Genomic DNA, 144179 nt, shown 5'->3' on the forward strand with positions numbered 1-144179 from the left:
CAACATCTCAGAGCTAGTTAAGCAGCCTGGCCAAAAGTTTTGTGGGGTGGGTCAGTGCAGGAAGGATTTGGATGCCCGTTTCCCATGTTTTGATCTCATGCCTTTTTTCCTACAAGTCTATGATACATCTGTGATGCTCTGCAAGTAATTAATACCAATTCTACACTAAAATAAAACCAGCAGTGGCTGAACAATGAGGATTCAGACAGGAAATGCCTATTCATTGACCTTTCGATCCACTTGCATGTGAAACCTAGAGCAGACAGCAAAACCAATTCAACTTCAATCCCTCTTACCCTACGTCATCACTGGCCATTGTCCTCTTGCTCTAAGTTAATATTCATCTCCGCTACCCTGGAGATTTCTGGCTGTTTACATATTGAAATATTATCCCTTTCATCCCTTGTGGTGGCTTAATGTCTCATTCCCTCTTGGCTTCCCTCCATTTCTGATTCAAAATTTCTCTGTGTGGGACAATTTCAAATAAGAAGCAGCTCTGACCAAGGCAACTGCTGCAGTTTTCATTTCTATAGATGATGACTAAAGCTTCAGCTTATGATTGTGGTTGGTTTTTGTTCTCCACCTCAGTGCTTGGAACATTGATATGGAATTTTTAGTCTACAAAGTTCTCAGCATCTTGGTCCTATTAGGAGCTCCTCTGTGACTGATGGCATCTCTGGAAATGGCTCTTCTCCCACCCACTCAATTTAATTCCTGTTCTTGACTTCTGTTAACATGCCCTTGGTTTGCCCTGAGCAAATGACCAGGATCAGCATCACACCCACCCTTGTGTGGGAACAGGCTGCTCTCTGTCCTTTGGGATCTCCCCCAGCTCCACCCTTTCTCCTTTTATATCTTCCAGTCATCTCGGGAGCCACCAAATGATTATATTTTTCTGTGGTCTGAGAATGTTGGTGATGCTCATCACAGTGTGTGTGAAAGTTGCTGTTAGGAAGAAAACTCCTACTGCTACTGGCTTCAGATCCTCAAACACAGTGAAAGCTTCAAGGCAAGTGAAGACCCAAAACTTACATCCAGAAAGCTCTCAGGGCAAGAATACTTAAACATCTGAAGGGAATTTGAGAGACAGGGGCGTTATGCAGTTATGTCCTTCCCAAAACACCTCTGTTGTTCTGACAGCTCTCTAAGGGCTAGTGGCATTTGCATTCAGACTCCTGAAAACATCATAGAATCATAGAATAGTTTGATGGGAGGTCATCTACTCCACCACCCTGCCATGGACAAGGACACCTTCTACCAGACCAGTTTGTTCAGAGCCTTGTCCTACCTGGCCTAGAATATTTCCTGGGATGAGGCATTTGCCACCTCACCGGGCAGTCTGTGCCAATGTTTCATCATGCTCACAAGTAAAAAATGTTTTCCTTACATCTAGTCTAAATCTACGCTCTTTTCATTTAAAATCATTGTCCTTTGTTTTGTTTCAACAGATCCTACCATAAAGTTTGCCCCCATTTTTCTTATAAGTCCTCTTTAGGTACTGGCAGGAGCACTGAGTTCTCTCTGAAGCCTTCTCTCCTCCTGGCTGAACACCCCCAGCTCTCCCAGGCTGTCTCCAGAGCAGAGGGGCTCCAGCCCTCAAAGCATCTCTGTGGCCTCCTCTGAATTTATTTCAGCAGCTCCACATCCTTCTGATGTTGGGAACCACAGTGTGGAGGCAGCTCTGCAGGTGGGGTCTCACCTGGGAGGGGCAGAGGGGCAGAACCCCATCCCTGGGGTTGAGGGTCACACTTCTGGGGCTCCAGCCCAGGGCATGGCTCACTGTTTGGTCTTCAGTCACACATTGCTGTGTCACCTCCAGCCTTTCATCCCCTTCTATCTCCCACCTTTCTCAACAGGGTTGGTCTCAGTCATCAGCTGCATTAGCAACAGATGCAGGTTGGACTGCTACAAACACTGAGTAAACATTTCATAAGAGATTTGCTTTTCCCAAGGATCATTCCATGCACACCAGACAAAGGAGGCATTTGATGTACCTCCACTTTACAAATGATGTGCTGAGCAGGTTTAAGAGGCACAAGGGCACCCAAATACTATGGAAATCAATAGGATCTGGGTATGTGTGTACTTCAGAGGACCTCAGGTTCTACTTTTAAAATAATTTTGTGGCTGTTGTAGAATATGGGGTTTTTTGCCCCTTGTCACATGATGAAATCCTCAGATCTGCAGGGTGCAAGGTGTTGCCTTCCTTGAGAAAATATAGAGAGAGAAGAGATCTCCAAAGTTGGGGAAACAAAGACCTTTCACTAGCTAGGTCAGAAAATGGATATATGCTTTAAAAGCCTCTAGCCAGGACACAACCCTCCTGCTTCAGCACTAGCCTTTTTATCCTTGCTGCTAGATTCCATAGCCCAAAATTTCTGTTCAGAGAATATTTCCCATCCCATGACAGTAGGGATCTTGATAACATGTACCAGGAAAGAGTGAGAAAAGCCTTGGATATGCCAGGGTATCAAACCAAGTCTCTTCCTTATATCCAGTGGAGCAAGAATGAGATCCTGGGTCACTTGGGTGAAGAAGTAACCATCCATCCATGAGCATTGCCACCTGGCTGTCCCTTGTGCAGGGTGTACCAGCTCAAGGCTCAGAGCTTCTCCGTAGATTCAGGTAGCAGAAGACTTGTCTTTAGGGCTTTGATATAAAGTCTAATCAAAGCCTTGGCTGGAAGATATGAACATGTTAGTGCCAACTAGGAAGAATGTAATATCCTTATGTAATAATAAAATGTAATGTCCTTGGGTCTAGACAGCAGTTGAGTAGCATTTCTGTGTACCATGTCCATCACAGCAGTGACAGACAATCCCTAATGCATTTAGTCCAGATCTGGCAAAGCATTTTAGCCAAGACCACAGACTACTCTGCAGCAGAGCTGAGACCAAAATCTGACCCTTTCACCTCCAGTCAAGTGCTTCAACCACATGAACACATTTGTTGTGCTATTTGCTCTCCCTTTTCATGAACCTTTCTGTATTTTTTATTAATTACAAAGGTTGTGAGACAGGAATTATAAGCACACTAATAAATGACAGACATACATGTATTCTTATAGAAAGTTCTAGAAGCCTTCTGGCCAATCACTGGCTATTGATCTGCATGGCCACTTCCAGTTAGTCCCAGAGTGTTTTGCAAGTCCTTTGCTCCTCACCATGAGCTGCCTGGATGTCATTAATGGTGACTTCTTGTTTCCTTATGGCCAATGTTAGTTATCTATGGTGTGTCAGTGTCACCAGCCTCCATCCCATCCCCTCCAGGACAAGCTCCCACACAGCCTCAGCTCTGAGGCTGCAGGATGGCTGAGAACTTGCTGTGGGTGGTTAGGGACCAACAGATTCCCTAAATTAAGCAAGTGTTGGTCATGGAAGGTCCATAGATAGAAGGAAGCTCAAGCAAAACAGGGAGAAACACAGAGATCTGCAGAATCTGAACGTTTTAGGCAGTGAAATTAACATCCAAAACCGGAGCCTGAATTTTATGGGCTCTTTACTACCTTGATCCTTTAAGCAGTACATTCTTATGAAGAGATGCATTAGTACTTGGTATTTAATCTAAATACCTTCTATCAGTCCTACAGATATTAACACAAATTCTTGTCACTGCCCTGGTGGCTGCCAACACATTCAGAGCTGCATTTTCTGCATCTCCACGAGGAACAAGCATTGTGATAGCCTTTTCTATGACTTGCCACCAGGTCCTTTTCAGGTCCCTCCTTCCCTCAAGGTTTAAACAAATGCAACAAAGATAAGCTACCAGTGACGACAGCTTCCTGTCTCTGCAGAAATAGATATTTTGAAGCACAATGTGTGCCTGCTGCTGCTTCATGTCCTTGCAGGCTTCTGTCTTGGGACTCCCAGTTTATACACCTACTGGCCCAAACATGTTTGCTGTGATGATTCCAAGCACCTTTTGCTTTCTCTTAGAAGAAAAAACTCCTCACAGGTGCTGTTTCATATGCTCTCCCTGCTCCCTGTTCTTGCTCTCTGCAACTCTTGGTATTTTCCATCTGTGCTATTTCAGCCACTTTGCCCTGTGTCTTTCCATCTGGGTGGGACTAAGCTATAAAAGGGATCTGACCATCTTCCCCCGTTCCTTGGCACAGAGCCTTGGGCTATACACAGCTTGGCCTAATCATTCCATGCGTTCCTTTCACTCTGTAGTAAGAGCATAATTCATTGCAAAGGTCTTTTTCACCATGCCCTCCTGTGACAGGAAATTACTGTTTTGCAGCTGCCTTGACTCACAGATCTTGGGGTGAACTTATCTCAAGCATCTTGTGTGCAGAAAGATTCCATGGCAGCATGGAATAATAAACAGATGATGGAAGTATGTGCAACATGCAAGCACCGTGAAAATGCTTTATGTTCCAAACCAGACATTTCTACACAGATCTTTCTCCTGGTGCCATTTTCCAGTTAGAAATACATGGTTTCACCCAACTGCTCAAATGTCAGAATTTTATGAAACATGCCTCAGTTATCATTTGGTGGACCAGGACCCAGCTCTGCCTTTTCCATTGCTGACTCTGATGAGCCCATGGTTTCTGACAAAGCAGACATAATGACATTGCATAGAAGCCATGTCCCACTCAAAGGATAAGGACTAGCCACAGTTTTGGCTTTCCCCTACATAAAACTGGGAAATAATACAAACTCACACAAACTTCATGATGCCAACTGTCTTTGAAAGAGGGTCTCAGGGTTAAGAGGGACATTTTTCCGATCTCTAAAGCCTTTTGCAGGCATCAAAAATCACAACTCCTTTAATAAAATTGTTCGTCCTAAGGACGGAGGCCTAGCCTTAGGGTGGGGGCCATGGGGAATCCTATTTCTGTCTCCAGTGTCCAGCTGCTGGCACTATATATTCATACTTTGTGCTCGTGTCTTCTCAGAAAAGCCTTTGAATCCATCAGCTCCATACTGCAGCTCCAGAAGATCTTTTACTTTGTGGTGGCCAAGACGTGTCTGTCTTTGGGTGCACATGGGATGTTCTGGAAGGGACTGTGCATGTGAGATCTCCCGGGCAGTGCTGGAAGACTGCATGATGTGGAGGGTGAAAAGTTATAGAGTTGGCTCATTCCTAAAGATAGATTAGCTTTTCTCAACTCAGGATGATCAGGGAGGAGGAACTGGGACTTATGTCAGGAGATAAATTATAGGACTACATTGACAATCCCCATTTCCTGCAATAAAGAGAAATGTATGGGACAAGGTAGCTAGAGTTTTCCACATGTTTTCACACCTAGTTTTATCTCCCAGAAGCCTTCCATGCTAAAAGCCCATCCAAGTCCCCTATTACTGCTAATTTCCAAACCCATGCTGGATATCCAAAGTCCAAGATGGCTAAAATTTCCAGGATCCATCCACAGGCTGGTTGTTTCACCCATCCTGGGAAAGAAAGAGAATACCAAAAATCTGTGTGATGATTTGCACTGAGAAGTTATATCATTCAGCACCTGGAATCATGGTGGGCATGGGACCCTTCTGAGAGTCTCCCTTCTCCTTCCTGGAAGATCGCCATGCTTGTTTATTCACTCGCACACCAAATTTTTCTTGTGTTCAGAGTGGTAACTGAACATGTTGTGAAGTGAATGCACATCATCTCTGTGGGCTACAGAGCTTATTTACTGGGAACTTGGAAAGGTCACTACCACAGCATGCCTTTTTGTTTCTCTGTATTTCAAACTTCAGACCCCTAGTTACACATTTGGCTCATGCTATGGACAGCTGCTGGTTTTCTGCTTCTGGAATTCATGGTCAGGGTGATAGGACACTGCCTTTCCTCACAGGGTCTTATAACTGGAGAAATAGCTTCTTGAAAGAGCCTTGCCATTGTGCATTGGATGTGCTGGATGGTTCCCACAGGATGCCCAGAGGAAATGGCTTTTCTCCAGCACAGTGAGAAATGTGACCTTGCAATCTGTGCTGTGGGTGATGACCTCGTTAGGAAAAGGGCACTGGGATTTTCAATGAAAAGCTCAAGCCAGGAGGAAATATTTTATATCATTTTTGATCATCAAGCTCCAAGGGCTTATAGATTACATCCTGTTCAAAGTGTTCATTTTTAGTAAGCACAGAGCTTAAATTCCATTTGAAGTGCAGGGGATTTAGCATGGGCCTCTCTGCTTGGACAAATCTGGAACACTTAACACGTACTCAGTGTTCTGGTGACTTCAATGAGGAAAAACTTCTGGGGGTCTGCTCAAGTGTTGACTAATGAATTACAGTCATACCAATCCAGAAGCTTTTTCCTCAACCCAAATCTGAGTCAGATTTTGTGTTGCTGGCTCTATCTCCATTTCTTTACTAATGTCCTCATTGAGGTCTACAAAGTGCTCAGAATACTAAGAATTCAAAGATTCTTGTCTGAAGATAGCACTACCATAGATTTTGCTTCAATGATGCATGAAAAACTTAATAATTAGTATTAGACAACAAACCTCCTTAGTGATATAAAGCAATTCAGGAAAAAAAAGGTGACCTGTGAGGACACTTGATCACTGCTTAGTTTTCTAGGCCTTGTCCCAGTGACAGTGCCTGTGTTTAAGGGAAATGGCACTTCAGGTAGTGCAGGATTTATGGAATCACAAAGTCATAGAATCACAGAATAGTTTGGGTAGGAAGAAACCTTAAGGATTATCCAGTTCCAATGCCCTGCCACAGGCAGGGACATCTTCCACTAGACCATATTGCTCCCAGTCCTGATCAACCTGGCCTTGAACACTTCCAGGGATGGGGCAGCCCCAGCTCCTCTGGGCAACTGTGCCAGGGTCTCACACATTAGGATGCAATTTAGTTAGTTAAGGAGCTGATGCCCATGGAAGAGGCTGCTCTTGTGAGGTCTGATGCTGCTTGCAAGGAAGAAGACAGATACCTGCAATCTGCTCTCCAGTCAGTAGCATGAACATGGGACTTGCATTTTGCATCAGCACATCTTGCATTTTGCATCAGCACATCTCAAAACGCCTGGGGAGAAAAAATCCTTCTCATCCATCATCTTCAGGAGAGCAGGCCATGAACAAACACCCAAAGAGAATCCCAAGGGCACCTGGCAGCAGAGAACATGGTACCCAACACACAGTGACGAGCACAACCCACCTGGCTTCCTTGGTCTGAGGTTCTGCATGCACGTAAGCAGGAACATCCATCTGCCCACCAGGCCAGGACTGTGGTCAAAAGGCATAAAATGCTTATATTTCATTAAATGCAAATGAGATTTTTAAGGCTGAAAAAAGATGAGGTCAGGATGACCTGGAAGCCAGGAAGGACAAATCTGGAAGGACATAATTTTCTCACGATGTCTTCTTCAGCATCCAAGTTTTTCCATCTAGGCTGTATACAATTTTGCACATTCTTTCAGTTACACATATTCATGCTATGGCTTCTCCCAACCATGCCCAACAGATTCAGTATTTTCAACATCTCAGTGCTTCAGTTATTGCAACTTCCTCTACTCTCATTTTGATAAGTGCAAAATAAGGACTTTTAGAAAATAATTTTAAATAAATTTAACCATCTCTCCAAACTTTTTATAGCAACATAGGCTTCTTTTTTTTTTTCCTTTGGCTCATAATAAAAAATCAGATCAGGTTTTCTTACCTCAGGCCTCTTTATGCTTATCCTACCTTTTTGGAGTCTAAAAGTTTGTATTTCACCTACAGTTGATGTATATGCCTGTTAGATGTATTTGCCTAATAGATGTCTTAGAAGCCTATTTCCTACGCCTCCAAGAGAATCATACATGGACCTGGATGAAATGTTTCAGTCCTTGTTGGGAGATTTTCCTCTGTACTGCTGTTCCCACACAGTATGCAGAAAAATAAATCTTCTTGGCCCACAATTTTTAACTACTTGCTCTGGTAATGCCATTTAGTCCATATTTGTAGAACATTTCACACAGCCCTGATCAGAGATGAAGTCATCAGACATACCAGAGCCTTAGCAAAAATGACAGTTTTAGGGAAATAAATTCTATTACCAATGACAAATTCCCAATGGAATTAGTTATTTGGGTGCAGAATTGCCTTCAGAAATACTGAAAGTATGTAGGTTACAGTAGATAAACCATAATAAATATTGGACACCTATTTTTGCAATCATATAGGGCTGGAGCAGGGAACATGAAACTCCAGAGGGTCTTTGTTATGAAGTTCAGTGAAAGAAATCAAGATCCCCTGAGCAGCAGAAGAAGGTATTTCCAACAGGAGACTGGACACACTGCAGATGTCCTCTTAGTACCCTTCCAAATCTCAAATAGGAACACTTAGCAATTCTGAATGTGGGGATATTTTGGAAGTATGTGTATTTGTATTTTATTTACTTACATAATATTTCCCCACTCATAATCTGATCAGCTTCATGTTCCAGAAAATAAACAACAAAGCCCTGGTGCAAACAATTACTGCCCTAACAGACAATATTGTTTTCATTTACTCCTTTACAGCACAGACAAGTTGGGAAAGAAGTCTTAGTCATGGATTGGTGCTGCAAGAAGGGAAATTCCTGGGGAGTGAATTAGCACAGCAATATCCCAACTTTTTTTCCCTTCTTTTTTTTTTTTTTTTATGAGCACTCCACAAGTCAGCATCAACCAAACTTTTTAAATGATTTGTCATCATTTTATTCTGATCAGCACTTCACATGGAGTGATTCTCATCTGCATGGGCTTTGCTTGTATTGACTTTACCTTTTTGGTATCACGATGAGGTGACTTTTTCCTGAAACAGAAAAAAGAACTAGACTTCACACCACCACCGGGCCCCTAACTTTGTTGGGTACCAGTAGGACATGATTCAAAACCTCATGATGGAGTTATCACCTTGCAGCCAGGCAGGTTCCTGACTCATGTGTGAGCTTGATTTAATAATCACAGAATGGGTGGGAAGGCACCTCAAAGATCATCCAGTTCCATCCCCTGCCATGGCCAGGGACACCTTGCACTAGACCAGGTTGTTCCAAGACCTGTCAAACCTGGCCTTGAAGATTTCCAGGGATGGGGCAGCCACAACTTCTCTGAGCAACCTTCATCAGGACCTCACCACCCTCACAACCAAAAATTTCTTCCAATTTAAATCCACTCTCAGTTTCCCAAGCCCCTTCCCCTTGCCCAGCTCAAAAGTTCCTCTCCACGCTCCTTGTAGGCTCTCTCTAGGATTTATGCTTGGTTAACCCACATTTTTATCTGTCAGCTTGACAGAGAAATTTGGCCAGTATAAATAGTGCTATCAAGTCTTGGTATGTCCTATTCTGTGGAAGAAAGGTTTTAAATGGTTCAAAAAGGAGCCAGAAAATTGTCCTAGGAAACACTATGGAAAACAAGTTTCAGTTACTGAACTGCAGATAGTCCAATGCCTGACATTTGATAGTAATTCTGTGTCTGCTGCTCAAAAAATATAAGCACAGCAGAATAGATAATCTGGGGAAACCTGAGAACATGTTTATTGAAGGCAACATGGAAAATGTGGCTTCTTAAATGTCTCTCCATTCCCATTGGAAATTATTAAGGTGGAAACAGCTTCAAACTGACAGAAGGCAAGATTAGATTGGATACTTGGAAGAAATTCTTGGTTGTGAGGGTGGTGAGGCCCCGGCACAGGTTTCCCAGAGAAGCTGTGGCTGTCCCATCCCTGGAAGTGTTCAAGGCTGGGCTGGACAGAGCTTGGAGCAACCTGGATGTGGCACTTCCATGGCAGGGGGTGGAACTGGATAATCTTTAAAATCCCTTCTGCCCCAAACACTTCTATGCTTCTATGAAATCAGAGTTCAAATAGCTCTGGCACCACTTAGATGTAAAAATACTCAACAGCATCATATTTCATCCTTCTGGCTTCTTAAGCACTACTACAAATAAACTTATAAATAACTTTTTTTAACACATTCCAAACCACTTTTGACCACCCCAGGGCCTTGACAGTGAAACCACCAGTTGTGAGGTGCAATTTACTCCCTGCATTCAAAGACATCAACCAATATTTTCCCAGTGGGAATGTGGGCCCATATTAAAGAAGGGAAAACAGAGGCATACACAAGGTTGGGATCAGTCTGACCAAAATCATCCTTTGGTTGGAGTCAATCCAGGCTCTCCTTATAACCCAAGGGGTGGGATTCATCTTCTTGGGAAAGCAGTGTCTAAAAGAAATCAGGTGAACCACAGCAGGAAATTGCCTTCTCTCTACTGGCTGTAAGGGCAGTAATGGATGACTTAATCAGGTGTAGACATCAACACAAATATCTAAAGTCATGTGTGAGGAATCACATCTTCTGTGGCTTGCTCAGGACCTGACAGCCATTCAGCAATTGCAGCAAAGTCAGAAGCTCTTCTTTAAGATTAAAACAAAACAAAACAAAGTTTTAAAGAGATCCAACTGGTAATCTGGTCTGAGATCCCATGACTTTAATCTGCCTCAGACCCTGTTATTTATCATATTTACATCTCTGCAGCAATAGGAAGTCAACACATTGTGGACTACAGGAAAAGCAGCAATTTTCTGCTGCAATAGTGCTGCCAGTCCCAGTGAAGACTCTGGGGGAGCTGTGTGGTACCAGGCTTTGTGTCTGATGCATGCAAGTGATGCAATTGACGCACCATGAGTGGAAAACCTGAGCCCAAGTCTCCTGCAGTGTATGTTTTGTATTACTTTTTGCTCCTCAAGTTACTTCTGAGTAGCTACTGAGTAGCAGCACTTCTGAGTTCAAAAGAGCAATGGGGAAGATGGTCTGCTCCTCCAGCTTCCTCCTGGAAAAGGAATAGGAATCTGACAAATATCTCAAGGATCTGAGACGTTACACAAATGAAATCTGCTCCCGAGATGGAACCCAAGCACCACCCAGTCCTACTTTTCCTATGAGCTGTGGATTTTAGGAGAAAGTCCGTGCTAAGAAGAGGGCATTTTCATCTGGAGATGGCCCAATACTGCCATGTATTCAGTGGTTTCATGACATTTCAACAATGGCCAGGTGCCTACAAGAAAAGTCATGACCCAGATGATACCCTCCTTGCACTTGCAAGGCACCTTGCACTTGCACAAGACTGCTTGGAGCTGTACAGGTTTCTTTATATCAGACACTTTTTTTTTTTTTTTCTTTTCTTTTCATGGGGATTTTTCCAGAAGACATGGCATGGAGAGAGCTGTAAGAGATAAGGAATTTTGCAGTGTGTCTAGATTGAAACCACCAGAAACCCTGAAATGGCGGGAGGGTGCCTTGGACTGAAATAAGGTGGAAAAGACCCAACAAGGAGATTTTCCCTCATCCTGGTTGAGCTCTGCTCTTTGCTGGGGCTGATCTGGCTGGAGTCAGACGAGGATGGGGCAGGATGTACAAGTGTTACTTGTTTCCTTATGATACAACTTCTAAGGAATCAATACTGCCTCTACATTCTGGGCACACAAGAGAGTTAATGAACTTTGTTATTGTTGGTTACCTTTCCTGGAGGTGCCTTTGCCACAACACTTTGATCACTTTTGTGATCAAATTCCTTGTTAAACCTACATTTCCCTGTAAAGGATCTCAACTACCTTGTACATCTTTCACAATCCCCTGAAACATTGGGGTTTACTTTACTTTAGAGTTCAGTTTAGTTTGTCTTTAGAGACACCGTTTTACTGAGTTAAATTTGCAGGTGTATGAGTCAAAACTGGGTTCCTACAGCCATGTTTAGGTGTTCTGAGAAATGTGATCTCATTCAGAGAAATGTCAAGAAGCTTTGTGTGGCCATGGAGAGCAGAGGTGCTCAGCACCTTTGAAATACTGTCAGCTTTGAAGAGTCTAAATATAGGTTTTAAGGTCTAATTTGAGATCGTGGTTTAAAAATAAAGAAAATTCTGTGGCTTTTCTTTCCTTGAATATCTACAGAATAGAAAAATTCTAGTGCAATATACTGTCATATACTTGTAATCTTGATTATTTCACTTACCTGTGAAAGAAAGAAGCTGCTTTTCAGTAGACTTAAGATATTTCTTCAAAATAAGTTTGATGTCATATCTATGTTGTTCCATTTCATTTTGGGGAAATTTCATTTTAAATTACTTTGAAGCGCTATTTTAAATGTCTGTCATGAATAAAGTCCTATGAATCCCTTCAAGACGCAAAGTATGAGGACTTTTTTTTTTTTTTTTTGTATAATAGAACAAGAATAAAAAAGTTGTACAAATATATGCACATGCCTTATGTCAGGCATTCAAAACAATTTCAGAGAACACAATTTTGGTAAGATGACACCTGATAAACTTCCACTGAATGACATGCATCTGCATTATTAATTTAGTTAAACATTTTGTCCTGCATTTTTGTTGGGAAACAATCAGAAGAGCGATGTGATGACCTGAGATTAGGGAAAAACCCCACAAGAATCTCTCAAACTTCACCCCTAACCTCAGTAGCAGCATCTGGGAGGAGAATGTTGTACCAGGGATGTCACCCAGAGACTTGTACAGCACACTGACTGCGATCCAGGACCATTGGAAAAAGGACCCAAAATGGTCCCAAAATCAGCCCAAAATTACCCCAAAATGATCCCAAATAAACCCCAAATAAATCCCAAATAAACCACAAAATTACCCCAAATAAATCCCGGGGTCATGTGAGCACCAGGGATGGAGCCAGGAGAAGTATGAGGAGTATTAGGCAGGATTGCAGAGCCCTGGGTGGGGTGGTAAGAGACTTGGAATTGCAGAGAGTGTTTTACCTGGATGCTCCTGGTCAAAGGGAAGGGGTTTGAAAAGTCCAGTTGAAGCTGAGCAGTCCACAAATCCTTACAGGACTAGTGCCACAGGCAGGGATTCAGATATTTAGAATATGGGACTTGCTTTGAAAAATCTGCTCTGCTTGGGACTGATGGGTTTCTTCTGTAAGAAAATGGAAAGAGCAATTTTGGTTATAAGTTGGCCAACCTGGTGAGGAGGGCTGAACCTCAATCCCTCCCACTCCCACCAGTTTGATGCCAAGGCCAGCAACAGATGCCCAGAGCCTGGAGAGGGATCCCAGGTCAGCAGAAGAGCACCTGAAGAGCAGCACAATGCCTTGGTGCAAATGCAGCAAGGGGAACATAAGAGGACACATGCACACACATGGAGCAATGGAAAATTATCAGGGCCACGGGGATGTGGTGGGATGGCTCCCATGCCTGGAGTATTGGAATGGTGGGACACAGACCTTTAGGAAGTGCAGGTGGGATGGCTGCCGTGCCTGGAGTGTTAGAATGGTGGGATACAGACCTTTAGGAAGTGCAGGGGAGATGGCTGCTGTGCCTGGAGTGTTGGAATGGTGGGACACAGACCTTTAGGAAGCACAGACAGCAGTGGGCCTTGTCAGTGGCCAGTTGGAGTGCATGGAGTTCTCCCTGGGGAGGGATGAGGATGAGCTCATGGATCAGCATCAAAGAAGGGAAAGGGACAGGGGACACTGCAGTGGGCTCTGCTGCAGGTTCCCTGAGCAGGAAGAACAAGTGGGTAAGATCATCTATAGATAGGAGTAGCCACACATTCAAGCAGGGCATTGGAACTGGATGATCTTTAAGGCTTCTTGCAACCCAAATCATTCTGTGATTCCATTATTTTGTATTTAGCTGAAGATGTAGTTTTTGAACTCCAGTCCATGCTTTTTCTCTATTGGACCAACAAATCAAAAGAAATGTTGCTAATTTACCAGTCGCTTATTGAAATCCCATTAAAATTATTCAACGGCCATTTATTTCTCCCCAGTTACTTCTTGTATGGTCCTTTTATCAGTCAGGAAGGAGAAAAAAGACATATCTGATATATAAACTTATTTATCTCATTTTAGGATCAGCTATAGAACTTAACTATTTTTTATAAAAAATAAATAGGCCTTCTTTTGCAGGTGAGAGTTTTCAAAAGATACCTGCTGAGTTTCTGAGCATGTGTATTATCTTCAGTATGATGACATGTTGTCTGAGATATTTTAAGTCAAATAAAGACATGATTTACAATTTACATCACTTTTTCCAAATAACCATGGAAAGTCCCCAGCTGTGAACGTTTCACCAAAAAATCAGCGATGAACTGATATTTGGCAAAAAACCCTACAGAGCATTAAAAAAGTTAAACCCAAAGGAAAAGTGTGGGGAAGAATGTGTGGTTTAAAATGATCAACCAGCTTACATTGTCCCCTCCTTGTAACTCTGCAGTCTTGCTGCACAACCAGCTGCATCCTTAGAAGAAACCTTGCTTGGTAGCAGAGTCACACAGTGGGACCCACCACAGCCACGATGACACATGCTGGGCCTCATCCAGAGTGGCCTGGAGGGGATGGACAGGCTGTGCTTGCCCCCCCAGGCATCTTAGGGTGCACAGCACATTGCAGAGCAGTCATCACTTACAGGAGCTTGGCAATTCAGCTCCCATCTCTGCTCCTCTCACCCACACCACGCTGAGCCAAAGCTGCTGGACATCATCTCCAAGGGGTCTGGCGTCCTTTCCTGGTGTCCAGCAGCTCCCAGCTCCTCAGAGCTAACCCCAACAGAGCTCCTAAGCTGTGTGTCAAGTGCAGACATGTGTAGCATGATATGCTATGACTGAACACATCATTGGATCAGATGATGTGTCCTGAGGCTCCCATCCCTCAAGGATGACCTGCACACAGGTATTATCCCAAAACACTCTGGGGCACCCCTTATCCATCACCATGAGATAAGAATATATGGTATTAACAGAGCTGGGATCAAACCAAGCATTTTGCATCAAGCCCTGCAGATTGAAGTATCTTTACTCCAACAGCCATACAAATCTCACCTACCTCCAAGGAATTATAGAGGCACCAAAACAGCAAACAACAAAGTGAGCTGTAACTAGCTGAATGTGAAGTATGAAAAAAAAATCCTTAAAAGAGAAAAAGCAGGCAAAAATGTTGCAGCAAGTTGTTGCAACAAGTGTGTCTGACCCTGCTTTGAGCAAACTTATTTGAGGTGAAATTGTCCATGTTTTCTTAGGTGACTCGCTCTCTTCTGGCCTTGGTGGGAGCACACCCTAGGAAAATGTGGTAAGGAACAATTTTATTTTCATTATTCCAAAGACTTGCATAAGATGATTTATCTTGACAGCAACAAATTCTTAGGAAGAAACTACCACTCACTGATGCATCCTACTGCAGACACATCCCAGAGTCCGGTCCCCTCCCAGTTTGAATAGCAGCAGACCTCTCAGAGGCAGAAGAATTCAGCCTAGGACATCACAGTGTCCTTTGTTTAACCTTTTAATGCTCTCTAGGCTCCTACCTGTTAGGTTCTGCTTATTACTGATTATCAGACACTTCTAGATAGAAATGGTGTTTCTTTCTGTTCAGCTTCTGCCAAATTTGGAACAGCATCTTAAGAAACCTGACTTCTCTGCAAAGCTTGAATGTGAATCCATCCCATGCTCAAGGCTTCAAAATCTCTTACAGATTTTGGGAGTGAAGAGTTTGAGTGTTTGTTGCCTTCAGGCCTGTAAATCTGTGAACTTCATAAGCAGTTAATTTTGTGTGATGCTGCAATATTGCACCTTATCTCCTTTTTTGTGAAGAAGACCCTGCTTCTACTGCACACAGGACTGAGATGTTCTCGCAACAGGTTTGCAAGCAAGTACTGATAAAAGCAATTAAAATGAAAGTGCTTTGAGGATGCAAAGGTCACTAGGTGGGAGTGAGGGCAGGGGAAAACATCAGGCTAGGTCAGAGGAAATGAAGAAATGGAAGCAGTCTGTGCAATGGAGACCTTGCTGCTGGAGGAAACATCACATCATATCTCCAGGTGGCATCACTTGTGGTGGCAGGAGCAGGTCTGGGGGACTTTTCTCCCTCCAGATCTGCTGGCAGGGGGATTGTGGTGACTGAGACCAGCCTAGACTCACACAAACCTCTACCCACGCACAAAGGCAGGAGTGGGTTTTCAAGTACGTCTTGCCCTTCTCAGAAATTGCTATCACAAATTAGAAGAAGATAATTTGAAATAATTCTAAATCTTCTTAGGCCACAAGTCATCAATAGCTAATTACAGCTGAGACAGCTCTGGAAACATCTGGGCCACCAAAACCTGCATCTGTTATACCTTACATGTGGATTTCTCCTCAGAACATACAGCCAAACACTAGACTCAGACAACTGAGTTCAGGGGTAATTTGAACAGCAAAGAACTTCTACCTTTTTTTACCATTATTATGCAAAATTAAGCTTAGAAGCTGTCTCAAAAAAAAAAAAATCAACTAGAAAATCACATCAGTAGGATTAGGATTTCAGAATTGATGACTTTTGCTAATTTCAAGCCCCGCCTCTGTCAAATCCTTGCTCTATCACTTCATCCCCTCTCCCAGGCTTCAGGGCAGCGTTGCTCACGCACCACCCAATATCAAAATAGTCAGCTGGGCAGTGCAGTGAGTGGTGCCATGGGTGTCACAAGTGTCATGGGTAAAGTGACACCTAATGTTAGGAAAATTAGTCCACAAACACCAGAGGTTTATGTATACAAAAAGGAGACAGAGAAGTCCTTTTACTTTATTTGAATAAAGGGAGAGGCCATGGGGCATTCCCATGGGGTCTCTTAAATTTTTGGAGGATGCAGCCTCCTTTTTATCCTGATTTCCTGGGCACATTTCCCTTCTCTCTTTCCCCATTGGCTGAGGTGCTGGAGAGGTACAGACTTCCTGGAACGCCTGATACCAAAGATTCCCCTCGAATATATAACCCTCCCTTTTAATTTTAAATTCTTGCGGAATTTAGGGGTTTTTCTTCCCCATTGTTTCTTTCATCTTTCAATGTCTAATTTCATTTATCAGCAAACCTAAAGTTTATTTGTAAAAGCAAATATATTTTTCCATTCATCAATCAGTGGAATCCTTCCCATTGTTTCCTTTATCTCCCAGTGCTAGTTTTACCTACCAGCAGACCCACAGCTTGTTTGTAAAGACAAATCTGCTATTCCTCTCACTAAGAACACTTAGTGCAGTGCTGCTTGGCTCAGTTATGATCACACTCCTCCATCACTGCCCAGCTCCACTCACCTGCACAAGAAGGGAATGGGATGGGACTGGACTCCAGATGTTGCTGCAAGGACAATTGCACAACCTACAGACAGAAATGTCCCACATTTGAGTGATCACTCAAACACATTGAGTGATCTAAACGTGTGCGAGGTGGGGACATCCCCTGGGTGTGTCTTAGAGGTTGTTTTTGGGTACTGGCTCATTAACAGCCTGGAAACCACCATGAGAGGTGATACTGATGCCTGAAAGAACATGGAAATGAAACAACACACTTTGGAGATAATATTAGCTTGGGAGGTAATATAAAGACTGGCCTTTACTGGAGGCTTCCAAGGGCCAGATGTGGAAAATGCCTAAAAGCTGAAATGCCCACCCTGACACAGGGTGAATACAGTTTTATAAGTTTAGCAAATTAGCATAATTGACAAAAAATCACCAATTAGGAGCACAAGTAGTGAGGCAATTCCTCCCCGGTTCAGCCCCTTTCTAAATTCTTCCTCTTCAGATGAGAACTAAACTTTGTTTAGGAAAATGTGTCTCAAAGAGCTGGTTTCAGCCTTGGTTCCCAGGAATAACCAAGATAGGATAGGAACTTTGTACCCCTGAGGCTTGGAGACCTGAAATGTATTTTGTCTTTCTGCCTAGGGAAAAGGTAGGGAGAAGCTACAAACACAATAATAGGCTACAGAGCTACAAATTATAGAGAATATATAAAATCAAAAATAATTCTGGCAACATTTCTACCATGGGGCTCAGCAGCTCAGCAGCCAGCCAAGGCACTGAGCTGCAGTGCAGGACAAGGGCACCAGCAGCTGTGTGGGTAAAGCTACAAACTTATGTCACCCACCTGCCCCCCAACAATGTTGTTTTGATGTATTTTGAGGCAGTCAAATCTCTCTAGGCCCCCACTGATCCTCCTTCTTGTCCTTACAGGGAACTGAAGGGGAGCTTTTATGATGAATTCTCCCCAGGGAGGGTGGTGAGGCCCTGGCACAAGCTGTCCAGTGGAGCTGTGGCTATTCCACTCCTGGAAGTGCTCAAGGCCAGGCTGAACGGGGCTTGGAGCAACCTGGTGTCCCTGCCCATGGCAGAGGCGTTGGACTAGATGGTCTTTAATGTCTTTTCCAACACAAACCATTCTATGATTCTATGAAATTCAACATTTTGCATAAAGGCCTGGAGTCAGGAGTGAGTTTGAGAAAGGACAAAGAGAAATGTGTTGACCAGCAACCCCTATGCATTATTCCATAAGATTTGTCTTTTAGATTAAAAGACTGACGTTTACAAATCACCATGCAGGCTTCCTGATAAATAATTTTTAAGTGGAAATTTCCCAGCTATTCCAGGCCAAAACCAAACACTGCAAGAGAGAGAAAGAAGCTCATGAGACTTTACAAAGGTGAGATAGGATTAAGGGTGGGAGAGAAGAAGCCAATGCCTTATGTAATGGCACACACAGATACCTGTGTTATTTGCTGTGAGATGCATGTAGCATTTATAAGGAAGAAGGCAAATGAAATGGTGCTAAGAAAAGAGACAGATCAAGAGTAATCTTTTGTGCAAAGGCAGCTGGCAGCTTTGGTCTGTACTGAGGAGGGGGAGGCAGTTAGGCATAGAATTCAGTGAGTACCCAATGCCCAACTTTTAATGGCCACAACAATGCTGTGATGTTCACAGTTCCTGGGTAAGAAAACTCCAGGATAACCAAGATTTTGGTAAATGCCAATGAACCTTGTGCTGTGCTGGTTTCCTGGTGCAGCAGAGGAGGGAACCAATCTGCTCAGTCACTAGTAGTTATTTCTATCCACACATCCACATTGGATAGCATGCATGACAGTGCCATATTGATTGCATTTCTTACAGACTGAGTCAGGAGGGCTAATAATTCCACCAGTTTCCCTTGATGCTTCACCACATTTACGTCAGGAAAATCTTTGAGTCCCATGGACTCTACTGGTGTGAATCTGGGAAAAAGAAAAAAAAAAAAAAAAGGGAAAGAGCAAGCACTGGTCTAGAAATAAAAACCCAAAGCACTGAGATTGGACATGAATTAGAAATATTCATCATAGAATAACAATGGCTTGGCTTGGAAGGGACCTGAAAGATCTTTGGTTCTAAACTCCCAGCCATGGGCAGGGACTCCTCCCACTAGACCAGGCTGCTCCAAGCTCCACCCAATCTGCCCTTGAGCTATTTCAGGGACGGGGCAGCCACAGCTTCTCTGGACGAGCTGTGCCAGGGCCTGAACACCCTCACAGCCGAAAATTTCTGCCCAATATCCCATCTAACCCTGCGCTCTGGCAGGGTGAAGCCATTCCCCTTGTTCTGTCCCTCCAGGCCCTTGTCCAGAGTCCTCCCCAGCTCTCCTGGAGCCCCTTTAGGCTCTGGCAGGGGCTCTGAGGTCTCCCTAAAGCCTTCCCTTCTCCAGGCTGGACACCCCCAGCTCTCCCTGCCTGTCTCCAGAGCAGAGGGGCTCCAGCCCTTGGAGCATCCTTGTGGCTTCCTCTGGACTCACTTTGCATGGGTACTTATCCATGGGCAAATTACATTGGTGTGCAGGGATAAAGGTATGACACACCACTGACTGTCTCCCTGTGCTGCTTAACAAGAACCCTGAATCAATTTTTTCCCCATTTATGTCATGGAAGTGGGGCCAGCATTTCCTGACTGACCCAATACACTGATTAATATAGTCAACAGTCACATCTTGTCATTATTCCAACCCACTTATTCCACTCAGCCTGAGCAGAAATCAATTTCCCCCCTCAAAAAAAAGGCCAATGACTTTTATTATTATTTCATTTCACACTCTATTCAGCCCTTCAGTTTCTATATGTGAGCCAATCCTCTCCAGCTGTGAATCTGGGCTAGTTCCTGGCAAAGCAGCTTTTGTCCTGCCCAGCATTCCTTTGAGAGCACTACATTAAGGGAACAATCATCTTTCCATTATTCTTCAGCATCTTTGTCTTCACTCTGAACGTTAATGCAGACTAGAGGTGCCAGCTGGGGTGATTTGTCGACTGAAACCCCTGAGCAAATTCTCTTCACTTCTGTAAACCAGGAAAGACCATAAACTTGGTATCATCACATGGACATCATCACAGATATTGTGAGTCCTCTTTTGGGGACTTTATGGGTTTTGGATAAAGAAACCCCTTCCCTTCATTTGGGTGGGATTCAAGGGTGGTGTGAGAGATGACAGTGGATTAGGCATAAAAGAAATTATGGAGTTTATCAGATTTAGCCTAGGAGAGAGTTTTGTGTCCTATATTGAAGTTAATCCCATAAGATATAAATAATGGAAATTTTAAAAGGTCAGAGGGGTGGATTGCACTTGGTCACATCTGAGTTGGACCAGGAAAAAAAATTTGGGTTTAAATAAACAACTTAAAACTGTGGAGAGAGTCAGACACTGCAACTCTGAGCTCCTGACTGTGAGCTCAATGTGACACCCTCTTTTGCTATCAGACAGACTCAGTGGTGCCTTTACATAGACATTAACTTAGACATATGGAGAGACATCTGCCAACCCTATTGTGAAACCCAATAACTGGCTTCAGACCCACATATTCCCTACAAGTGCAGTTTCTGTTAAATCACTGTGCAAATTATAGATGGGCTGAAGCCCCAGGAGGATTTGTAAGGTTCATTACTTTATTAGTTCTGTTTATCTTTCTGTTCTGTGGTGACAGCTGAAGTAATCCCAGACTTTAGGAATAAGCTCACCTGTATGATCTTCATCTGTGTTTAGTTTAAGACAATGAGGTACAATATTGTCCACAATCACAGCCTTGTCAGGGGAGTCATACACCATGCATTGTGCTGGAAATAACATCTAGTGCCCATTTGGTGCCCAGTGAAGCTGGTGGAAACTTAAAAATGATGGTGGCAAATAAGGAAAACAGCTCTTTATTTTTAGTTCTGCCAAAACCTCAGCTGAAGGTTTGTCAAGAGGTCACCAGTCCAGCTTTCACTGCAAACTTGCTGACTCTGAATTTATGTTGTTTGTTTGTTTGATTTTCTTAAGTGTCTGATAATGCACATAAAAGACTGAAACAGAGTGTTACTGAACAAATTTCAACTTTGATTTCAACTTTGCAAAGAGAAGCAATAGAAAAACAAAACAAACAAAACCTCCTCAATAAATCTGCAGCTAAAATTTTACATCTGAGCAGACTGCTGGCTTCAGTTTCTGCTGTGGGCTGAAACCTTGTCCATCCCCCAGTGAGCCTTTGAGCCAAAGTAGTTTTTGGCCAAGTACAGTTTCTTCAGGAAGGTCAAGCCCTGAACCTCCAGTCCTCCTTTTGCTGGCAGCCTGGAGCCTGAATATTTTGGGACAGATGTTCAGGTCCTTGGATCACTTAAAAAACAGGGGGACCTGTTTGCCTTTCTTGGAGTTAGTCTGAGAGATATTATTCAAAGCCCTTTTCTCTTCATGATGGATTTTTCATTTTAGTTTTATATCAAAAGCTCTGTTACCTATTTTCTTTTTCCGCTAGTGAAAGAAACCACAAATAAATTTTCTCCTCAAAAAAATACCAAAACAAAACAAAAACCCCAAAAAAACCCCAAAACCAAAACAAACAAAAAAGAAAAAACAACAAACCCAACCAACCAAAACAAAACAAAAAACCAAACAAAAAACCCACTAATGGTCCTGTATGGGACACTTAAGAAAAGAGCATGTCATGTAACAACCACAAAATATTCAAAGTATTCAAAGCAAGTGAAAAGTCTCATAACCTTCATCCAGGAGACACTGGCTAACAATTTGTGCTACACAACTTGGCCTTCCACCCAGCTGCTGTCCTGTGCAGGTTGTATGAGCACACCAAGATAGTGTTTCTAATAATCTCACTGGGGACAAAGAGCAGAAGAATTTACATCCTGAATGAAGCAGGGATCTAGCAGAAGATTATACTTCTAAGTGTAAGTTAGTAAATGCCTGGATGCCCAAGCTTGCTCTCGAAATCCATACCTGGAAAAGAGTGTGGAAGGAAATGGGATTTTTGGCAGAAGGTCACTTATTATGTGCATCCTGAAATGGTTGGAGTGTGAGATGGGCATCAGGAAACAGCAAAACTGCAGGAACAAGCAGAATTTCTAACTCCTAAATGTGTGTAGGAAGGAAACCAAGTTGCACCCCTTCCTCTGCTCTTCCTGTGCTGGTTTCCTCAGCAAGCAAACCTGCATGGATGTGTGAGGAAGGAGCTGAAGTGCCTTCCAGCAGGGCTCTGGGTGAGGTGGCTGTCCCCTGGTTTAGATACTTCAGTAGACAATCCACTCAGATTAATGTAGCATTAATGTAGCTTTAGTTTCCTATTAAGTTTCTGTAGCTTCAGTTTTCCTATTAAGCATTTAATGTAGCTTAGTTTCCTATTAAGTTTCTGAAATAAATGTATACCCTCAGCTTTTCAAGAAGATCAGATTAATTGGCAAGAGGTTTTTGGTTTCTTTCTTGAACTTGGGTAGCCATCTTCCAGCTGGTTTGTACCCAACACGTCTGTGTCTTAATCAGCTTTTTTGTCCTGTTTCTACAAGACCAATGACCACTGTTCTACCAGAGGGCTGCTGGGGTGACACCAGAGATGTTGGGATCGCTTGGTCCTTGGGAAGACAGTCTGGGAGGATCTTGGAGTGCCCAGCTGAGTGCTCAAGCTATCCATGCATTGAACCAGCAGTGCCTGAGACGGCACACACTGCTCCCACCTCTGCCATGGCACAGGAGGCAGAAGCAGCAGCTTCCCAAGAGATGAGTGTGCTCACAGTGCATGGCAAGGTCGGGCTCAGGGCTTCTGCCCACACCCTGCCTGCCTGCCCAAGCACAGAGCCCTCTCCCTGCCACACCCAGCAGAGAACTCTGACACATCCTGGAATTAACAAGGTCAATCCTAGAATTAACAAGGCCAAAAGGAGAGCTGAGGAAGGATCTGATTCTCTGGTATAGAAGATTCAGTTGGGAGGAAGGGAAGAGTTCCAGATTCCTGATCTCTTCACAAATCTTCTGTATTTTCTCACGGTGTTTTGTCGGTATTCCCTTCAGCAGTCACAGCGCAATACAGACTTTCCCACCCCAAAATAAGATTACAGACTTTCCTACCCCAAAATAAGGTAAGAATTTCTGGTAACTTTTGCCTGGAAATGTAGCTGAAGTAGCAATGGACAACTGATAATAACAAAGACAAAAAGCAGACTCATTGTCCTGGTATTAGTTGGCAAGAATTGTCTAGGAACCCAATCTAAACTGCTGCAGGGAGGGTGAGATGGGAAGGAAGCCTGAGCACACGTCACAGAGGAATTTATATCACAGGCTACGCTTCACATGTGATGTTTTTTCCCCCACCTACTCACACAGTAGGTTTGTGACTTTAATCTGTTTATTTTTAGTAGGAAGTGTAAGTCAGTAAATACTCTGAGCTGATAGTGCTCTGAGCTGATATTTTAGGCAGAGAGGCTTAATTGTATTAGTGTGCTAGTTGTTGTTATGTTTCTGGGTATTATTGACTTTGGACTTGCTCCCACACACTCCCACACTCCAGGTGAATAGGTTGTTTGGCTACAATCACAAACACTCCTTGCTACTACTGTGCAAACTGCTCAGGGCAGGGGTTTCCACACATCCCACATCCTCCTCCTGATCTCTGCTAAAAAAGTTGGAGCCATTGGAAGCTACCATATAGGTCTTCAGAGAGAATTCTCTTGTTTGCCTGCAGGATGAGTGGAGGAGAGACTATGGCCATGCAGGTTGTGAGAAATGATACATCTAAAAATTTTAAAAGGTTTATTAAAATCTTATCCAAAATACAGCAGAAGACTGGATAGAGAATGTTACGATGCTAGGAGCAAAGGATTTTTTCCCACCATGAGCTCACCCACACAATGGAGGTTTCACCTTTTAACCTTTTAGCCCCTCCCAAAGTTCTGTCCATGGACTCCTTCTTTGCTGTCCAGTGGTGGAGTTCACTTCCTCAAGTCTGGATTGGAGGTCAGGTGCTGCCATAGTGACAAGCTGACCACCCCAAATGTCCCAAACTCAGGCCACCCCCAATAATAACACAGGGGGAGGGAAAACATAACTATAAATCTATAAAACTTCTCTTAACATATATAGATAATATTTGCCTTTTAATGGTGAGAGTCAACCATCACATTGCTCATCTATCACACAGGTGGCCCCTACACTCCACTGGCAAAAGGCAGCCACAAAGATGGTCAAATTGAGATACAGGCTCTGCTGTTGCTCTGCTTTTGCAAGAAGTGATGAAATCAGCTACACCAGCACAGAAACTGGTTGTGAACTTCACCCATCTTGCTAAATTACTTGACTTAGATCTTGCTGCCTCCAACCTGTCAGTGAAGGTGCTCAGGGCTCAGGCTGGTAAGGAACAGTCCTTTCACCTGCTGCCTGTGCTGTGGTCTGCAGTCACTCGGGTAGTTGTGCAAGCACTTGGCCCCAGTTCCACCAGCACTATGAGATTCCTCAGTCATGCACAGATATCTTCTAGGATGTCCTTGCATGGGAACATTTGTCAAAGAAAACTTTATAACCCTGTAAATTTGCATTGAACTTGGAATCTTTACACAGCCCTGATTCCCTACGTAATATATGTTATAAAATAATTCGTGCTAAAGAAAATTAAAAACCACAGCATTTTGTGTACTAAAGCCAGTGTCAGACAACAAGCAGTAATAGGCTAAGTGATAAGGATGGAGGTTCAAACACCAGGAGAACACTGTCTCCAGAGATGAATATTTCAAGGGATTTTTTCATCTGACAAGACCCCTGCAGGAGGCATTTGATAGCCATCATCAAAAGGGTAATATTTGACACCAGAAGTTTATCCCAAAATATTTTCACCTGACAGGATTTCAGCAATTATTCAACAGTTCCAAGAAACATGGCAGCAGGAAAGAAGAAAACTACAATGATATGCTAAAATATGCTAAAGAAGGGCCCCTTCCAGAGCCCAAAAGCCTGTATAAAACAAACCCCCTGGAAATGACATTTGGAGACCCACAGGGGCTTTGGTGTGAGAGGCCAAATCCTGGGTTTCCCAACTCTAATCACCTGGCTCAGAGTTGAATTGCTTGTGGCTTTTCCAAATTTATACTTTGATTATTTAATAAGTTTCCCTAATTATTAAATTGGAATATTAATTTATAACACCTATTTCATTCTGACTTCCTGAGTTAAAAGCTCTTTAGGTCAATACCAGATTTTTTATAAACGCTCAAGTTCAATGCCAGACAATTTGCATGGTTTGGGTAACATCATCAAATAAAACACAGTATAAATAATGGAAAAACCATAGTGCAAATAGGTAAACAAATAAAAGTTTTTTAAAAATTACTTGATTTTGATTAAAACCAAGAATAAAAAGGCAGACCAGAGTTTAGTCTTCAAATGGCTGAGGTCAGCTTGGACTAGCTGAGGACCTCTCAACCAAACTGTTAACATGCTTAACTTACTTTCTAGACTGTAAATCAAACTGCAATTAATCACCACCACCCCAAGCAAACAATCTCCTCTAATCTCCTTGTCATGACAATACATTTTTGTAACATTGCAGATGCTCAGGGACATCTTATTACAAGAAGTAAGTGCATATCTATTAAAACAATTAACTGGGTTACTGCTATTACAGATAGGTAAGGAGATGGTTGGCTCTTGCAATAAGGACATAATTATGTTATGAGAAGTTATGTTAAGAGAAGTTTTATTGATGTATAGTTATGTTATAGTCCTGCAGGGAGAACAGGGGTTTATATAGGAGTAGTGAGGGGCAGGGCAGAACACTGGAATGAATGGGATGAAGGCAAGAGGGTGGAACAAAGGAGAAGGAACAATGGGGTACAAAGAGTCAGCATAGGGTAACAAAACATTCTGGGGGAAATCCTTTTGCTCACCATAACTAGGGAGGTTATGGCTTATGGGTTGGTTCTCTAGGGGAGTGCAGCAAGCTTTTTCTTGGCTGATTTTCCAGCCTCCACATCTGATCTTCAATCAAATTGCAAGAAAGGAGTCTCCACCAATGGATAGTGAAGAAGAGTTAACTGGTAGACTTTGGGAGGGGCTGGGTTTACCTGATGCAACACCAAAGGTATAAAAGTTAGAGCATCCATTTTGTGGATGAGCACATGGCGGTTTAGTTCAATGATCCCAGAGCTGTATTTTTCCTTATTCAGTCTTTTGTTGCATTAAGGCTTAATAAACCTTTTAAATTTTAAAAGTGAGTGTTGTTTCTCACACTGCAGTTGGTAAATATTATTCCAAGTTTCATAATACTGTGTGCTTTAAGGCAGACATAAAACAGCAGCTGCAGTTAGAGGAGTTTGCTTTTCTACTAATAATCAAATTTTGGCTTGTGAAAGGGTATTGATTTTTTACCCTCATTTTTTTTTCCTGGGAATTGTTGCACCAAGCGCAGGCATTAAAAAAACCAAAAAAACCAAGAGAAAAAAAAAAACCTGTCGTCCCAAAATTTTTAATGGGTTTCTTTATTTTTGTCTTCAATCCCCCCACCTCCCTGTTCATCAATTGCTGGTAGCTCTCTTGTGTTACGTTGGTGCTGCTGGAGACAGCTCATTCTCTCTGCATTTATATTGCTAAACCAGGAGATTTCTCAGATCCTGTGCCCAATTAGGAACAGAGCAAAAGGCAGTTTAAAATATTAAAAAATTAATGGAATTGAAGCTCATAAGCAGTTTTGACCAGTGTAGCTCTACTACCATGAGCATGGACTGGTTGATGTACAGTCCCTTTGGATCCAGCTAATTAATTTTAACCTAACCCTGTAAAACACTTTATCTTGTATCAGAACTATAAACACCTTGGACATGACTGCATGGTTGTATCTGTGCAGTCATAGCTATGACTTCTGTGGATTTTTAGTCTAACTCATAAACTTGGATTTGAATTAAGTAATAGAGGTTATAGACACATAATCAGAGAATCTCTATATAAATAACATAATCTAATAGCAAAAGAAGGCTAAATTGAGCACAGCTTCACCTGAGAAGCAGATAGTATGGGGAAGGCCCTGGAAGAGGATGTTAGTTGGGTCTTATTCTTCAGGAATCACCAGGAACATTGCAGGGAGGGGAGGAATTGTGCTAGAAGAGAGAAATTTCCCAATTAAAAGCTGCTAGCTGGAGGGAGAAGTTGCAGAGCCCTGTAGAGAACTGCTGAGTGAGGATGAGCAGCAGCTTGGGATGTTGAATTGGCCCAAGGAAAGACACAGTAGTTGGTTAATTACATGAGGAGGGTTGGAGACCAGAGAAAAGACTCTAGAAGATGCATTTTTCTATTTCTGTACTATTAATTTTGCCCCAAGTGCCAACAGTAGTATCCAAGCGACTCCACCACAAATGGATTTTATCTTTGCACTACCCTGTGGAGAAGGGAGATGGCCAAAGGCCTGGGGAGCCAAGGCAAAGAGCAAAGCAAGCGAGGTATTAGCCTGGGGTCACAGAAATTCTGAGGATGAGAGCCCTTGTTAAGCCTCTTCACCACAAAAGCATGGTTTCCCCAAAGGAGGGAACTGATCAGCAACCTCCTGGTGTTTATTTGAGAAAAGGCCTGAGGATAAGGAAAACACTAACCATAGAGTTATTAAGGTTGGGAAAAACCCTCTACGTTTGTTGAGTACTCATTAAACCAGCATCACTGTGATCACCGCTAAACCATGTCCCCAGCTGCCATATAATGAAGTGTCACACACACAAAACCACGACCACATGGTTATTATAACATTTCTCCACTGGAAAAAGAAATCCATTGTTATAAATGTGCCAAGCTGAGGCAGAGCTCACATTGCTCATACTGTTGGGTTTGCTCATGAGAGACAGCAGTGGGCTGGGTCCTGATGAGAGGCAAGATATTGCTCCACTACAGCCATTCATGTGGGCTTTTTTCCATGGGCTACATGCAAAGGACTCCTGCATACTTCTCAACTTGGAAGCCACCGCTGGTCCACCTGTATTTCCCACCATCTGAACAGTTTGGTGAAGTTAACACATTTTCCCCAAAATAACAACACTTATTGTGGCCTTTAGACTGGCAGTTCAGTACTGATATAAAACTGGCCATTGCTAGGCAATGTTCCCATCATTCAGATACAGCAGAGGCTTCCTTGCTTCAGCACGAGCCTTTTGTGCTTAGAAGTTCTATTACAGAAGTTCACCTGTAAAAGCAGAATATGGGAGATGCATGAACAGCAGAATAAGAAATTAAATGCAGAAGCATAATTATTTTTATTCCATTTGACACATCGAGTCATAGAACAATTTGGGGTTGAAGGGACCTTTAAGATCATCTACCTCCAAACTCATAGTGAAGAATTCATTCTCATAGTGAAGAATTCATATTTATGATGTCATGGTACATGGCATAACCAAATTAAGTAATTTGGGGATTTTCTGCTATTAACTTGATTTTTTTGAGCTAATTTTTTTTTGGCAAAAGATCAGGAAGAAGACCAGCCTGCCACCACACTCAAGCTGCAACATAAAAACTGATTAGGTATTGTTCTTCACAGGAAACCATTTACAGCGCAATGCAGTTTGGGCTGTTCTGGCTTAGCTTTGCTGTGACACATCTGCATGGGATTGTTTACACTCCTGGAAAACAGGAGAGAGTTTACAGCATGGCTGGAGAAGCCTGGCTACATTCCTAGAGAGCTTCATGCAGGTGGCATCCAATAAAGGCACCTGACCCTTTGATTTGTCTTTTACGTCAATAATTGTATGTTTTTGAAGGGGACAGAGTGAAATCATATGTTGAATTTAAAACTCACCTACGTTTTCCTTCCAGCAAAACCCTTCATCATTCGTAAAAGAAAAACAGAAACATACGACATCATGAGCTCATGTTTCAAAAATGAAGCATCCAAATAAAAGAAACAGTCTTTTCCAAACAGCAGTCTTTCTTCACTTCCATTATAATCAAGTTATATTATTTTGGCAAAAATATTTACTTTTTTCCATATGAAACAATGAGTTCTGAGTAGCTGTACCTGAAAGCAAGCAGAAATTGAAGCTGTGGCAGAGAAACCCATGGAAATCCAGGGGTGATCAGGGATGGTGGTTTTAGACTAAAAGAGGAAAATTTTAGATGAGAAACCCAGAGAGTGCTGAGGCCCTGGCACAGGTTGTGCAGAGCAGCTGTGGCTGCCCCATCCCTGGAAGTGTTCCAGGCCAGGCTGGATAGGGCTTGGAGCAACCTGGTCTAGTGGAAGGTGTTCCCATGGCAGGGAGATTGGAATGAGATTATTTCAAAGCTCCCTCCCAGCCCAAGCCTTTCTATGGTTCTGTGAATTCCAGAGTATAATTGGCCTTTAGTTTTGTTGTTTACCCTATCCACACTACTCATGGCCCTGAGCTACTCCATCCTTAGTGCATTAGAAATTGCAGAGACTCCTTGCTTTTCTATTACATAAACAAGCAGTATCCTACTGCTTGTTTACAGAAGGGAATGGTGAATAGCAATAAAATAGCAATGAAACAGTAAATGATAGTAACAGAAAACTAAATCTGTGTGCTAATATAAGACTACAAGGGAAAGGAAGCAGGAGTGAGGTTGAGCAGTCCCCCTGGTGACTCCTCTCTGGTGAGGAGAAAATGGACCAACACAAGGCACTAGCATTAAGAGGATATTTTCCAAAATGTTTGTGAAAGAACAGGACAAATTTGAACAGCACATAATAGCAAAATGGGGGCATTACAGCCACAAACTAAGAGGAACAAGGCTGTAGCCAAGACACCTTGCACAGCATGGAACATGTTATGGACCTCTGTAGGCTGGGTTCCTGCCAGGCCAAACCAGAAGATATCTACACTAAGCTCTCCCAAGTTGGAAAATGTATTTTGGTATCAAGAAATTAAATGCAGAAATTAAATACCAAACAACATTTCTGGTGGTACTTCAACAGCAGCAATAGTGAGTGTCATTTGAAGTTGCCATTACGAAACACATCCAGCCAAGGGAAGCACAAGACAAGTCTGATGGACAAGTCACACCAGAAGGACACACCAGAATTTCAGAAGTGAAAACAGAGACTATTCTGTTTCATTGAGCTTCTTGCACTGATTTGGTGGAAACTTGTGACTCTACAAGAAATATTATGATCAGCAGGATGGGTGGAATATTACAAAAAGAGGGTTCAAATCACAAGACTTTGAATTTTCATAAAACATCAAGCCAAAAAATTGAAGCATAAGTTAGAAACAGATTCTCAAGTCTGTAAGAGAAACAATCACCATTTTCCATAGGAATAAAATCCAAGCTCTCCAAGTGCATGCTGGTGTTTCCATTACCTATTATACACCTGGGTTCATGAGGGAGCTCAAAAAATAATGCAGAAGCTGTCATTGCTCTGCATTGTCATAGGATGCAGCAGCAAATGGGATGCCTGGCAATGGGGAATGTTTTTGTAGTGTGGCTCATTTATTTGTGGAGGATTGTGTAGCATCCTGCCAAAAGAAAAAGGTGAAGGGTGAAAATGTGTTAGCTTCCTCACAGGAGACTCCACAGGTCCTTGGGGGTCATTTTGCTTTTATACTGCTTAATTTCATCACATCCAGGACTCTACCAATCCCACGGGAGAGTTGTAATGATTGCGGGGTTGATGTCACCACATCTCTCAGGGGTGTGATTGACTACCTGAAGTTTGCCAGTTTATGTCTGTCACCATGATATTTTCTGAAAAATCCCTTTGCCAGGATTTCTTCTCCTGGCAAGATGAGAAGCCTCAGCTTCTCCATGTTTTGCTGCTCTGGAATGTGGTCTGGAGATTGTTTATCCAAACATGTGAATTGTTTTTAATTAATGGCCAATCACGGCCAGCTGTGTCAGACTCTCTGAGTCAGTCATGAGCTTTCATTATCATTCTTGAAAAAGCCTCCTGATGTATCCTTTCTCTTAATTTAGAATAGTTTTAGTATAGCATTTTTTAATATAATATAATCTAATCTAATATCCTAAAAATTAGGATGACTTTTCTACAGTCATCCTAACTAAAGAATTTCTTGGCAATTTCCAAGGGGAACTTAATTTAGATTTGACCTAAGAACCTCCATTCCTTACATTACTGCTGTCCTGCTAATCTCTAGGCTGTAGATTGCTGCAATATGACCACAAAGTCCAGAAAGGACAGAAAGAAAGGGAAAGGGAAATCATGAAGTCCTTTGGAAATCACACAAAGGACACCTGTGGAGGGATAGAATGTAAGAAAATAAAGATAGCGCAGAAGGTAATCTCACACCTGAGAAGCTGCAGCTGTACTAATTATCTAAGATTAGGAACAGGCCACAGGTGTCTCCAATAAGAAGAGGAGTGCTTCTAACCCACAAAAGAGTGGGTTAGCTGGGTGAGGAGACCTGTAGTTTGTTGGCTGTGCTGTGGAGAAGGAGTCAGTGCTGTGAGAATCTGCACATGAGAAATCACCAAGAAGGTATGGAACTTTTGCAATAAGATGATAACAGACACCCTTCCTGCCTCAACCAAGATCACAAATGTGATTTGTAATGAAAATGGACCTCACTCTCCTAAAGAAGTGGTTGGACAGGAAAAGTGATTTCCAGTAGCTTTAACAATGAAGTTGGGTAATTTAAACTTTTTTCTCTAGGTGTGGAAGGTAAGGAGAAAAGAGGTAATGGGGGGCATAGCCCACCTCAGTCAGGAATTTGGTAAACAAGGGTACTTGTTGGTAAACAAGGGTACTGCTACCAAATCAACCATCTAGGTGCAAACCATGGCTGTGTCTCACCATAACAGGAGCTGCAGCTCTCTGTAGGGGATTTTGGTAGTTCCCCTCCAGTTGTCCTGCTGGCTCCTGTAAACCATTTCCCACATTCCATCTGTACATACCATGTACATCCAAATAAAACAATTTACCAGATCAACTCTTCCACCCAACTTTTGCGATGGGACTGAAACTCTGGGGTCAGAGTTGTTCTTGTGCTATCTGCACCTTGATTGAAAGAATTCAAAGGATCCAGGTTACATTTACCCTCAAGTTTAAAGTTTGCAACCCCGGTTCCTCAACCTGTTTCTTTCAGCTTGAGGTTCTTATTTTATTTCTAAACAATATCTTTCCATAAAGCACCTGTGCTAACCCTAACCAAAAGTAATCCCAAGCCCTGCAGTACTTTCACAGTGGCTGATCAGATGAGGCAGTTGCTGAATCCACACCCTGCTATCAGTTAAACTTCATAGCAATTATTTATAATACCGCCATTTTATAACAATTATTTGTAGTAAAGCCTTATCCTGGGTTCTTTGTACTTAGTAAGCTCTGCTTTGCAGCATCTTCCTGGGTTAAGATGCTTTGGCAGATTTTTGTCATGATTTTGGTCTCCTCAATTCTATTTATTACAGGGGAACTCATACTTGCCTCAGGACAAACTCAGAGGGGAACACAATCTGCAACCAAGTGAGTATGTGCATCCTCAAGGAATGGCTCTAGCAAGGCTCCACCCTGACCAAAGTCCCTGCTTCACATGGAAGGCAGCCCTCCAGATCTTAAATTAGTAATTCTGAGCTTGGAGGTGTCACATTCATATGGTATATTTGAATAAAAGATGTAATTCAAGAGCTAAAACTGTGCTGTGGTCACTTATAGATCTATATTATATATTTTCATGCAAAAGCCAAGGCTGCACGATGGTCAGTAACAGCCATTGCATCCACTTGTATATTGATGTGGTTGGAAAACATTTCCAAGCATTCAAATCTTTCTCTGGACACCTTTTCAATATTAAGAAATACTGGAAAGTGACATCTGATGACAGTGTTTTGTTAGTAACCTGTGTCTCTGCAGTCCTGAAGTGGCTGCAGGAAGAATTGAACAAGTTTAATTCTGGAGGGGAAAACAAATATCCCTGTTTCTGGGAACACTGCAGCTACAACACTTTGTTCTCACTAAATTTGTGCTTCTTCCCTGTGGTTTGTTCTCATGCTGTTGTGAACCTCTTCTCAATATAGTATTTTTATTTCACATCCAAAACAAACCAAGAGAAAACCCAGAAAACACAGCACATACTAGGAAAGAAGAAAAAAACAATGCACAGGTGGTCACTGGAAAAGGTTGTTGAGTTTCCATCCTGCTAGGTTTCCAAAAAGCTCACAGGACATGGTCCTGAGCAGTCTGACTCTGCTTTGAGCAAGAGGGTTGGACCAGATAATCTCCGGAGCTTCCTGCCAACCTCAGAGATATGTGGGCAAAAAGAACTGTTCCCAGCTCTTTGTTGTATGCAGGGCTCAGGCAGCATCCTCAACAGTAAAAAAACCTGTGCAAAAAGACTTTCAGCCTTTACCTGGCTTCTGGTAGAGCCTGACATGAAGGAAGTCACAAAGTACTGGAGATCTATAATCCTCTGGGACAGTTCTGGCTAAGAGCTGTGACAAGCTGATTTTTTTTTTACCATTGTTCAATTTCTGAACAATGTTTGCTCTAATGAGTACTATATTAGGCTCTCACAAGTAAGGATTATCGCAGTCTTAGTAAAAGTGTCATCAAAAAGGATTCTTGGTTTGGCATTCAGGTGACAGAATTGGATAATCTTGGTTCCTTCTTTCCAAGCCAAACCATTCCATGGAGTCTAAAATCCCTATGTAATCCGTACGAGATTGGCTGACATACCTACCACTCTCTGAAGGGTTCATAAAAAGCCCATGGTCCTGATCATCCACTCTCAGTTGGGTGACAAGAGTAGCTTTTCTAAATCCATTTAATAAGGGCTACAGGAAACAGGATCACAGAAAATTTCAAAACTGCTAAAATCCTTACTGAGCTGGAAAGCTAATGGAAACACTGTGAAACCTAAAAAAAATCCCAACTAAAAAACCAACCAACAAAAAAACCCCAAACAACCAAAACAAAACACTAAAATCTCCTGGGTTTTTTTGAAGAGGCCAAATATTGAGTAAAACTGAAATCATAGGAAATTTTAAGTAGGACCAGGTCTGGAGTATTGGATGTTTCAAAGCTATCACAGAATGGTTTGAGCAGGAAAGGACCTCATACAGCATCCTGTTTCAATTAATTGCTGTGGGGGCAGTCCTGGGCTTCGAAGATGGTGCAAGACCATTTGATTAGTCTTCAGTCCACAGTGCTTGAAAACTTCTTAATGTCTTTTCTGTACCAAATAATTCAAAGGCCCTTTTCTATAGAACTAAAGAGCAAGTTCCCAGGTACTGATTTTCCTATTTTAGCACTTCAGCAACTTTTCACCAAAGTACAGTGAAAACACCACCCCCCAAATCCATCCAAGATGATGAACTATCTCTGCATGCCAGTCATAGCTCTACATGCCTCAAGGTACCATCAAGTTGTCTTTTTTTTCCCCCAGTTTAAATCCTTAGCACACTATTGGAAATTTCAATTGCCAGTATTGGAGATACAAGACGAGTAGATTTCAAACTGCACCATCTGTGCTAATTTCAGAGAAAAGACTGCAAATGATATAAAATACTATACCCCTTGTCAATCCCAGTTAATTATCCTCAATCTTACAACTGACTTTTATTTTTTTTTTTCAAGCTTTTTTTTTTCCTGTCAGTGTCCTTGACCTTGTCCTTGACCTCCACCAGGCAGGTCAAGGTCCTGGCACAGGCTGCCCAGAGAAGCTGTGGCTGCTCCATCCCTGGAAGTGTTCAAGGCTAAGCTGGACAGGACTTGGAGCAACCCTCTGCCCATGGCTGGAGGGTTGAACCAGAGGAGTTCTAAGTTCCATTCCAATCCAAATCATTTGATGATGATGATACTCTGCCTCTATACCAGACTGAAATGCCCCAACAACAATTTCTTCTTGCAAAGGAACCCACAAATACACCTGTAGGTACCTCTTCCCTAACTTTCTCTTTGATAAGCTATGTTAAGCTCTAAATTTATCACAAGGTAAGGGTTTCTTTTCTGCTGGAAGAAAACAGATTCAAAGATTCTCAGGACAGACTTTGAGTAGGGGAAAAAACTCAGTCCCACAGTTTGGATGGAAACCATGCACATGTAAACATTCTTCATGGTTTACTTCAAAACTTAGGGAAAGGAGTCAGCCATAGACACACAGATGCTAAACATACTTTTTTTCCAATACAGGCAAACCCCAAAGCAGTATTTTTTCTAGTTCATTATTCTAAATTATGATCTGTTTTCTCTGGATTCAATGTTGCCAAGCTGAAATCATATGCCTTTGTTGGGATGCACAATCACATTCACCTGTGAAATCATTAGACTTCAGGAACTATTTCTGCATTAGAAATAAAAGCATATAGTCTTAATTCAAAATTTTTGATTTTTTCAGAAGGTTTTAGAGAGGTGGTTTTGTTTGTTTGTTGGTTTGGTTTATTTTTTTTTAAATCCCATTGATTTAATCATTTATGCTGTTCAAAGGGCCCTTCTTCTATTTTGCCCTGAAATTTCAAAAGCTCAGGGCTTTGTTTTGTAAATCGGAGAAATACTGAGACTGAAAATAGTCACCACAATGGTTTAACCTTCCCAGAAAAGATGCATCTTCTGTGATTCCCTGCATTTTTAAAGGACATATAAATTCCCCCTAGTTTCAGTACTTCTTCTAACTTTAGTTCACCTTTTCAGCATCCTTTTTTGAAAATTCATGTGTATTGCTGCAGCACTAGAGCATGTTCATTTAACTGCTGAATTCAAAGCAACTCATTAATGCAATTTCACTTGCTCTACAATTTATCCACAGTTTTCTGATAAGATACAAGCTTATTGCCTGCTAATTCCCAGAACCAAAAATTATCACCATCATACCTACTCCTTCTTCCATTCCAAGAAAGGACATCAAATTAATTTCAGGAATGAAGATGCAGCTTGAGGGACATGGGATATGCAAATATTGTTTCACATACTAATGGTTTATTTTTAGCAGTTTGATGATACTGATAGGGCTGTGTGAAGTGGACACGTGGCTGCAGGGGGATGAAGTATCCCAAGGGCAGGTAGGAAAAAAGCTGCACATCTGGCAGGCAGACAAAAGGACAGGCAGTGATGCCTGGAGTTCATGCAAAGGAGAGAAGGCCAAATGCTCCAAGCACCTTATCTTACTGTCATTATAAAAAATAATGTTAAAAAAACCCAACTGTATCTACCCTACATTTTAGCTTATCTTGTCTATTTCTTATTTGTAAAGGTATTCATATGATGAAGTGCTGAAATATACGAATTCAATAAAAGAATCTGAAGAAAAACAACTTAAAATTTGGGAAAGCAGCAAGAGAAGAATTCAGGAATGAGCACACTGATTACCAAATTTCTTCCTTCTAAATTTCTCACACCACCCCTAGATATCCCCACCATGTGCTTCAACTTGCCAACCTTCATCAATCCCTTCTCATAGAAACATGAAAAGCTTTCAGATATTTAACAATTTGCTGTCTTCAAAGAACGGTCAATTAGTCCAGTGTAGTTGTTCATACCTTTGCTCCAGTCATTACTAAAGAGGCAAACAAAAGTCTTACATAAAACATCAGAATAAACTGGACCAGAACTCAACAATACAGTGAATCCACTAGGTGTTGAATTCACCTCACATTACTTCTTGGTATCTATTTTTGGCTGGGGAGAGCATATACCTTCACCTAAAACTGAAACTGAAACTGAAACTGTAACTTAGGGCAACTGTAACTTAGTCATAAGTGTTTAAGACAAGTCTTGCTCTCTCTTATATTCTCATGGCCTTCCAGTCCTACATTTACCAGGGACACTCAAAGCACTGCAAGAGCCCAGGTGACAATGAAAATTTGATACAAGCCAGAAGCACTGTGTGTGTCACCTGCTTTGGACCCTTCGCAATTGAGCATGGAAAAACAGACCACTCCTTATGCTGACTTACGCAAAGCACCACAGACTGTCCACTGCCAATAACATCAGTATTAAGCCTCTTTTTGTCATCCTGTAGCAATGGGGAACTTTCACAACTTAGAGCATCACTTCTTCACTTTTGTTGATTGCTGTGGTCTCATTAAAACAAGAGTAAAATCCCCTGAATAGTTATCAAAACCTTAGCTACCTACAATGACTGGCAGGGTTATTATTTAACTAAAGAAAGGAATGTGGAATATTTCATTTAAACATACTATTCTCTTCCATCCTGAGCACTATGGACATCAGAATCCAAACTTATTTCAATACAAAGGTAACACAAAAATCATTAGTTTCATAACCCACTATTCCAGTATTCGCATGTCAAATTTATCAGGATATTTCTCCACAATTATATTCTACACTATTTCAGAACTAACGTTGATGGAAAAAGAAGACAGAAGGAAAAAAAGTTTATGAAGATCCCAGTAACTTAGTTTATAAGACAGCTGACGTTAGAGAAAACCAAGAGCCCCCTCTAGGGGTTACTGCAAGTTCTAACATAGGTGGATTCAGAACAGGTTAGATAATGGTTTTTAGGGTCTGTATTTTTCAGTTTGAGTTACTCCAACTGGAATTCAACCTAAACTACAATATCAACAGTAAAATGACAATTTAAAAAGAAAAGACTGACGCAAAAGCTGTATTAGATTTTGGATGAAATCTACTTACAGTACTTCAGCACCAAAACGTGGGCAGTTAGGCTTATACATTTATATACAATTAAATGATGTCAAAGTCATAAAATGCTTAGTTATTTATAATGAAATCTATACAAAACAGTTAAAAACATGGTTTTATATACATTTCGAAAACAAAAAAAAGTATTGTCTCAATTACCAGAATGTATTAAAACTGGTTCTCTTGTCCCATCTGAACCCAAACCGCTCTCTGTGACTTGTAACTACCACAAAACCCCAATGTATTGCTTCAACAAGCCAAGGCATAAGGCTAATTTTGGAAACCCACCATTGTACACCCATTTAAGCTTTTAAACTCCCCAAATGGTCAATTTTAAAAACAGCATGTAAGAGTAAAATATAGATTTTTAGAAGTCTTGGCTCACTTCTAAATTCCCAAGTTCAACTTGGAAAGATGTTGAACTATTTATCCCCAATTTTGAAAAACTGATTATAGCAAAATGCACCTCCTTCTCCCTGGTTTGTACTAGAATTAATACAACTGCCTGTTTCACAGGAACTTTTTTCAACAACTTGTCTCACTTTAAATTTCATATTTAAATAAATAATCAAAGGTTAACTAGAGTAGATGAGCATTTTGTATGCTTATGGCAGAAATGCCTCATCTACTATTACCTTACTTTTTGGAAAGCATGAAAACAAAATTCTACTAGCAAATCCACTTTGCTACCAGTCAGCAGTTTTGTTTATTTCCAAACATTCATCAACAAGAATTAAAAAAAATATTTTAAGCTTCTGAAAAAAATTTTTAAGTGAGCATGAGTGCAAGAAAGCCAACCAATTCCAAAATTCCTGGGGCTTTTCCAGCACTGTCAGAGACATTTTTTCTCTCACATGCTATTTGAAAATAAAAATATTTATTAAATTTTTTTTAATGGTGTTTTGTTCAACAACTAAAAAGACACAGCAAAATAATGATCCCTTTTCACTTAAAGCTGTTTCAGTATCTGGGTAAGGGCTTCAATAGCACAAGCTGTAGGATTCATTACAGATTTGTTTCTGAACAGGAGTACATTCCACTGTCACAGGTTACTAAATCTTGGTACCTACATCTTCTCTTCTTTTTTTTTCCAAAACAATTTTTAAGATTCAGCTTTTGCAATACTGTCTTGTTAAAACCTACTGATGCTTCAAGAGTCCAATGAACAATTCTAATAGGCAAAGTGCTCTAAGACATCACAATAGAAGGGCATCTTGGATGCTCAAAAATCCCAAGATATTTTAAAGTACACTCCAGTGTCTCTATTCCTTAGGATTGCTCAAGAGAACTTTGAGAGGGGCTGGGCTCAGTGCCATCCTCAGTGCTGCTGTCCACATCTTGCTCCATTGCTGTCTCCTCATCATCGAGGCGCTGACTGGTGAAGTTGTTGAGCTCCAGGAGCCCGCTCGGTTCCACCACCACATTGGAGCTGGAGTGACAAGGGATGGGATAGTGAGGGATAGTCTGAAAGAAAGAAAATATTTAAGTTTAATGAACAATACTGAAGGTAAAGGCATCTGTGCAAGCACAGATTTGTGGAAAAGGGATTATTTGGTTTCCAAGGGCAATTTTCTCTAACTGAGGCTCCAAAGCAACCTTTCACTGGATTGGGTTTTGAAAGGTAAAATTTGAATAATCTTGCTCTCCAGGCCTTTGATCTTCCCTGAAGGTCTGTGACAGCATAACCAATGCCCATCATCCACCATTCTGCAAACCCAAAGCAGAGATAATTTTTTCTTCAGCCTGATCTTCTTTAGACAGGACATGGTGATAACAGAATAACCTGAGTTAAAATGACTCACAAGGACCATCGAGTCCAACTCCTGGCCCTGCAGGGGACACCACCAAGAATCGCACCAGGCAGTGCATTGCCCAAGCACTCCAGGAGGATTATGTTTCTTGTGTACAACAGAGTTCAAGCTCTGGCCCTGCTCAGAGCTGCAGCTCAGAGGCTGAGGAAACACAGTTGCTATTTATTTCTAAGATTTTTGTTATTATGTTATTTATTTTCACTTGTACTTTCATAAGTTGAAAAGCTAAATCTGTGACTTTATACAACTGAAATTCTGGGCATTATTTGACTTTTGAAACAGCTCATAGCATGCCACAATGATAAATAGCACCGATTCTCAAAAGATACAGGTTTGAAGTAAACCAGAAATCTATCTTTGTATATATAAAGAGGACTAAAAATGAATACAGAACTGGTAATTGCTACCAAAGAGAAGTTAGCCCCAGTAAAGACTTCACAAAGTGTCATGAAAAATGTGAAATCTTTATACATAAATTGTTTCCCACATCGGAAGTATCTTCACTGTAACACAACCATGATACACATTAAAACACTTTCAATCCACACTACTATTTGTGTGAACATACGCCATACCAACTTGTCTACAAAAATTCACATTACACCACTTGGAAGACTTATATACCCCTCCTCAGCTGACATTGTGACAACTTATTACATAAACCATCATATTTAAGGCAGCAGAATCAATGAAAAAATCAAGCATAGCAGTTAGGAAATGATTCAAAGCATTTAGGCTGAAGATCAATAGTAATTTTGTCTCAGAAGTGCTCTTACCCTAAGTGAAGTTAAAAAGTTTTCTTCTGATTTCAGACCTTATTTGCTGAACCTTTCCAGTAAGCAAACCCTACAATGTCATTAATTTTACACTCAGAAGCAACTTTAATAGATAGTATAAAGGATTCTAGAACATAACTCCATACTAAGTGTTGAAGTAGTTTTAAGCATTGCAAATGAAAGTACTTTGTAAAATGGGATGAGTTTGGTTGTTTTCTTAGAAGAAGGAAGACACTGAGGACAGTAAATGATACACAGTACTAGAGAAACCTGAGCCCAATTAAGAATTACACTTCAATGTTGCAATGATTACAAGCTAAGAGTAGAAACAGAACCAAAACCTGGGGAATAAACCCAGGAGTCCTCAAACATCATTCAGTGACTATCATTGCATCAGACACGTGTTTGCTGTGCTCAATCTTTGCCTTATTCGCTCAGTCTTCTCTTACCTGGACAACAATTTCTGAAGAGCTCTCTTCAGCTTTCTTTTGTGATATATTCTGAATGTGTATAAACTGGTTTGTTGTAGGTATTCCTCGTGCCTCGAGCTTCCTCTCTGTTAAAGTAGGACCAACAGCAGGAGGACTTGAGCTGGATTCTGTATGTGTCTGTTGCTGGGGGATGGAAGGTGCCGTCATCCCTACTGCAGCCACCCTCGGGCCCTGGGTACAAGGTGACGACTCTGCTTCACTAGCAGCTGCACTAGTGGACGTGGCCTTGTTTGGGGGATCCACTACCGTGTGCTCTATGTTTGCATCAATCTGAGCTTCCACCATAGACACTCTCAATATATCTGCTACTGATGTCTCCGTGGATGCCTGCATGGGAAATAGGCTGGTAACCAGCAATGCCAGTTTGGGCACAGAACTGCCACCTGCTACCTTTGAAACAAAAGGAGGCTCGTGCCCCTCTAAAGTTAGCTCTGTAACAGTGGATCCTTGCATTACACTTAGATGTTGCACCTGAAAATCAAATTTTTGTTGTGCATATTACAGTTAATATATTTTTTATTGAAATCCTCATCAATATTTCCAAGGAAAGAAGGGCACAAACAACATACTTGCTATTAGGAAGACAATTGAAACTCAGTGTTTTAACAAAGGAATTAGCAATGATAGGGCAACAGTTAATTGTAGCCTGGGGAAAAGCAGCTTTTTAGGCTGCTAGGATAAGGATTGTAGCAGTATAATACCACAGCAGCATAATTTTCCTTTGGGATTTACAGCCCCCTGGTATGTTTGCTAGTTTTCACATCTATTCCTGAAAGGGCCAAAAAAATTGTACTTTTCTGGACTTAGTTAAAATACCTTTTTTTCCCATGTTCCTCAGTCTCTGCCTTTTTCCCTCCCAAGGAAAATCAAAATACTCCTGTATGTGAAAGCCATATAACTTCAGAAAGATGTAAACTACAAAGGAAGAGGAACAATGGAGAGCCTTAGGAGACTGCAGTGTATTCACCTTTATTTCTACAGAAATAAAAAGTGCTACGGGAACGGAAATTACGAATGTGTCATTATCTAAAAATTAAAAGAAAATAACTAGGGACAAATTCCATACACCAGTGATGGCTGAAATTAAGAAAAACTGTCCGACAAAATAAGTTTGTGAGCTCTATGGATTTTTCCCCTATAACATGTGCTTCTCTCTCCTAGTGTCAACCTTCTGCTGGGCTAGTTACTACCAGCGGAATGAGGGATTCTCTCTTGCCAGGACAAAACACTGCTACAGCGACAGGGTCGGTGTTTTATATTTTTTTTTCCTTGAACAGCGACGTGTATTTTGCATGCTATCAATATTCCGTTACCTGGCTTGCTGGCTGTTTCTCTGAAGAGGCAGGTAGCTGCATTTGACTCTGGGGGGGCTGGGGTTGCACGTAGATTTTTTGTGCCGTTGGTGCCTGTTGCAGTTTGGGCAGCTGCTGCGTGGTTTTTACTGCAAGCACCTGTACTACAGTTTGCTGTGGCTGTGCCACTAAGGTAGGGAGTTGCCTTTCTTTGGCCATCATATGATGTGGGGGGTGCTGTGCATCTGGTTTGGTCTGTGCTTGCTCTTGCTGCAGGGGGGTTAGCTTTTGATGCCTTATGGAAAGTTGGGGCATTTGTGGGAGTTTGTGCTGGATTTGATCAGCCTGCAGGTGGATTGTCTGCTTCTGCTTAGTCTGGAAACACTGCAGAGTTTTCACTTGCAGTTGAGTCTGTTCCAGCTGTGGCTGGCTCAGCTTTTGCTGCTTTTGTGCCTGCGATTGTGTCAGGGCAGATCTGTAAAACAGGCCAGTCTGAGGGTCTAAGGTGTCCATCTCTTCCACTTCTCCCTCCTCAGTTCCAAGTTGTTCACTGTGTTTGGTAAATGCAGTGTGACTGCTTAAGGCCTTAAGAAGAAGAATTTAGAGCAAGTTAGTAAAGAGAAATATAAGAACAGAAATAGAAATAACAGAAATCATTTTAATTGAAATTTTATAGAATAATTTTTATAGAAATAATTTTTAATGTTTCAAATTGACTACTTCAACTTTTTTTACCATTACAGACTCTCAATTATATCTTTTTATACATCCCAATGCATGTATAAAAAGATACACTTACACAGGTATTTCACAATATATAAGCAATCAAGATCTATTATTATCATGTTAGACTGTGGTACATCTCTATGTGAGAACAACTTCACAACTAACCCTCCAAGGGATTATGGTGATCTTGCTTGTGTCAGACCAAGGCTCAAAGCTCCCTAAGGTTGCCTGGCAGTTGGATATGAAGCAGCAGGGAGTAGCAGGAGTCTGAGCCAGTAGCTCCTCATTCAAGCCAGAATCTCTCTGCACAATAATTTTTTATTATGCCTCTTGAAAGCCTAATCATCTTCTCTAAGGTTTCTTCTGCAGGGCCATATTTAACTACAGGCTGTCCTATTTTAGCAGAGATCCTCTCTTTTACTTCCTTTCTCAAAACTGCATTGCAATTTTTCTTGGGCATTACACAAACATTTGTCTTTCTGAGGGAACAAGCAACCTATGCTTTGTAAACCAAAATGTATAAATGAACTGAAAAATGGTGTTAGCAAGATCAAACATCCTAATGCACTTGTAAAAATATACTACCTGGCATGAGTTTATAACTCTAATGCAGAACTGTTCTGGACTGTGGCTGAAGTTGCCACAAGTTAAAGCACTGCAGAGTTGAGGAAGTCCTGATCAAATTCATTCAAGTGGCTTCAGCTTCAAGACTTCACCACAAGCTGCACTTCTTGTTTGAATAGTTTGGAATCCCCACAGTCCTAATCTAAATATGGTCTGATTTTTGATTCAGAGAAGTTTCCCTGTTCACAAACTAAAGACATCAAATGGAAAAGCTACTGTGTGCTCTGTGTACTGACCAGATTCCATTTCAGCCCTCTTCCCCCTGCACTACAATCAATATAACCTAATGAGGTCAGGCCACTGCAATACTGCAACCACCCTCACCATGAAAACACAATCACAGAATGGCTTGGCTTGGAGAAGACCTTAATGACTGTCTAGTCCAATATCTCTGCCATGGGCAGGGACACCTTCCACTAGACCAGGTTGCTCCACGTCCTGTCCAACCTGGCCCTGAACATTTCCAGGGATGCCACATCCACAACTTCCCTAAGCAGCCCATACCAGTGCCTCACTAACCCTAGGAAAGAATTTATTTCTAATATTTAATCTAAACCTCCTCTCCTTTGGCTACTGAAATTCTATTAAAAGAATTTCTTTTCCTGTATGCTGAACATCTTAGGTGGCAGCACCATGATACATACATTCAGACTAAGCCCTGGTCCTATGCAATTTATATGACCTACTGCTGTTTATAGCCTTCTGGGAAAAGAAAGGATCCAACCTGCTGCATGATATGGGTAATGGCGCCAGTGGAGGATGCAGGAATAGATTTCACCACAACAGAAGTCTGCGTTGCTGTCTGGGACTGAGCCACGTGCTGCACCAGAGTCCTCTGGGGCTGAGATGACTGGTGGGGCTGGGACCGATGACTGACTGCAAGTAAAGAGGTCAGTGGCACTTCTCCAGAACTAACTGCAGGAACTTCAACTGTCTGCTTTGCAGTTAAGCTTCAACTGAAAGCATACATGAGTGAAAAAGATCTAAGCATGGAAAATGTCTTTCACTGTGTGCTAGTGTCAACCTTCATGATCTATTCTGAGAAACCTCTTAAAGTAGCAACTCTGAGGTTTTGCTTTTGTCTGTTTCCTAACTGCACTTGGTCCAAACCTCCTCTGGCCACCCTTTCCCAATACATCAATTTTGCAAGCAGAGTTTATACTTGATGTTCAGCTGGGTTCTTTATACAGCACTAGAATATTGCTGTAGAACACAAGTTATTATGTGGTTTTTACACTGTTAAAAGCACAGCCACAATTGACTGCAATTAAGAACAGCAAGCCTTGCTCACCAGGTTTCTACCACTGATGAACTGCACATAATACTCCCCAGAGCATAAACTAAATTTGGAAGATTAGCAAGATTAGATTAGCAAAATAAGATAGATTAGAAAATGTTTGTGCTTTATTAAAGCAAATGAGGCTGATCAGAAATGATAGATAAAAAAATATAGACCTTGTTATGGGTCTGTCACTTTGGAGAACAGATCTAGCTTGAGTTACAGAGCTATAGTGATAGGCCTTTAATTAAACAATGGATTGATAGAAAAATCATGTGCTGCTGAGGGAAAAAAAAACAAACCAAAAAATTCTATATTCCAGTCACAGATAAGATATGAATCTAAATCTCTTTATGTCTGTCCATACTAACATGCAAATATTTGTGTAACCTAATTTCTTAGTTACAAAGTATTTAATCACTGAAGGAGAACAAGCAAAGTTTAAACTCAGTTGTAACATAACTTAAAATCAAAAAGTTTCTAGTGACCTTCTTGAAATGTCTTCTTTCTGTTTTAAAGAAAGGTCAAATTTTGAATTAATATGATAATTTTACTTTCTCACTCCAAGAAAGTTTGTTTACATCAATACTGGCCTGCATGCTGTGCCAGATTTATCCTGGATATCTCCCAACAATTCCTACACAATTGAAAACTTAGTTTAGAAATAAAGTTTCTAACCTATATGGTTGTGTAGATATTCTTCCGAATGTGAACCAATACAGTGTTGTCTTCCTGAGTCTGCAGACAGACAAAAAACGGTGACACTAAGATGTGTGAATTGCTCCCTTCATCTCATGAGGAAGCACAGTCTGAATCCCAGCTCCCAAATCCTTTGGTCTAGGCACATGCAGGACATTTCGCAGCAGACTATAGATTCTTTACAATCTTACTACAGAATTTTTAGCAGAAAATATAGCTATGTGGGTTACTGATAAATTCAGAGAATCACGACTCAAACCAAAAAGAAACTCAGTTACTTGCATTTCTTGGCAATGTTCAGAGAAATTGGGGGAAGAGACAAAAATCTAAGTGCAAAATAACCAGTTTAGTGCTGCAGCAGAACATGCTGCTGCCAGCCCATAGGAGTCTGCACTTCTCTGGAAGATTCCCACATTTCAAATCAATGTTTACAGAAATCCTAATATTTAAAATAGTATCTCCGTATCTCCAGGAAATTTTTAGCCATTGCACTTTGTATGGTTTCTAAGAAAAAAGAAAAGCACTGAAGTCTACAAAGACACAGACTGTAATTTTCCATCCTCCCTGCAAAAGGCCCTCTTGTACATCAACTTTCACAGCAAGATCCATCAAAAACTGGAACCTTGAATAGAAGCTCAATGCACAATATCTGTGTCAGGGAAGATATTTGACTGCTAATTGGAAAGCACTTTAACACCATTTATTATACTTTGGAGTTTGTTCTAAAGGAGATCCAAGGGAGCATGATTCAAATATTTGAAATTGAAGCCAGATACAGTAAGTGCTATTTAAAAGAAAAACAATAATATCCCCTCAGCCCAAATTTCACACAACTTAAATTCAGGCCATTCAAGGGATGGGAGCAAGGAAAGGAGGTACAGAACAAAATGAAAATATCAGATTAGACATTTAGCACTAAAATCATGGATCTACAGATATGTAGTAACACAGTTTAATACAATTAAGTTTTTTTTTCTCTTTTCCAATGTAGACTTCCAATATGTTTTTGCTTGCATTTTCCAAATAATATACATACCAACAATATGGGTTTAAGAAATGAAAATGGAAAACAGGTAATCTGATCCTTTCATGTAAGTGTCTCATAGCTAGTGTTCTAGGGTTGTAGGGAACATCAGAGAGACAAGAGAAAGGACTTACACAAAATGGATGTCCAAATAGGAGTCAAGAATTTAAAGAGATGAATTTAAGTAATTTATATATTTAGAAGGGCATATTTATTAGTTCAAGGCTTTCTAGAAAATGAAACTGGGGCTACATTACCATGCTAAATGCACACCTGGCTTTAACTCAGGACTAAATGGATTTTAACAAACTCAATGTCTGACTCCTTTCCGTAGGTACAAAAACTAGGCTATGGTTCCTCTAGCTTCGTTTTCTACTTTCTTCTTACTGCACATTTTCATTTAAGGGTGCTGGGACAGTCTGTCTTCTACATCCAAGGAATAGAAAATCTGCTCAAGTGGGCTATCCTGAAGTAACCACTCTGTTTCAGTTAGAAACATTTTCCCTTATGTCCCAGCAAGGCAGATACAATCTCTGTCTCCTGCACAGGGTCTCAGGAGTGGAAGAAAATACTCATTTCCTCTACAGAAAATTACAGCAAAAACACAAAAGTAAAACCTATTGTAAGAAAACTCTAAAATAAAGTCCTCAGACTTCAACTGTAAAGCCACCCTCACACTAACCTTAGACACTTACCAGTTGTGATATATTCAGCCACTAGTTCTGACTCTACAACAGCAATTGAAGGACTTTCTGGAGAATGCCTCTTTTCTTGAGTCATCTGGATTGGAACAGCCATTTGGCTCAAGTCAATGGTAGGCTGCCTTGGCTTTGATTCCAACTTTTCCTTCACTGCTTTAAGAAAGGCAAAGCATAAAATCAACCTCTAATATATAAACCTTCATAATAAAATAAACCTACAATATAAATGTACTAGTTTAATTAAATATAGTGAACACTATAGATACAAACAAACTGATGCAGGATAAAAAACAAGGAATCAAGTTGATTCAAGATAAGTGCTTTTCAATTACAAAACTTACTACAAAAGCCTGGTTAAGCAAAAAAATAATCTCTGAAGTTATCCTAAACAATCTCATGGGTTTTCAGACCTGTTGTCTGCTGAAGTTCCAGCAAAGCTTTTATTGTGGAAGTAGCTGACTGAGATTCACTGGATACATCCTGGTAAATTATTGTAGGGTTTGTGTCCACAGGAATTTCATGTTCTGACCAATCTTGACTTCTTGAAGCAATCACATGGACTACAGGCTGAGAATCTGTTTGCAAAAAAACCAAAGGCACATCATAAAATCATGGAATGGTTTGGGTCTTTCACTAGACCAGGTTGCTCCAAGCCATGTCTGACCTGGCCTTGGACACTTTCAGGGATGAGGCAGCCACAGCTTCTCTGGGCAACCTGTGCCAGTTCAAGTCATCATAAAACAATTTTGGGTTGGAGGGCTCTCATCCAACTTCTTGCTTTAAAGCAAGGTGATAATTCAAAATTATACCAAATTTCTCATTACTTATTAGTTTTGAACATTGCCAAGGATGCATACTCTCATTCTGCAACACTTCAGCTTCTATTTCAACCGATTCTTGAAGTAAAACACTGTTGATGTTATGAACAGCTTTCCAGCAAAAAACCAAAAGTTCTGTATCTTAGTTTTTTGTAAAAGATTTTGTTTGGAAAATCAAGCAGGTTTCTTTGTATGTTGAATTTGCCTTGGACTGAACTTTTTTCCAGGTTTTAGCAGTTCAGGTGATCAGCATGTATTCAGCATTCTGAACTAACAGCACCTAAGTTTTGGTAAGTTGGTTGAATCTTCAGAACTTTTTTAAAACTTACTTAGATGGCCATATAGACCAACAGTTACAAAATTATATAGAAAAGGTACAAAGGTTTCACTGAGAAACTTGCTTTAATTTGCTGTACTGATACATATCATGGTCACTCCAAACACAGGTTGGATTTTGTTTATGCCCTGTTATTTACTGCTCCTCTTACACACAGAGAGCTGTATCTGTGTCATGGCTTGAAGCCAGGGCAGAATTCCCATCAGGACTGCATGTCTGATGTATGTCCTGATGCATTTACACATCTATAAAAGGACCAAGATCTGTGCTGGTCCCATGGTAGCTTTCAGACATGCAGCAGAGAGATTGTATTGCTTCAATACAATCTGCAAAGGCAGTGGCAGAGCATGGACTGCCAAAATAACCTCCATAACTTGCTACCCTGACTATCTCTGGCAGACTCTGCAGGAAGAGGGAACAAGGGAACAACAGCAAGTTGGAGCCCAGCAAGACACCTTTATCACCACTTCTCAGGATTAATGAAAGCATAGTAAGTAGCTCAAAAGAAAGAAAAATATAAAAGTATGGGAACAAGGGTGCTTCACTGCAAACACATGGGGTGAAACCTGTGCTAAAAGGAGACACATGGAGCTCTCTGGAGCAAGCTGGCATGCTTGGAAGACAGTCCACTCATACATTATGTGACACCAACACAGACCTTGAGAGCTCTGGGAAGACTCTGTAGAAGAAGAACTACTGTCAGTGTAGGTTTGTGGTTCTTCTTTCACTTCTGGGAGAGATGAGTTTCCTGTCTCTGCTACCCTTGAAGCCTGCTGTAACGTTTCAGTCACCAGCTGTCTGGTTTGTTCACTCACAACTGTTGCTTGAAATGTCACTGGCTTTGGTTTTATGAGGACCTAATTAGAAAGGTAAATTTTGTTTATAGTAAAAGCACTCAAGAAAACAGATCTGAGCAATCAGAGTACAGGGTGCCACTCAGATCTATGTACACCACCTACATAATATTAATATTTTACTAAGAAAGTCTACCTCTAAGTTCAGCAACTTTGATTATTAAACCAAAAAGTCCAAGTAAATGGCAATGCACAAGAATGTACTTCTCACTCAGTAATCTGAAGTGTTTAACACAATAAACCACTAAACAGTTATTTTTCAGGACTAGATAAAACTAGTGTGCTAAGAAAAAGCTATGCAAGTGAGCTGGAACATGCACTGCACTGATAAGGACAAGCACTTCCACAATAAATACAGTCTTGAACAACCAAAACACACGAAATGTTACATCTCATAAAAGCTTAGTTCTTCCAAATACTAAGTGCAGCCAGAGAAAAAGCTGAAACTGAAAGCATCCAGAAATAAGCCAGATTCTCTGTATACAGCCCCACCAACTACACCAGGTTGCAGGGACAGCCAGAACAGGTATTAAGCAGAAAATAAACTTCAAAAAAACCTCAGATTTGATGAATGACCTATGTTCAGATTCTGCATCTTTCTTTCTAATGGTCTAACCATCAGCTGTAAGATGTAAACAAGTATCTGGAGCCATGGACAGACAATTTCAGCTCCAGAAAAGGCTTAGTAAATCCTTTTGGCTTGCTCTAGGCCTTCACAAAAAGCTAACAAATGCAGATACTGTGCTTGAGAAATCAGGATCGAGGCCACCTCATTATGCCTCTAAGTCTCATTCCCCACAGATATATATTAAACCTGGAACAAATGAGGAAACACATTGAAAAATTATTTACTTCCCATTAAAATTTAGGGGTACATTCCAAAACAGAAAGGGGTCCTCACTGTACCTGTGTTTTCCCTTGTTGACCATAAACAATTTTAGTTGGGATGATTTTGGTGGCTGGCTGGACCGTGGACCCTATTCCTTTTGGCTGTGTAACAATCATTTTTGTGATGGGTCTTGTGGCAGTGATGATAGCAGGTTTTGCTCCTGCTGGCACTGCCTGAATAGTTTTCTCCCCCTGTAGAGAAGTCAAAGTTTACAGATTAACTTAATGGAATTGTTCAATGAGACCCAATTTTCAAAAAATATATATGTGAGTGTGTGTACCATGAAATAAATCTGCTGCTACAACTACATTTATTTGATAGAAAATACATTAGATGACCAAGAACAAAAAACCCTATGGTTTTGAATGGAAAAAGCTACCAAAATCCACTTTTCCATTATCTTATCTTTCAAGCAGCTCTGAAGGGATGAATAAAAAGAAGTAACTAAAAGACATGGAAGTTTTTAAAATTTTCTTCAAATCCTTCACAAATGTTTTTTTAAGACCACCAATTTCTGTTAACACTAACTTTGGCAAGACATCTACAAAACTTGAACTGGGATTCTAAAATATTATTTAAATTGAGATTCTAAAAAAATAATTTAAATATAGATTTTTTGCATTGTCTTCACGACCAAGACATCAATTACGTATGGACTTTTTCTCAATTAAAAGTTCACTTCATCAAAAAATCCAGATTCACAGCACTTTCACAGGAATCATTTGACTACAGAGTAGTGTTTACATCTGACTAGACTCCTAATACCTTAAGAAGAGCAAAGACATTGAGCATGATTTTTTTAAGCTCTGCACAGTAGCAAACCAAGTGAGTAGCACAGCAGTAGCCAGGTCCTACCAATATGCATGAAATAGCTGGAAATCCCCCAAACCATACTTGTTTCAAAAATACCATCCCATTTTGGCAGCTACTATTGTGTAACATCATAATCTTTCCACTTGTCTGCAAATACACCTTTAATTCTAAAACTAGGGAAGTTCAAAACTTCAAAAAAACAAACCATAAAAGATTCAAAAAAAAACCTTTCAGTAGTTCTGCTACTCAAGCAGCCTTTTAAATTTTACAGGAATAAGACATTAAATCTCTCAGTTTTACCTAGGAACATTGATCATTTTTATTTACTAGTACTTAAAAAAAAGCTCAGTAGATGCCAGAAACTTGATTTTATTCTTAGGTATACCTCAGGTTTCTAAAAAATAATTCACCACTATGCAGTACCCAGAGCACAGGATGCCACAATGTTACAAACCAAATTAATTGAAAGTGGTTCCCCTACTGTGAGGATACAGTTTATTTCTGCCCTTTATACCCAAATGAAAAATGGCTGGAGATGCAAGTTATTAACACAGGATCCCGGTTCTCACTGGAGCAAACAGGCTAAATTATTCTAGTAATTTTCATTTACTTAATTGCTTCAGCAATACAAAATCATTATCCATGGGAAAAAAAGTTCTAAAATGTATATTTTCCTTTATCTTTGAAAACATCCCCAGTTTGCTTTAAGCATGTTCTGCAAACCACAGTCAGTTTTTAAAGATCCCTGACATCAAGGCATGCCAGATCTGTTAAGGAGCTCATGCACAGTTTGCTTTTAATTGAGCCTTTAGCAGAATGGAGGACAAGCAGCAGCCACCACACAGCTTGTCACCAGGCTCTCCATCTGAGACTTGAAACAAATACTTACCCCAGCATTCAGCAGTGTTGTGACCACATTTTTGCCCGGAAGCCCTTGAATTGTAGTTCCTTTCCCAGTAGTTTTTTGCACAACAATCACATTGGGTTTCGATGTCATTGGAATTGTTGTGATTTTGGTCGTAGTTCCTAAATTTTTGTGGGAAAAAAATAATGTGCAGTTTATCACATTTTGTATATATCCTTTCACCATAGAAGTTGGTGAGCTATAGAGGAATCATTGTATTTAAATCTGACAGCATATCAAGAAACCTGCAGCATCTGGAAAGGGAATTCATGTCACCCAACTCAACATGGAAAGATTACATGCCAACTCAAGAAATCTTTCACCTACAGTAAAAACAGGTGTGCCAGGGGAATAGAATGCATTCTACATTAGGACAGGCAACCCCTTCTCACAAGTTACAGAGCAGACTAACACACCTTTCTCAGGCAAACACGTAGAACTTCTCAAAGGCTGGAGTTAGGGTGGGATAAGGACATCATTAACACTCAGGTCAAGCTCCTATTTGCACAGACAAATACTCCTCTACAGATGACCTCTGTAGAAGAATCTATGTACCAAGGATGTATCTCCAGTTAGTTGTTTTGGGGTTTTTTTGTGTTTTGTTTGTTTCTTTGTTTTTTGAAGAGGTGACCTGACTATAGCTGCTCCTATGTTAGTATTTATTTAGTTCCATTCCCTGTATCAGGTTTTTAGTTACCTGCACTCACTAACAGGTAATTCTGGTCAGCTTTCCACAGTCCACAAAAGTTCCTACACTGGAATCAGTCATCAGTGCTATCAGACTGCCATTGCAGTAGCTACTCAGACAGCTTTTTATCAACAATTTCTCCTTTCTCCAGAGGAAAGCACCATTCAGTCACAACAGAGTGGCAAACCCAAGGATTCCCTTTACTATCTTCTACTCACTAGTCATGCCTGTAGATTCTTCACAACCTATTTCAGATTAACAATTCTACCAATTGTGGGAAAGGGAAGACATGCTGAGACAAGATTATGATTTATTTAATCCTACTGACTTCAGAGGCATCTAAAGACTGCTCCCTTAGCCGAAACAATTAAGTAAACAAAAAAACAAAAGCAGGCATGATTTCCAAACTTGTGCTCTTTCAGGACAACCATTATTATCCTCATCAGGATCACTCACAGGTTTCCCCACATTAGCTGCTGCTCAGGAGAATACTTCCACTTGTGTATAATTTATTACAGGTGTATATTACAAGACATTGTCTTAATAATTCACCATACCCACAACTGGCTAAAAAAAGTTAGTTGTTGTCAAAGAAGATGCTGTATCATCACTAAATATAATTCTGTGGAAATCAAAACCTGTAAAACTGCTCTACCAGATTACAGGCCAAGAGTGCATTTACTGGATGGCTTGTGCAGCACCTTGCAGTGACTGGAGCTGGCTGGTGCCATGTCAGGTCTTTGCTAAACAAAGTCCTAAACATACACAAGAAATTGTCTCTGGTATCAGTGTGCTTGGTCCTGGTCCTAAAGAAACCTTATCTTCAGAGATGATGGAACCACCAAATGTTTTGGGTTGGAAGGGACCTAGAAGCTCATCCAGTTCCACCCCTGCCAAGGGCAAGGACATCTTCCAGTACAACAGTGCTCCAGGCCCCATCCAACCTGGCCTTGAACACTTCCAGGGTTGGGGCAGCCACAGCTGCTCTGGGAAACCTGTGCCAGCACATAACCAGCAGGGAGACCAATGGCTAACCAGCAGACTAACAAAGACAACCAGCACTGTCTGCATAAAGCTGGGAGGGAAAGCTTAAGGCAGAACATGGCCTAAATGAAAGACAGGCTGCCACTGGTAAAATATCAAAGTAAGGTGGAGACTGCATGGCTGAATTTAACATACACAGTCCATTTTTATTCTGATCCTTTGGATATGCAGTGGAACAGAAAAAGGCAGCACTGAGATTATAAAATGTTTTGAATTTGGGCCAATAGTGTTTTCTGATATTTCTGTCCTCTGTACAACATACTAGTACCCACCCCACATTTCTCTTTCTTCCCAGTTTTCCTTCACATTTGCTGTTTCCTTCTTAAACACAAGAACTATCACAATTCTTAAGAACACTGCACCTTCAAACTTCTACCTATTACCTTCTTCATGCTCAGCTATTTTCCTTCTGAATTCTCCAATAAAGGTTCTAATAACTATTCGAGCACGTAACCCACAGAAAAGCCCTGAACAATTTGATCAAGCCCAAAGTTACTTTTGAAATAAAAGTCTTACAAGTAACAACAGTACTCATATGCCTACCAGAAACAATATTACTGCTGATGATCTTTCCTCCTAGAGTAGCCAGGGATTTTGGTACTACAGTAATGATGCTGCCACTTGTAGTTTTCACATAAGTAGCAGCCCCTGGAGTTCCAGCCATCCGAGCTCCCAGAGAGGGGCTCACTGTTGGCCGTGTATAAGTTGCTTGAGTTCCTGTTTTAAAGAGAGAGAAAAAAAAGTTCACTATTACAACACAATCCTCTACTAATGTTTGTGGAAAAATATGTTAGTTTAGGAGAAAAGTGTCAGATTTATTTGAAGATATCCCAGCCTGCAATCTACTACCACCCTTTAAAACTCTTCTAGTAATTTTTAAATCCACAGAGCAATATTCAAGTATATACTAAATTTAAATTGAATATAACAGTCTTCTGTGTATTTTAACAAATGTTCCATGACTGCCTTATTTTAATTCATGTCCTTGTGTGTAAGACTGTAATTTTTAGTAGATATGCAGACTCTGCCTGTAGGTTTGCCTGTTGCTCCCTTAGATGCCCAGGAGTCAGGCGTCTGATGACATGACCAGAACACATCCCTTCCTCTCAGGAAGGACACTTCTCCTATATGATAGATTGCTTATAAAGAGAACCATCAATGATTAGTTTAAGTAACACTCTTAGAAAAAATATTATTTACAATGATGATGCTATTTTATGGACTTAGCATACAGCAGCACAAAAGAAACCTCTCAACATAGTATAAATGCTGGTTTTTAGAACTAGTCCTTTTCTGAATACAAAGACAACTGAGTCCACAAAAGAAACTTGTTCAAAAATAACAACACAAACACTGAAATTCCATTTTGCTTGTAATGATGCAGATAGTGCCCTTAATTGCTGAAAATCAAAGAGGAAAGCAGTTTGTTTCATCCAGAAGGATGTGTTCACATCCAAGAGAGCACAGTACAGATTTTACCAACTACATGAACAGCAAAATATTTGTAATGCACTTAAAAATATATCTGTGGAGTACTTAAAAAGCTAAGGACATGAGGAGATGGCCTCAAGTTGCACCAGGAAAGGTTCAGGTAGGATATTATGAAAAAATTGCTCATGGGCAGGGTGGTCAGACATTAGAACAAGCTGCCCAGGAAAGTGGTGGCATCAACATCCCTGGAAGCATTCAAAAGCCACATAGATGTGGCACTTGGAACAAGGTTTTTAGTGGTGAACATGGTGGTGCTGGGCTAATGATCAGATTTCATGATCTTAGAGGGCTTTTCCAACCATAATGACTTCATGGTTCTAATATTCCCAGCCCAGATTACATGCCAACATGCCAAAAAAAATAAGGAAATGAAGAGTTTTCTGAAAACCAGGATAAAGCTACCTTTTAAGTTTTCCTCATGCAAGTTTACAATCAGAACAGTCTGCATTATTATCTATTAGAAACACAAATACAACCAGATACTCAGGAAAACACTGGGAGCTTAAATTTTAATTTACTGGTCTTTTTATAAATTCACTGCAGGACTATGAGCAAGTCACATTTCTTTTGAAGTCCATCCATGCAAAACAGGAACAGTGCTGACCTGTCTGCTTGAGTTAAATCAGTATAAATCATGTCATATAAGGTACTACAGAAGTGCAAAGTATCTGTATAGATTTCATTAAAACTTCCTTTAAAATAAACCCAGTGGGGAAGACACAATGGTATTTTTGGGTACCAATTCCAACAGTGGAATAAAAGAGCACTCAGTGGAAAAATCCTGATCTAGAATAAATAACAACAGGATTGTGAATGTGCTGTTGTGCCCACTGTTCAGAAGAGGTAAGTGCCTTTTTTTTTAACCCTAGGAAACCATGCTTGATCACCTGTATGTCTGGATTTACCCTCCCTTCCCTTCTCAGAGCCATAACTTACCAGTGGGAGTAGTGACCAGTTTAGTTGTCATGATAGTCCCATTACTGCTAACCACCATAATGGGTGAATTGCTACTGCTGGGCAAGGTCGCTGTAACTGGTTTGGGAAGGATTTTACTGGGCTGCACCTGTTGAGTGATTATTTTAACACCTAGGAAAGGAGAAAGGTCACTGTTAAAATACAGGCACGATAAGTTACTTTCTGAAATGCTTTCTCAGACCAAGGCCTAGTGGGCAAGTAGCCCCACAAGGCTTCAATTCTGAGCCCATATATTCTTGATAATAAAATTATTTAACTTTTGAGTTTGGCTTTTTTATTTTTTTTTTCTTAGTTTTGGTTGGGTTTTGGTTGTTTTGCAACACCAAGAAAGTCATCATCTTTGCCTTTCATGTGCCTGTTTCAGTTCTTAGCTACTTCCACTGTCCATTCCATCACTGATTTGTTGATGTTATTTTTTATTTTTCCTGGTACATGATACAAAAAAAACAGAACTTTCCCAGGAGCCAACAGGTTACAACCAAGACTGAATAGGTTCATATACAATGAACCATCTAGAAGCAAAGTAATTCTTCATCAATTCAGTCTATAAATCCTAACGTGTCATAAGCCTACACAAACTTTACCATCCTGAATAAATTAAAAAACATTTCTGCACAAGGAGTATTAGAGACTATAAGGCAGCAACTATGACACTGGCTAGGGAAGGTTACTTTTAGTAAATGCTCACTTTCCCCTTGATTTACTGGTCATCTTAAAGCCACAAAGAAATTTGGCTTAAGCTACGAGTGGATCAGTAAGACTGAAGGATGAGGGCACCTTAATGCCTCCAGGATTCTGCTCCCTTTCTCTTCATTTTATTTTGGGGAATGGTACCTCTGCGAGATTCACTTCTCAGTTGCAAACCAGTGGATTGACAACATCTGTTCAAAAGTACATCCAGGAGATGTGCATCTTATGATCTGTTCCATGATGAGGTAAACGCATGGCATTGTGGTGGCCAAATGCCATGGAACATAGAGCCTGAATGAATCCCATCTAGATGAAGCATTTAGGTTTATACACAAGTATTTCTAGGTGAAAAGTCTTGTCCATTTGAGACGTGGAACATCCTCCAGAGAGGTTTTCTTCTCTCTACACTTGACTATAAAAGCAGTACAGAGCAAGTCAGCTCCAAACTGAAAGAGAATTTGAAGTCTCTGTATCATCCAAAGAGTAAAGTCTCCATGAAAACTGAGTCACATCTTCCAGAAAGAATTAGTATCAGATGGTATTTTCAAAGAAACTTTCAACTACAAAGCACAATGAGCCTAAATTCATTGTAGAAGATGAAGAAAATTAAACTCCTGATATTGTTCAGTGGCTGGAAGCCTTTTTTATGTCTTAATTAGTAGCTATTACTTTTCTTAAGCAATGGTTCTATAATCCAAAAGGTACTTTTATCAAAGGACAGGAGTAGGTAGTTTTATCAAAGGGTTTTATCAAAGGAGTAGGGCTGTTTATTTTTTCATTCCATGGTCTAATCTAATTGTTTGATCTAAATAGTATGATATAAAATAACAATTTTACTGACAGGATTAAAATAAAATACTGATTTTATATTAATAGACATTAAAATACTTTGCACTTTTATAGCACTTATTTGAGAACTGGTTAACTTTGCAAACTTTATTTCTTACTACTTCTTGCTGAGATAAAAACTGTGTGCTAAAGCAGAGAAAAGCCAAAAAAGAAAGATAATATGACTTGCCCAAAGTCAGCTGAATGAATCAATATCACAAAAAGAATCCAGTCTAACTTCCAGATCTAACTGTATTTGTTTTGACAAGTACCTCAAAAGCACATTTTGATTTCTGGACCAAAGAAAATAATTAAAACATGGAGTAACTTCTTTTTCCAGGTGATACAGTTGAACAACTCTTGGATCTTCAGAAAACTGGAGTGTTTCAGGTTGCCAATCACATTATTTTAGAAGTTATTTACAAACCTCTCAACCTCTAAGATAAAAACACATATACCTAAAGCATGGTCTGTAATACCTGAACCAAACAAGAAGAGTAAAAGAACCAAATTCTTTAATTAGTGTTACTTGAAAACATGAAAACATCCTTCACTATGTACTTATATTCATGTTTGAAGCCAAATCCTGTACTCAAGAGATCACACCTTCACGACCACTCCCCCATAAACATTTTGGGGCAGAATTCTGCCCTACTTCCCTGAGTTGCAGCCAGACCTCACCAATGTGACCCAAGATCAACTCCAGCTACCTGATTCCTGCTTGATCTGAATGGTGGGCTTGATGCCAGCTGGCAGCTGAGACTGCTGTGGCTGCTGCTGGGCTGCAGAACACGGCACCAGCTGCTGCTGTGGCTGCTGCTGCTGCTGGGCCTGCTGGACTTGGTGCAGCTGCTGTTTGGGAGATTGCTGATGCTGTTTGGGAAACTGTGCTAAGATCTGAGTTGGATTCCCAACCAAACCTTTTGGGGAAGGTAGTCTGGTCGAGGCAACTTTAACTGCTGATGTAGATACACCTGTGAAAGAGTAAAGGGTTTAAGATTCACCAGTGCAATGAGAAAGAAAAATACTATAATTTCTAAAATAATCTTACATTACAATTATCTTTACTACTGAAAAATACATTGATATATGTGAGGAAATAGAGCTCCTGTGTAGCAGAAGTGCTCTGTTAGGAGGCAATGGAGCTTCATACAGGTTTGCAATGTGGCAGCAGAACAGCAGCTAATGGAAAGACCACAAATGCAGTTTACTTCTGCACCTTTTGTAACACACATAATTCAATAAAATTTTCAAAGTTTAAGCTTCAAGACAGCAAAATACTTACACTGAAAATATTTTAAATAGAGATATATTTGTATTTATAAATATTTATAACAATCTAGTTTAGTGGAAGGTGTTTTGGCCCCTGGCAGGGGGGCTTTAAGGGAAATAGATCTTTAAGGTCCCTATCAACACAAAACATTCCGTGATTCAATGATTCCAAAATCACAATTGCAAGAAGCTGGCATTAAGACAATGTCAAACATCAAACACATCAACATTGGAAGGGAGTATCTGCTAGCAAAAGAGTTGTTTGGAATTAAAAAAAAAAAATCAAGTGATTGTATGTAATTTATAAAACTGTGGGCCCCCTGTTTTGTGCTGTTAGATTAGGTTAAAAACATTAAAAGGTGTTTGCAGTAAGATGGAAAGACAAAGTTCCCAAATAAATCTTATTACTTATTTCTGTCATTCCCTTACATAGTTGTCACAACATTTACAGCAAAATCTGACTTTGTATATAATTCTAAACAACATATCCATAAACACCAAAACAGAGAAACTAAGTCCATATTTTATGAAGTAATTTTTTAACTAAATCCCAGTTGCAGTGGAAAACAAACAGATGGCAGTGATAATGACAGAAATCATAGTAAAAGTACAATTCTGGCAATCTAAATAAGCAACCCTTTTCTCACAGCATCACTTAAGGTGACTTACACCACTTCCTTGGGCAGCTCTTTTCATTCATGAGTTTAACTTTACATTTGAAGATATTACCAGTTCATGTCACAAAACTTTTCACCAGCATCTTCTGCAATGCCACTGACAGTCTTGGAAAAAAATGGTTGGAGAGATACTCCACCTAATGTACTTTAGAATTAAAGCCTCCTCCATGATCAAACCCAACTAAGAATCAACAGTTCAAACAATATGAAAGCCTGCTGTGAGCCCTTCTGCTCCACAGATTAATATCTGATTACATTAATACAAGCAATAGGGAAGGAAAATACCTCCTCAGCCTTGATATGGCAACCCAATGTTTTGTGGAATGGAGCAAGAATGGAAAATACGGACCAGGAAAAATTGTGATGTGACACTTGTAATTGTCAAAACGAGTTTTCCTTTCAAGTGCTGCTCACTAAGGCTCATTCATTCATTCATTCATAGCTTCCCTTTCAAATGCTAGCTGGTGGCTGTGAAGCTGAAACAGTCAAGCTAGCAAACACAGTTGAAATTTGAAATCAGAAACCTAAGAATTTTAATCAGGCCCACTCAGGTCTTAATTGTAAAGGACTTTAAAACTGGCATGCTGATAAAAGACACCAATAAAAAGTGAAATATTTGCACGGATAAAAAGGTGCAAATATTTCTCTACCTTTCAGAATTGTCATCTGGGCATGTTAATAAGTTGTATTTACTTGATGTTAACTTTGCATGTTTTTGTAAACTGGGCTTTTAAAGATGCAAACACCTTCAAATATTGAAAATATATATTTTTATATGCACCAGGCAAAGTTCTTGAAGCCAGCCATTTTGAGGTTATATTGTTTTAGAGCTAGGTCACACCACCACATTACACCCTCTTTAAGAGGAGGATGTGCACATTAACTGTTGAAGTACAGAGGAAAACAGTTCAACAAGAACTTTTGTGGAGCCTCTTGCATTGGTTTCATCAGCAGATTTCTTTCACATGTCCTGTGCTTTATTCACACATAAACAAAAAGTGCATCTCCTCAGTGCTATTCTCAATGCAAAGTCCAACTCCTCAGTGAAAGAGCCTTGATTAGAGAAGTGCCATACCTTGTGCTACTGTTGACATAACCACTGATGGTGTGGATGACACTACAGCAGTCACAGCAATGGTATTTGCAGTGCAGGAGGGAGTGGAGCAGCTGCTGCTGCTGCTGCCCACAGAGGACTGGGAAGCAGTGATGACCACGGGCTGCTTTTGAGTAGTTGAGGCAATGACTGATGTTGGGACAAGTTTTGTAACTGCTGCATAGTTGTGGGACTTGGAAAGGATGTTGGGTACAAAAGTTGAGCTTGGAGAGGTGGTTACTATTATGACCTAAAAAAAGAAAAAAAAAAAAAAACAAGAAGAAATTCATTTGTTCCTTGCATCTCTATTTCAGTAACATGTCTGTCTATTTAGTTTTAGGGATACATATTTATTAAGAGCTTTTAAAATTGTCAATCACATTTGCTCACAAGAAATATTTCAACTATTTTGAAGAAGTGGTGATAGACATTTCCTTAAAATTAGGATTTTTAAGGAAAACAATTACTATTGAATAAAGCAAAATTATCTCATGTCTGAAGGCAAAGAGACAGGAATGAACTTGACTTCATTAAACTGGGCCAGGAAGCTTGAAACCCATTTTAAGAGAAACTGAATGGATTTCCAGCAAGTTTTAAGTGTCACTCTTCCAAACCTTGCAAAAATATCAAGAAACAGCAATGAGAGAAAATAATAGTTTTTTTCTTTAACAATTACAAGCACTTGCTGAGTCAGTAATGGGAAATGCTTTTGATCTACAAGGCTAAATAATATTTCATCAGTGAAAGAAAAATGCTGTAGTTTTGAAGCAATTTCTGCTTTACTTAGTGCTCTCAATAGCAAGAAATTATTTCAGATTTGTTTGAAGAGCATAAACACCACCCCAGTGCAAAGTTACAACTACAACTCCATTAATCTGATCTGACATAGAAAAACACAGAATTCATGACAGCATTGGAAGAAGTCTGTCCTTGTGCAACTCACCTAGGAAACTAAACATTTATTAAGTATTGAATATGGGGACTGTTTACATTTTAAAAATCGTATTATTCAACTTATATGTCCCTCCTTGTATTTACATAGTTAAAACAGAAAAAGAAGCACAAAAATACAACATTTTCAATTTATCATGCAAGAATATTGAGCGATTACTTTAATAATGCTGTTGTCCCAAGAAAATAATTGTTTATTAAAACCTTGAAAATTTCAACTTATTAATGATTCAATGTAACAAAAGCTGATGGAAAAAGAAGGCATAAAAGGGGCAAAGAAAACCTGTGTCAGCTCACACAAAGTCTTACATTGATAGCCAAGCATCACTGAAAGCTTGCCTGATAAAGAAATAATATGATAATGGCATCAGAAACAGACTTAAGCAACAAATCAAGCATCAAGAGATTGCAAGTTTATAATTTGCTTAAAGAAAAATAAGAAAAGAAAAAATAAATAAAAGGGAAATAGCCACATGGATGGAATAAAAGCAGCAAATTCCACCAATATGGCTGGTTCAGCCTCTCCTTTTGCCCCAGCTCAAAGTTTGATGGTCTCTGCTGCTCAGATAAATCTTTAATATCTTGATCTGAGGAAAATCAAAACCTTACTACCCTGCAAGCAATAGCAGGTTGACCACAACTAACGTGTGTCTGAAGGACAAGATTTCTACATTCTGCTGCTTTTCTACTTGATTGCATTCTCCAGTGAGAACACTTTCTCTGCATCAGTCCTATTTTTGCGTTCTGCCTAATTTTGATTTAATCAAAACACCTTTCTCAAATTGCTCTTAGGCTACAAACATGCAGATGAGCTGAACATGACACAGCTTGTTCTAGTGTGAGAATTGGAAGCGAAAGGATTCTATGATATGCCTCTGGAGGTTTATCCTGTTTTTTAAACTCTCAGTTTACACTAGGAATACTTGCAACTGTCTGAAATTTAGGGTCAGCTCCATTCCACCCAGAGTAACTGGTTTAGGAACCAGTTAGGAACACAGTCAAAGGACAGTTTGCAGTTTAAAAAGGCAGATTATAGGTTAGAGTGAATATGAACTACACTACAACAGGGCAAGTTCAGCATCAAAACTAATACAGATATGTAGAATGAAACTGGGCATAATCACAACTCCTGTAGACAACTGCATTTCTTTAAGTCCATGATTACCACTCAAAAATTCAATCAAGGAAGGAATAAAGCCTTCAAAGCATTACAGTTCAACAGTGACTGCTATACTGTGACTAAGCAGGTTTGTGTCTGTCTATTCTACCTCATCTTTCAAAATTAACAGAGCAGAGCAAAGTTCAGTACCTTCTGTGTTGTGGTGTTTGTTGTCTGTGTTGAGGGCTTAGTGAAGGTTATTTTCACATGCATGAAGTATATCCAGAAAACAAAATTCAGGTTAAAATGTAAGTATTAAAGTTCAAATCACAACCACTGTATTTCTGAAATATTATTCTGTCATATATGTTGAAAGGATCAAAAGAATCTCATCATGGGTACCAAAACTGCATCCCATGTTTTACAGCAGAGAAACTGCCTGACTTTAAACATATACACACACAGAGAAATCAAGGTGTTAATTTTGCTGTTGATGGTTCTAGTTGTTACAGTAAAATCTAATTTCCAACATATACTGAATTTAGTCCTGTCAGCTCTATTTTGAGATATGTCAAAACTTAGTCCCTGAAAAAATAAGGTTAATATAACTGCCAGAAACTTCACTGGCTAGATTCCCTCCATGTCCTACACAGGTGACTTTATTACAAGAGAATCCAGAAACTGGAGCTGTGACATTATTAGTTGTTATGACAGATCTTCCTCCAACCTACTAAAATGTCAAAACAATTCAAAGAGGTGGCATGCAGAAACAAAGAATTTCATTCATATCTAACAACTTACACCCAAATTGGAAATAGCCTGTTGGATATGAATCAACTGAACTGACTTTTAATTTAAAACTGCTAAAGGGGATTTCTCCCACCAAAATCATGCAGTTATGTATTTTGGCATATCTAAATCCAACAAAAGAGGGCACTGTGACAAGTTCAGATACAAATGCTACTCTGGCTAACAAAACAAGCACTGATTTTCCTGTCACTGCAGATTAGTAAGTCAGTCAAATAACAGAATGCAAAGTGAACTCTAAAATTTCCAAGTCAGAACAAGTGGAGAGGCATAACTGTAGTAAAGGTCCTACCAACAGTCCACTCTTCTTAGTACAGTCCATCTTTAACTTCCATGATATAACACACCCATGCTTAATACAACCCTACAGATGTTTAAGGCAAAAAATTATTCCTGCACTAATGTATATGTGCAACAGGAAGGATAGGTTAAGCCCTCTAGTAGCTGTGGACTTGCTGCACTGAATTTTAATTTGATGGTTTATGCTCACACATGGATTTCCCTGAAACACTCATGTATTCAGGGATGAAATTTGATTAAGGACACTGTTAAAGAACACTGAATCAAATGAAAGCATCTTCCCTGGAGTGGGAAGAGGTCAGAAAGCCAATATCTTTATTGCACATTACTTGGTTTTAAAGTTTCCAAAAATCAAGACATGGGAACACTGCTGATCTGAAAAGAGTCATAAAGCAATTAAGAATACTAGGAGGACAAATACCATGCAAAGGTTTGAGCTCAACAATCAAACTCTCACCATTGGAAAAAATGCTTGTTAGTGACCAGCCTAGCATAAGTCTGCTGGTATTGTGGCAAAATTAATTCCACAGACACCCTACATCTTCCTGAAGTCTGCTGTACCAAATAACTGTACCAAGAATGAACTTGGTCTGAACCATTCATTTTTTTTAAATCTTAAAAACAGAAAAATAGACATAACTAAAATGCTTCCTAAAGAATGGTAATACAGTCATGCCATAGATTAGGTACTTTAAAATCTAAGTCCAGTACAAAATTTAAACAAGGAAAGCCTTTTCTGCACTTTGCATTGTGGTGAAAGCTAGGCACACTCAGCTGAAATAATGCAACTGATTTTGACCACTGTAACACTGTTAATGTAGAATGAGAAATGGCAACTAGTACTGAAAGGAAAATAAAGCCCCTGGACTTTGACCAGCTCCAAGAATAAGCATTATAGAGCCCAAAACACTAGTCTCTAGATAAAAGGCTTGGCAAAGCCCATGCCACCTCTCCTGGAATTCTACTACTGCATAAAGTAATTATGAATAAGGAAAATAGAAATAAGAAAGATTACCTTTGACCAACAGTTGTTACCATCTGAAGGCTGTTCAGTGGCCTATGTGATCCAGTTCTCAGTGGACTAGTGTCCATATCACAAAACCCAACACCACAAATGGTACTAACTGGTAACCTTGTTGGCAGTCTCACCAGACAGGCCAAGAATTGAATGAGCATGGAGACTGAATCCCCTCTCATCCCTAGAAGTGGTCCCTTCAGGTCAGGGTTGAGGCACATTGGTGGGGCAGTCTGGGGGAAGCTTGCACTCCCGCTGCCTGTGCTGTACCTGTTCTGTGGATAAAAAGAGGGCTTCAGTCTCCAAGGCTGTCAATCCAGGTCCTTTCACACACAGGTGAACTAAATTCATACAAGAGTTTGGTTTTCCCTTTGCTTGTTTTAAAGAGGGATTACCTTATCCCAAGTGCAATCCTTAAAAAACAGCTAGTCAGATCACAGAAAGGAAGAGTCAAACATCACATCTTATTCATTGATAAAACCAGAATAAAGGAACATTTGGCACCTTCCCCCACATACCTTCTGTGTTGTGGTGTTTGTTGTCTGTGTTGAGGGCTTAGTGAAGGTTATTTTCACAGGCGACATGTGTGGTGGTAAGGAGTTGGCAATGCTCTGCATTATATTACTCATTTTGGGGCTCCCACTTACAGGCACTGTGATAGTTTTAGTGACAGGAGTCACTGCCTTCGGGACTTCTTTCAGGAGAACAGGGGAAGAACTAGAGGAATTCGTTCGCCGTCTTTTGCGGGGCTTTTCATCGTCATCTGAGCAGCTGACACCTGGAAAAGAAACACTTTCTCTAAATTGTGTTTCCCCTGTCTGCAGATCTCAGTGCTCTCTGAAACACTACATCCTTTTTGAGTCTCACATCCTCTTTCAAGTAAGATAAAAAGAAATAAAGGATAAATTACACCTTATGGTCACAACCAAGCTGTATCACACCTCAGATGCTCTTAGTCCTTGATATGGGTCACACTCAGTGCCATGAATCGGGGACAAATCACCCAAACCCCCAAGCTACTCAGTTACTGGGTTACATCATTCAGTTTGAGAGATTAAAAGAACATAAGAGCCAGTACAGGGCTTTCATTCTGCCTACAGAAGTTTAATCAGTGAAGCTACACACATGAGGGGATTGGGATCATGTCACACACATTTTAGTTTAAACTTTTACACTACTTTGGGGGTTTTTTGGTGGTGGTTTTGTTTACAGCAACTGGACTATTGAATTTATCCCCCTATAGTTTCCTTAGACTTCAGCCTTTGCACCTACCTCCGTGTCATGTTTACCCTTACAGTACCCTTCTGCCTTCCACCTTAATACAGCACCTTGAGATATAATTCTTTTTTTTATTATATAGTTTAACTGTGAAGGTCAATCTTCAGTTCATCAGCTTTTGCCTTCTTTGGTGCATTTTGTGCAACAGATATAAAAGGGCACCTAGCACACAATAACGAAAAACAAAAGAAATCCAAGCTCCTAAGAGTTCTTTCTTCTTCACAATCATATACTGCACACATAGGAAAAAAAAATCTGCTGCAATATTCAGTTCAGGAAAGGATAACAGCATGATTAATGGATCTCAAATCCAAATGAAACTTGCTAACGTAGGCAACATATTCATAAACTATGGAAAGGCACAGGTGTCACGGACATATTTTATGAAAAATTCTTTTGCTAGGATCTTCTCTCCTGAGAAGCTAAGAAGCCTCAGAGGAAAAGAAAAAACAATAATTATCTGCTGCTGTGGAATGCAACAGGTGCATCTTTGATTGGTCTCATGGTTGTTTTTAATTAATGGCCAATCACAGTCTGGCTGTCTCAGACTCTCTGGTCAGTCACAAGATTTTATTATCATTCCATTCTTTTCTATTCTTAGCTAGCCTTCTGATGAAATCCTTTCTTCTATTCTTTTAGTATAGTTTAAATATAATATATTAATATAAAATAATAAATCAGTGTTCTGAAAGATGGAGTCAAGATTCTTGTCTCTTCCCTCATCCTGGGACCCCTGCAAACACCACCACACACAGGTTAGTGACTTGGCAAACCTCTCACAGCTGCTTGGTAGCACTGAAGGCAGAAAGGCTCTATAGAAGGATCTGAACAAGCTGGATCCATGGGCTGAGGTTCAACAAGGCCAAGTGCCAGGTCCTGCCCTTGGATCACAACCATCTCATGCAGAGCTACAGGCTGGGGGCAGAGTGGCTTAAGGGTGGCCAGGCAGGAAGGGATGTGGGGATGCTGGCCAAAGCTGTCTGGATATGAGCCAGGTGTGCCCAGGTGGGCAAGGACAATGGCACCTGGCCTGTATCAGCACCGGTGTGGCAGCAGGACCAGGGCAGTGACCATTCCCTATGCTGGGAATTGCTGAAGTACCTCCAGTCCTGGGGTCACTTCTGGGCACCTCCTGACAAGAGAGACACTGGGGTGCTGGAGCACTTCCAGAGAAGGGAACAGAGCTGGGGAAGGGTCTGGAGCTGCAGGAGCAGCTGAGGAAGCTGGGGGGACTCAGACTGGAGAAAAGGAGGTTATGGGGGCACATTCGTGCTCTCAACAACTCCCTGACAGGAGGGTGTAGCCACGTGGGCGCTGGACTCTTCTCCCAGGTAACAAGTGAGAGGACAAGAGGAAATAGCATCAAATTGTGCCAAGGGAGGTCCAGATTAGGTATTAGAAAAAAAAAACCTCACTGGAAGATTGGTCAGGCATTGGAATAAGTTGCTTGGGGGGACAACAGTCTGGAAGTGTTCAGGTGGTATCTGAATGAGACACTTGGGGATGCAGTTTAGGGGTGACTATGATGGTGCTGGGTTGATGGTTGGACTAGATGATCTTAAAGGTCTCTTCCAATCTTGACAAATCTGCAGTCCTGTTATTTAAGTTTACCATGATAACCTGTGTCAAACCATTTAAAAAGGAAAACAATCAGAGAGAAGCTGAACGGATACAATCTTGCCTATGCAAAAGATGACTGAAAATCTTGTTCCATGTGCCTGGAGCTTAAAGACAAAGAACACCATCACAGCAAAAAGCAGTCTTGCTGGTAATCAAAGCAAACTTGATTGGTAGTCAATCTCTAGTTAGGGCCAAGATTTAATTATGGCCAATCTCTAATTAACATTAATATTCTGGCATTCAAAAAGTGAAGATGCAAGAACTAACATGGACAAGAAACTACCCAGGACCACAACAGCAATTGTGGAAAAATGGTATTCTCTCTCAGCAGGAGTAGCAGCTCATTTGCAGATACCTGTCCAAAGGCTGACAACTGTATCTACAGCGACAGAAAACTGAACTGGGGAGGAGAAGCAAACTTCAAAAATGTAGCTTTAGCTGGCTGTAGCAGTACAAGTGAAGTGTGGATCTATAAAACCAGATTTCAAATCAATATATTCTATCCTATTCTCAATCAATCAAATATTCTAATCAATAATTTACCCTATGCCCCTGAATAAGCCTAGTGGTGACCTCCCTCTATAAAGCAGAGGTTTGATTACATAGCTTTAAGGTTTATTATGGACAGGCTTCTAAGTATTACTGTGAGTGCACTATAGAAACTTGTAACTATGAGTGCACTAATCACATTGAATGTGTGCAGTCATTTAAAAATCTCAGAATCTATTTAAATCCAAAATCCACATGCAGCTAGCATGCTAGGACACAGTTGTTATTTTGGTGGGGCACCAAGAAATAGAGAAAACTTTGTGGTCCTCATCCACAAAAAAAAAACCATCAACCAACCCATCAAGACATCAGAAATTAACATTAAACTAGCAGACCATTACTTTATGTTAAGTACAGCTCATTTCACCTCCTCTTTTCACTGCTGGGGTTTTGCAAGAATATTATTCTCATCATTTCATGTTAGAAATTGCTGTACAAAGCTTTCCACAGACATTTAGCTAAAAGGTAATACAGCTTTGACTGTAACTCACACTTGGTAAGTAAGGAAGCAGAGTCATGGAAAGGTTAATGGCTCAGTCAGACTGTGACTTGGACGAGGTTACACCACAAACCAGTGGCAAAGTCCTGACTGCAACTCAGATCTCCCAAATCTGTTCCTACACAGGTTTGTTAAAATCAATGTGACTGATGTAACATATTCTGAAAGACACACAATTCCTTAAAAAAAAAAGAATAAAAACAATAACAACAAAACAAAGCACATGAAGTAGGGGGAAAAAATTAAATCTAGGGACAGACAATGAAAATTATCATCCCTGTATCATGTGTCTAGACTTGTTTGATATTCATTATCATGTATTAATTCAATAAAGCCTACACTAAAATTTTTAGATGTTAAGAATGTTTTCCCCTGAATCTTCAAACTAAACTCAAGTGATTAGTGCATAGATCAGAAAAATTAAAAATGTAATGGGTTTCATGAGTTGACAGAGCCATTAACAATGTTTTTTTTTTGGAAGTAACATTATATTTATGTACTAAGTGGCATGTCTGATTAGCTAGAAACTTATACAGATGTATACATATAGCATAAAGATAATAATTTTTAACAATTAAATATTTTTAAATATTAAAGGTATACAGAGCAAGCATAAAAATAGCATTTATCTACTTCTAAATAGCATTTATCTACTATTAACCTTTACTTGTTGCTTTGAGAGAACCAAATAAGAACTGAAGGAAACATTTAATAGTAAAATAAAGCTACCCATGATGAGGGCATATATGAGAGAATAAAATCTGCTTTTAGAACTGGCTGACTTACTAGCCAAACAAGATGGGGACACATACACCCTCTGAAGAAAACAGACCTTTTCTAGATTCTATGTCCTGGATTTCCAGATTTAATTACATGAAGATGGGTTTCTGGTAGGAATTTGTACGAAGTTTTCGCAGCTGCCAAGGAACACAAGCTTCACTAAGACTGACTTCCAGGTAAATCTCAAAATGGCCAGACTACTTCCATAGTATGGAAGCATAAACCCCTGCCAAACTGCATCTAAAAATTAAAAAATTCTATGTCAACTGTGAAAGTGGAAAAGAGGAACCTTTTCTAATTCAACTAAGTGACTACTACGCATTAGTTCTCAACAAGATGGATCAGAAATTCACTGATATACAGAAATATTTTTCAAAATATTTTTCACTTGTTGTCCTTGCAGCATTTTGCAGCGAGTGGATTTATCCTGAACACTATTTATCTGAAAAAAGGGAAACAATAAATTAATTCTCTAGACAAAAGGAAGGCACAAAGGCCTGAAATGACTTGCCCAGTGTTGGAGTGTATAGTTTGGTCTATGCCTCAGCCATGCTCTCCCTTTCTTTCCCTTTTGTTAATCAGGTGCTAGTATCACTTACTTTTGACGTAAACAGTACTTCCACTTGGCAAGACGACTACATTGGAGGCTGGACTGGCAGGTCTGGGGGACTTCACTGTCGCTACACTGCCACTTGGAACAGGGGTAGATGTTGGGGTTGAAGTGGTACTTGTGTAGGAATAGCAAACCACCACTGAAGAGGAGAAAAGACACCTTCCATATAACTGAAGTGCAGAATGCCATTATGCTATCACTATTTTTACAACTGAAATGGAAGCCAAAGACTTACTGGGTTTACTATCTGTTGCTTTGCCTCTGCATTCCTGTTACTGTGGAATATTCCCCAGTTTGAGCTAAGCATGGCCATGAGATCAATGGTCTTCAAAGACAACACAAAAATCTAAACTCCTGTCCTCCCATCCCCAAAAATCTGTGCTGCCAATGTGAATTTTTTTTTACTTTATAATTTGTTATTTTTAATTTTAGCATTAATTCAATATATTGATCTTTTTGCTTTTCTGTAAGTGATCACATCTAGACAAGTAACTGACAGAAAAGTGTTATTGCCTCAATAGTACATCAACTGAAAAAACCAAAATATTCATTCAGTAGTCAAGAAGTGATTGTGCCAATCAGTTTTTTTAAACCATTGCTTTAAAGTAATAACACAATGATACAGTACTTCTCACAAAACCAGGATAAAACAGCTTGTTTCAAGAAGTGTTACACATTCTCCAGTTGTATGAAGCCTAATTCAAGTCTGCTGAGCCAAGCTAGTTGGAATGTGTACTACCATTATTTAGAAAGCATAGGAAAAGCAGAAAGCAATCTTTTTACTTGTTCCCATAGTATATTTAATCTGAAGGAAAAAACCCAAAGTTGTATTTTCTTGATTTTAACCAAAACCTACTTGCACTCTTAAAACAAAACATTCTGAAACAGCTTTCATCACTTACAGAACTTAACAAAATCTAGCCATTAGTCCAAGTTTTTAAAGTTGACAGAGCTGAAGAAGTTAATCAGCTAATGTCATTTCCTGACAGACTGGGTTTTGTTTATATTTCAATTGCTAGAGTGTCAATAACACAAAGCAGTCAGAATAATGTTGCAGATACCACAAAGGTATCTTAAAAAAAATGGGTATTTTATATTTCTGTGAATAATGTTTGGTAAGAAAGATTTGGATTTTTTTATAGGTTCATAGAATGGTTTGGGTTGGAAGGAACTTCAAAGCTCACATAGTTCCAACCCCCTGCCATCAGCAGTGACACCTTCCACTAGACTGGGCTGCTCCAAGGCCCGTTAAAATATCTTTAATATTTAACACTTCAAATCTAAGACACCAGTTCCTACTGCAACGTTGTTTATACATTCCCACAGACTGCAGCAGAACTCCATCTTTCTCTCACCTTCTTTGTTTCCAGTTTCTGCAGGAACTGGCAGAGATGCATTGTGCTGGATGGCTGCGTTGGCAACAGCGTTGGCGGTGACAGTGAAAGCTGTTTGTGGCACGAGCCGCGGCATCAGCGGCACCAGCCGACGACCTTCTATGGACCACTCAGAAGAGCTGTTTGGCCCTGACATACTAAACAGAAATGCAAATGCTCTAAGTTTTTTGACAAGTTTCCAAATACTCAGTATCCTATTTGAGTACATTTTTTTTCAATAGTGCAAGTCTAAAAGGAAGTTTAGGACACAGTAGAGCACCAATACTCAACTTTATTTCAAGAAAGCCCTTGCATTTTCGTCACCTGATATAAAAACCCTCACATTTTAAATTGAAGAGTTGACTCTTCTTTTGTTGTTTTGTTTTACACAGTTGTTCAAGGGCCAGAGGTGCGTGAATGCCATACTCAAACCCCCCACATTAGTTTACCTACTATTCAGGTACAGTTGCTGTACTCTCTACTTCTGGATTTTGAAAATACCAAGACACCAAACAGATTTCATGAAAGACTATTGAAATGGATTATGTTACAGGGAAAAATTCTCTGCTTCTAAGACAAACTTTATTTTACCTCAACAAAAGAGTTTCTGATGCTTCTTAAAGTAGTCCCAAGCAAGGTGACAGAACATGAGATTATTTAAATGCACCCTCACCATCTTTCTAAACAGAAAGCTGTCTTCTGCTCTAGTTTGCTCTTAACCTCAGTACTTACACCCACACTAGAATGTTTCATAAAAACACCATTCTTATCTAGATGGAGAAATATTTTTGACTGTTTTACATGAGTCATTTGTCAAATCAGCAAAACCAAAGTGGCAAATTATTTTTCAATGCTGTGATGTTTTTAAGCAAATCAACCCATTTAATGTATTAATATATTCTAAAAAATAACTTGTCACATGAAATATTTCAAGCAAATTGCGGCAAGAGCTACTACAAAGTCGTTTGTAAAATCCAGAGTATCTGCTCTGTTATTAAATCTTGGTATGCTTCAGCATGCCTCATACATATGCATATTGTATAAAGAAAGCTACATAAGCTAAGGAAAGATACATTTTAAAAACAAAAAATAAAGGGTACAAAAGCTAGCAAAGTAGGCTTTCCTAATGAGTTAAGAGAATTATGTAAGTCAAATACTATATTACCAACCATCACTCATAAGGAATCACCATAGGAAAAATAAAGAAAATCAGCACTTCAAAACTGCACCTTGTCTGGACTATAGTATTTCTTTGAAGGGCAATACCTCAAGACAAACTATTCATGTTTTGCAAAATGCTAGGACTAGAAGTACTACTTAAAAGGAAAACTTGATTCAGGACAAGAATCCTGATTTGACAACTACATATTTTTCATTATTCCCCCCACATTTATTTAAAGGGATGTAAGGACGTTGGTGGGTTTTGTTTGGTGCACAGCATACTTCTAAATCTTTAAACTTGAAAATTAAAACTTGAAGTCTTTCTACAGCACTAAACCAGTATGCTGATTTTGACTAGACATGGATCAAGCAATTGTTAACTCCAAGTGTTCTGCTATTCATATTATTTCCTTTCTTTTCACAACAGCAAAGCTACAACAGTCAAACATAAAAAAGTCAACAGCTGTAACACAGAATAAGAAAAAAATAGACACTTACAGAGCAGCTCTGTTTAAAGACAGTCCTTGACAGTAAAATTATTAAGTAATTACCAAAAATACATAACCACCTGGTCTACTGCTCCTCCACCTCTCAAAATTATGTGGAGCTTGTGAAAGCAAATGCAAGGAGGAACCAGCCTAGCTGATGCCAGCACAGCAGCTGCATCGCTGAGAGTGGTGGACACTGATGTCATCAGCTTGCTGCAGCTTTTTCTACTCTGACCATTTTTTCCTTTCTATGCTGATAGTCTGTTTTCCACTAATCTGCCACCTCTTTACCTCTCTTTGTCTTTTCTATGTAGTTTTCTCTTTCCTCTTAATACAGCCTTTTCAAACTGATTAAAATAAAACTAAAAGCAAAACAAAGAAACAAAGAAAAGCAAACATTTCATTCTATTTAGGAGCATCTCTATTTTCTCCATTCTCTGTTTATTCTGGTCTTAGAGAATGGTCTCCATGTCAAAAAACTCTTTCTTACATAGCAATTGTACAGTGAATGGGATAACCTTGGATCCAAAATGTAATGGTACTAAATAACTGTTTCTAGGTCCCTGTCCATCTAATACAGTAACTCCTTCATCCATACAGTGTTTTAAGTACTGGTTCTTTAAACTACCATCAATCCTCAAAATTCTACCATTCAGTTAAGGCATAATGGATTTCCCAAAAGGTACTTTTGTAAATCAGTGACAAAATTACTTGGAACTTACTTGTGTGCAATCGTTGTTAGTCGTTCATCATTCACTGCTCTCCGAACTTCAGCGCGATGTCGCTCTGTTGAAATACTATTCAAAAAACAATAAAGCAAATATATTTTAATCAGAGGAAAATAAGAACATTCATCTAAAAATTCCAGCTAAAATTAAACTTTTGAATAATTTATCTAAGAGAAGAAAGGGGACAGCACTTTACGTTTAAGAGACTGTCACTTAACCCTTGCTGTCACAGAGAGAATGAATCATATTATTGCTCAGAAGCATTACTGAAGAATGAAAGGAACATTACTGTTCAAAGGATATCCTTGAAAAACAGCTAGAATCCAACCTCCTAATGAGATCAATACATTTAAAGGATAAGGCAGAAAAGTTCACAGGACATATAGCATTCTTTATTGAGGTACCTTGTGTTCAAAGACCATGGAGTTCTACCTTGACAAAACCCCAAGCCAGTGTACATTCATGACCTGGCTGTAACCCTTTTAACACTCAGTATCCCAAGAAATATCAACAAACCAGTAAGGCTTCTACCACTGAAGGATGGTTGTTTTCCTTATTAAAAACTCCAAGGAGAACAGGAGTGAAACCTCAGCAACATGGAGAATTACTTCACCAAATTCAGATTTACGTTGTGATCTCGGTGAAAGAAAAAGCATGTAACACCTTAAAAGAAAACAGGTCATAGTTTTAGTTTGAAAAGATCAGGGTTACCTAAGCACTTTAGACAGTTCTCCAAGAAGATCCTTCTTCTCTTTTGTAAGGTCTCCCTGTGCACGTAAGGCACTGATGACACCTGCATAGGCCTCCAGCTCTGAAGAATTAGAGTGAATAATATTTCCATTTAATGCTCACAGCAAAGGGGAAAAAATGTTGTTTTTCATATTACTGACAGCATTCTAATAATTTTCAAAGTCATTAAGAGTAACATGTCTTTCAATTATTTCAAAAGAGATTGATGATTTGGAACTCTCTCAGTCAATTACTCTGCAGCATAAAACATTTCTATGAAACAATTGACTCATCACAGAGGATTATCTAGTTTACAAACCCAAATGAATGTGTCAAGCTCTCTCTGACCTGACAATTCAGGCAAAAACTGTTGAAGAAACTGTTTAGAGTAGTTCAGAATTCTCTTCACATGTATCATTATTACAAGCTCTATGGAAAAGCTCAGATTGGAAAAAGAAATACACTATCAAAGCAGCAAGTGATTTTCTTGGAATGCCTTTCCCTAAGCAGCATGGAGAACATCAGTTCTAGTTTGTCAAATATGATTATCATAATCTTTTATGCCTATTTACTTGATATGGTACAACTGCTTGAATCTGAAAGAAATGCAACACAATGAATTAAACCTGCTCAACACAAAATAAACAATCTAGCTATTCTTAAATATAGAACTACCACAAAGACTAACTCACAAAAATACAAGTCTGATCTACCAGAAATGTGTAACTCCAAGTGACAGATGTCATGCCAACAGCACTTTAAAAAAATCAAAAAGTAAAAGGCTACTGATATTTTTGAATTTTGTCCTACTAGACAGAGTGAAGATACATCTAATGCAAATAATGAATCCTGCTAATTTGGCAAAGAATGACTTGCTATTCTCAGCTTCACACTGTTTAGGGAAACGCAAAACAAAAATTCTCTTGATCCTTACACAGGTGCCTTTCATTAGACACTTCCATTTCAGCAGCCAACCCAAACAATCCCACAACAGATCCCAGTTACACAAAACCAAGAATAAAAGGTGCAGGTCAAACCCTAACATTTCTGAAGTTTGCTGCAAAAGAAAAGACTGACGCTTTTCTGAAAAGTTTCCATTTAGGATTCCAAAGAGCTAATTTGCAAATGAAATCAAGGAATTGTGCTGAAAATAAGTTCTGCTCTCCTGTCCCAATTAAGCAGATAAAACAAAAAGCAGAGTAGTTTTGGTTAACTAAGCAGCCTGCACAGGGATGCTGACTGACCTACAGAAGCATTTATAGCTTAAGTTATAAAACATTCACTAATTAATGCAATGGTTATTACTAATATTAACATTTATTTAGACAATCATGTTACAATATTCATGATACTAATTATTTTCCTCTGTTAACAACTCAAAGTAATTCTCAGATGCAACCATATAATTATTTATTGAGGCACACTTTTTTCCCCTTTTGCATTATAAATAAAGAACCTCTACACTATAGCTGTAAAAATGCACATTCTGGTCTTTTGGAAGCTAGCAAGGATTACAGAACAGCTGTAACTTCCTCCCCTTTGTGTTTATGCAACAACACAAAACACATGAACTAGCTAAAATGGGTTTGGCAAGTAAATATCATTATTGTTAGTGTTAGGTGCTACAATCATCACCTCATTCAGTAATAAATCACAACCAACACCAGGTCCTGCATTCCTCAAGATGCATTTCAGCCTCAGCAACATCCCTGCTTCACTCCTTCCAGAGCACTCCCACTACTGCTGTGCCATTAGCCAGATTAGATGTTGGGCTGTGAGCTGGAAAAGCAGGACCCTCTGAAGCTGATGGCTATTTCTGCATGTGACTGTCACACAGCCACTGCTGCCACTGCCCGCGCTCCTTCACGCCCCAGTCCCGCGTGTGCCTCCTCCCTGCTCACAGAGCCAGGGCCCCCTTGTGGGGACACAGCTCATGCCAGCAAAACAACAATTCTTATTTCTGATTTTTTTTTTTTCCTTCCTGTCAGAGTAGGTTATGTCACTGAAGGAGGTGTAGCTGCAGTTCTGTTCGGCTCAGCTGCACCAGCAAGGTTCTGCCAGCACACCGCTGTTAGCTCGGGGGGAAGTTTCTTTTCCAGGCTTCCAGCCAGCACAGCTACGTTAATGAAACTTAGTAGCAAAATTTGGTCAAAAGCTTTTGGCACCCTGAACTTTCTCCTAGTTTCTGTACTTCTTGAGCCTTGCTTAAGACTTAGGGTTGTCACTTTAACAGACAGTACAGCTTGTTGCAAGCTTGTGTGCAACATTTGCATCACTGTTCCAACAGCACGCAAATCCCGTATTCCCAACAAATCAAATAAAAAGGGCAAAGGGAGGGAAAATAAGTTCTCAACTCTCAAAAAATAAAGTAGATGGCTTCACCATGTGAGAACCTTGGCACAGTTAAGAAATACAGCACACTATCTCTTAGCAGTCAAACAGAATGAGAACAGAAAAGCTGTCACTTGACAGTCACAGGAAGTTAGAGGGAGCCTCAACTTTCTCCTTGACATCTTCCCAGATTATAGTCCTCAGAAGAAACTGAAAAATATAAGGTTTTTTTCTTTTCCCATCTAGCATCATTTAACTGGCAAAACCCCAAATCCTTAATTACACAAATTTAGCCATAAGAACTCAAAACCAACTATATCTGATCAAATGTCTAACAAAGGATTCTCTCCCCTGCAGTAGCCAAAAGCAGGTAAGTGAGGAAAGAGCAAACGTTTTTAGTACTTTCCAAAACAGAAGCATCTCTCCTCATGCACTTAGACCTACAAAGACAGAGCACAAAAATATCTTCCACTGTCTTGGGCAGCAGCCTCAAGTACTGAGCTACATTTGAAACAATGAAAAAGATTCCTGTGGTTATGGCTGTTGAGTGAGGACATCATTTTCCCAATTCCCTGACAACCTGTGTAACTGCAAATCACAAACAGCATTTTTTTAAAAACCTGTTTTATGTCTTCACAATCATAATTTCAATATTTGATTCATTCCTACAGGAACAGTTAAACCAGGATTCCACTATGTTTTTTTGGGGTACAAAAAGGTGACTAATACAGAACTAGGGGGAAAAAAACCAACAAAAACCACAACAAAACAGGGGAAAAAAACCAACCCCAAAGGTTCTCTTTGAAAATTTTGCTGCATGTTAACAGTGACAGAAAAACTCAGCCCTGCAACACAGCAATTAGGACATCCAAGAGAGATTCAACCACATCAAAACAATTCTTCTCTACTCATTTTGCCAGGGCTGAGAGTGTCAGCCAAACATAACTTTAAGCCAGGGCTGTCAAACCAATGACACATGGAAAATGCAGGAAATTACTTGCAAGTTGCCTGTAGACACATTAAAATATTTCATGCAAGCAGCATGAAGGCAAATCTTAAAAGGACAAAATACAGACCCACAAACTGTATCTTACTGTACCCAGTTTGCGAAGGATCCTCTTGCACTCATCCCTGCTGAGGTCCAGAAGAGTAGGCCACACCACAGGCATCCTTCCCTTGTGTCTGTGCTCCCACAGGGCTCAGCCTCGCTGCAAAAGGAATATAAACGCTCAAGCCCATCATTTATTGATTTCCCAAACAGATTAATGTAAACTCCTCAGCCTGCTCACAACTCCACCGACACATTCGCTCCCATCCCCGCCCCAACATTTGTAGTGGCATGAAGGAATTCGGCAGTTTCACAAGAGCGTGATGGACTTCCTATGCTCTCTAGCTCAAACGCATCACTCAAGCATTTTTACAGTGTCCTGTCTCCTTCCGAAGCCTATTTTTTTCAGCCTGAAACGCTCTCCGAAATGATGTTTAAGTCTCCTCCCTCTCTTTATGCAGAGTACCTATTAAAAGAATTCTTTCAGCGAACCGCACGCTCCCCTTCCCCCCGGGGAACGCGTTTTGCGCCAGCCTATATTGTATGACAGGATGGCAAAAACACCGTGTGTGAAAATTTGCTCTCCACATACCAACACCAGCCCCCTCCCCCAAAAAATCAGCCAAACACGGGAACACCTCCATCCCAACGCAGCGAGATTCCGTGGGTGGCGGGTAGAGAGGGCGCATCTCCGCGATGCGACGAGGATAATAAAGGGAAAAGAGCGGCCGGAGGCGAGTTGGGCAAGCGGGGAAAGGGCCGGGGCTGGGGAGGGCTGGGCACCGGGAACAAAAGCCCCGACGCCGCCGCGGCTTCCAGCGTGGGCTCGGGAGGGGGGAGGGTCTCCTGCAAGGACGCCCGAAGGCAGCCGCCACCCGGGCATCCCCGCCCGCCCTGCCCGGCCCTGGGCGCGGGCACTGCCTGGAGCCAGCGGCGCTGCGTTCCCGCCGGGATCGGGGAAAGAGAGGGAGGGAGCGGGCGGCGGCTGGCGCTGCTTCCCCGCATCGGCCGGGGCGCTGCCCTGGGCCCGTAAGGGGGCGGCGGGTCCCCGCCGTCCCGGAAACGGAGCTGCCCCTCTCCCTGAGGCGGACGGCCCCGGGTGGGGCGGGGAGCAGGACCCACCTGCCCGGCCGTGCCCAGCACATCGAAGGCTCCGCGGCAGCCGCACCCTCCCCCCCGCCGCTCGCCAGTGCCGGGCTCGGGTTTGTTTAGTGGCGGCGGCGGCGACGGCGTTTACTCGGGCCAAGATGGCGGACGAGCGCGCTGCGCATGCGCGGGCACCGCGAAGTACGCTAGGAATTGTAGTCTCTGCCTCCCTTGTGCTGTGAGGAGCTGGAAGAAACTGGTGCCAAGATGGACGCTCGAATGGACACTGCGCATGCGCAATGACGAGGAGCGTGCTGGGAACGATAGTTCTCTCGGTGTTGACGCGTGGGAAGCGGCGCCCGCCGTCCCGCCGCGGCTCGGCGGGCGGGTACGGGCTACCGGAGGGGACAAAACACGTTGCGCGTTCTCTGCCCGGGCTGGGGCGCGCTAGCGCGGTTCGAACGCAGCCGCGTACAGCAGAACTCTAGGAAATAACAGCCAGCCACCACTCCTGGAACGAAATATGGCAGGGGAGAACATCACCCCGACGCCATTAGGCTATCTGCAGTTTTCTAACTTGAAACGGAGGCAGGCGGCGCGCGGGGCTGCAGCGAAGCGCCTGCAGGGAACAATAAGGGAATAAATTCCGCACCTACAGCCCCTCACAGCCGCTCCGGGTGTCTCTGTTCCCTGAGAACAGCAGCTACCTGAGAAAAATCCGTATTTTATTATTGGCTTTTCGCAAATATTAAAATTAATATTATATGCGTTATGATAGAAAGTTGTGTTGTAATAATTTCTTAAGTAGTGTGTTAAATATAGTTTTAGGTTATAACATAATGTTAAAATAGAAACTATGCCATGTAAGATACTTTTTTTCTAAAGAAAGGACTCGCAGCGAGATAGCAGCCACAGGACACCTCAATCTTTCAGAGAAAGAGAATTTATTGCTCCATTATCAGGAGAAAAGAACTTCTTCCTGCCTCGCCATGAAGACACCATTAGGATTCAGAGGAAGATGTTGACACTGACCAGACAGAATCCTGTATTTGAATGGAATTTATACATCATGCATGAAGTGTATGAATATACAACAGGCTGTTGTTTTTAAGGGTTAATCCTCTGTTAATGGGTGTCCTTTTTTGGGCTTATGCTGCCCAGAAAAAGGTACCCGGACTGTCCATAACTCTTTGTTTCTGTTGTTTCATATTGTCCTAATCCAAATTGTCCAAATTTTTATTACTCTAATTATATTGCTATTTTTATAACCAAATGATCAAAATTTTTATAACTCAAATGATCAAATCTGATGGTGACCTGATGAGCAACACTCTTCAAGTTGTTGTGTTCTCTCCAGTGCCTTCATTTCCCACTTTTATAATGCACTTTAAAAACTAACAACAGACAATGATATATAACAGCTAGGCATTTTATGTAGGTGTTGAGGCCCTGGCACAGGTTGCCCAGAGAATCTGTGGCTGCCCCATCCCTGGAAGTGTTCAAGGCCAGGTTGGATGGGGCTTGGAGCAACCTGGTCTAGTGGGAGGTGTCCCTGCCCATGGCAAGGAGCTGTAACCAGGACACCTTTTAGGCCCCTTCCAACCAAAATCACTCCAGGATTCCATGGTTAATTTTATAAAAGGATGCTGCTGAGTATTCTTGTTAAGAATTTGCTCAATTATATACATTTAGACAAAATCCGTTCCTCCTTTCAGAAAAGGAAAGAAATGACCATCAATCTCTACTACTTTTTGTTATGTTCTCTACAACCCAACAATTTCAGATTCCCCATTGGTTTAAGTAATATGAATCTCATAAATAACTGGTCTAATTAATCACACTTTTTGGGTGCTAACAGAATATTCTGTCTCACCACACTTATTCTTGTCCTCAAAGACAATGGAAGAGAGAAGGAAGTAAGCTTGGAGATGGCCCAAGGAAGAGCTCTGATTTTCCCAGAGAGGTGATTTGTATGCAGCTCAGGTCACCAGGACAAAGCTGTGTTTCTCAGCTCTTTAGGGGCCCATAGGAAATGAGTGCAGCAGCCTTGCTGTAGTTCTCACTGGGTTATTAACTGCATCTCCCCTGCATCCCTGCAACCTGATTGATACAGGCTCGGCAATAATCCCTTTCCTTCAGAACTGCTTCTCATGGGTAGGAGAGAGGGGCTTCAGCTTGGTACTACAAGGGAACCAGGCACAGCTACTACAGCTGCTGCTTTTATCAGGTAAACACTGAATTTCCAGCTTCCAAGAGACTTATGCTAGTAATTCTAAAAGTATAATTGGAAAATCAAGGGAAAAAATGTATTTGTTTCAGTCTGCCAGCAATTGAGAAAGAAGTACAAAAAATCCACTATGCGTTTGATACTAACATGAATGTAACGTGGTAGATAATTTCACATTGTAGGGAATTTAAGGAGAGTTTAAAGTATCTTCCGTGTATTGCATAAGAGAGAACTAGACTAGATTCTAATATAAGTTAAATTATTTCTTGGCCATTTTTTATTTCCCAGTGGAGTTTCCACTTATCCTAACAGGTTATTCAGTGACTCGATACATTTTCCTGACATGAGCATCCTAATCTAATATCATTCTTCTTCCCTCAGACCACTGCTGATCTCTCTTCCTCCTCAAATACTTTCCCACCACATTTTTCCTCCTGGCTAAGAGAAAAGCAGAAGCCTCAACAATATCTAGGTGCTGGCAGCTTGCAGAGGAGATTTTTATTCACAGCCTTGTCAGACAGATTGTCAGCCAGGACTATTTGTACTTAAAATCACAAAGATATTTCAACTACTTTTAGTAAAGATAGCTTTGTGTTGCCAATCAATAGATATTCCCCCCTATTGTAAGCATATTCTATTCATCAAATGCTTTTTGTTTTCAAAATCCTAAGAGCCTCTGAGCTGAAAGTATCTTAATTCAGCAAGTATTAAAATGCTTCAAAATGCCACTGTGTATTGAGTAAAGCATCTATTTAAACACTTCGCTACATTGAGGCAAAAACTCAACAACACAACCCCAGCTAATGAAAACAAATCACTTGTGACATTTTGGGACATATCAAAGCAGGAATTAAACCTGGTACCCTCAGCAATCTTGGGAGGCAGATGAAAAAACCTGTCCTCTTTGTGGCTTGCTGTATTGGCAAAGAACATATAAACTTGCTTGCTCAGAACAGGAGACTAAGGAATGAAGCAAAGTTATTGAAGTTATTGCTCCACTGAGCCACTTAAGTCCTTATCTACGGCCACATATGTGTTATACAAACGCTGGGTATCTCTAACAAGCCTATGCCACTCAAAGAACATCTATCCCAGATCAGCAATTAGCAGAATTCAGTCACACTGGGAGCCAATTTGCACTGTATTTTAGGGAAGCTTGCACTTTCTCTTTCAAGTTGCACTTTTAACCCATCCACAGAGCGTCTATTGCTTTAAAGTTCAAATCAACTCACCAACAAATTAATTACTTGCTGGTGAGGGGCTTGGAACACAAACCCTGTGAGGAACCACTGAGGGAGCTGGGGGTGTTTAGCCTGGAGAAAAGGAGACTCAGGGGTGACCTTATTGCTCTCTACAACTCCCTGAAAGGAGGCTGCAGCCAGGTGGGGCTGGTTTCTCTCTCCAGGCAGCAACTGACAGAATGAGAGGACACAGTCTCAAGCTGTACCAAGGGAAATATACATTAGATATTAGGAAAAAGTGTTTTACAGAAAGAGTGATAAAGTACTGGAATGGCCTACCTGGGAAGGTGGTGGAGTCACCATCCCTGGATGTGTTTAAAAAAGACTGGATGTGGCACTCAGTGCCGTGGTTTAGTTGAGCTGTTAGGGCTGGGTTGGACTCAATAATCTTGAAGGTCTCTTCCAACCTCGTGATTCTGTGAACCCTGTGGACAGAAGTATCTTGGGGTTCACAGAGTCATTGTAAATAGATACTTCTGGATACAAATCTACAAAACTAGCTCTGTGGGATTAACCTGATATCCATTTAGGTCTTATACTCGGGTTATCCCAACAACAGGGCTATAAGGCTTGGAAAAGAAATGTAGCAGTAAAAAGAATCATGGAAGCATTTCAGCATTTAAATATTCTCTTGCAAATAAATTTTTCATAGCAGGAAACCTGCAGGAGTACACTGTCACACTAACAGTACTCTCAGAAAATTAAGGGATATCAACTTTTACCTTGGGAAAGAGACATACAGTCCACTTCCAGAAGCAAACAGAAAAAGTTGTTTTATACCCGCTATTATGTGAAAGGAAATCCTGTATTCAAGATACAACTAACCTTTGAAAACACAGAGAAAAGCAACACTAACACACAAAATTCCTTTAAGAATAGTTTATTAGAATACAGCTTATATGTTCAACACTAATACAGTATATAATCCCTGTTAAATGTTCCTTAGGCACACTTGGAAACACACTGTGAATAAGACTTGAATAATCAACAGGATTATTTAAAATATATATGTACACTTCAGAGGCTACTGTACAGGAAGAACTGTTTCAGGGATTTCTGCACTCTAAACAGAAGATAATTTTTGAAATTTCTAAGTAAGTAGTAATGTAAACTAATTTTTATTTTTAAAGAAAGTGCTTCTAGTATTACTACTGGGTTTTGAAAACTATAAAGTCTATTAAGTCTATTTTCTTTCCATTATGTAGAAGGCACTTAAGAATAAGTCTCCACATAAAAACCACTATCCAGCAAACCTCAGTAAGTCCACTTTATAAACTCCACTTTATAAAGTCCTTGTGTTCATTAAATTTCATTGGGATAGTTCCTATGCAAATATACACATATCTAGAACGTAACAGCCATACCACACTTTTATAGTGCTTCAAATGATACAACCAATATCATGGAGACTTTGGTCAGAAGTGGCAGCTCAGAAATATGGCTAATTTAATTTTAATACTGCCATTCTGATCTGACTTGCTCAGAGCCCCAGAAAGGAGTTTAGCATGCCAGTACTTCTGTTTTGTGAAGCAATTTGGAGGAGAAAAGGTCTTTCAATATTGGGCAGAACATACAATTTTCTTATTAGTTATATGAGAAGAAGTAAGTTTTTTCCTACTGAAACAGATTTTCAGTGTTTTAAAATTCACGCTAACATTATGTAATTGTGCTCCTATATTATTGCTACAATTGAAAATGATCCTGCTCTCTTTTTCTTTTTAAATTTCCTTGTACCAGCATGAACATTTATGCAACCTGCACCACAGATCAGATGGCAGCTATCTGGACTAAATCTAACCTGAGTTTATTTTAAAAAAGTTTACTTATCTGATTAACTCATTTATACAGTTCACTGTCCATGAATGTTGGTGGCTGCCAAGTAAAGTCAAACCAATGGGGTGCAGCAGTTATCTTTAGCATTAACTTAAATGACCACTCAAAACTACTTCAGCTACATACCCAAGGTAGAATTCAGGCAAACAATTAATGCCAAGTAAACAGATGTTATTATGATTGGTCAGGAGCACTTGATGAGAAGACTTCCTCATGTAAAAGACACCTTTAATCCTGCTCATAGTAAACAAAGGAAGCTTAAAATATTTGAAGCTCAAAAGGAATCAAATAAGGAGGGTTTTTTTGTTATTTTTCCTTGGAAAACTTATACTTTTGACCATTTTATGTCTTCGGATTGTGGTTCCCAGAGCCCAGCACACCTCCAGGACAGTAGGACTTTTAATGTGAAGATACATAAAGGATGTATCACAGCTGAATTCTTAAAACAACAGCAGTATTATACCTGAAACAATCATCACTTGCCATCAGGATTTGTAATTTCACAGGTGCTCTACCTACTTTTAAACAGGACATATTTGGTGAGGGAGCCCTTACCCACTTCCTACCATCCAGTTTTCTGTACCCTGTTTTTTTTCTAAGCTTTACTTATTTTTTTACCTAATAATGTCTTCTGAACAGTACAACCTCTATATAATTATTTCATTACCTGAAAAGCTTGTGGCTTTTACCATTACTTCTTTTAACTACCTGAAAGGAGTTTTAGCCTCTTCTTCCAGGCAACCAGCGACAGGATGAGAAGACAGGGCCTTAAGCTGTGCCAGGGAAGGTTTAGGTTGTACATCAGGAGGAATTTTTTTTCACAGAAAGGGTGATTAGATATTGGAAGGGTCTGTCAAGGGAGGTGGCAGAGTCACCATCCCTGGAGATGTTGAAGGAAAGCCTGGATGTGCTCTGGTCCAGTTGACAAGGTTCTGATCCATCACAGGCTGGACTCAGGGATTGCAGAAGTCTTTTCCAACCTAACTGATTCAGTGATTCTGTGTGGCACCATCCATCAGGCTGCAGAGTAACAACATCCTCCTAGAACCAAACAGAAGAAACTAAGACAAGAGAACATCATTACCACCTCGATGTCCACCCTATGCCTGGCTTTAAAGCAGACACAGTGTAGCACATATACAGATGGGAAGCAGCCCTGCCCTGCTCCATTCACCCCTCTGTGAGTTTCCTCAGGGAGGGAAACTAAGGAAAACTTAGCCCCAAATTATCAGAACTGTAACAATGAGGTTGGCTGGCTGGTTGGCTGGAGACCTGTGGCTGGTGACCAGGAGCTGTGAGCAAAGAGAGGGGAGAAACCAGTCGTGGAGTTAATGGGGGAATGGGAGGTACTGTGCTTGGAGAGTGGGGGTTAGACGAGAGAACTATGTAGGCTGCAAATACATGAATGAAGAAAAAGAGATGATGTGGCAGGAGAGAGCAGGGAGACCAGGCTGACATGAATAAGCTGGACTGGAGAAGAAAGAGCTGTGGAGGAGAGAAAAGAGCTTGTCTGTACAAAAAATGTTATGATCCCTCTCCTACACTGGGTTCAGAGTGGCCACGGTGTAACACACGCATGCTGTAGCATGTGCAGGCACACTCGGTGTCACACATGAGCACACGGCATCACACGTATAGTGCAACACACACACATGCTGCAACACACGTGTGGCGTTACACACCCGGTGTCACAAGTATGCACACGGTGTAACACAAACACACACACAGAGTGTAACACATGTGGTGAAACACACACATAGCATAATGCCTACACAGTGCCACACAGCCACACATACGGGGTGGCACACATGGTGTAACAAATATGCACACGCTGTAACACACACACACACACACACACACACGGTATGACAAATATGCACACCCTGTAATAAACACACACGGTGAGATGGACACATGCATAGCATGATGGACCCACACATGGTGGGACGGACACATGCACGGTGTAAGGGAACATGCATGGTGCGACGGACACACGCATGGTGTGTGACAGACACACGTGGTTAACACATGCATGATGTAAGGGACACACACTGTTAACACATGCATGGTGGGATGGACACATGCCCGGTGCGTGACGGACGCTAGCCGTTAACACACACATGGTGCGTGACGGACACATGCCGTTAACACATGCACGGTGTAAGGGACACACGTGGTTAACACACACGGTGTGACGGACACGCTTGGTTTAACACACGCACAGCATGATGGACACATGCCGTTAACACACGCATGGTGTGTGATGGACACATGCACAGTGTGATGGACACGCGGTTAACACACGCACAGCATGACGGACACACATCGTTAACATACGCATGGTGTGTGACGGACACATGCACAGTGTGATGAACACGCGGTTAACACACGCCTGGTGTGATGGACACACGCCGTTAACACACGCCTGGTGTGATGGACACACACACACGGTTAACACACGCAGGGTGTAAGGGACACATGCGGTTAACATGCACGTTGTGTGATGGACACGTGCCGTTAACACACGCACGGTGTGACGGACACCCCTGGTTTAACACACGCACAGTGTGTGTGATGGACACACGCCATTAACACGCGCACGGTGTGACGGACACACGCGCCCTTAACATACGCACGGTGTGTGAAAGACACACACGCCGTCAACACACGCACGGTGTATGACGGAGATGCGCCGTTAACACACTGAGTTTAACACAAGCACGGTGTGACGGACACGCACAAGCCGCTAACGCACGGCGCCATTCACACACAGAGCCCGACACCCGGCGCATGCGCGCCCCCGCCGTGCCCGCTCCTCGCGCGCACGCGCAGGGCCGTGCCCGCCGCGGGCGCGCGCGCGGTGCAGTGTGGGAAGGAGGTGGCCCCGGCCCGGCGGAGCGCGGCGCTGAATCCTCCCGGCCGCTCACAGCACTGTGGAGCCGCTTCCCGCCCTGCCTCCCCTCCGGCCGCCGCCACCTCCTCCTCCTCCACCCCACACACGCACCCTCCCCCCCCGCCCCCCTCCCGCCGGCCCGCCGATTTAAAGGGGCAGCGGCGCCGGCCGGGGGAACCATGCCGAACTTCTGCGCGGCGCCCAACTGCACCCGCAAGAGCACCCAGTCCGACCTGGCCTTCTTCCGCTTCCCCCGCGATCCGGCCAGGTGAGACCACCGCGGGAGGGGCGGGCTGGGGGAGGCGCGCCCGGCTCTCCCCCTCAGGCCCCGCCGGCGCACAGCGCTGCCAGTCTGAGGAGACACCGTGCGGAGAGCCGGCTGCCTTCCCCCTGCCCGCTCTGCCTCTCCTGCGCCTCCCTGACCGCGCCTGCCTCCTTACCCGCGGGGCCGGCGGCCGCCCGGACCGCCGATGGTGCCTGCGGAGGCCGCGCTCGCTGCGGCGGGGCGGGGCCGGGGGACCCTCCGGGCGGTGGCGGCGGGAGGCGGGCGGGCGGCCGCGCCTGCGCCGGGGCCGCGGCGGCTGAGGCTGCCGCCCCTCGGGGGAGTGCCGGGCACGGCGGCGGCGCCGCTCCGGGAAGCGGAGGGAGGAGGGCCCCTGGCCCGGACCGGGGTGGGGCTGTGTGTGGGGCGGTGCAATGGGGTGTACGGCTGAGACACGTGGGGCAGCCTGAGGGGTGCCGGAGCCATGGGCTCAGGTAGGGGAGCCCTCCCCGCGCAGCCTCAGCGCTGGCTCAAGCAGTGAAAGGTCCATCAGTCCTGCTCGGTGTGTTTGGCGATGAGGTGTGTGCGTGGCAAATGGGACACTCCTGCGACCGGAGGAACTGTCACAGGATTGCTGGCATGGTGGCAAAGCGTCATGACCGACAGCAGAGGTGATGGCAGAAATTCCCAGTGGGGGAAAAGCAGGGGTGGTGTATTGGTAGAGCAAAAAGTGTGTAAGTGGGAGACACTGGAAAATGCCATGAAAAATAAATAATGTACTCAGACATAGAAACCCCCATGTAAAGGTTCACCCTTAAATCGAGATGACCCTCTTCAAATGACTTGATTTAACATGATGCTCACAATACTGAAGGGGACATAGGCATAGAGCAATACCAGTTACCTCTTTTTGAACAGTCAGTAGTTAAAGCTGGCCTCTTCATGATTTGTACATGATATTTACTTCCTTCTTTGAAGATGCTTGGCCTGATTTTTGGAAAAATCAAAACCCCGTGGGAATTACGCATATGTAGTATTTCCTAAGGAAACAGACCCTCCAAGCAATTTCAAATGAAGATACAAAAAGCTTATATAGGTAGTAGCTGCTCTCTAAAGTTGTGATTTTGGATATGTTATGAAATTCTCCTGGGTGAATGCAAGGCCTTGCTGTAAAGGTTGTCCAGACCTCTTGATGTCTAGTACATGCAAGATATGTAATACAATCCATATTCTATATGATTTTGCTTTAATAAGAACTGAAATAAAATTGCTTGCTTATGTACTCTTATTCTTTCATTTTCATTATTTGCTCTTACTGTTGTCTCTTTCTACCATCTGTCCTGTGAGACCCTTAGGATCTCACACAAAGGAATGTCTGCAGTTTGTTTGGAATTTAGGAAAATTGGCAATGTCTCAGCTTCAGTCTTAATTTGTAAGAGGTCCATGCTGTAAAATGTGAGTCACATCAGGCTGTACAGAGCTCCTCAGTAGATGACAGTTTGCTGTATGAAGAAAATACCCTCTGCAGTTTATAATTTTTTTAATGGAAGGACATTTTGAATGAGTGTTTCCCATGGTGGCAATGTGGAGAGGTAGTTAAAGGTGTGCTACCAAATGATTGCATTTTAAAGATTAATTTTTTTAAAACTCTATTTTATAAACTCTAGGATGGTTTGGGTTGGAAGGAACCTTAAAGCTCATCTCATTCCAGGTCATGGGCAGGTCCACCTTCCATTAGACCACCTTTCTCCCAGCCAACCCTTGGAACACTTCCAGGAATGGGACAGCCTCAGCTTCTCTTGGCAACCTATGCCAGGGCCTCCAAACCCTCCCTGTAAAAAATTTCATTCATGTATCTAACCTAAATTTCCCCTGTTACAGTTTGAAGGCATTTCTCCATGTCCTGTCACTACAGTTCCTGATGCAGAGCTCCTCTCCTCCTTCTCTGTAAGGCCCCTTCAGACACTGGAAGATGCTCTGAGGTCTCCGCACAACCAGGCTGAACGGCCCTGACTTCCTCATCCTGTCTCCATATGGGAGATGCTCCAGTCCTCTTGCCAGCTTTGTGGACTTGGTCCAACATTTCCATGTCTGTCTTTATATTGGGGCATACTGTACACAGTATTTCAGATGGGGTCTCACAAGATGGGCAGGAGGAAGGAGAAACTCTGCATAAACTGTGGAAAGCGAAGGGAGACGACCCATCCTTTGATCAGCATCGAACTCAGATTTATTGATCCCACTTACACACTTTCATAGTGGTGTTAATTAAGCTTATACATATTACAAAACCCGAGCTCATCATTGGCCACAGATTACACATTAACCCCTCCTTTTGTTTTCAATACCTGTGGTTTGTTATTGAAACCAAGATTTGTTTTCTCACCCTGATATGAATGGTTCTCAAGGCCTCCATGTTTGTCACTTTTGCTTTCCCAAAACTTATCCAAGGACAAGGTATTTACTTGTTATTGAAGACAGGCTTGAGAACTCTTGCTGTTTACAGAAACGTGCCTGGGAAACAGGTTTGAGAATTAGCTGCTTACAGCTGCCTTTTACTTTTCCATTAGCTGTATATTTTCATGGCCTTTTTTCCTGCAAGCCATGTCTGAGCAAAATTCTCCAACAATAAACTGTTTATAGCATCTTTGTACTCTTAAAAACACAGTCAGTGACAAAGATGATGTTCTAGGTTCTCTAGAAGTTCACCCCTTAATATTTTGCAACTTTCTGTCCAAAGTTGAATATATATTCTATTTTACCAAGAGCATTTAGAGACTGATAAATCTGTGCATCCTTTTGGTTTACAGACTTGAGGGTGTTTTATTCTGTGGGCTGGTCTACAGCAGTCTGCAGATGGAAATGAAAATATGTTCCTTGTAGTGCTTGCTCCCACTTTTGTAGGTCAGACTGGGATGGTGAGCAAAGTGCATTGTCCCAAAATGTTATTTGCACTTGGCAGGTTGCAATGGGAAAGCTAAAAGTAAAGTTGTTGTAATACATCTTAAAATAAATTTTAATTTTAAAAAATCATTGATGGTAAATGCGTAGTCTGGGTAAATTGTTTCTACTCCCTTGCTGTTTTCAGTGTTTCCATAATAGCTGGCTAATTGCCTTTAATGTTTTCCCAGTTGAGTGCTAAGCAGTTCCAGTTAGACATTCCAAGTCTGATCTTTCAGGTGTTAGGAAGTCAGTGAGAGCTAACCTGTTAAGACTACCTGCTTTCATTTTGGCTTCTTGAGAAGATAAAGGGTTCAGAGATCAGCCTTTGGAGAAGAGCCACCAGTATTTGATGGGTGGCATATTGTCTTTTCATATCAAACTAGTGTAAGCAGCCTCAGCTACCTCCATAATGTTTACAGTTTTATGCAGTCTAGGCAGTGATGCTCACAGTAAGGTATGTTTGTTTAACTTTCGTCTGTGATTGTGACTCTGTTCATCATGGTGGCTCATGTTACAGCTATGAGTGAGCTGCGCTATGAGTGTTTGTTTAGAACAAAATACTTCTTAAGCAAAGGGATGCTGTTCTGCTGCAGTTCACCAGTAGTTAGGTAATAGATACTCTAGCTGCAACTCAGTAAAATGCCATTTCAGCTTCCATGAGATGTCTGCAGATCTCTGAAAATGTAAAGTTTGTGACTGAAGAAAACCTTCTGAAAAGCAAATGAGCAATGCCTAAGAGGTGTGCAGGAAACTTTCCTGCCTGACCGTTCAGGAGCCACCCTGGGAGTCCCTTTGCACAGCCCTAGACTTTACTCACCATGAGCAAAGCCCCCATTCAGGCCAGGTGGCTCCAGCCTCAACCCTGGGTTCTGGGTTTTCTCTAGCAGTCTCAGATGTCTGGTTCCTTTCAGTACTTTAATCATAATGTGGTAACAGCTTGAGCTGATGCCTGTGGGGATTGTCCCTGAACCAAGAAATCCCTGGGCTTTTATATCGCTACAGTCTCTGCACCCATTCTGTGAGTGCTGCCCTTATGTACAGCATTATTCCAAGTACAAATATAACAAAGCCAACAGCATTACCATAGGGTAGAGTGCAACATACCATAGAATGGAGTGCAACATTATAGATTCCAGAGCACAAATACTTTAATTATTACCAATAAAAAATCACAATCAAGTGGTTGGTCATACACTACTCGTTTGATGTGGGAATGGTGTATCCAGTTTCCTTACCTAAAACTTACAGCAAATAGTATATGGCAGTATATGGTCCTTCCTATTTAACTTCCAATTTGGATTTTACTGAAAATACCTTAGTTAATGTATGTCATGTAGCTGTATTTTGTTTTATTTATTATTTTGTGTGACGTTGTCTCCAACCATTTATTTTCTAAGAGGCTGGTCCTGGATATAATTCTCTGCCAAACACTGTTCCTGTTGATGACCACTGTAGAGGCTGGTGAGAGTTATTTCCAATATTTTGCTATCCCATAGTACTGCTCCTAAACTCCAGGCCTTTTAAAATCTACCTGACTAAAAGTTTATGCAGTTCTATTATTTCTTTGTTTCACAGGAGCCTTTGGTATGAGCTGGACAGTGTACTAAAGTGATTTCTCTTGTAAGCCTGGTAGCTTCCAGCAGCACTTGTGTTTCAGTTCCATTAGATACATTCTTTTCTGCTGAAGTAAAGAACTGTGGTTCCTTCAGTAGTGTAGATGTATGATGCTCTCCAAAACCTTATTTAGAATTAGTATAGTCACTCATTAATTACATCTCCACCAATTACATCTCTCTTCCTAATGCAAGGTAATTCAGCCTCTTGGGCATTCATCAAGGGTTGTAGAGGTTCTGCTTTATGCACTCCAAGTTTCTCATTCCTGTGTAGCCTGTGTGTCATTTGCCATTCGTGTATGAGGATCCATTGGAGAATGGGATTAGATCCAAGTTCTCTAGAGACTGATCATGCATATCTCTCCCTGTAGGTGGCTGAAGTGAAACACTACCTGAGCACATCATGGTGCAGCTCACTGGGAAGGGAATGGGAAATAAAGTTCTGGATTAAAAAAAAAATCTCAAACTAATCTGTGTATTTAAAATAATTTATTCACAACTATATGCTCTCCGTGGGGATGATACTTGTGAAGCATGTTTAAGAATCATGTCCATTTCATGTATATGTGCTTGTTGGGTTACTTGGACTTAAGTTTGCTCCTTTTCATGGTAATTGCTGTTTCTGCTGTTGCTTTTAACATAGGGATTATTCCCTGCTGCTACAGCACCCAGTTGAGTTGAGTAGGAAGACTCAGGGCAGTCTGGTGGATGTAGGTTTTGCATAAGGACTTCACAAGCTCCATAAGCCTGTCTTCTCATGCAGAAATAGTTGAATACTGAAAGATTTGATAAAAGTTAATTCATAATTTTATTCAGAGATCTTTCTAGTTGCTTCTTGGATAATACCATGCAGAGCTATAGTGGGTGATCTCAAGGGTCTGACTTTGTTTTTCTTTGTTATTCCATTCCTCAGAGAGTGTTCTGTTTGGAACCAAACTCACAGTGAGGCTGAAGGGCTGAATTCAGACTCAGATGGAGTTTTTAGGTTTGAGTTCAGTCATATAAACTGTCATCTCCTTCTAGTCCTGTAGCTCCCTGAGAGAATGTCAACATTTCAGCCTTTGCCATTAGAGCTTCCTAAATTTCTAGAACTCTGGTTGCTGATATGCTGCTCCAGTGGGTTGAGAAGCTTGGTGCCCATGTCTGATCCATGATATGAAATAGGGGAAATTTAGATCAGGTATTGGGAAGAAATTCCTCCCTGTGAGGTTAGTGAGGCCCTGGCACAGGTTGCCCTCAGAAGCTGCTGTCCCACCCCTGGGAGTGCTCAAGGCCAGGCTGGATGGGGCTTGGAGCAGCCAGCTCTAGTGGAAGGTGTCCCTGCCTATGGCAGGGCCTGGAACAAGATGGGCTGTAAGGTCCTTTCCAACCCAAACTGCTCTAGGATTGTGTAGTTAGGATCCTCAAATGGGGCTCTGAACACCAAGGGCTCATGTGCTCAGGTGATGCCTTAAAGGACCTAGAAATAAAACAACATACTCCTGAGATAATATTAGTATAGGAGGTAACACAAAGGCTGGTCTTCATTGGAGGCCTCCAGGGGCAGATATGGAAAAATGTCCACAAAATGCCCACCCTCCATGGGGTGAATACAGTTTTAAAAGTTTAGCAAATCAGCATAATTGAAAAAAAATCACCAATTAGAGACATAAGAGGTGATGCCATTTCCCTTGGTCCAACCTTCTCTGAATCCTGCCTGTGCCCTCCCCCCCTTCCTCCTTTGATGGGAACTAAATGTTTGTGAAAATGTGTCTTGAAGAGCTGGTTTTTGGCCTTGATTCCCAGACAGAGCCAAGATAGCCTTGGAGTAGGCTAGGGGGCCTTGGAATGTGTGTTTTTTTCTGCTTGGAAAAAGGTAGGGTAAAGTACTGGGGAAAACTAGCCACAAATAGAACAATAGGCTACCAAGTTACAAATATATGTGTAAGAATACAGAGAATATATAAAAGAAAACAGGCAAAATAATTTGGCATCACAGGCAGTGTTTACTTCAGCACAAAAGGCAGCAGCCACAGCCAGTTTTTGTGCAACTGTTGAAGAACTTTGTAAGGAAATGATGCCTTGAGAGGCCACCTAGAACAGAGGCTAGACAGTGAAAAAGGAATAAAGCAGGTATTTGTTAAAGAGGCCTTCAAAGGATACACCTTGGGCAGTACAAGAGCCTGGCTGAGGCTACACCCATGTTGGACAAGAGGTCACACATTTTCACACTTTTGTAAGTTTTGGTCCATTTCCATATTAGGGTTACTTGTCCAATTACAGCTTCAGGTTATGAAGTCCCATCCTCCCAGATTGCTCTCCTCAATTTGCTGTTGTTTGTACTTTTTGGGCCTGAAGCTGCAATGGTGTCCTTGGTTCTCAGGCTGGAAAAGCTTGTTTTGTCTAACTAAACTGTGAGGAGGACTTGCTAACACTTTATATGAAGTTCAGTTATACACTAATGCAGTACAAAATCTGGATAATATGAAAGCTAAAGTTTAAGGCATCAGGAAAGGAGTATTGGGTGGTTAATGAAATCTGTAAAATCATTTTTGAGTAAGCCCCCTCTGAAGAGCTGGTGGTATCTCTTGTTGTCACTCATTGATCTGATCCTTGACTATTACTAAGTACTAGGTAGTACTTACTAAGTACCTACTGAGGTTCTTTGGTTGGCCAAAGAATTCAGGTTGATGTTTGCCTGCCCTTGACAACTGTGTGCCAGTTCTGAATGCACCATTCCTGCCCCCAGTTTGTGTTCCTGTGATTGCCAGACGGTGATTCAGGGGAATTAACATGATGTAAGGAGCTCTGGCTCTGCTCTCTCTCAGTGTTTGTCAGCATCCCCGAATCCCTGAGAGAAGCAGGTAAGACCATGGGGTCAGGCTCTTTCTCTGCACTGAAACCTTCCCCACTAACTATAGAGGAGGCTGATCAGCCTCTGTGATCACATTTAATGAGTTTAGTAGTCAACACCCACTGAGAAAGTCTGAGAGCCAGAGGCAATGTAATTTACATGCTACAGGTCTCCCACTTTAAGAGATTGTTTATATAATTTGATTGAGTGAAGAAAGCTCCCCTGTTCTCTTTTTGGGGTGATTGCACTGCCAAGATTTCACTGTTGTGCCAAAAAATCAGATTTTTTAAAACATTGTTTTCTTTCCTTATTTTAAGTCATTACTAAGCATACTCTGTATGGATCTCCAAGAGCAATATTAGAAATTATTTTGATTTATGGCATTTGCTATCAGTGTTATTTTAATATTTTGCATGAGCAAAAAATTGAGCTTTGCTAATGGTTCAGCCAGCAGAGATCAGAATCAGATTCCTCTCTTTCATCTGCACAATTGCCCTTTACTGAGCTAAAGTAGAGGTGAATCCACTCAGACCTGTGATTTTCTCATCTGGGCTGCCCACCTAAACATCTGACAAGACAGCTTTTGTTCTTATAGTTGTTTTTCTCCCTCCTTACTGCTATAAACCATAATTTCATGTTTGCAATCAAAAGAAATAGTAAAATTGCTTTCTTCTAACTTCTAGCAACAGAACAAGTAACTTTGTTGCTCAGAGAGTGATGGCATGTCCCCCATTAGGGGAAGCTGAAGCTCACTACTGTATTTGCATCAATTACTGCAAGTGGTTTACTCACCAGAAGAGGCAGTCTCTTGCATACCTAAGTGGAGTCCTGTCAGTAAAGGAAATATTTCTTTATCCTTGTAGTATCTCTTGGAGAACTAATCCAAAGCAAAAGTAAATACATGTAAAAAAACATATCTAAGGAGAACTTTCTTCTGGAGTGGAAGCACTGTCTGTGGAATGGTTGCTTTTCTATTGTTATTATTTCACTTTCATAAATTTACTCTAAACTCCCCCAGTGACCACAATAAATAAGAAGAATACTGTATTTTGAAGGGAGGTGGAAAAGACAGCTATCTTAAAAACTGCCTAGAAAATGTTATGACTTTAGACTACAAGCACAACTCTTTGGTTTTTAATTTTTCTTTTTAAGAGCAAATTCTTTAGAATTAAATTGTTAAGTTTCATGAGCACCTGTGCTACAATCTGCTCTGTGTGTGTGTGTGACAAAGGCAAGAATGTATAAATCAAGGGAAAAGACTCCTGAATTTGATGAGGTGATGTTGAGTGGTGAGCAAAAGTAGAAAAAGTAGTTTTTACAAAAATTTGATGGGATGTTCCAAAGGAAGTTGTAAAGAACTTTCCCAAGTCTTGTATCAAGGTCACTTGCACTCACGTGTGCTCCATTTTGAGTTTGGTTTGAATTTGTAAGGGATTTTGTTTTATCCTATTACCTATTTCTTCTCCTTACATGCAGATGTCAGAGATGGGTAGAGAACTGTCGAAGGGCAGATTTAGAAGATAAAACTCCAGATCAACTCAACAAGCATTACAGATTGTGTGCTAAACATTTTGAGACTTCTATGATATGCAGAAGTGTAAGTAAAAACAAGCATTTGTTTACTGCATCTTGCAAAATGTGATTGACATTTTTCACCAGAATGCTGCCTTTTAATCTTTGAGCTCCTGGGTAATTCGTCCCTAGGAAAATTAATTTCTTAGTCTTAGTTGGGATCACTGCCATTGTCTGGGGTTCCACACAGGCTCTCAGCCACTGAGAATGATAATGAAGATGAATAGTCAGAGGAGAGAGAAAAAATGGTGTTCCTGGCAGTTTAATGTGTTAGTTGAATACTGTCCCCACTGCAGTGCTTTCCTTGTTTCACTTGTTTCACTAGAGATTACAAGATTATATAAGTTTATTGGGTGTAATTTTGCATTTCTCTAATTATTTAAACTTATTAATGTCCTGTTCCTGAAGAGTTTACATGGTGTGATTTGGTTAAATTACACTCTGTTGTGGCCACAAGATTTAAATACTCTTTACATCTGTCAAGCTATAATTTCCTGTTACATTTTCATCTAGCTAAAGTCAAGGCACTGTTTTCTGTTAATGAAGTAACAGCTTTCAGTTCTTTTTGTCAACAATATGATTTTAACAGCTTGCATAAGAGTAGGAAAGGGTGAGATTTTGTATCAAGTTTTCATTTCTAGGCTGAATTTCACTCTGGTACATAAGCAAAACAGATATTTTAGTTATGAAGGATAATTAAAATACGCAGGTCAAGCTCTGAAGTCCTAGTAATATTACAAGTGATGAGGTCTCTAATTAGCCAGCATCCCTGAAAACAGATGAAAATTGGAAGTAATTATTACTCTGAAAGAAAACACTATGAAGATGGGTTTGTTTGAAATGTATTTCAATCTAATGACAAGATGACATCAGTTACAATTTTGTACTTGGTAGAAATTAGCCAGTATAGGCAACACAGGTTTACAGTATATCCAAATATAACATTTTACTTTAAATATTTTTTTTAACTGGGAGCACTTACATGGTCATCTAGAAGTCTTTTCTTCTTTTTTTTATTCACAGATAAATTTTCCCTCAATATGATCTTTCACAGTAGTGCTTGGTGGACTTCATAGTTCTACAAAAAGAAGCAATTGAACATTTTCACAACTAAGTGTTTCCAGAATTGTGAAATAAGTGATTAAACCTAAAACACAGTAGTAACAAAATGTTTCCTTTCTGATGCATAAATGTGTTTTTATCCAGAATGTTTATTTTTTAAAAAATAAATTAATATTAAATATTAAATATTAAAATTATTGCACACAGGGTCTTTGATACAGAGATAATGGGGACAAAAAAAAGGGTTTGTAGTTTGGATTGGAGTTTTCTGTAGTATCTGTCTTCCTATTTTCAGTGTTCTCTTGATATTCCTGAAATGTAAATTGCATAGCTTAGCTTTCTCTTTGGTAACATCAAAAAGTCAAAGTACTTTAGAATAATAACATAAAGAAGAAAAGAAGGAGAGGAAAAAAAGGGCACAATGTGTGAAATTTCTCAAAGAATTCCCTAATGGAGATGTCTGTTTTCTTACAGAGCCCATACAGAACGGTTTTACGGGATAACGCTGTGCCAACTATATTTGATCTTACAAGTCACCTGAACAATCCTCACAGCAGACATAGGAAAAGGATAAAAGAGCTGGTAAGTTTTTTATGTAAAATTATTGGTTTATTATTAAAAGAAAAGATGACGAGTAAGTTAATGTGAAACTTTTACACAAAATGTGAAATAAAAATATTTAGCCACTTGAGTGTTTGTATTTTCTATGCTGCCTATTCCTGTATTGTTTTTCTTGATTATAAGTTAAATGCATGATAAAAATTTTGTCTAAAGAAGTCTTGAAGAAATAATCTGGAAAATTAAATGTGCTGGTCCAGAATTGATTCTTTCATCCACATCAAATGTATAGTTTTCTTTTCCTTGTTACTGCAATGCCAACTGAACACAACTGAAGCTTGATATCCCAAAATTCTTGCTGCATATTGATCGTGATCTTTGGTTCACCCATTTAACTTCTGAAATCTGAATCAATTCAGACATGTTTGTTTTAGCTTATTGTTGTGAAAAAAGGATGCATGGATAAAATCAAGATTGAGAAGTTTTTTGTGGGATTGTGTCTTTTGTGTCATTTGGGGGAGACAGCGTCTCCATGGTTAGAAGGATACTGACAATTAACAGGAATTCCACTCATAAACTCTGTTTATACTTGAAAAATTGCAGACAATTTCTAAATACTTCTTTGTGAGTTTGGTTGCATCTGTTGACTGTTAATGGAGTTAAAGATGGTTCTGTCTACTGGCAGCACATTACCAAATTGCAATAGAAACTATTTAATGGAATCTATTTACTAATAATTATACATATTGAAGAACCTCCTAATACAACTGTTGTCATGTAGTTGGTAGATACAAGTCATGGCTGTAATAAACTACGTCAAGAAACCTCCTGGTGTTAAAATTTCTAGCACTTTTTGGCAAATGTTAACTGGTCTCATCTACAGTATTTATATCTCATCCTGATATGTTAATATTTTAAGGTCACATGTTAAACATTGTCATCAATATGAGTTCTTTTTGTTTTTTTTAAGAGTGAAGATGAAATAAGAACATTGAAGCAACAAAAGAGTAAGTAATCAAAATAATTGAGGTAATAACTTTATTTCCTAAGGCTGATGAGGTAATGCAGGACTCATAACTATTAGTTTATATATAACTATTAGTTTATATTAGTTTAGCAGGAGGATAATTGAGTTCCTTCTTGATTCAGCCAGCCAGTCTAAATTGTTTCCAAAATACTCATTCACTTTTAAACTGGAAACATTCTTCTCTGGAGTTTGGTAACTTAAAGGTACTGGGCAAGTAAATGTTATATTTTATTTTTGACACTTACAGTATTTTCATTTTGTAGTTGACGATGCTTTTGAACGGAAGCAGGCAGCTCAAGAGTCAAATGAAAACAATGAGCAAAACACTGTCTCAGAGGAAGGAGGGGAAGAACAAGAGGAAAAAACCGTCCCCTTAACACTGGAAGAAAGAGAAAACAAAGATTACCTTAAATCATTATTTGAAATTTTGATCTTAATGGGTAAACAAAATATTCCATTGGATGGCCATAATGCTGATGAACTTCCAGAAGGCATTTTTACTTCAGATAATTTTCAGGCTCTACTGGAATACAGAATAAATGGCGGCGATGAAGTTCTGAGGAAACGATTTGAGATGACTGCAGTCAACCTCGAGTATTGTTCAAAAACTCAGCAGAAACAAATGCTTGAGATCTGTGAAAACTGCATTAGAGAGGAGACGCTGAGGGAAGTAAGAGACTCACACTTCTTTTCTATTGTCACCGATGAAGTCGTGGACATAGCAGGAGAGGAACATCTGCCGGTGCTGGTGAGGTTCGTTGATGAGTCTCACAATCTCAGAGAAGAATTCATAGGGTTTTTACCATATGAGGCTGATCCTGAAATTTTAGCTGTTAAGTTCCATGCAACTATTACTGAAAAGTGGGGTCTAAACATGGAGTACTGTCGGGGTCAAGCCTACATTGTCTCCAGTGGATTTGCTTCTAAAATGAAAGTTGTGGCTACAAGACTCTTGGAAAAGTATCCGCAAGCTGTGTATACGCTGTGTTCCTCATGTGCCTTAAATGTTTGGCTGGCAAAATCTGTTCCTGTTGTTGGTGTTTCCATTGCATTAGGAACAATTGAAGAAGTTTGCTGTCTTTTTAATCAGTCTCCACAATTACTAGTAGAACTGGACAACACAATTTCTGCTCTTTTTCAGGACAATAATGAAAAAGGTAATGAGTTGAAGAAGATCTGTCGTTCTCAGTGGACAGGCAGGCATGATACTTTTGAGGTATTAGTGGACCTCCTGCAAGCACTGGTGCTGTGCTTGGATGCAGTGAGCAGTGACTTTTCTGTCAGGTGGAACAACTTCATTGTCGGTCGAGCTTTTGTACTTTCAAGTGCACTAACAGATTTTGATTTCATTGTCACTATTGTAATTATGAAAAATGTTCTGTCTTTTACAAGAGCATTTGGAAAAAATCTCCAGGGACAAACATCAGATGTGTTCTTTGCAGCTGGCAGCTTAACAGCAGTATTGCACTCTCTGAATGAAGTGATGGAGAATATTGAAGTTTACCATGAATTTTGGTTTGAGGAAGCCACAAACTTGGCTACAAAACTGGATGTACAAATTAAACTCCCAGGAAAATTTCTCAGGGCACAGCAGGGGAACTTTGACCCTGATATGACATCAGAAAATTACTACAAAGAAATCCTAAGTGTCCCAACAGTAGAGCATATTATTCAAGAACTAAAAGATATTTTCTCAGAACAACATTTAAAAGCTCTGAAATGTTTATCATTAGTGCCCTCAGTCATGGGACAGCTCAAATTCAACACGTCTGAGGAGCATCACGCTGACATGTTCAAAAATGACTTGCCCAATCCAGACACACTTTCTGCTGAGCTTCACTGTTGGAGAATCAAGTGGAAGCACAGAGGAAAAGATATTGAACTTCCAGCTACTATTTATGAAGCACTTCACTTGCCCGACATAAAGTTTTTCCCTAATGTTTATGCATTGCTTAAAGTCTTGTGCTTACTTCCAGTGATGAAGGTGGAGAATGAGAAATACGGACTAGGACGAAAGCGCCTAAAGGCATACCTGAAAAACACCTTGTCAGGGCAAAGGTCAAGCAACCTTGCTTTGCTCAACATAAACATTGACATAAAACATGACTTAGATTTGATGGTGGACACTTACATTAAACTCTATCCAGATAAAGTGGAATTTCAAGACTGTATTCCTTCAAACAATTCTGAAGTAACAGATAATGCCTAACTTTTTAAGCTCTAACCAATCTATAGAAACAGCTTCTTCTTAATTAAGTTTCAAAGCTGGGGAGAAAAACCAGTGAAATCTTAAAAAATCACTGCAATTGTGTTTCCATTTTAGGCCTTGGGCTGAACAAGCTGTGGTCAAAGACCTAAATTATGTGGTGTTAGTCCATACAAAATGTGTTTGGCAAACAAAATCAAGCCTGACACAAGCCCATGCTCTTGGCAGAGGTGCTTTTTACATCTGATTGGCTTAACTAGGTGCTCCTTTACTTTATTGCATCGTGGAAAAAGTACATTATGATTGTAGATCTGATGGGGCTGTTACATATTCACCGATTAATTAGGATAAGAAAGAAATTCAAACTATTAAAAAGAATATAATCTATTTCAGTTCTGTTACTTAGGATTTTTTTAAAAAACCCAAACTTTTAAGGAAGTCTTTGATGTATATTTAAGTGGCATTTTGGAGAATGGATTCAACTATTGCACGATGCCCATGCTGTGGACAGGTCTCAGTGTAAAGTGAATGTCAGTGATATAGGGGTACGTTTACGGTTTTGTTGGAAGAGTCAACCTCTTTAATCTCTTGATGACTGTTTACATTCCTTTGTGTCAGACACAAAACTTTTTTTCTTCAGGCTTAACAGGCATGGCAGGAGTATTTAAGTTCTTAAAAGACACTAAAAACTTAACATTTATTCCACAAATGTTTAAATCTGTTTGCTCTGCCCCAACTGATGCAAATGCCATCCATATTATGGTATGTTTATTTGTAAACTCACTCTGGAAAGATGAAAATAAGAGTTTGTTGTTTGTCTAGAAGTAAGATTGGAAATATTGCTGTTATTTTTGGTGAGAATGAAACTTTTTTGTACAGTTTATGGAAATTTAAAATAAAATGTGAATTGCTTTTTACGTAGCATTGGATTTCCTAGTAAAGCTGCGCCTCTGGAAATGTGTTCTGTAAAGGTGCCTTTTTATTTTAGCAATTTTTTCTTCATTGTTTTTGCAATTCTAGTGAGCAGCATTTTCTGAAGATGGAGGCAACTGTGTGATAGTACCACTGATCTGCATGTTCTGCAAGGTTTTTTAAAGTATTTTGAGATAGCACCAACTACAGTGCTTGTACTGATAGAAGATCTGACAATCAGGCATAAAGAGATTAAATTTGAAATGGTTCAAAAGTAAAGTTTTGCAGTATCTGATAAATGATGGGTTTATAATTTATTTATTGAAACAAACATCAAAAATCAAATGGCTTGGGTTGAAAAGAACCTAAAAGCACATCCATTTCCAACCCCCTGCCATGGGCAGGGACACCTTCCACTAGATCTGGCTGCTCCAAGCCCCATCCAACCTGGCCTTGAATGCTTCCAGGAATGGGGTATCCACAGCTTCTCTGGGCACCCTGTGCCAGGGCCTCACTGCTCTCAAAGCCAAGGATTTCCTCTGCTATCTAATGGAAATTTTCCCTCTTTTGGCTAAAAGCCATTCTCCCTTGTCCTGTCACTGCAGTTCCTGATGCAGAGTCCCTCTCCAGCTTCCCTGTAGCCCCTTCAAATACTGGAAGGCCCTGTGAGGTCTCCAGACATCCTTCTCTTCTCCAGGCTCAACAGCCCTGACTTTCTTGTCCTGTCTCCACATGGGAGGGGCTCCAGTCCCATTACCAAGTTCATGTCCTTATGTTGGGGGTAGGTGGGAAATTGCAGTACTTTTATGTACTTTGCAGCTGCAGTGAAAAAGGCCCCCGGCAAACAGCAAATTGAATGATTCTAAAGAATATGAGTTTGTAGTGCTCTAATGCAGCCAAAATAATAAGATCAAATTTGGAAAAAACCCTACCTTTTCTAAACATCTTCTTTCCAGCAGTATTTGTATATGCTTTCTGACATACTTTCATGTTAGTGCAATTCTTGTCTCAATAGTAAAAAGTATTTTAGCTAATAGCTTTCTCTGTTCCCCTCAATATATGAAAATTGCTCCCAAATCTTGGTTAATGCTATAAATAAACCATTTTAAAATTAAAAGTCATATGGAAAAATGGCTCTTTTTAAAGATTATCTCAATTACAATTTTAATAAATAAAAAAAATATCTCCCATCTTGGAGTTGTGAGTTCCCCTGCTAAACACAGCAACATGGTGGTCATGACATCAGAGGTCGTGAGCCCTCTGTTAGTAAAGTCAGGTTGGACGAGCCTTCAGGCAATCAGAGAAGGAAAATTAGTATCCAGTACCACAGAATTGGCCAAAAGAGCTGAAGACTGCTTTCTGACTGGGTTAATGAAGCCTTTCTAACCAGTGCACTGAGACAAATTGAAGAAGGGAAGTGCAGTAAAACTGCTAAAGTTACTAAGTGTCTGTTGGAGCTCAGCTGAAGACACATGCTTGTGATAAGCGTTGTTAAATAGCTGGCTCAATCTTTTGGTTTTGAACTGCCTTTCACAGAGATATTTAGCTTGTCTGTAATAAATCTGGAGCTCCTGAGCTCCTGATTTATTACAATTTGATTTGTCCTGTTGGTGAGGAATCTCTTGATTTTTTGATACCTATTGGAGTTAGTCTGAATAGTGATGATTTGGTAGGATGCTGAAATCTAAAAGAAGGGAGATTAAGATTAGATGCTGGGGAAAATTCTTGTCTCTGTGGGTGGTAAAACACTGGCACAGGTTGCCCACAGGAGCTGTGGCTGCCCCATCCCTGGAAGTGTCCAGGGCCAGGTGGGACACAGGTTGGAGCAACCTGGTCTAATGGAAGGTGTCCCTGCCCAAGGCAGGGGGGTGGGTTGAGATGGTCTATAAGGTCCCTTCCCACCCAGGTCATTCTGGGATTCTGTGATTGGTCTGTGATGTGGAGGAGCAAAGGCATAGCAGGTTGCAATGATAGGTGCCTCTTCAACAGGAGAGGTTTCTGTGGAGGAGAACAATTTACTGAAACTACAGTGTTTCCCATGTGATTTCTAGGGATGCCCAGAAAGAATGCAACTGTAGTGTAATCCAGTTACAAAATTTTGCTACAGCAGGTCTGAGAGTGATAAAAATGTGTCTGAAAATGAAACAATCACTGAAGATAAACTTGGATTCTGTTTTGTTGAACAGATTCTGGAGACAGGGAATTACAGTTTTTAAATAGTCTGTCAATTCAGGGCAGCGTATATTTCCAAGTTGTATGTGAGGTGTTTACCTTAGTTTCACCTGGCATTTTTGCACAATCTGTGCAATGAAGTAATTGGTCTGTTACAATTAGTGTAAGTATTGCTGCTCAGATTTAATTTTTATTGAAAGAAGACTTCCATAGCTGCTCAGCCTGTTGTGCTCTGTGAAAACAATGCTTGTTTTAATAGACAAAATGTATTTCCTTTTCCCATGCACAGAATTCCTGCTAGAAACCAGTATTGATACTTCGAAAAAAAGTATATATCATTTTGTCTCTTATAGTGTTATTTCTGTCATTGTCTTCAGAAATCCTATATCCACTTGTTCAGGTGCCAAGGTTGTGCTGTAAAGAAGTGGAGGAGCAGAACCACTTATGGATTCTAGGTGCAACTATTCTGTCTTCCACAATCACTTTCTGTGCAACACTGCAGAATCTCAGAGTGGCCAGAAACATCCCAATTACTCTTAAACAGAGGAAAATAAATCTCTTTATTGCATGTTTCAAGAAACAGCCACTAACCTAGAATAAAAATAGGTGTTGTCCCAAAGAAGCTTAACATTCTGTCATCTCCAGACCTGTAGTGCTCTCTACTTTCCCTAAGGAAAACAGTTCCAACAAGGAATAGGGATCTCCCCAACATTTTGCCTAAATGTAATTACTGAGACATCAGCAAAAAAAAAAAAAAAAAAAAAAAAAAAAAAAAAAAAAAAGGGGTTGGAAGTTTTAAACACATGTAGTTTCCAAACATGTGCATGCTCTTTATAAGGTTTCTTTACTTTGAAAAATAACACTGTTAAATAGAATTCAGTGTGCATGTTCTGTGACACAGTAATTGTTAATTTGGTTTTTGCCATATTGTGCAGTGTTTCTAATTATTTATTTTCCTGCAGCAAACTTGCTTTTTCTAAAAACCATGCCAATGGGTCTTCTGTTTAAGCTGGCAAGAGTTATCCCTGGAAGTGTCCTTGCAGTCAATGTAAGTACTAGAGCAGTTTGTTCAGGGAGATTGAGAAGCAGCAGTGACAGAGCGGATGTCCCTGTAATCCCCTATTCCTCTGTTTTGTAGTGTCCCAAAGTTAAATATATCAGTGAGTAAACTGGCCATGTGACTGCTCATGGGATCTTAAGAGTAAAGGATATTCTTGAGTTGCTCCCAATGCCCCCTGCCACCCATGCATGTTAGCTGACATAAATATCCTGGGAAGAAATTTGTTTTCTAATTGTAGAATTTGAGGCACAGAGTAGATGATGGCTGTTATTATCCCCCAAGGCCACCCAAGCACTCTACAGACCTTCCTCAAACCCTCATAGCCACAGGCTCCAAAGAGCAACACTAATAAAAAAGATGTTATTAGCATACATAGCATTAGATGTATTAGCAACACTAATAAAAAAGATGAAAACATCTAATTAAAAGATGTTTTTCAAAACCAGTTATTTTATATAGGTGCCTACTTGGATTCTTGCTATGATACCATGCTCTCAGCCTGGCACATGGAGTCCCTGCTGGAGCCCAGGCTTCCCTTAGGGCACCCAAGAGAGGGCCCTGTGGCAGCTTCAGCTTTATTAAATGGTGCTAAGAAACACTGATTTACATTTAAAAATGGAGATTCCTGTGAAAGCCAGTGCTGGAGGCAGCTCAGTGCGTCTGCCAATAGTTTCAGGTGTCTCATGGCATCTTTTTCACTCACAGGGGACCGTGGAGTCTCTCATCATCTGTGGCAGTCTACAGATGGAGCTGTAGACTGCTGGGACCACACACCACCGTTAGAGTGAAAATTCAGCTTGTCACCTCTTCAGCCAGCAAACATCTGAGGATCTTGGCAAAGGAGGGTCTTTCCTTGCCTCTGGAAGAACCTATAGATCAGCAAGAGAATACCCCAAAACATGCATGACCTCCAAACCTGAAGGTGATTTCTTAGCAAGTAGATTCTGATAGCTTGGAGTCTGCAGAATCTGTTGGCACCAGGACACAGAGACTGAGGAAGAGAACTCACCAGGACCTTGGGGTTTTTTTGTTCCAGTCTTACTCCTGGAACACCGCTTCAGTCTTCATAGCTGTTTCCTAGGTAAGCATTTCCTGGAAGCTCCTACTGTACACAGACACTTCTGTACAGTAAGCACTTTCTATCTTGATGAAGGAAACATACTTGGGAACTACTGGAAATGGATTTGGGTCATTAGGAAAGTGGGAGAGGGATGGGGAGATATGTGAGAGAGGTCAAGGGCACCATTTCATTGGCAGTGTGATGCTGGAAGCTCTGTAAATTCTGTACCAGAACAAAAATGGAGTCCTGCTCTTCTCCATCTCCACCTGCAGTGGTGTCAGTCCTGATTCTTTGCACCCTTCAGGCAGGACAATACTGCAGAACGTGGATGCGGTTTTCCATCTGAGAGTGCAACATTCCTCTTGGGAAACTTCAAGGGAAAAAAAAAGTGCTGAAAATGTAGACACAGCCATTTTCTCTCCTATTTGCTTCCCCAAGGTATGCATAAACTCCTGAACACCTTGCTGGTGTGGTCCTTCAAGTCTCACTGGTCTTTTCTTCCACAGCTGACTGATACGCAGAAAGCTGCAAGGAGGACAGGTCTTTTTCCACATCTAGGTGCTAGTTTTCTGTGCCTGCATGCCCCATAGTTTTGTGCCCAATTTGCTGCCCTCTGAGGTCATGCATTTTGAATGTCAATGTTCTTAGCTGCCTGTGTTTTACATTTCCCATTTTGGAGACCTACTGAAAGGCTGTATGTGTTTGAAATTGTTTAGCACTACTGCTCTCTGGAGCTTGAAAGGAGCTTGAAAAATGCAAGCTGGAAAAAAGGAGCTTGACTGCAATGTAGTCAAAGGCAAGAAAGAGCACAGACTTTGAAAATTTCATTCAGGAGCAAACTTCAGCATCTGAATAGAGCACTGGGGCTATACTTGTTTAGCTACCTTAGTATTTAATTTCATTCCCCAGGTGGCTTTTTGTAGATACTAGGAAACTTAAGTCTTTCCAAACAATTTCAAAGTTTGCCTTTTTGATAATCCGCTCATTTTAATGGTGGATTGGAGAATAGGAAAATCAGACTGTACTACGTTTCGGCTATTAGATATTACATGTGCTGTATTTTTTTCTACTTTACACGTTTTCATACCCCCTTCCCAAATTCAGGCCAACAGTTCTCCATTTTATTTGTCTACAAAGTAACCTTTGCTTCTCAGTTCACATGTTGATCAGTCATTGCTTCTGACAAATGGGGATACAATTCAGCATCATAAAGTCACCTGTGGCTATTTCCTGAGTTTATTTACTTTTACTTTTAGGAATAAACTTTGCCTGTATCCCATTATGGATGAAAAAATTACTGGCGATTCTCTTCGTTCTTTTGCAAAGTGCCCCTTTGTCACTGTGATCGCACAGGATTGGGGTAGGGAGTGGGAACTGAGGTGGGGACTGCTGGTGTGACAGGAGAATTGTGTTGCTTTGGGATTAGCAGAGCCAAAGCAGCTTCATTTCATCTTCACTCGTGTTTCCAAGGGGAGCTCACCTGTGTTGTGTCTCTGTCTGTTAAAGGGTAAGCCCATATCCAGCTGTGTGCTCTAGCAAGATGAACTTCAGAGTCTCTGTCTCTTGTGGCTCTGCAGGACCCATCTTTCCTCCCCATATTTGTATGAAATTGGGCAGTTGGTTCAAAGATTCTAGTGGAAGCTTGGTAAGTTCACACAAATCACCCAAAACATTTACAGAGTTTAAAAAATCGTTTTCCTTTTAGAAAGTGGGCTGAAAATATAAAGTTGGAGAACAGTATATGTAAAAGAGTGCAAAACTGTTGTCACCATTTCTGTCTGGCAATTTAGTATATTCTAGCAGACAAGCAGTGTAATTAATTTACTTTTGTTTCCTACTGAAAAGTCGGGCATATTAGGATTATTTTAGCTTTTAAATATGTTGCATGTACTAGTACGAAATAGCTTACTGAAGGCTAGATCACTAGACTTGCTGATTCCCAATAGGCGGCTGAAATTGGTTTTATTCTGAAGAATTCAATCTTGCAGCCCAGTCATGTAAGGACCCATTGTAGTGTGACCAGTGTGATTCTGGTGCAGGGGTTTTGTCCCTGCATGATTGCTTTAAAATCATTCTGGACACTGGCAGCCCTAAAGGACCCTCAGGCTGCTGATGACATTTATCAAGTGCAGCTGCTTAGGAAGGATGCTGAATGTACACAGCCCATAGTATGTAAGGGAGAAAACATTTCCTCCTTCTGTGCTTTCCAGGTCACTGAGGTCCTTCTGTGCAAACACAGACTATGCTAAATTGCTGCTTGGCAGCCTTCAGGATGGCCCTGTGGAGTTATCTGCAGAGAGCCACCTGCATATAAATAACAGCCACCTTCTTTGCGTTAATCCGAATGTCCCAGCGATGTCTCATTGTCAAGGAAACTGTGGGAAAACCAAGCAACTCTCCAACAACATTGTTAGTGTTAGAGAATCAAGGCATTACTTCATTCTGGCCAGGATGTGCAACAGAAATCATTTCATCCACACAGTGCTCGGGTAGTGCAGAGAAAATCATTTCATCACACATGGATTTTATTAGATTTTTCATATATTTCACACAGTCAAAACCTGTAGAAATTCATTGGTCATTGGTCCCAAGTTGTGCAGTTTTTAGTATTTGGTTTCCTATTGGATATGGATTTCTTCACCTCTGATGCCAACTAGGTTCTCATTCCTATCTTTTTTTTCCCAGACTAGGTGTCTCCAACCATGCCAGGTGTGATGTTTGGAGTTGATGTTAGTGGTCAGTAAAGGTTGTTATCTTTTGTGTATCTTCTGTACTATTCCCAGTCTGTTGGGATGTTAACCTCATTAGACTTCACCTAGCAGAATAGTCCCCTGAAAAGAAACTTCAATTCCCTTCCCCCAGGGCAAAGGGGAATAAAACTGAATAAAGTTACAAGAGGCTTTTTCACCACACACCCAAAACTTCTCTTCCTCCCCGCTTTGGTGTGAGGGTCTGTGCAAACTGGGCAGCAGATAGCTATGGCTGTGGCTGTCATCTCCACCCCAAAATGCTAGGCTTGGTCCTCCCGTGATCTCCCCCAGCCCAGACTTGAATAATTTTATCTTATCTCCATCAACTTGCAGTCCAGGGCCTCAGTCAGAAGGCTGATTCAGGGTGTGGTGGTCTTCCATGCAGCTTTTGTTATAGTTTTGCTATAATAGACTGTTGCTGTGATAGGCAAGAGTCTTTCCTAAAAGTGTTTAAGCCATGTGAGAAATAGCTACTCACTTTTCATAGTCTAGGAAGGTTTATTAAACCTTATCAAAAGTGCAACAGAAGACTGAATAAAGAAAAAAGTTTACGGCACTGGGAGCAAAAGATTTTCCCCACCATGTGCTCAGCCCCCTCACAATGGAGGTTATCCCTTTTAAACTCTTTAACTCCTCCCAAAGTTCTGTCTATCAACCCCTTCTTCGCTGTCCAATGGCAGAGATCTCTTTCTCAAATCCTGATTGGAGGTCAGATGTCACCGTAGTGACAAGCCAGCCCTCCTAGATGTCCCAACCCGGCAGTCCCTTGATAACCACACGAAGGGGTACAACGTAACTATAAACCTATAAAACTTTTCTTAACCTATATATGTGATATTTTTCTGTTAATTGTGAGAGTCAATCATTGCATTACATCTATCACAGCCATAAATCATAACATTTCAGTCTCTGACAGAAGGACTCCAGGAGTTAACAGACTTGGAGACAAGGGTTTGACAGGGAGGGCAGGAATGTTCAGGGTGGAAGATGGTGGTTGTCAACAGGGCGATTAATTAGCACTAGAGAAGGTCATTAGAAAGCAGGGTGGATTCTTTATCATGTGAAGGCTTCAGAGTGAAATGAGATATTTTTCTGTAGCACAGTACTCCAGCTGGGTGCAGAGGCATTGGTGGATGGAGGGAGGTTGTAGCTCACTCCAGCAGTGTCCTGCCTCGAGGTTCCTGCAGGCCAGGGAGAGTGGGTGCTGTTTGCTGCCCTCTGCAGGATTTGCAGTCTGTCCTGCACAGGAGATCAGGGGAGGGAACAGCAGCAGCCCCTTCTAAGGTGAACATCCTCTCCACATTCTTCTGGGTAATACCCCCTCTTCCCTATGAGAGCTGGTTCTCTTTTGCTAGCACAGCTGATGTTTGGCAGACTTTCTGTGTCTCCTTGTCTGCAGTTGTGGTTGGAGGTGGAGGAGACTTTCCCTACTGGATGTGACAAGTCAAAATGAGAGGAAGAGGAATGATAGTGAGAGGACCAAGGTATTCAGCAGAGCATCTATATGCACAGCTGAAAGGTTGCAGACAATTTAAAAATGGTCTTCATTGGTTTGGTTAATGGATTTGATGTGGGCACTGCTAGTAAAAGTGGTCTTTCTCTTTGCAACTTAAAATGTTGGAATTACTCCCGCAGAAAACATGACTACCAGAAAAAAATCACTGCTAAAATCTCACTACTTAAGTTGAAAGGGTAATTTAAAACCTCCCTCATATTTCTTTTTCTATTGATTCTTCTGAACTTTTTAATGTTCCACAACTACATGGAATCACATTAAATATCTGATTCCAAATATTTTGGAATGTTTTAGCTGTCCCTTTGGCTCAACCAGTGGGTGATTAGGTGTTTCAGTGTTTTACTTTGTGATGCCTAATTGACTTCAAAGCTTAAATTTGACTTTTCCAACCTGAGCCAGCAGTTTACTGGTTTTCAGTTGCAAATGAGTTGAGGGAGGACCATGGATGTAGTTGGGTACAACAGACAAGGTGATGAGTAGAGATTTGCTTACTTTAGTCATAGTACTGAACATTGCTAAATACCCATTATAATTTGGGCCACAGCCACCTCTTGTTTGAGCAACTATCCTGCTATTGCAGGAACAATCTCCCATTGTTGCCCAAAGGTCTTTTGTGAACCCTGCAAAGTCATAAAAGTGAGAATTCCTACCTGGAGTTAGACTACCTGGTCCTAGACAGTGTTCACATCTTTCATTTGCAGCATTCAATGGATTTACCATTGTCTGTGACTGTAGTATAAATGCAGAGTAAGCACTACAGATTTTAATGAAGGTAAGTTAAACTGTAAACCTGATAGGACAAGAGGAAATTACTTTAAACTGGAGAAGGGTAGATTGAGATTAGGAAGAAATGCTTGGCTGTGGGGGTGTTGAGGCCCTGGCACAGGTTGCCCAGAGAAGCTGTGACTGCCCCATCCCTGGAAGTGTGCCTGGCCAGGGTTTGGAGCAAACTAGTCTAGTGAAAGATTATTCAACATAACAGGTAATGTGAGTCTTTAAGGAAAATCCAGTGCCATCAAAGCCAAAATACAAAAAGCTCTTAATTTTTTTTTTTTTGGAAAGAACAGATGGGAAAAAAAATTCTTATGAGCTGTATAACAGGATCACATCAATCAGCCCAGCAGCAATGACATATAGAACCCTTCACAGGTGGGCAAAAAACATAACCAGAACCAGACACAATAGTGATATGTCCAACTCCTCAAAAAGAAGAGAGTCAGGGTGAACAGTGGCTTGGTAGACTGAGGACAGGCAGGAACCACAGTTATAGTGGTGTTTCATCTCCGTAAAGCTGCAGTTTGGAAGATACAGGAAAGCATAATTTCAATACATTTTTTCAACTGATCAGTTCAAAATATATGCTTGAGCTCTCAACCAGTCCTTTTTATGTGTGGTAGAAAGAAGGTGAGAATCGAGCTGTCCAGAAAATGAAGCAAACCTTCGGAGTCCAGTATTTTCTCCTGTGTATTTCAATGTTATTCTGCCACTAGATGTCCTGCTGACCACACAGAGCAGGGGATGAGCTGCTCTCCCTGGTAAGCAGCAGAGACCGAGGTAGAAATCAAGCTGTGACAAAACCTGCTTGTAACTTTTAATTTCTTAGGGAGTGTTTTTTCTTAATAATACTTCTTAACACAAAGAGACAGCGAGAACCTTCTCACCTGCCTCCTTTTTTCAAGTGTCACAGTGGGAATAAGACTCTTGCTGTCATCCATCACTGATCCTTTTTTCAAGTACTTGTTTTCTACTTTAATATTTTGATTGTCTTCCATAGCTCACATCCCTGATGGTCTCTTTGCTCATTTCCAGGGAATTTGTTCTCCTTGGATCTCATATGCACAGATGCTGAAGAGTAAGAGCAGCTCACCACTCTGTGTTTCCATTAATTCTCGACAGAACTGAGAATCTTTCAACACCAAATGGCACCTTCCCAATCTCAGTATGTTTCGCATGACAGTCCAGGACAGTGTCCAAATGCAAGGAAATTCCAGGGATGCTCAGTAGCCTATTGCCAGGGAGGAGCTTGGGAGAAAATATCAGAGTTCATGTTTTAACAGATTTTCCTCAAGACAATGGTGAGAGTTTTCTCCCCTTTCCATGAAACAGTTCTGTATCTCAGTAGCAATTATCAGAAAGGAAGTGCTGTGCAGGATAGGTGGGGCTTTGACAAACAAATGTGTGATATAAATTCTAGGACTGACAAAAATGGACAACATATCTTCTGAAAAAATATGACAGCAGACTCAGCCTAAGGGCAATACCAGTAGCTGCTGGACTAGAAGATGGGATCCAGAGCTTGGGCTGCTCCCCAAGCCTGATATGGCATCCCAAATAACAGAGCTGGGAATGGGAGGATGTGTGGATGTCTCCTCTCTTTACATGCTCCCATTAAGGGAAAAGCTGTGCCTAAAACTGATGTGTGTTTGAGTGCAAATCCCTTTTCTGCCTTTCACATTTATTCTCCTTGCCTTCTTTATTATGACTTGGGTCAGTGGCAAAACTTGGTATAGGTCTGGGCACTGTTCTGAATTGCAAAGGAATACTTTCCCACTCTGCAGGCAAGGTAATGAAACAAAAACACTGAAAACATTCCCACTCTGCAGGTAAGGTAATTGAAACATGAACTGAACATTTCCACTCCTCAGTTTCACCGTCTTAAAGCAGAGAATAGCAATAGTGACCCAAAGAGTTTGTGACATGGAGATGCTTGACAAGTCCCAGGGGACAGAGATGGCACTGCACTGCATGAGCTCCTGTGGCACAGCAAGCAAAAAAACTAGTAAGGTTTGATGTGCAAATCATGCTGCAGCATTGAGACTGTTTCCAGGAATCAAATAGTTAAACACCATACAAAACCCTTAAATCTCTGATTTTATCCACAGAATTAAATGGCTTTATCTGTGCTTTTTTCTAGAAAACTGATAATGCCCTTAGCACTTAAGAGGAGTTACATGGGGATTTTCCTCCATTTGAAGTCTGGTTGAGTCTAGCTTAATTATCTAATTTGATCTAATTCATTGTCCAGCTCATTGACTTTCATTTAGTGGTTCTTACAACGTGCTCCAAAGCCTGCGGTGCCTGGACTCCTTTGATCATGGATAGAGGCAGGATGTTACAGCCATAGGCATGAAGACACTGAATTGGCTCATTGCTTCATTAAATTAGAGCAAAGAGCTGGAACTCAAGTGGCAATGTGACACACTTTTCTAGTCCCTGTCAGCTCATCCATTCTGTAGCTCATTCCAGACAGATGCTGATAGGCATTGTGCAGGATATTTGAATGCCTGGTATATTGACAGAGAAAGCCATAAGCACAACATAAAAAGACATGAAACTGAGGATTTTTTTAAAAAACATCTTCATTCTCCTCCTCATAAATAATAATACCAATTAGATTTTCGTTTCTCTCTTTGTCTCTCTTTGCTTCTAGGCAGCATCTTGAGCTCAATCTGACCCCTTGACCCTCATTCCTGTAGTAAGATCTGACTAGTGTTCACTGATGAGGCTGTGGCACCATTGTTCTTTCAAGTAAATAAAACTCCCTGGCTACATCCATACTAATAACCAGCACAGGTTGCAGCTGACTGTACAGTTAAATTTTATGCAAGGTCTCTGGAACAGCTTTGGACAGTCCCAAACAGTCCTGTAGTTGTACAGGCCCAACAGTCTTCCTGGTGATGAGAATGGACATGACCAACCTGTTCTGTAAAGAAACAGAGATTAATAATAAAGGTATAGAACCTTGCATCTCATCTGGCCATCAGACCAGGGAGCAGACCTTAGCAATGTCTATTTTTGCTGGACAACTGTGATGCTTAAATGTCTGCCTTAGAAGATGTGCTGCTAAGATGAGCTGCAGAGGTCAGAGTCTTTATGTGTTTGTTCATGTCTTGGTTTGAAAAGACAGGTATCTGCTAAGGAAGGCAGGAGCCTCCCCTGAAATGGAAAATGTAACCCCCCTCCCTCTGAATTATTGTACATTTGAAATTAAGGGGGGGCTCTCAGGCAAAGCTATGGGAGCAGGAATAATAGTTCTTTATTAGGCAAGAAAATAAAAAAATAAAATAAGCAATGCAGTAATACAAAACAACACTGACAAAGTCAGAACACAACCTGACACCCTGTTGGTCAGGGTGTTGGTAGCAGTCCAATTGGAATTGTGGCTGCAGTCCTCCTGGAGTGTCAGGTGTGGTTCTGCTGGAGCAGGGACCCTGTAGAAAAGGGTGTAGTGTTCCTATGAAGATCCAGTGGAAGAGGCAGCTGTTCCTCTGGGAATTCAGTGGAGAAGCTGTGCTGGTGTTCCAGTACCTCCAGATTATATCTGGGTAGCAATGCTTGGCTCCTCCCTCTGGGCAGAGCATCTCACAATGGGATGCTGTAGTTCTTATCAGTCATGCAGTGACATTCAATAGCCTGTTATCAGCAGATGTCCCCCCCAGAGGAAGGAGTGGTTGTGGAAGAGATAAGGAAAACTGCCCACAGAACAGAAGACAACTGCCACACAGATGGCAAATAGAATACAATTTGCTTGGCAATCCAGGTCAGTTCAGTTCTCTTGCTTAATGCATATTAAGTGTATTTAGGAGCTTAATCCTAAAGCTGTCAGGGGAGGAATGAAGAAAAAGCAGAACAGTATTTATTGGATCACTTTTACTTGAGGCTGATGTTCCCAACTTTCCAAGGACACCTTGCATATCATGACTTTGCTCAAAGCATGAAGTCAAGGAGTTTGGCAGGTGAGAAGTCACTCACTCCTCTCTGCTTTACAACCATCCCTAGTTCATCATTCCAGGAGGAACCATGGAATTCAAAGTGGGAGATCGTATCCGTAGTGGATGGGAAAGGCAGGGATGCAGAAAAGATTTTGAGTAAAGTTTTCAAATGGCTTCTCAAATATCCTGAAATAAGTTCCTTTGGTGGCATTTTAGTTGTTTCACCAGCCAGTTCCTCCTTTGCCTTGTGAAGAGTTTGTACACAGGGACAGCTACATTTATGCTTTGGAAGTGTTCTGTTCACATTTTCTGCGTTGTATTTGGGTCAAACCAGAGATGAGATTTCCAAACTGCAAGTAACCCACTCTTTTGATAAACTGACTTGATCCGAAGAGCTTACCTGGTGATTTCTGGGACAGCATTTCCAAAGAAAGCAGGTAAAATCTCTTTCCCAAAGCTGAATTTTGCTTCTGTAAGAGCAACTGTCACACCCAGGCAGATCTAACATGACATCAGAGCCCAGCATTCAGCTCCCACTGAACAGCAGTGCTTGCTGAAGCCAGGCAAGTACCAGGAGAAAAAGAGGCCCCCAGCATCAGACAGATGGGAAGCTGCAGGAGCAAGTGCAGAGGAAATTATGAAGATGCTCCAAGGGCTGGAGACAGGCTGGTAGAGCTGGGGATGCTCAGCCTGGAGAAGAGAAGGCTCCAGGGAGATCTTAAACCCCCTGCCAGGGCCTGAAGGTGCTCCAGGAGAGCTGGAGAGGGACTCTGGAGAAGAACCTGGAGGGACAGGACAAGACGGAATGGCTTCCCTCTGCCAGAGGGAGCCATTAGGTGGGATTTTGTGAAGATTGGGTGGGATATTGCGAAGAAATTCCTGACTGCAAAGGGGGTAAGGCCCTGGCATAGGTTTCCCAGAGAAGCTGTGACTGTCCAATCCCTCGAAGTGTTCAAGACCAGGTTGGAGTCTTGTTCGAAGACAAATTCAGGAGAAAATCACTCTGAAATGAGTGTTTATTCACTACAATGAATAAAGCTGCCACAGCTTTCCTCAGAGGCGGCTGTGAAGATGCTTCTGAATGAAAAGGAGTCACACCATGAGCACCCAGCTTTGGGACTGACTGTGGGATCCATGGGGTGGCGCAGTTACCCTGGATGTCAGCTCACAGCTAGCTACACTCTGGCGATGTATCTTCCCAAAATATGTGTCCACTCCCCAGCTGCATAACTACTACCACATGTTAAGGAGCTGCTGCTTTATACACGCTTTAGCTGCATCACCTTTTTGTTTTGCCTTCCAGGAGGTCAGTGAGGTACCATGGGAGAGGAAAATGCAGTCAAGCATGTTGTGCTCTCATGTTAGCAACTGCACCCCTTGCAGGGATCCCTTTCCTCTCCTTTTCTTAAACAGGACTTAAAAAAATAAACTAAATCCAAATGCATTTTACGCCTCATCCCCCAGGAAAGCACTTCAAGGATATTGCTTGTTTTATTAGTGAGGCAGCAGGATGCAAGCTAACAGATACAGACCATGTGGCAGGAGATGGTGGTGGTGGCTGCCCTCCCTCTGCATGCCCCATTTCCACTAGTGCTAAAGAAAAGGTTGGGGAGCTGTCTGCTGTTTGTGAGTAGTGTTCTTTGCTCTCTGTCTTTGGGTCTCTTTTGGGCTTGCAAAGGTGTGATAGGTTCAGGGCCCTGGCTGACTTCCAGGGAGGGGGGATCTCGGGACTTCTGCTGGTCAGAGTGACCCCGAGATGTGTTAGAAAGTCTCTTTCCCCAGCCCGGGGGTTGAGGAAGGTGTCAGAACTCTTCTGGTCTCATTCTCAAGGTTGTTTATTATTATCCATAAAATTCTTTCTCCTCTCCAAGGTCTGTTCAGTAGGCCAGACAGAGGCACTCTGCCTGCCCCAAAGGTGGTGTTATTTTTTTATACTAAAAACAACGTGTACAATATTTACAATTACTTCCCAATACCTATCACCTGTGTTAGACAGTGAGCTTCTACTCTAAACCAATCTAAAAGTGCCAGCATCACAGCAGAAGATGGAGGCCAAGAAGAAGAAGGAGAAAGGCTGGACACACACAGATTCCTCCATCTTACCTCCTGAACCCCCATTCTAAAAACACCAAAAATCTATTTTTCACCCCGTGACATACTAACTATTATTCTACTTAGACTTCTGTGGCTTGCAGATCCTCATATGAGGTTGGTATTTTTTCCATGGGTCATAATCAAATCACAGGTGTCTTGGGCTCTGTGCCAAGGTCTCTGAGCCCCCTGGCAGGGGTTTGGGCAATCCAGGACAGCCAGAGGGATGTCCTGAATTCTGACAGGGGAATGCACTGAATATCCTCAGGTTCCTCCTTGGCTTGAAGCAGAGCTGGTTTTTCTTCTTGCTTCTTCTCCCCAGTGATTGCAGTGCTTTGCGGTGTTCTCACTGACTGCCCCAGAGGGGGTGCATTCCAGCAGAAAATCTGCATCTGCTCATGAACAGGGAGGACAGCACATGCAGAGAGGACAGTTTGGATCATGTGTTTCACATGAGCTCCGTCCTGGGATTAAAAATACTTTGGGATACAAAAAGCATTTCTACCTTGGGTTGCCATATTTGCTCATGCAATGGCTGCAGCTCCACTCAGCTGAGAGTTTGCCTTCCTGTGGTGAAGCTGAGGCAGATGGATCCTCTCCTGCTGCTGGCAGTCTGCGTGGCCGTGGAGTTAGTTTATTGTGGTGCCTTGCAAGCACTGTGTGCAGAACACACCCTACCAGGAAGCTGTGGTATTCTTTCCCAAGAGCATCACAGATCTCAGGTGTGATAGGACTTGAACTCACCCTCCTGCCTCACAGGCATGTTTTGCTTTGTCTATAGAGGCCCTTCCAGTATTGTGGGATGCTGATTCTTATCACCCTGTACACTTGAGAGATCAAAACAGCCTTGAAAAGCACCTCCAGACTCTGCTATGAGTTCCCTGCAGCCTGCCTGGTCTGGCCACATTCCAGCACAGGAGAGGAGCTCCACACTCTCCTCTGAGAGCACCACCCCAACACCATCTCCTCTCTTGGCCACAGGTGCAGATCTCCAGAATGTGACGCAGAGCATTGCTGTCCATGAGAACCAGTGGGTGCAGGTGCTGCCTTTGGCTCCCAGTGCCCCACATGGAGCAAGGACCACAGGGGCTGTTTGTCTGGGTGTGCCCATCTCTGCTGAAGTGCTTTGCAGCTGCCTTCCAAGCTCAGTACAGTGTCCCTATGTCTCATCTCAAGCAGCACCAGTTTTCTGGCAAGGGTTAGACCAGAAGAGTTCTTTCATGGCACTGCTTCACCTGACAATCACTGCACTGAAGCCACCATCTAAGCCATGAACCTAGCATTCCTCTGGGCACCTCAGAAGTCCAACTAACTCCATGTGAGACCTAAATCTCCCTTCAGAGGTGCCTTCCTCCACTGATCAGAGCTCCTGAAAAAAAAATGGTTCAATTGTTTTAACATTTAATATTTAACATTTTCTTCCCCTTCCAAAATTGCTTCCCACCTTCCCTCAGCAATTCATATGATGCTGGTTCCAGGACCAGTTAACCAAAACCTAGCAGGTCTCCCACTTGGTTGTGCTGAGATGTGGAGATATCTCACCTGCACTCCCCTGCTTGATCTCTGGCCTTAAGACAGTGCCTTGGGATCAAGGATGGGGGCAGCTGCTACAGCAGGACCCTGACCACCCTTGACACTGGGTGTCACTGCTGGGGTGCACTCAGCCTGCCCCCAGGCACCAGATCTGCTTTTGCTGTCAGCTCCTGGCTGTGAGATGAGCCCTGCAAACCCACACATTCCTCCTTGCTTACACATCACAAGCTTTATTTGTTTTAATCAAAGGGGGCCCTGATAATTATTAACATATTTAATTATTTTTACTCTGAGTCACTCAGCTCAGGCTGAGTGGAGTGATTACAAGGATTGCTTTACTGCACAGCCCCAGCCCTGGAGCATTTGCACCACCAAGTAATGACTCTTTGTAGACAGAGCTCCCATTGAAGCTGCTCTCACACCCTGCCTTGCCTTCCAGTTTAAGCTGCTTTTTGCTTTGCTCAGAAGTGCCAGTCTTCACAGGACTAAAATTAGGCACATTCAGACAATTTTCAGGGCTGAGACTTTGCATGCTGAGGTTGCTCACTCTGGGGCAGCACTGGCAGGGAATGATGTTCATCTGAGCTGTGCTCCAGCCCTGCAGCTCAGGAGGGTGTTAGTCCATCTGCACTCCTCAGAAACTGCATCCCCCCACCCAGGACCTCCCCTCCCCTCCAGGCTTGCCAGGGATTGCATGGCCTCCCACCAGCAATGACAGCAGACTGCAGTAGGTGGTCTCTGTCTGAGGAAACTCATACCTCTGCACTTCCACATGATTTATGAGGTTCTCCAGCCTGGGCTGGCCCATGAGTTGCAATCATTCCTGGCCTCATGGTGACACTGCCTGGAACTATCTCTGTGGTTTCCTCCTTTGTTGTCCATCAGGGCTTTGGAAGGAGGTGCTGCCCTTGGAAAATACCCACCATCAGTTTGGAAGGCCTGGGCAGTTTGGATGGGGACCAAACCCTTGTTTCTGGGGTGCCTTTGCATTGGGGTGCATCTACACCATCCTGAGTGACCTGGGACTTTCTCCCTAAAATACAACCGGGCTCTGTGATCATGGATTTGCACTGGACAATGCTCTCAGGAACATGGTGTGACTCTGGGATGGTGCCATGCAGGGCTGGGAGTTGGACTTGATGATCCTTGTCACTCCCATCCAACTTAGTCTATTCTGTGATCTGGGATTCTGTGATCCCATGGGACTGCCTTGGTTCTGAGCATCCAAGAGAATTAACGTGGCTTGTAAACAGTAATTGCTTTAATTCTCTGTCCCACCAGTGATGTGAGATTGCCAAATAGGTAGGCACAAGGAAATTGTGGAGAGTCTCAAGGATGTACAGAGGAGGCCTTGGCAGAACTGGGAATAGAGAAAAAAAACCTGCAGACTCATACAGAAGATGCTGGCCCCTGCTGAAATAGAGCACTTTTGTCTTGGCTGATTTTACTGCAGACTCCAGGAAACAGAGCTGGGGTCCTGGCATGTAAAGGCTTGTACCTATCAAAGTCTGTTTCTAATCTTGATCAGGAATTTGCATGGGCAGCAATCATCCCAAAGTCCTTGTATTTTTGGTGTCATCTCATTGCTCTAAAATTCTTGTGTGTGTCTTGAAGCAGTCCCCAAAAGCCACATGGCCACAAGCTGCACATGAGACCCTGTAAATATGAGGTGAAGGGGAGCAGGCAGAACATGTGCTTGGAGCTGATTTTAGCTCCTGCACCTTAAGTACATCCTGGCCCCTGTAATGGCCATGTAGCACTTCTGGGGTTATTTTAATCCAGATGGGCTGCCTGAGCTGATTCCCAGCTTCCAGGAGTGACTGTTCTGGCAAAATTAAATGAAAGACCATGAGTGGTGGCTCTCTGCATGCTGCTGCTGCTGAGACCTGTACCCACACTGCATCCTCCCCCCACCACTGCTCTCCATCCCCTCCACAAACAACCAGACAAAGCTCCTTTATTGCACAGCCAGAGCAGGGAGGGGAAAAAAACAGAGCAATTAAAGCCGAGACTGTATTAAGGCAGAGAAAAACACAAAAATCAGTGCCTGCAATCCCAGCAGTGCTAAACCTATCTGCTGACTTCCCTTCCAAAAGCAATCTTGACCCCACCCAGGTGGGAAAACGCCTGCAGTTGTAACCACCCTGTCACAAAAACACAAAATGAGGTATTTGTCTGAGCATTTGATTGCAGAGCTTGGCACTCAGTTCATTCCCTCCTACAAAATAATAAAGCCAAGATGCTTCAGGTAACAGGGTAACAGTCAGGCCAAGAAGTCTGGGAGTTTCACTTCCTACAAGTAAGTTTTGGCACAGTAGCTGCCTCACACACAATTAATTACTTCAGCACCAGATTATAGTTGTGGGCTCAAATAGAAGTGATAATAGGAACCAATTAAATTAATCTATATTTACTTTTTAAGCATATTTCCCTGTGGTAAGTCTTTGCTTTAATTTGACAGATTGGACTCCAGCATTTTGTTTTTATTAAGAGATACAACCCTAAACCCAGAGGATGAAATCCAAACTTGTAAAGCTAAGAAATCCCTCCCTTTCATGTTCAAATCCATGTATGACATGCAGTTAAAAAAAAACCAAACCAGAACGTATGCACGTACCCGGACTAATAAAAGCATACCATGAAATATGTGGTGAAGTGCCAACATGTCTTGCTGGAAGTACACGAGCATGAGCTGGGCTGGAGCTGGAGGTTGACACAATCTTCACACCAGAGCTTGAAACTGAGACAGACTTTGGTGTCACAGTGGGCAGGCTCACAAAACAGCTTGCATGGGAGAGAACCACGGTTCAATGTCATCTGCTGGCAGGGAACTGGCTTGCTAAGTGAAGCTGCTTAAAATGGGATGGTCCCACTTTATGCCATTATATTTTGGCATAAATCACAAATGGTTAAATGCTGTTGTGTTTCAATAACACTGTCTGCTTCTTTTGGATGTTTCTACAGCACATAAATCTAGGAACAGCAGAAGGCCTTTGTGTCTTTTGTGAGCTCCATACACAGTGACTCAGAAGTGAAAGATTTATAAACCATTGCGTTACCATATCCACATCTTAGGGAACTACCCTAATAGCACCAGTCAACTAAACAGCCACCTGCCATAGACAGAGAAAGCCATGAAACCTGTGCCCCAGCATGGGATGCATTTTTATCAGTTCTTATACCTGTTAGCCCTCCCTATCTCACTGGCAGCCCTTCTTTCCTTGCCTTTTCTGCTCCAGCACGGTCCTCACAATCCTCTGGGGATTCATGAAGTCCTTCTTGTCATCAGTCAAACTGTTCCTGAAATGTTTTAGGAGTCCTGTCCCATCCTATCCCAAGCCAGGACATCCCTCTGGCTACCCTGGATGGCTCAAGCCCTGGGCCGGGGGTTCAGAGGCCTTGGCACAAGGCCAAAGACACCTGTGCCTTTAATTTTAATCCATGGAAAAAATCACCAACTCTATATGAGGATTAACAAGCCACGAGAGTTTAAGTAGAATGATAGTTAGTTTGTCACAAGGTAGAAAAATAGAATTTTAGGGTTTTTAGGATGGGGGTTCAGATGAGATGTATCAGAAACTCAGCAGGCGGCGGCACAGCTCTGGAGCAGGGCAGGGAAAAGCTCCCTGGGAGGGGAAAAGGCTCCTTGGGAGGGGAAAATGCTTGGGATCCTGGGCTTTTCCCCAAGGCATCCCAGCAGATGGTGGAAGTCCTGCTTTTTAGTGAGGTATTGATAAGGCCCCAGTTCAGTAGCTGCATTCATGAGCAGAGGCCCAGCTACAGCAGAGGAAGCAGGACTGGGCCGCGCTCCAGCTGTGGCAGGGAATTCCCTTCTGCAAGCAGCTCCACCATCCTCCTCCAAAGCCGAGGGCAAGAGAGAACTAGTAGCTGCTCCAGCACCTTTTTTCCTTTTTTCTTTTTGTAGTATCTCTGCCCCTCCGAGAGAGACCCTTGGATATGAGGCGTGCAGCCAGATGCTTTCTTCCCCTGAGTTTGGCAACTCCTTTTCTCTTCCTTCAGTACCCTTAACTACCCTTCCGGTAGTTATTGTTCCTTAGCAACAAAAATTGGGGTAAATTTCTGAAGAGAAAAGAAAAACAAAAGCAAACCCCTAACTTCCAACAAGAACAATAAATGCAGCAGAGCTAGGGACGCTCAAGATGATAGTGTGACTTTGTGACTAAGAGATTGGGAGAGAAATTTATTTGCACTGATAAGGGTAGCCTGGACGTGTGCAAGGTGGCAGCAAATATATGTCCTCATGGACTGGCACTTTTCCTTCATGAGGAGGAGTCGGGCAGAAACCTCTGCCTTCCTCTGAGCTGACAGGAATGGGGAGACACAATGGGGAAAACTTGCCTCTTTCTTTCCCTGAGGTGTGAAATGAAGCTCGCTAAAGTTGCCAAGGACACCTTGCAGACACTTTAATACCTTTAGAAAACCATTGAGTTTCTTTTGGGCTCTGGAAATATACTATTTCCAATGTTGCTATTTTGTCAGCTGAGCACAGTGTGTGGATTTTATAGCCATGGAATTGCTACTCAATTTCTACTCTCTCTATGGTGATTTATGGATTCCGTAACAAAGGTTAAACCCTCTTCTTGTTAGTGCTGTTTTACACACTTCACACAGATCAGTGCCACAGCACTTGGAAGAGTTTGTTGGCCAAAATCCCATAAAATCCAAATTTCTCTTCATTTTGGATCTGCCAGGCTTTAAATCAGGGAGATGTGTGGCAATCTCATCTCAGCAGACCCACAAACAGAAAGTGGAGAAGGAGTAAAAGAAAAAAGATCTGCAGGACAGCACAAGGACGCTTTTCTGGTATATCCTAGTGAGACAATAGCATCAGGCTGCCACAACGTGCTGGATAGCCCCCTGTTTTCTTTGCCCATGCAAAGATATGTTGCTCACTCAACAGAATACTTGGGAAGATAGAGATAAAATCATACAATCATAGACTATCCTCAGTTGGAAGGAACCCACAAGGATCATAGAGTCTACCTCCTGGCCCTGAACAACAACCACAACACATGCATTTGTTTGTTGCTGACCTGTTGTAGGTCAGCGACATTGCTTGCTCCCCTCCCATGCTCCAAAAACCCTCCCAAACCACGGAGACAAAGCCACTGTTAAGTGAAGGACATGCTGCATCTTTGCAGTCTAGACTTCCCCTGACCTATTTGAACTGATTTCCTTTTCTGACTAATAGTTTTCCCTTTTATGGCTCAGCTTGCTTTCTGGTGGTGGCTGTGATGAAGAAGCTCCTGGGAATGGTCTCTCTGACATTAGCTGCTGTATTCCCATCTGCAGGGCTGGGCTGTGGATGGGGTCAGATACTGAGAGCCAGAGCTGGGCAAAAGGCACCAGTACTGATCTGTGTGTCCCGTGATCCATCTGCTGGTGACTGTGATGGAGGAAGCTGTTGTGGGTGGTCAGTGTCCTGAATCTAGAGAAAGGCTCCAATATGTGGTTCCTCCTCCACAATGAGACATTTCGCTGCTTTACCACCACACCCCAAGAGCCATTGTTATATTTGGCTTATTCTTCCACCAGATGTAGGTTTTCTGTTTTAAAGCAGAACTTAAAAATGAAAACTATGCAAGGAGTGATTTACAGTCTGTGTTAGCACTGGGCCAGGAAGTGAGGGCCTGAAGAGGTGAACTTAGTCTCCACAAATCCTCCACTTCTGCTTTTCACCTTCCATGAACTCCATCAGATTGATTGTACATAGCCTCTGTGCACTCTTTTCTACTGCAGTTGAATTTGAACATCCTTTAGAGCAGGATATCTTGCCAGGCTCTGCCAGAAGAACTCCAGAAGTGAAACTTCCAGTATGAGCCACCATTGCTGGGACATGCTCAGCAAGCCATGAGAATATCACATTATCATATCTGTGCCCTCAACCCTTCTCCATCATTATTGGAAACCTCTTGTGAGCCCTGAATGAGCTTCTTCCTCTGTCTCCCTTTGAAAACTAGCTTCTGACTTAATAATTTTAGGAGAGGAAATATGCTTATTGAAACACATGAACACTTTAACACTGTCAAATGTCCCCACCAGACAGAGGAATTAAACTCCTGGGTTTTTTTCAATTCTTGTCTCTTCACCCCTCACCCTTTTCCCTCTTGTGCATTGACTGCATCAATAAAAGTCGACTTTGTAAGTTGTCCAAGCTATTATTATGTCAACATATTCTGAAAGGCCCTTCAAAAAAGTGAAAAGTCACCAAAAACAGTTTCAAGAGCTTGGGAAAAACCTAATCTCATGGTAGATCCTCACCTGCTTCACTTAGCAAGGAAGAGGCAAGAGGAGGCTCAGAAAGGGAAGTTTGTCCTCAGGAGAAAAGAGCCAGAGGCAACAGAGCCTTGTAGTCTATCAGAGGGCCAAGGCTGGAGCCCAAAAGCAGACACATTTCATTTCAAAAAGAGCTTTAACAGTGGGAATGATTAGGTGTTGAAACGAAATACCAATGAAAGTAGTAGAGTGTTCCTCCTCAGATACTTTCAAATTGTGAGCAGATGCCTGCTGGAACACAGGTTTCAGCCAAGCACAAGTTACTGCGTTCCTTATTGGAGTATGCAATTTTATAGTCCATATTATATGGAGCTCAGACTAGATGATCTTATGGCCCACTATGACTTTAAAATCTAAGAAATAGGTAGTTCTGGATCAAAAGGAGCCAGGTTTCCTCTGGATTTGTACTTTGAGGCTGGCTAACTCTGCTGCCTAAGAAGACAGAAAATCCGATTGAAGGCTTTCTCATTTTATAGCTGTGCTTTTAAAAAAGCAGACTCTATTTTCAGGTTGTGTTTGTCTGGCTTCAAATGTGGTTATGGGTCTGCCTCTCTGCTTGACTGACTGGAAAGCCTTTGCTCTCAGGAGGATACCAGACAAAAAACCTTTTTGGCCTCTGATCTCCTGCAAGAGTGGTTGAACTTGGCCAACAGAGTCAGATGCTGTTGGAGTGGGAGTGGACAGACATGAGCGCACACATTCTCACAGTCTGACTGAGAGAAGTTTGCAGTGGCTTCCTTCCTTCAGACTAAAAACAGAGAATGATAAAAGTTAACATTAAAGGAAAAATTTTCTCTTCAAATGGAGGCTGATATGTCTGACATTCTTTGTCAAAGCAGTTGCCTCTGATAGCAATCAGATGACCCTGAAGATCTCGTCTGTTAGGGTTGTACACTAAATATTCATGTTAGCCTGACTTTATTTATTCTTGGCTTTGTAAAATACGAGAGCCAATCAGTAGAGAAATCTGGTCTCTACTCAGTTTTCGTGAGAGGTTGGCAGCTCGCCGCCTTTAAATAAAAGCTAAAGTGGAATTCATTGTCCACCTCATGTAACCCAGTTAGGATTCAATTAAGAGCATTTCTGGGCTGTATTTTAGGAGTTAGAGTCTGTCAGGATTTTACCTTGCTTTAAACCCTTCCTGTCTCCGTGTCATGCTGTGTGGAAAAGCTTCACCCTTTGAAGGAATCGATCTCCCGTATCTTTTGCCCCCCACCCTCCCCAGACACGAGGGTGAGCTGATTTTTGTTAGGTAGCAATAACAGCTTCTCAGGATGCCAAGTTCAAAGCTCCTAACTTACTGCCAGTGTGAAGCCCAAGAGTGAGGTCAGGGCTAATCTCAGACTTCTGACCTTCCAGTCACATCCACCATCCCTAGATCAGAGAACAAAAGTGGAAGAGCTTATTTTGAAAGGTTTTAGATTTCAGGTGAGGTCAACAAAAGATTTGCCCAGATGGAAGAAATCAAGAGGATAATATGGCACATATTAGAGGAGATGAAAGGCATTGTGTAAAACAATCTCCTTCTTAACCTAGAAAGGAAAGTCTAACTACCAGGGTAATCTCCCGGTAAAGGCAAGTAAGCCCAAACCATCGGAAAATGTAGCAGAAACCAGAAAAAAGCAATGCAAGATTAGAAATTCAGAATTGCATTGCTGGGATTTATAAAATCTTCCAAATAGAGTATGCTCCAATCTCTTAAACTGGTAGGATTTAGGTGTCTTGGTACTTTTGATAGTCCCATTTTAAGCAGTGTGAATATCTTGGTAACCCCACTGTGGGAGCTTGATTTGCCACATTTTGAAAAAATTTTGAAAAATAAGGGTCATGTGGAAATGAGAAATATTTAGGCACTTCACCCAGAAGACCCACACAGAAAGACATTTATGTAGCATCCATCCCACTTCAGCTCAAGAGACATTCACAGACTTGGTATCCCCACACCATTTTGCAGATATGTGTTCCCAGCTATACTGGGAGCCTGTAATGGGATTGGGAATTAAAACCAGATTTCCTGACTACCAGCTCTGAGCCATTGATTAAATGGAAAAAGCATCAAAAAAATAGATTTCAATTTCTGAAACCACCTTTTGGGAAAATGACAGGACTTTTTAGGAAATCTATTTTTCTTTAGAGGAAAGCAGGGAAAACCCCACAGAGATGTAACTAGAGTCCTCCCCTCTCCTGGTTTCTTGTATATGCCACCTTGCAGTTTCTCTTGCACCTGAATTTGCCTCAGTTGTAATGCCCTGGAGGAACAGGAGCACTAGTGAGTCCCTTGCTGGGGATACAGCACTTGGACTAGCAGTGGGATGTGTTAGCATTCAGGGCTGTGTTTCATCTGCACACAGGACTGCATCACTAGAAGACCATGTCCTAGGGTAAAATGATAAATTACACAGAAAGTAAGTCAATGCTGCCTTTTTAAGAATAATACGGAAGTTTTGCTTATCTGAGGTGACAGATGCATAAGCAGTAGTGGACACACAGATCTTGTGGGCTTGGAGGGAAATCCAGCCCCAATGGGTATTTGTTGCTCTGCTCAATGCACTCTGAAAGGTCTTGTACAAGAGACCTCATTTTCCATTCCTTGGACACTTTTGTTAGTGTTTTGGATGAAGACAAATAACAGAAGATGCTGCTGTCAGTCTCTGTGCCCAGGATTTTATCTGAGGTTAGCTGGGCTGTTTTCAGCTCAGAGTGGATAACCACACTGTATGGGATTACCATTTATGTGTTGCATTTATTAGTATAAACATAAATGTTGTTACAGGCATAAATCAAATTAAAATTTAGACTTTTCCATGTAAGTTCAAATGCGTATCTGTCTAAACCTCTCTCTTACATTTGTTAGAAGCCACTCCTGGAGAGAAAGGGTCCTGGCTCTCTCACAAATGCCTGCTTGATACCCACCTCCAGGGCAAGGATCCCAAAAACCTTGCTTTGGTACCATCAAGTTGTACACCTGCACTCATGAGGTCCCCAAACTTGAGTCAATCGGGCAAGGGTAGCCTTGCCAACCTGTGGTGTAGCATCTTTTCACAGACAGCAGTGACTGTCAAATGACAGGGACTCAGTGATGATCTTGGGCTCCTCTGCTGCTTGTGAGGGCCCTTGTGGATGGAAGTATGATGGATTTCATACTTTCTCCTCTGCCCAGGGGCGACTGCTGCTGGCTGTGGCTGCCCTTGTGGTGTAGCTGGAACCTGGATGGCTGTAATTTCTGTTGGTTCTATGGCTGTGCTATCCACCTTTCCCTCAGTGGGAAGGATGGTACTGCTGGGCAGTGCCTGCAGCCTCTGTAGCAGGTTTCTGGGCAGCATTCCTAGTCTCTGGGGCAGGTTTTGAAGCAATTCTCATCCTATCTTTAAATGCTGAATGGACTGTATTGAATAAGATTAGCAAAACATCAGCAAGAATGTGGTGTCTTTAGCATGTAGAGGGAATTTAAACCCTTCAAAAGCTGTTGAGGTAGGCCTGAAGAAGTGTTGGCAGAAAACACCCTTCTGCATTCTGCCCCCACTATGGGTACTGTCCTTAGTGAAACCCCAGCTTAGGCTGTGGTAGTTGGACAGCCATGTGCAGACATTCAAAAAGAGATTTACAAGAACTTAATTCCTCATCTGACTCATTCTAGAAACTTGGTAACAGTCACAATGGCCTTAGTTGTAGGGCCTCTGTTTAGATAATGACCTGCAAATGGAAAAAAACCCTAAACAAACATAAGCTGGACCACATGGTGATGCCTAACAAGGTTTCTATATCCAATACCCAAACGGGTCACCAAAAAGAAGTGTTATTCTCTTTTCATCCTTTCCTCTCAAAGCCTTACATTGGGTGCCAATTATTGTCTTGGCTTAAAAGCCAAATGTCTGCCAAGGAAGGCAGGAACCTTCCTGGAATGGAAGACTCCTCCCTCCAAATTATTATAACTCTGAAAATTATAGGGCTTTCAGGCAAAAATGTATTAAAAGGAAAAAAAGTTCTTTAATATAAAACATATAGATATCTGAACAGAGCAAACAACAAAACACTAACAGAAAGTTTCCCACTTGCTAAGCAGTGTTTCCCCTTAGTGTAATTATGACCACGGGAGCAGCTTTTGTTTCATAATCACTGTATATTAACACAGAAAGCCACTCCCTTCCCCCTTTCCAGTGTCTCCCTGACGACAACAGGAAGAAATTCCCCAAGAAAACTAACACACAGCAAGATCAGAGCCAGCATGGTGCTTCATTCAAGTGTTTTGTGGCGTTTTTTCAGCCTCGGGCTAGAAAATAAATCAAATTCTGTTACAGACTGAGTGAGACATGTGAAGGTTGCAGACATCTCCCAGATATCCCTGTGAAATCTGATCTGAGCACTTTTCCCCCGACTTCTGGTGGAGCAGCCTCCAGGTAGGAGGTGTGATGTCTTGTGTGAAAATTGCCATCCATCAGCAAGGAGTATCACAAGTGGTTTGTGTACAACTCCTACGCTAATGAAGGCATTCTCCTGGATAGATGAGCTCACCATGTCTCAGGCAGACAACCACTGAACTTCCAAATGAGCAAGATGAACATCATATTTTCAATTTCAATCCAAAAAATCTTCAATCTGCTGTAGAAATAAGACTATAAATTATAGTGGAAACGAGTCTTAGCCGGAAATGTGCTGTATCCAAAAATGACAGCATTTAATATTTAACTTGGGATATAGACAGAGTGAGGAATGCTTTACCACTGGGAGCAGCGTGAAGTCCTGAATCATCAGGGAACAGATGGACATTCCATTGAGACATTGCTCTCTGGGCAGATCAGAGAGAGCATCTTGCCGAAGAAATGAGCACAAATCTTTAGGAGCAATTAATTCTTTATATAATATAGTCCAAACATGTTTGGGTTTTGTTGGTTTGTTTTGTTTTTTTTTTTTTTTTTTTTTTTTTGCCTTACAACCTATTACATTTCTCTGCATTTCACTCTGAATGCATGGTGACCCATTTGCTGTAGCCTGTTTTGTCTGGTTGCTCTTCTTAGAGCTTTTCCCAGTGGTGGCACACAGTCATCTTTCCTTCAGATGTGGTATTATCTACAAAAAAGGCACATAGTTAGATGTGACAAATTCTAGTATATTACCTGAATCTATTTCTTAGGAGGGAATTATGTCCTTTAAGGATATGGAGGGCAATATATGGACAGTTCCATCTCTGTGGCATCCTGTTGCATTCAAATTCACATCACTATTATATAACAGCAAGTGGTCTTTAGTCTCCCCCTGTTCCAAAGTTTTTTTTTGCCAAAATACTGTCTGCCTTTGAAATGGCAATCATAATGTTAGGAAAATTACTCCACAAACACCAGAGGTTTATGTCCAAAAAGGAGACAAAGGAGTCCCTTTTCTTTATTCGAATAAAGGGAGAGGCCATGGGGCATTCCCCTGAGATCTCTCAAATTTTTGGAGGACACAGCCTCCTTTTTATCCTGATTTCCTGGGCACGTTTCACTTCTCTCTTTCCCCATTGGCTGAGGTACTGGAGAGGTACAGACTTCCCAGCCTGATCCCGATGATTTCCCTCTAATATATAACTCTCCCTTTTAATTTTTAATTCTTACAGAATTTAGTGGTTATCCCCATTGTTTCTTTCATCTCTCAATGTCTAATTTCATTTATCAGCAAGCCTAAAGTTTATTTGTAAAAGCAAATATCTTTTTCCATTCATCAGTCAGTGGAACCCTTCCCATTGTTTGTTTTATCTCCCAGTGCTCATTTTATCTACCAGCAGACCCACAGCTTGTTTGTAAAGACAAATCTGCCATTCCTCTCAATAATATTTTCATGAGATAGATGACAGAAAAGTCCTATTACAGACAATTAGTACAAAGACATATTCTAATGAAAATCCTCATGCAGGGGAAAAGCAGTGGGTGATGTTCCTAAAAAGCTATGACTGAAATCTTCACTTGTCCTTCTTCTTTCCCCAGTTCTTTGATCATTGAACCCACTTACAATATTAATATTTTATTTATAATTTTGTGTTCATATTTGTTCTAATGAAAAGGAAGAGATACAATCTCCTCCATTACAAATGTGTATTTCTGGATTGATTTTCCTCAGAAAATAATATGAGCTCTTTTTAGAAAGGCAAGCAGAAAGGGATTTAGATTTCTGCATTGACAAAAGAAATGTGAGGTACTGGGCTGTTATGAATAAGCCTAATTTGATTTAAGCAGAACAGATTTAAAAGTGGAAATTAGGACTTGGCATATCTTTTCTTCCTGAGATGTAATGTAAGATGGAAATGATAAATATTAAAAAAATCTGATATGATACAAGAGAGATGCTGACAGAATTGTTCTTCAGTCATGCTGCTTATTATTATACATGGCTTTAATTTCACAGGAAAAAACCCTCCTAGTTACTTTATTAATTTTTCAAGTTCCAGAAAATGAACGTGTTGTTATTCAGCCAGTTTCTCTTCATGGGAAACCTTGAGCACTTAAATCAATTTCCTTCAAGCACCAGTTATTAAATCTGCAAAAATACGTTTCTCTACATCAGAGCAAAGAGCTCAACTTAAGAAAGATCACCTCCCCACCTCCGAAAAGATTATTTTGGGAGTTTTATTTTTTTTTTAAAATCCTGAACAATGTTTAAAATTAAAGTGCTTTGAGCAATATTATTAACAGGATCACTACAGAGATACCAGAGTGGGAAGGACTGGGAGAACTGTATGCAACATTGTGTTATTATCTGCCGAACTCCAGTGATGACTGGCACAATTACTCATCCCACAGCAATACATTTGGCACAAGAACAAGGAATTAATGCTTCTGTGACCAAATGCACTAGCGAGCAGCAGAGGCATTGGGAAGGCTGGTCTGAGTGGTTTTTGCTTGGCTTCACTTTGGCACCCATCTCCAGCTCCTGCTGAGCCCATATTAAATGGTGCAAAAAAATCAAACTGTTTCATACTGATTTCAAAGGAGGTGAGTTTTCACAGCTCCCTGGTCATTTCTAACAAGCTGTGTCTATAGCAAGTCCCTTCAGGGTCTGGCACAGCTACTGTCAGCTCTTCTACCAAAAACTAGTAGCCCATGACTGACGATGTATAAAATGAAATATTACTCTTTTTTTGTTCTTGTTTTTCTTTGCTTGATGCAAATCTCACTGTAGGTCTCTTTGTTCTTCAGAAGAATGGAGATTAATAGTTTTTATAATGAAAGACAGGCTTGAATGACTTCCCTCTGAGATGAGCAAAGGTGACTGCAGAGGGGGCTGCAGGAGTGCTGGGCAAGTGGCCTAGTTTTTTTTTTTTCCTTGCTATTTGCTTTTATATTATGAAGGACAAATCTGGGACTATGCATGGCAAATCTCAGCCAGGCTGAAATCTGTGTTTTCACCTACTGAATATCGAATTGCCTCTGCTGAGGATCAGGATTCAGCACTGCCACCAGGCATTTCACAGCACATTAATTAATCTGGAGATCCAATTAATACACCTCATGATCCTGACAATTCTTTGTGCCATGCTTTGGGCCAGCTCATCCTGAATGCAGCCTGACTTTTTATGCCAACACACCAAGAGCCCAGACCTCCTGCAGTGCTGATGGATAATGCAGGACCCAGTAGAGCCTGTTGTGACCAAGACAACTCCCTGTGGAACCTCAGAAGGCCTTTTGTATATGTGGTCTGCAGTTCCTGCCAGCTTTCTTCCTCTTGTTTGGTTGGCTTTATCTGCTGCCCAAGGCCAAAGAATCCAGCACTAGCTTCTCAGTGAGCAGCTAAAGGTGTTTTCAGTATTTGCTAGGCATGTGTATTCCTTGGGGATCACAGAATGCTGTGGCTTGGAAGGGACTTTAGAGACCACGTGATTCCAACCCCCCTTCCATGGGCAGAACCAACCCCCTTCCATGGGTTCCACCAGAACCAGGCTGTTCCAAGCCCGTCCAACCTGGCCTTCAGCACTTACAGGGATGGGGCAGCCCCAGCTTCCCTGGGCAACCTGTGCCAGGGCCTCACCAACCTCACGGGGAAGAATTTCTTCCTAACATTTAATCCAAATTTACTCTTTTTTACTTTAAAACCATTTCCCCTTTTCCTGTGACTATATGCTCATATAAAAAAGCTGCTCTCCCTGTATTGAAAGCCCCCTTTGGTCACTGGAAGCTCTAAGGTCTCCCTGAAGCCTTCTCTTCTCCAGGCTGAACACCCCCAGCCTGTCTCCAGAGCAGAGGGGCTCCAGCTCTTGGAGCATCTCTGCGTCGCTACTCTGGATCTGCTCTAACATATCTATGTCATTCGTATGTTGGAGACCCCAGAACTGGATGCAGAACCCCATGTAGGCTCTCATGAGGGCAGAGGAAAGAGAAAGATTCACCTACTTTGACCTTCTGACCCACCTCTCTTTTGGTGCAGCTCAAACTTATCAGTGCACCATTCCCAGAGTCACTGCAATGCTGGGGCAATGCATGGAGCAGAAAGAACAAGCTCCACGTCCAACTCCCATGCCCCAAAGTCAGTTTAATATAAAATCCTCTCATCAAGGGCATATCAGATATTAAACTCTTAAGATCAGACACTACACTTGGCCAACACCAGCAGCAAATCAGTCCTTTCTTTTTGCATGGTTCCCTCAAAGGAATAGATGCAAGTAGACGACCCAGCTGGTGACAATACTTATCATTGTTAATTCTTATCCTGGAGCTTGTGAAAGGAAAAAGCTGCAGTAAAGCCACTTCAGTTCTCTTTCTGCTCATCTTTGGGACTTTTCATAAAACATCAAGCTCCATCCCTTGCTAGAGGATTCATGGGGCATTTTGGATGCAACCCAAGCAGCGTTTTGGCCTTTCTTGTCCCAGACTAAGATGCTTCCATGGCAGCAACATCAGCTGCCTGAAACCAACCCCCCACCTCCAACACCCAGCACACAAACTAAAGCACATCCCTGATGCCAACAACATTTGAAGACTCCATCAGAACTGTACTAAAAGTTCTGATAAAGTTCTGCATTATCAGCTGTGAGGCACATGTCATTGCTCAAGGTTTGCAGTAGGGTAATCGAGATCCAGGCTTAGGGGCAGATCTTTCACATTCTGCATGTCAATGGCCTTGAGAAATGAGAAGTTTTTAACAGCAGGTAGTAGCTAGTGGAGATTTTTCTGTTAACATGAAAAAAAAAAGGTACAGGAGGAGTGAAATTATTGTTCTGAAAATGGACTGCCTCCATTCACGTACTGGCTGATTGCATACATCCATCTTCTGCAGTGCCAACTCCTTCTCCTCATACAGTTGTATTTTTGGCTTTGTTCCCCAGTGTAAATCAGCCAGAGTCTCCACAGTGATGGTGTCAGGTATCAGCCTGGTTCTTGGTTTCAGCCCAGCTCCTCGAAGTGTACCATAAATAAAGACATAGAGAGGCAGCAGGTGGGTGTCATTTCTTCCCCAGACCCTTGGCAGCTACTTGGGAATCTTGTCAGAGGGTCTTCAAATAGTGTTGGAAAAAATCCTCCATATAACTACAATAATTTAAATAAGTAACTAGCCTGGAAAATGTCAGAAGACACACAATCAAGATAGCAATGCTCAAAGGTAATCAAAACCACAATTTAAATGCATTAGAGTTTCTGTGTTTTGGTTGTTTTGTTCTGTGCCAGTTTGGGATTGGATGGGAGGCTTATTCCATAGGGAAAACCCAGAATATGACTCAAGCCTGGCAGGTCAAAAGGCAAATGATGAGTTTCTCTTTCTGCTCTCTCTTCTTTACAATGTTTTTTTTCACTAAGAAATAAAAGAGTCAGAGGAACAACACCTCTTTCCTTCTCCATGAAGCTATCATGCTTTCCATTTCCCGCCAGTGATAAACTATCTTTTTTTTTCCCATAGGAAATTAGAAGAGAAAGAATGGTTGAATAGAAGCAAACAAAAAAGAGTAGATTTTCTTTTTCTATCGAAAATATGTTTTTAATCCCACCTCAAAAGGTCTGATAACTATTTTAACACTGTATTTGCAATTAACTCATTTTTTTTCTTTGAGTTAATCAACACACTTCATTCAAATCTGAGTATTTCCTAGCAGGGTATAACCACCAGATAATTTTGTTGCTCCTGTTCCAAACCTGCAGAAGACCTGGTGTGATGGAAATCTTACCTGCTAATCAGTGGCAGATTAGTGTGTAAGGAAAATTATCCCCATCACAAACCTAGCCTGCCAGGAGTTGCCCTTACAGCAGAGCTGGGTGTGAAGATTTCTGTCCTGCTTTGTGCCTCAGATGGGGCAGCAGATGTGGAGAACTTCTGTGGCTCATCACCACAGAGTAGCCTGCAGGGTTATCTGACTCCTCGTGTCTGGGTGTCATCATGTGTATGGTGTCTGCTCCATCACCCTGTCCATCCTGCATGGGTTTTGTGTTGCTGAAATGGCTCCCAAGGTATTAAAAAGTCTTTTTTCCCAGCCCTGCAACCAAAGAAGAAGTCGAGACTCTTCAGCTCTGGTTTTCATGGTTGTTAAATTTTCCTTATCTATAACATTCTTTCTCTGACCTGCTGAGGTTTGTCCAGCAGGTGGGGTTGAGGCACACTGACCACCCTTGGGGTGGTGTTAGTTTTTTATACAAAAAACTACCTGTACTTTATTTACAATAACTTCTCAGTACTTATCAACTATGTTAGACAGTCTGTCTCTACTCTAAACAACCCAGAAGTGTCACCATCACAGCAGAAGATGGAGGCTAAGAAGAAGAAGAAGAACGACAGGACACGCCCAGACTCCTTCATCTTGCCTCTTGAACCTCCATTCTAAATCTCCAAAATTCTACTTTTTCACTATGTGATAAAGTCACTTATCATTCTACTCAAAGGCTTGTAAAGGATTGTGGCTTGTAAATCTTCACACAAAGTTGGTACCTTTTTCCATGGGCTAAGATCGAAGGCACAGGTGTCTCTGACTCTGTGCCAAGGTTTCTGAGCCAGGGTCTTGAGTCCTGCAGGGCAGCCAGAGGAATGTCCTGGGCTCTGACACATCCTCTCCAGGAGAAGTGCATGGTTTAGAAGAAGACATGTGCCTTCTTCTGTGCATTGAGCATCCACAGCATTGCAGCCTTTCTTCACCCAGGATCATCATTCACCAGTGCCTCCATCCACCCATCAGCCCATCAGTAATCCCCTGACTGCTTCTGGGGACAACCACCAGGGATGTGCTGCAGGGAAAGGAAGCAATGCTGTTTCCATTGAATCAGCAAATGGTTTGGCTACACAGAGATCTTCAAGTGCATCTTTGTTCTTGTTCTAACCCCCCTGCCATGGGCAGGGACACCTTTCACTATCCTAGGTTGCTCCAAGCCACATTCAGCTTGGTCTTGAGCACTTCAGGGATGGGACAACCACAGCTTCTCTGGGAAACCTGTGCCAGAGCCTCACCACCCTCACTACCAGGAGTTTCTTCCCAATATCCCATCTAACCCTGCCCTCTGGCAGAGGGAAACCATTCCCCCTTGTTCTGTCACTCCAGACCTTTGTCCAAAGTCTCTCTCCAGCTGTCATGGAGCCCCTCTTGGCGCTGACAGGGGCTCTAAGGTCTGCCTGGAGCCTTCCCTTCTTCAGGCTCCAGCTCTCCCAGTGTTTTAGTGTCATCCCAGTGTCTCTGCAAGGGTAAGGGGAGGCTGCTGGTGACAGTGATTTTCTGATCTACCAGAAAGTGGATTGGAGATTCATGTCCCACCAAACAACACTGTGATCCTGTGGCAATTTTTGGATACAAATATACAGGTTGATAATCTTTAATTTGAGCCATAGCACTGACACATCACAGCATCCTGCAGATGGTAATTTATTTGAAGGAGAGAAGAAGTATGATGTGGAGCAAGGGATGGGGCAGAAGAGGACAGCTGCCTGGTATTCACAGGCAAGGGTGGATACAGGGAAGTTAAAGAAGAGGCAAAACTCATTTCTTAGCAGCAGCTGAGGGATAGGAGAACTGAATAGCCATAAGAGGATGGCTTTGCCAGCCACAGGTTTGTATTGTTAACTCTTCTGCAGCTGAACATTCTGGTGATGTATGTGGTTGACACAGATGTAAAAGTTATTGGTTAAACCCACTTAACTCCCCTCTCTATTTCAGCCTTTTCTTTGTTGTACTTCAAGATTTTTTTGCTTTGCTCTGTTTATTCAGCCAGCTTCGGTTGTGGATAAATTTTGTCTGTTTCTGGTCACAAATATGTCCCTGTTTAAATGTCAGGACTGACTATTCAGGAGATTATCAGCCCCAGGAAAAAAATCAGCACAGTGTAATAATATGCCATGACCCTGGCATGTTCTCACCATGGCAGTGCACGTTTATGCAGATAACAAGAGCATCAGGAAATAAAATAATAAACTTTTATGATACAAAGACAAACAGAGATTCTGAAGGGAGGTGAATCTTCAGTCTCCAGCACAAATCTGATGTACAACTCCAATTGCCTTTTTTTACTTTTTTCTTTTCAATGTGTCATGTTTTTTCTCTGAGGGAGGTGGAAGGATTTCTGAACAGAGAGACCAAAAATTAAAATACTTGACCTTTCCTTTCAGAAGTGAAAAACTCAGAACAGTTGAATAGAAACAAATAAAGAAGAGTAGATTTTCTTTTTCCATTGAAAAGATATTTTAATCCCTCCAAAAGGTCTGATGAGACAATATTTGTCCATGTCTGCTCTGGGAGTTTAAGTCAATATTTGGTGGAAGTTAGAAAGAGATTCCTGCTATTGATCCACATTTATTATTTGTCAGAGTCTGAGGCAGGACATGGGATTGCTGAAGGCTCTGATCCATTCCTGGCAGCCCCTCTCACTTTGGCTCAGTTTGCATGGCACAGTCAGGAGGTCAAAGCAGGGTCCTGCTCTGTTGAAGGATTAAAATGTGGAGAAGAGTTCTGGATGTGGAGCTGAGAGCAGAGCTCAGCCCACACAGCTCTTGGGTGGAGGGTGAAGTGTTGTACCCACTTCAAAGGACCTGGCTGGACCTGTTGGCTGGACTGGACACTGAATAGCCCATGTGCATCCTCCCAGGCCCACAAACCTCATGGCAAGGCAATAATTTATAGAAACACTTGCCAGGAAGGAATTCAGCATTTCTAACACTCTCATCCATGGATTATTTCTTTCATATTCCACATCTTTTGGCATCATTGTCTTCCATCCTGTGGGTGCTTTGAGACTCCAGAACACAAACACAGGTACAACTATAAGAGCTGGAAAAGAAGAATTTTGCTGATCCCTGTGCAGAGGACAGGCTTGAGACATCTCCCTAGAAAATCTTTTGAAGAAAATATCCACCACCTAAGCCCTTGTTTAATACTCTTCCTCTGGATAAAATAAAGCCCCAACTCTTTCTCAAAAAACAAGCATTCAGCAGTTTGCAGAAAGTCAAAATTAATTTATCTGTGAGGAGATAATATCTCTTACGTATACGACCAGTTTACATACCAGAGTTTGTGTGCTCACTGGACTGTGCTGAGGTGTGGGCTGAAGCTCCTTCCTGTGTTTGCACAGGAATAGGTGGATATGGATTGGCACTCATTAAAACACCTTGGAGCTGGTTTATTTCCTCTTTATCTTCAAGCATCCCCATGCCCTGTGATAGTGAAATAAATAGTTTAACCTGGTGACCTAGAGATTTGGGGATCTTGGTACAAAACAGCTCGATCTGGCATGAGTAGGGACAGGTGAGTGCAGCACAGAAGTCAGGGACCTGCTCATGTTGGAACAAATATCAGTATAAGCACATTAAGCACATGATGAGTCCCTCTTCCCCCCTGGCTGCATTCAGTACAACTCAGTGTCATCCAAATCCAACCAAGTGCCCTCTTTGGTACAATCACTCTAAATCTCTGATTGATTTAGGCTGTGAGGCTCTGGAATATTTCAGAATACCCAAATGATCTTTTTGGTGTCTCTCAGCATCACCCATATAAAGCAAGACTTGTCCTCTTTGAGATTTCAAAGGAGGAGGATGAGCCCTATTGGCAAAGGTACTGGGCTGAGACAGAAATTAGGGAAAGTATAAACAAAGACGTGTGTGAAGAAAGGTATCTGGGGGTTCAGGTGAAGGGGGTAAGCCAGGGCACCTCATATGAGGATGCACCTTTGGAGTATGTCCAATTTGGTAAACTATCTGGAACCGTCACTATAGGACACAAAATAACATGATGCGGACACACTGCTCTTTCAAGGTGAAAAGAGGGTTTTTTAATTTCTGACTCCAACATTTATAGATTTCCAAGAGTGACAGTGGATTGAAGGATGACAGTCCCACCTCTCCAATGACACTGGACAAACCAACAGTCCATCAAATTTCTCCTCCTCCATAAAAGAATGCAAAACAATGAGTTATGTACAGAAAGTGTGTGAGAAAGTTCTCTACAAGAATGTCAACATCAGAAGACTTAGAAAATCTTAAAAACTGGGGTGACATGGAACCTCCTTTATTGTCTTAAAGCATGTCTGACTTCAATGGCTGCTCCTGGGGGTAACATTTAGGGTTTGCACATGGGATGGCTGACACTGGGATGTGATGGGCTGGCAGTGCACACTTGGTCCTACAGCAGAGTCACACTCAGAGGATTGAGGAAATGCTTAGTGGGGCAGTGCCTGGCACAGAATGAATCAAGAGCAGAGGGAGGAAGAGAAAGAAACCCATGCCATATTTGCTGCAGGCCAAGCAGATTTTTTAGTTCACTTAGTTCAATTTCCTTACAAAAAAGAGGATTGAAGCATTTATTTATGCAATAGATTTTCACAACTCACATTACAAAACTATGGGGTGATCTGATTGTCAAGATTGTCTCTCCACATATTGTTTTTCCCACTTGGCCTTCTTGTTTCTTCAGCTTTGGGGATAGCTAAGGAAATTCCAACTACAAGTCAATGCATGGGGTTTAATTCCCTTCCTGCTGCTGTCGTGGGCCTCATGCATGCACCATCAACACTCCAGGAAAAAAATAAGACTGAGAAAGACACAGAGAGATTTTAATGAGGACTATAAAATGGGGGGACCTCACCATTCCAAAAAGCAAGGGATTGCTGTGACCCACTCATCTGTGGTGATACCAACAAGCTGTGCAGTGCTTTAAAGAACATTCTTCTCAGTCAGCTTCAACACAAGGTCCAAAGCTTCAGCCAGGGTAAATGTCTGTGACTCCATGGCATGGGAGGCATTTGGAGCTACAAAACATCTGGGGTCTAGGCTCAAATCTCCCAGGAGTGAGAGCTGGAAAAGACCTGGGAGAATTTTGATCCATTTGTCTTGCTGAGGCAGAATTGCTACTCACAGTGTAGTTTCTGTTGGTCTTATTTTAAAAGCAAGGGGTTGTTCCCCAAGGTGCTTTTGGGGGATTCTTTACAGCTTGTCTTGTCAAAGCTTTTGAAACAGATGAACACAGTGAAGGCAATGGCTGGGAAACCAATCAAGCTCCTTATGTATGGAAACATGAAATTGGACCCACCACGAATGATCCTTTCAGAGACCAAATCCCATTGCCTCCCCATATCCGTGCTGGGTTTGAAACTAGTAATTTTATTTAATTGTTTTTGTGCATGGTCCAACTGTCCCATGTCTCCTTCTGTTTCTTCCTGTTCCAGCTTGGCATTGAGTGCTCCAAGGTCCAGGCTGCAGAAGGAAAGACAGACTTTATTGGTTTTTAAGCATTATAAAGACAAATGTGACCATGATAATGGTTCCACTCAGCACTGCTAACCTTTCTGAGTGGTTGCAATGGTGACCATGGAAAGGCTCTGCAGTCAGTGAGGAAAAAAACCTTCTTCTCTTCTCTGCATGAAAATTTGCACTGCAGATCTATGCATTCATGCCAAAATCTGTGCCAGGCTATGTTGACTTTGAGCAGAAGGGATTTCAGCCTTCAGTTCTTGTTGTTATTGCTGCATTAGACTCCAGAAGTTGGATCTGGGTCGTGTTGGGGTGGAGGACTGAGATTTGTGGTGATTCACATTGATTGAAGGAAGACATATGGGAATGCGAACCAAAAAAACCCCAAACCCTAAACAAACAAAACCACCCCCAAATAAACAACTTCCCTCCTCCTCCCCCTTCCCAAATTGTTGTAGGAGGTCTGCAAATGAAAGCATGACAGGGAAAAAATTACCATTGTGTGGGCTCATAAAGGAATGCAAGGGAAAACGAGGGAGATTTGAAAGGACTCTGAGTTTGGCTCAATCATATTAATCAACAGCTAGTTTTGGCCTCCTGTAGCCTCCTTGACTGAAAAACAACCCAAAGGGGTTTCTTCTCATGCACAAATGTCACTTTGGTCATCAGTCAAAGGCAACTTTCTGTTGTACACAGCACAACAAAGCAAATCTGGAGAGGAGACCAAAATAAGAAATAAAGAACTGGACAGCAAGAATGGGAAGAAGCTAAATGTATCTCCCCTTGGAAATACTCTGACGGACCAGTCTGAGGCCAACTTTTCAAAGGGCCGTGTGAGCTGGCAGTCTGCACTGGGGCTGCTTTTCAAAGGTTAAAATGAAAGTTTTGAAACCATCAGAAGACAAGCTCTGAGTTTGTGCCAAAATAGTGGTGGAAAATTGTGGCATAACTGTTCCTAAAATAACCTGATTTAATTTTTTTTTAAACTAAATTGGATGGATCATTTGGAGAAGCAGGCACATTTTTAGGTACTTGTCAGGTCTGGAAAGGCACGACACAATTCTTTGCAATCTGGTTTTCTTTCAAAGGCTTGCATGGGAAAGTTATAAACGAAAGTGTAATTCTAGATCAATGAGTTTCTGCTGCTCTTGTGAATGTATTACTTCTTGTGTCCTCTGCTCATGTGGATATATGACTGCTTTTTTTTTGTTGCTTCGGATCCAGTTTCTGCTGAAATTGTGTGACTGTGTCTGAAAAGATCTTCTGGGGGCAGAAGGCTGGGGATAAAAGCCCTTCCTGTGGGAACAGCAAACAGTTATGCTGGTGATCGAATGCACAGCACGTGGGTACACTCAGTTTTGGGATCTCCTCTCCATCACTAAGTGCTGCCCTGTTGATGTGATTCAAAGCTGAAGCCTTGGCTGCTGCCAGGGGCCACAGCAGGGTCCTGATGAAATCCAAAACTGGGCAATGAAAATTTTGGAAGCCACAAAAGATTGCTCCTGTAGACCCAGCTGAGCCTGGGCCCGAGCTGATGGAGCCAGGACTGCATCCCACCGGAGCAGCCATGGCTTTCTAAGCCCCAGTGTGCAGGTACATGCAGGGGATGTACCAAATGACCCCCTGCACCATGAATGTGCCAGACTGCTCAAATCTGTGGTTGGTGCCCCACCAGTGGCATGTAACAGCTGGTTGGGGTGACACATCAGCCTGATCAGGGTCCCTTGCTGATATTACTGATAAATATTACTGATTTCTGTAGAAATTTCAACATTTCTATCCCATCACCTTTCACCCCAGTCTGGGTCACCCAGATCCTCTTTGCTGCCCTCACCTGTTGTGTGCTCCATCACCTCTGCAATTCTGTGCTGGGGAGACACCACCACATGGTGAGCCTGGGGTGCCCTGTGGGGCTTTCCTGGCACCTTCTGATGGTGCAGGGGGTTAAATGTTCTCCTCTATTTCTTTTGCTTCCAAATGAGGGATTATCTGAGTTTTGGGACCTGGTTAATGGGGTATGTGAAATAGCCAGGGAGTAGGTGTTTGTGGCTTGCATGTTTTAGCAATCATACTTGATGATCAAAGCATGAGGAGGCAGGCATGGTGGGATTTATATACAGCAGGGTCCTTGCTGACCTCTCCAAACTGAGCCATATAAAGTATTACTACCTTCCAGCTTTACTATACCTTTACTAACCTTGAGTGCTTGTTTTCCCTTCTCCTTCTCCTTCTCCTTCTCCTTCTCCTTCTCCTTCTCCTTCTCCTTCTCCTTCTCCTTCTCCTTCTCCTTCTCCTTCTCCTTCTCCTTCTCCTTCTCCTTCTCCTTCTCCTTCTCCTTCTCCTTCTCCTTCTCCTTCTCCTTCTCCTTCTCCTTCTCCTTCTCCTTCTCCTTCTCCTTCTCTTTTTCCCTCTCTCCCTTTCCCTTTCCTTCTCCCTCTTTTCTTCCCTCTTCTCCCTCTCCCGTACCCTCTGGTGGCAAAAAATGCAAGGTAAAAGCAAGCCATGCAGAGGAGACAGAGCTCGGTTCTCAAAGCCACACTTTGAAGCAGGTGACAGTTGCCACCTAGGTGTAAATCAGGGTTTTCCATCACTAGGACTGTACAGGTTTGCAGCAGCTTACTGTCTTCCCTGTTTCAATGCAAAAATGCTCGGGAGTGGTGCAGTATCTCTGAGTATTACAAGAGTGAGGATTGAGATGGTGGGATGAACCTTTCTGTCTCTGAAGCTGGCCAGGATGGTGAGATGAATTTTTCTGGGAAGGATACGTTAGGGTTCATTTCACAGCACTTAAGGCAAGGGCGAATAAATCATGGGAATTATTGAGGCTTGGATAGAGAAGCTTAGTTTAATCTCTTCCTTTGAATGGAAATAATGCCTGATTGGAAGAAGCCTCTAAGTGCTCCAGGGCTGGACATATCCTTTCACATATTGTAGCACAAGCCCTGGCAAGGGATGCTCAATCATAACCTAAATAAAACTAAATAATGTAATCATGTAGGGAAGTCTTGAAGCATAGAAAACCAGATTCTGGGGCAGATGAGCAGCTGGCTGGGTAGGATCCCATCTATCCAGCTCTTTTGTATGTCTTCTGCAAGGCTTCTTTATCTTTCCAAAAATTGGTATTGTCCGTGGAAGAGGCAGGTCTAGTGTCCCAAGTGCCTGGCATTTGTGCTGGGAAGACAATTTTCTGACTCTATGGCTGTTCAAATGGAAAAGCATGGGATCTCAATATACTTCAAGCCTTGGGGACTCATTTAATAGCTGGGGCAGAAAGGGTGAGGTGGATTCTCAGCCCCTACCAGCAAATTTCTTAGCTCTTACCCTTTTTTTTTTTGCTTATCTAATTGTTAAAAATAAGTTAGAAATGATTGTAAAATAGCTGATAATTGTTA

General features: G+C 41.6%; 2 protein-coding genes, 1 long non-coding RNA gene and 1 other non-coding gene across 16 annotated transcripts; 1 reads left to right on the plus strand and 3 right to left on the minus strand.

The window, feature by feature from the left end:
- Window positions 1-37280: 37280 nt before the first annotated feature.
- EMSY (EMSY transcriptional repressor, BRCA2 interacting) lies at window positions 37281-78941 on the minus strand. Of its 13 annotated transcripts, none has more exons than XM_063149988.1 (21): window positions 78836-78940; window positions 77765-77873; window positions 74317-74416; window positions 73600-73674; window positions 71211-71386; window positions 69842-69994; window positions 65164-65294; window positions 60327-60594; window positions 58013-58276; window positions 55746-55895; window positions 53862-54035; window positions 51572-51708; window positions 49887-50060; window positions 48785-48983; window positions 47382-47546; window positions 46966-47124; window positions 45226-45285; window positions 43993-44144; window positions 41940-42503; window positions 40585-40953; window positions 37281-39012 (listed from the first exon to the last, which is right to left on the minus strand). In XM_063149988.1, the coding sequence occupies exons 2-21, from the start codon at window positions 77832-77834 to the stop codon at window positions 38818-38820; spliced, it is 3735 nt and encodes a 1244-aa protein (XP_063006058.1). In that variant the 5' UTR covers window positions 77835-77873; window positions 78836-78940; the 3' UTR covers window positions 37281-38817. The 13 variants fall into 13 exon arrangements, with proteins under 13 accessions (XP_063006058.1, XP_063006055.1, XP_063006067.1 ...); XM_063149985.1 differs by having other exon boundaries at window positions 46966-47121; window positions 65035-65294; XM_063149997.1 differs by having other exon boundaries at window positions 40585-41097; window positions 46966-47121; window positions 65035-65294.
- Window positions 78942-83131: 4190 nt separating this feature from the next.
- LOC134414833 (uncharacterized) lies at window positions 83132-87509 on the minus strand. Its single transcript, XR_010026851.1, has 2 exons — window positions 87434-87509; window positions 83132-85141 (listed from the first exon to the last, which is right to left on the minus strand). It is a non-coding gene; the product is annotated as an uncharacterized LOC134414833 (long non-coding RNA).
- THAP12 (THAP domain containing 12) lies at window positions 87128-101986 on the plus strand. The gene is made up of 5 exons (XM_063149998.1): window positions 87128-87261; window positions 96121-96241; window positions 97753-97860; window positions 98807-98843; window positions 99127-101986. The coding sequence occupies exons 1-5, from the start codon at window positions 87173-87175 to the stop codon at window positions 101070-101072; spliced, it is 2301 nt and encodes a 766-aa protein (XP_063006068.1). The 5' UTR covers window positions 87128-87172; the 3' UTR covers window positions 101073-101986.
- A 31588-nt stretch (window positions 101987-133574) lies between these two features.
- On the minus strand, window positions 133575-133756 carry LOC134415291 (U2 spliceosomal RNA). The gene has a single exon (XR_010027025.1). It is a non-coding gene; the product is annotated as a U2 spliceosomal RNA (small nuclear RNA).
- Window positions 133757-144179: the final 10423 nt, after the last annotated feature.

Source organism: Melospiza melodia, chromosome 2 (genome assembly GCF_035770615.1).
Source record: "Melospiza melodia melodia isolate bMelMel2 chromosome 2, bMelMel2.pri, whole genome shotgun sequence".
In the NCBI taxonomy this organism is placed as follows: Eukaryota; Metazoa; Chordata; class Aves; order Passeriformes; family Passerellidae; genus Melospiza; species Melospiza melodia.

Excerpts from the sequence above, each read along its gene's own strand:
- EMSY (XM_063149997.1), bottom strand. The coding sequence starts at position 77,834 with ATGCCTGTGGTGTGGCCTACTCTTCTGGACCTCAGCAGGGATGAGTGC. Across the intron at positions 71,387-73,599 it reads CTAACAACGATTGCACACAA|TATGTCAGGGCCAAACAGCT; the intron begins GTAAGTTCCAAG and ends ATTTCTGTTTAG. Across the intron at positions 42,504-43,992 it reads TTACCCATATCATGCAGCAG|GCCTTAAGCAGTCACACTGC; the intron begins GTTGGATCCTTT and ends CTTCTTCTTAAG.
- THAP12 (XM_063149998.1), top strand. The coding sequence starts at position 87,173 with ATGCCGAACTTCTGCGCGGCGCCCAACTGCACCCGCAAGAGCACCCAG. Across the intron at positions 87,262-96,120 it reads TTCCCCCGCGATCCGGCCAG|ATGTCAGAGATGGGTAGAGA; the intron begins GTGAGACCACCG and ends CCTTACATGCAG. Across the intron at positions 98,844-99,126 it reads AACATTGAAGCAACAAAAGA|TTGACGATGCTTTTGAACGG; the intron begins GTAAGTAATCAA and ends TTCATTTTGTAG.